Source organism: Protopterus annectens, chromosome 13.part0 (genome assembly GCF_019279795.1).
Source record: "Protopterus annectens isolate FY-2018-M chromosome 13.part0, PAN1.0, whole genome shotgun sequence".
NCBI lineage: Eukaryota > Metazoa > Chordata > Ceratodontiformes > Protopteridae > Protopterus > Protopterus annectens.
Window position 1 is genome coordinate 883,956,885 of NC_056747.1, and position 144,179 is coordinate 884,101,063.

A 144,179-nucleotide genomic window follows, 5' to 3' on the forward strand; every position below is an offset into this window, starting at 1 on the left:
TTTCTCCAGTGAATCTTGAATTTGCATCATGTCTCCAGTATATTTGTGTTTTAGTTTTGCTGTGGGGCCTTACAGTGAAGTTTGGATTAATTTAATTAAGAATTGACTGATTTGATTGTTTTTCAGTATGTAGAATGTCCAGAAGTTTTCGTCAAGACCCGAATTAAGAAACATTGACTTTTCTTGCACAGTCTTGCTTTTACCAAAACTTTTTAAGTCATATATTATTACTGGGAAGACCTTAGCTTTGAGTATACAGACCTTTGTTGACAACGTGATGTCGTTGTTCTTTAATATCATATCTAAATTTGCCATAACTTTGGGATAGCCTTCCTCTCCCAATGTCTGTTGATTTCATGGCTGCAGTCACTATCTTCAGAGATCTTTTATACCAGGACAATAAAATATTGTATTTCTGCCACCTTTTCCCAATCTAGTTGCATAGTGCTAGATAAAGCAGTCTTATTATTGTTGTTATTATTTTAATGTTGAGCAGCAAACCAGCTTTTGTGCTTTCTGTTTTCACCTTCATTAACACGCTGTTCCTCACTTTCATCATGGAAGTGATGTAGTCTCTCTATTTGAGTGTAATATTTGTTCCAACAATTTTGATTCCAGCATCTGATTTTTGTAACCCAACATTTTACACAGTACATTTAGTATTGCTTTACTGAGTACTCTAAAGCCTTTTATTGTGCAGACCATAACTATCTGTGGCAAGCTCTCAAAGAGATACTGGCACAAGATCACCTTATTTGCCTCTTGAGAGTCTCTATATGCAGACAGAGAAGCAAGAGTTAGAACTGAATATGGAATAACTGTCCAGTGCATGATTAGGAAAGGATTTTGTCAAGGCTCTAGATTAGAAAACATACCATCATGTTTATCGGTGGTGATAGGGTCCTTTTATTTGTTTCTCTGTATTCCTGCCATTTTTTCTTTAATATCTATTACTTTTTTAAGTTTCTCCCATTTTTATCTTTTGTCTTGTTCAGTTTTCCATTAAATTTTCCATTAACGTTTACAGTCTTTTGAAGAGATCTGTTGTCTTTCGCTTTCTGTTATATTTTTCCCACCTTGTGCACTGCCTAATGAAATGTGTTATCTTCTGTTCTCTGGAACACTGCATTTAATTTAACATATTTTGCTCTTTCCTTGTACACTTCTAAAGTGTCTGTGATGTCTCCTCTGTGGGCCAATAATCAAGGAGCCTGAATCCTTACCACTGACACTGGAGAGGGACATTCACTTGGAACAAAAATAGATACAGTATTCCCAGATGCAGCTCTCTGCATCAAGCACAATTTCTATTGAGTACACAGGGAACACACTTAGTCTGGGGTATGGATTTTTCTCTGTCTCTCTCTCTCTCTCTCTCTCTCTCCAGGACCCCAGAAAGACTGACTACTGGCACAGCTGTAGAGTTACAGTGTAATGAAAAAGTATTTTCCCCCTTCCTGATTTCTTATTTTTTGCATGTTTGTCACACTTAAATGTTTCAGATGATCAAACAAATGTAAATATTAGACAAAGATACCCCAAGTAAACACAAAATACAGTTTTTAAGTGATAATATTATTTATTAAGGAAAAAAACTACCCAAACCTACATGGCCCTATGTGAAAAAGTAATTCCCCCCTAAACCTAATAACTGCACCCTTAGCTGCAACAACTGCAATTAAGCGTTTGCGATAACTGGCGATGAATCTTTCAAATCGTGTTGAGGAATTTTGGCTCACTCTTCTTTGCAGAATTGTTTTAATTCAGCCATGTTGGAGGGTTTCCGAGTATGAACCACCTTTTTAAGGTCATGCCACAGCATCTCAATTGGATTCAAGTCCATACTTTGACTAGGCCACTCCAAAAACCTTCATTTTTTTTAAGCCATTCAGAGGTGGACTTGCTGGTGTGTTTTGGATCATTGTCCTGCTGCAGAACCCAAGTGTGCTTAAGTTTGAGGTCAGAGGTCACGAACTGATGGCCAGATATTCTCCTTCAGGATTTTTTGGTAGAGAGCAGAATTCATAATTCTATCAGTCACAGCAAGTTGTCCAGGTCTAGAAGCCGCAAAGCATCCCCAGACCATCACCCTACCACCACCATGTTTGATTGTTGGCATGATGATTTTTCTGAAATGCTGTGTTACTTTTACGCCAGATGTAACGGGATTCACACCTCCCAAAAAGTTCACTTTTTGTTTCGTCAGTCCACAGAATATTTTCCCAGAAGTCTTGGGGATCATCAAGATTTTTTTTGGCAAAAGTGAGACGAGCCTTTATACTCTTTTTGGTCAGCAGTGGTTTTTGCCTTGGAACTCTGCCATTCATGCTATTTGTGCCCAATCTCTTTCTTATGGTTGAGTCATGCGCACTGACCTTAATTGAGGCAAGTGAGGCCTGAAGTTCTTTAGCTGTTGTTCTGTGTTCTTTTGTGACCTCTTGGATGAGTCGTCAATGTACTCTTGGGGTAATTTGTGTAGGCCAGCCACTCTTGGGAAGGTTCACCACTGTTCCATGTTTTCTCCATTTGTGGGTAATGGCTCTCACCATAGTTTGCTGGACTCTAAAAGCTTTAGAAATGGCTTTGTAACCTTTTCCAGACTGATAGATGTCAATTACTTTGTTTCTCATCAGTTCCAGAATTTCTTTAGATCACGACATGATGTCTTCCTTTTTGGGATCCTTTGGTCTACTTCACTATGTCTTGACAGGTTCTATTTAAGTGATCTCTTGATTCAACAGGTCTGGCAGTAATCAGGCCTGGGTGTGGCTAGTGAAATTGAGCTCAGATTTCCCAAAAATGTGATTAACCACAAGTTACTTCATGGTTTAACAAGGGGCAATTACTTTTTCACGTAGGGCCATGTAGGTTTGTATAGTTTTTTAAATAATAAATAAAATCATCACATAAAAACTGCATTTTTTGTCTACTTGGGTTGTCTAATATTTGTCTAATATTTAAATTTGTTTGATCTGAAACATTTAAGTGTGACAAACATGCAAAAAATAAGAAATCAGGAAGGGGGAAATACTTTTTCATTGCACTGTAAGTCCTCAGCTGAGTGTCCAAGCCAAGTCCTCCAGCTCCCTCTCTGTGAAACCAGTGCTTCATGTCCGTGCTCCAAGCAGCTGGCACACACACTCTTGGAGATTTGATTTACACACACACACACACACACACACACACACACACACACACACACACAGACACACACACACACACACACACACACACACACACACACACAGACACACACACAGACACACACACACACACACACACACACACACACACACACACACACACACACACACACACACACACACACACACACTTTATTAGCTGTGTAGCCTTCTGCCCAGGCTATAAGGTAGTTACTGCTACCAGACACTCCAGAGCCAACCTCTCTAAGGCTCTTACAGGTTTCCCAATTATACTGAGTGAAATTAATATTAGTACAAATGATAGTGTTTGACCAATGCAGTAAGGCTTTCAGGAGTGACCACAGATTCACCAAATTAGTTATAAGTGCTCTAAAAGTTTAAAATATTCTCTATAGGACCAGCCACATTGAAAAGTTTAAATATATTTAATAATAAATAATAAAAGAACATGAACATATGGAATATCTATGTACAGTAAACATCAGAGTTTCAATCGCAGAATATATTAAAATAACACAGATGCAGGAAAAACAGTACATAACTAATCTTACTATATTTTTCTGTCTGATCTAAAGAATTACTATTCCCTGGTTGTGTTACTAGAATAAGGCAAGATAAAGTGGGTGAGCGGTCCTTCTATGTGAGATTCCAAAAACAGACTGCTCTGAGACTTCAGTCTTATCTAGTATTAAAACATAATTTTTGCCCTGGATTACAGAAGGACATCACATACATCTGGTCATCTGACGTCTGGTTCCCATGGTACCCCCTTTCCTAGCAACTGACCCAGAATCTTGCACATGTGTCAATAATACACACACAGAGATTGGCAAAGATCTGTTGCAGCTTCTGGGAGTCATAAAACAAGACTTCCCTCTTCCTACAGAAGCTAATAAATCATGCTCTGGCACAGACATGTTGTCTCTGGCTGCAGTCAGAACTGTAAGATACAGTCTTTAAGTAATTTAATTTCATACTATTTTTCAAAGTTAGCTGGAGATGAGTTTAACCTCTTCTCTTCCAGTATTCTCTGTTGTATTAATTTCAGTAGTTATAATACAGTATGACGTACAATTATATTTCTTTTTGTGTTCAGCACCTGTGCAAATCAGTTTGATATACAAATGTCATGTAATTATTTATAAAATTCCAGCTAGCTTGCTTCTCCTGGCACAGCTGACAATACCTCACTTCGTCACAGACTCCATAGGCAGCCGTTTTGCCTTTTCAGTCCTGCTTCTGTTTGGAATATTTTTGTTTCAGCTTTTTTCAACAATATCCCATACTTCTTCCTGTAGTTCATCACACTGTCTATCCACCAGATCTAATCCCTTAAACGTGTTCTTCAGTTCTATTACATATTCATATGGAATATTATTAAGTTTGTTTCTAGTTGAGCTTGTATCTGGTTGAACTTTACTTGTTTTCTTTAATCAGTTATAAACTTTGCAGCGAGAAGCTAGTACACCAAAGTTAGTTCCAGGTTTTGCTTTTTTGTCTTGCATTTGCTGTTCTCTTCCATCTCTGACTGCAAAGTAGATAGTCAGTCTGATTTTGATGTTAACCACATGCTTATATCCACATTTAACACCATAGCTGTCTCTCAGGCTGTTGGAAGAGAGTATTTGCTATGACCAGAGAATTATCCTGCAGAATATTACTAGATTGTGTCCTGCTTCATTTCCTACCACATAGCCAAACTTGTTGGTTATTTCAGCTATTCTGTGACTACCAGCTTCAGCATTCCAGTTACCCATAATGAATGTAATATCTTTATTGTATATGTATTCTGTCCAGAATGCGCTTCAGACTCATAAAAGTGGTTGACTTTATCGTCTTTGACATCTCTGTATGGAGCGTAAACTTGTATCAGTGTAATGTTAGAAGGCTTGTTTTGTAGTCCATCTGAGATTATTCTATGACATTTTTTCTATCAGATTTTTTTTTGGTGTATATGTGTGTGGGGGGTGCTGCTGTAACAGTGTGTATTTTTTTTTTTGTGTGTCTCTGCCCATACCTCTCCATCTGCCTGCCTTCTGCCTATTGCCAGGGGTGGTGCCCTCCCCATTACAATCTGATATCTCCGGCTTACTTCCAGGACCAAGGCCTGAAGGAGAATTATTCCTAATCCCAGCTGCACAGCCAGGAGTGTCTTATCCCTCCTGCACAGTGAATGTGACTTGTTCCCCACACTGGGTCCCTGAAGGGAGTCCTATCCCACATTTTTCCAGGCAAGGGCGTCCTCCTTTTAGTGACCTGCATCATTCATGGTACTGAGAAGGAGGCTTTTTTCTTTCTGCTTATGGCCCTTGTCCCTCCCACTGGTGTTGAATGTAGCATCCATGTCACTACGGAAAGCCCTGCTTTTCCCTTCCCACCACATGTGCTCCCACACAACCACTGGAGAGAACTACCATTATGAGCTTAACCCTCTGATTCCATCCATATCTGTTGCCTGCAAGCCTTTGTTTGCATGTAGCAAATGGCCAGCCTGAACTACCACATGTCTCTGATGGATGAGCTGGCATTAGTCTCTTAATCCCACCCATCTCTTGCAGTGCCCAAGCCACTAGTTGAACACAGGTCTTTATTCCACTGCTTCACAGATCAGAGCTTAAATCAGTTCATGATTTTGCACCCTTTTATTGACTACGAAGAATGCACCATTCCTTTTGACCACAGTAGAAGAGCTGATGATTATCTGACAGTCCATTAAAGTCAGTAATGACAATCCACTTCAGTATTTTTTTTTTTTAACCAGTAAGATGTTAGGGACAAAAGCAACTAATGACACATTGAAATGAATCCTGAGGATGAAACTCTTGTATGTAAAGGTGCCTGAGATACAAGCAGAGGTAACAAATATTTTTTGAGCTTATGACTCAGATGGGTGTCTGCCTACTGTGGTAATTAAGATGAAAGGAAAGCCTGACATTGGAAAGAGTTCTACATCACTGCAACCTGGAATGTGAAGTACGAATTAGGGCAGACTTAATATGGGTAAAGAGGAGATGACCGGGATAAACTTCTCTATTTTGGTAATTGTTGAAAACATGAGTTAGTGTTTAAAACAGTGTAGAGCAGATTACTTTGTTTTTGCACTTGATAGCTTATGAGACTGTAAGGATGCACTAAGTGGGTTGAACAGGCTAATAGCCTCATTGCTAGTTAGGTGTTAAAAGAGGGAAAACGCACCAAATGTTAGTTGGCTTTATGGCAGATTGTGTCATTTTTTACAGAGTAGCATACACTTTTCCCATTGAAAAATTAATTTAAACTTAATAGGAAGTACCAAAATGGACAGAAGCAAGGTAACTATCTGCTTTGTAATCTCACTGACTAAATTACCTGTGCTGGACTGCCCAGCTGCACTATCCACTACCAAGATGCAGTTACTCATTTTAAAAATGAATAAACATTTGTGGAAGTATTTTTATTTATTTATTTTGCAAAGGACTTTGCCCTTTAACACCCTTCTGATGTGTGGAATTTCCCCCACTTACTAAATATATTAAGATGTTTCCCCTTGCACCTAACTAATGTAGGGACTTTCATCCCACCTCCCTCAGTACTAAATTTACTATCTTCAAGGTTGCACTAATTCAGAGTAAACATACTATTTTTGTTGTGATTTAGTGACTCTCTGAGTTAGTATGTCTAGTAATAAGTGGTTGTTTCTGTTAATGCCACCATAACTATATATCCATTACTTGTGGAAGGATGGTTGTGCAGATGGTTGAAAGTGTGGTTCTTGCAGGATTTATAAAGCAGGTACACCATCATGAACTTCTTGGGTGTAAAGAAGGGTATAGTTTTACAAGATTTACTTGTGCAGTATGGATGTTCTCTGTGTGTTTACTTGTGTTTCCTCCCACATTCCAGAGGCATGCAGTAGGTAAATTGGACACTCTAAATTGGCCATGGGTGTGAGTGTGAGGTATGGAAGTACTACCGTGCCAGGGCTAGCCACCTGGTGGTGTAAACCATGGCTCTAGAGACGATTGTCACTGTTTAAGTGACAAAGGGGAAAAAGGAGTTGTGGATGGATGGATGGAAAGGTGTACTGTTGTAGCACATAGTGGGATAGATTTAAACAGGGAAACACCCATCACATTAGTGTATGAAGAAAGTGCTGGGAAATATTTGGACAAAGAGAACAACAAATAATAGAGGATAGTGGAAGGGGCAGATGCATCATGTACAGTAGATGTGGTATATGGCTAATTGGACTCTGGGTGACTGTATAGTGTGCAGGGTCAATGGGCATTCGGGTGCTGAAGAGAAGCAGATAGGATGCTATGGTGCCTGATGTAGAAATTAAGACCCAGGGTAGGATAACAACAAAAAAAGTTGAATGTCAAACCACAGAGCTTTTATTAATGTAGTGAAGTGCTTTTAAGACTCCATCAGAACTAAATAAAAATTCAGAATGATGACCTGTATATCATTTAGGTGGATGACACATAAGTATTACATCACTTGATTTAAGTACAGGTTGAGTATTTAATATTGTAATGTATAAAAATAAATTAATATGTGTGCATTATATATAAAATTCCAAAGTAATACAAACGCAACTTAATAAATATATATCATAATATATCGCTTGTCTCAGTTCTAAAATACTGGAAAAGCATACATTTTCATTTAAGCCTGTGGATTGGTCGCTTTTAAATGCATTTGTCAGAACAGCTCCTTGTACTCAAGATGAGTCTCCCTGGCTTCCTCAAAATCACCTTTTCAACTTTATCAGTTATAAAAAAAATAACTTTGCTGAACCTGTACAAACTATAGCATATTTACTAAGTGCAGTTTTGTAATCCTGTCTATGAATATTGTATAAATGCTGATATATTCTGTCATAGTAGCGCCTCTGTCTTATCTTTATAAAGTGAATCACAGGACAGACAGTTAGCTAAATAAATCACGCCACTAGTGTTGCAGTTACACTTACCAGTGTATCTTATTGTTCTGTAATAGCTTGGTATCACTACAGAGGGACCTTTGTTAATAAATCTACAAATCTTACAAGCTGCACATTTTTTCGTAATTTGCTTCATTGCATTTAATGTTTTCTTGAGCTAACCTCCAGGAACTGTTTAATGTTCTTTTAATATAGTTACATTTGGGATATTTGTTAAAGGATGTCCACCTGTTCTTCTTCATAATTCTTTTGACTTCATTTGCATCTGTAGAGTAAGGAAAAGTAATTGCTTGTGCCAAATAAAACAGTCATTATGGTACAACTTTGAGGTGTATTTATGTTTTCTGCAATCCTTAATTTGGGCAGCTATCATATTCAAAAGCTTACTAGGATAAGGTAGACTGAAAGAACTGAGTGCAGGTGTATGCTGACTTTAGATAGTTCTGTGACTCTTCCAAGACAAGACTGATGTGGGGGGGGGGGGGGCTAGATGGCCAACTGGTAACAGCTTTTCTCTTGAGCTCCATATCAGTTACTAGAAAACAGAGGAATTATTAATTAAAATTCTATCATCTACCATCTAAAAGTTGAATAATCTGTTCTAGAACCTATAATCTACTAGATATTCAACTTTGAAGAGTATTCTTAAATATTTTCCTGTCAAATTTTATAATTATTTACCTGAACAGAGATGAGCAACTCAAAAGCTTCACATTCTGACTCTTCACTAAAAAAAGAGATCCAGTCTATATCTGCCACTCTTCAGGAATTATCTTTAAAGATGGACAGATTCACTGATAATCTTGAAAATTTAAAGGTAAACTGTCAACAATAAACAGATGTTTTAAAGGAAATTCTCCAGAAACAACAATCTAAAATGTTGGACATTGAAACTTCTCTGAGTGATATAGATGGAAGATTAAAAGAAGATGAATCTCACTGTGAACTTATATTGCAACAAAATAAGTGGCTGATAAATAAAGTTGATGATGTTTAAAATAGAGAAAGGAGAACTAATATCAGAATTTTCGGTGTTCCTGAGAAGACAGAAGGAGAAGACATCATCTCTTTTTTAAGTGCCTGGCTTCCTGAAATTTTGGACTTAAAAGAAAGTTTGACCTATGGAATTGAAAGAGCACACAGAGCTATTGGAAAACCTATTCCTTCTTCTCCAAATGCTTCACCAAGGTCAATAGTTGTGAAGTTCCTATCCTTTCTAGACAAAGAACTTATACTAAAAACAGCCTGGAGGAAATGTCAAAGGAAATCGAATAAGGTTTGACAATGACTATTCCACAAGAGTTCTAGAAATGAGAAAAAAACTCTTGACCATTAGTAAAACTATTAAAGCAAAATAAAATTAAAGCTCAACTTGTCTATCCAGCTAACATCAAAATTTACTCATCAAAATGAACTTAGAACTTTCAATAATATCGACAAAGCTGATGTCCTTCAAGGATGCATCTGCAGTCATAACATATGGGTTGTCCTGCCTCAGGCAGCCCTTCGGTCGGCTGGATTCCAAAGTCTGGGTCTGGCCTCGGCTGATGTCGCACCTTCCCCGACGTCAGAGCGTCTGGGGTATAAAAGCATCAGCCGACGCCATTTTCCTCCGTCTTTCTTGCCGCGCGGTGCCCGAAGCAGAAGCTGTTCGCATGTGCCGGTCGGTCAGATCCAGTGATTTCAGCTACCGAAGACTTCGAAAAAGCTAAGTACCCCGTTGGGGACTCTTTCTTGCCTCAGCCGATGTCAGATAAAGTAAATAATTGTTTAACTTGTGGGAAACAAATACCTCATAAGGATTTCCATTCCTACTGCCTTCCTTGCTTAGGCCCAGACCACGACGTATCGTCCTGTTCAGCCTGTGCTTCCTTCAACCGACGAACTCTTAGACGTCGGTCGGAGTTTGCAGAGGAATTTTTTGGGGCTAGTTTTGCATATAAAATGCCGTTGGAGACTCCGACATCACATTTGGTGGAAAAACGGATGGACAAGGACCGACACACGCGGCCCGCGGTTTTGGCTGAAACCACTGTAAAGCCAACCGCGAGTGTCTCGGTTTCGGCCAAAACCGAGTCCTCGGAGATTCCTTCATCCGAATCCACTCAACCGACCACCGGCCGGAGGCCCGGCTGAGTCGGCTACCGAGCTACCTACCGAAACCAGTGTCCAGGATATGTCCGACACCATTCCTTTGGACATATCTACTCCTGCACGTGGGGCAGCTAGGCCCCCTGCTTCCATGTCCATTAAGGCCTTCTCCAGGGCTAAAGCTGCTAAACTTTCTAAAGCTTTGCCTCCCAAGACTACCTCCCAGAGGCCTTCCTCTAGTACTGAGATCCTCAGCCTTGCAGAGGACCTTATTTCTTTAATTAGAGGTTCACAGCCTCACCTGGACAGGGCCTCTCACCCTCCACCAGACAAAAGGCCCAGGACTGAGCCTTCTGACCCACACTCTTCAGATGAGTCCACGGATGGTTCTGAGTTGTCAGACCACCAGGAGGAGGCTTATTCGCCCTATGAGGATTCTGATGCTGAAGAATCTATCCCTTGACCTCCCTCCTGAAGAGTTTTCCTTTGGTGAGACTCTACACTCCATGAGAGAGCATTTTCAGTGGCAAGGTCAGGAATTCTCTGATTCTAGAAAAAGATTAAGGACCTTTTTACATTTGCCTCAGCATAGGCCCTTAGCTATACCTCCTGTTTTGAATGTAATTGATGATGTGTACAATGATGTCAGTACAGCCCCTGATACTCTCCCCCCGGCCCCTGCCAAACCTGATAGATACTACAGGGTCCCGGATTCTCATTTCCATCTGTATAAAGCCCATTCTGCAGACCCAGAAACTATTACTCTGGGCCCTAAAGGGGTTGCGGCTGCCACTGCCAAAAATCCTCTACCTTCTGAAAGAGAGTCTAGAGCTTTAGAGAGATGGGGAAAGAAGGTATATACTTCTGCAACTCTTTCCGTCAGGGCACTAAATTGTCAATTTCATATGATACAGACTCACAGCAGGTTAGTAATCATTTCTTAAAGTGTGGTTATGATGCATTGGAGGCTTCATTTAGGTCAGCTATGACTGGGGCAGTTATTCGTAGGCATGCCTGGCTGAAGGAACAATCTTTGCCAGACCATGTTAAAGCTAAACTCCTGGATGCTCCAATGGAGAAACAAAATTTATTTGGCTCCTCTGCTCAGGAGGTCTTAAAAAAGTATGAAGAAAAGACAAAATCTGTGCAAACAGTTAAGTATTTCCTACAAGTACAACCACCGAGATTTAGCAGAAACTGGCCTACTAAGAATTGGTCCTTTCCAGACTCGGACAGAGCTCAGAGAGGCAGGAACAGACGCCCCAGAGGCAGAGGCCAATCTAGGGGCTCTTACAGAGGCCGTCAGTGGCAACCTGCCAACCAGAGAGGTAGTGCAACAGCAGCAACAACAACTACTACACCAGGACAGGCTCAATAACTTTACTCTGATTCCGCCCACCAGGGCTCAACTGGAAGCACCCTTGGGCGGAAAGCTTGCTTTATTCTCAAAAAATTGGCATTATATTACCAGGGACACATGGACACTGCAAATAATAGACAAAGGATACAGGTTCCACTTCCACACTTTGCCAAAAAGAAACGGAATGCCAAACCTACCACCAAATCAGAGGGCAGAGGCTTTAAAGCAGATCAACAACTTGCTTCAAATGAAAGCTATAGAAAAAGTACCACTTTCAGAACAAGGCCAAGGATTTTACTCCAGACTATTCCTTGTACCAAGAAAAGAAAATCAATGGAGGCCTATTCTCGACCTGTCCGCACTGAATACTTTCCTCATTGTGCCAAAATTCAAGATGCTGACCCTACAGCAACTTCTTCCCATGTTGGGCAAGGAGTCTTGGCTGGTGACTCTAGATCTCAAGGAGGCATACCTGCACGTCCCTATTCGACCAAACTGCAGAAGACACCTCAGATTTCTTGCAGGATCAGAGCATTATCAATTCTCAGCATTGCCCTTTGGCTTATCTACTGCGCCCAGAGTATTCACGAAATGCCTGGCATCAGTAATTGCACACTGCAGACTTCAGGGGATTCAAATCTACCCTTATCTGGACGACTGCCTTATACAAGCGGACAACAAGGTAAATTTGATAAAAGACTTGGCCTATGCCACCCGCCTACTACAGGCATTGGGATACACAGTCAACATCCAAAAATCAAGACTGGTTCCATCCCAAAGGATAACCTTTCTGGGTGCGGATCTAGACACAACCACCCAAATGGCCTTTCTCACAGAAGAAAAACAAAAACAACTTCCTGATTACTTCATGAATCTGACAAGACAAGCTCAGCTTACTGCAAGGAAAATCCTGCAGGCCCTGGGTTACATGGCATCCTGCATAATTCTGATACCACAGGCCAGGCTGCATATGAGAAAATTACAATGGTATCTAAGGAGTGTATGGTCTCAACACAGTCACAGTTTGGAAACTTTGATCCCAATCATTCCTTGCCTTCAAAAGGAATTCCTGTGGTGGGCTCAGGCCTGTCAGTCCAACAGAGGGTTGCCTTTCAACAAACCAAAAACAAAACAAACCATCACCACGGACGCTTCAGACCGAGGATGGGGAGCACACATGGAGGACAAATGTATCCAAGGCCTATGGTCTCAGACAGCTACACATGCACATAAACCAAAAGGAAATGCTGGCAGTGATGCATGCAATCGAGGCTTTCAAACCCTTCCTCCATCAAGGCCACCTGTTAATAAGGACAGACAACACCACGGTCATGTGGTACATAAACAAGCAGGGAGGCACATACTCCTACCCTCTATGCTGGCTGGCTATGAATCTATGGGAGCTATGCCTGAAACTCAGTATCCAACTGCAGTCCCAGTTCGTGCCAGGAAAGGAAAATACACTGGAGCAGAACTACCATGGATGCACATGAATGGATGCTGCACCCAGACATCTTCCAACTCATAACAAAGGCATGGGGAACGCTGGAGATAGATCTATTCGCATCCCCCCTCAACCATCAACTGAAGACATTCTGCTCAAGGACATACCACCCACAAGCATGGAGGGTGGACTCTCTCTCTTTCAGCTGGAAAGCTCTAAAAGTATATGCCTTCCCACCTCTCCCTTTAATGTACAAGGTTCTACTGAAGATCAGGGAGGAACAGCCAAGAGTGATTCTGATAGCTCCAGACTGGCCAAGGCAACACTGGTATCCACTATTGAGGAGCATGTCACAGGCAAAACCATGGCTTCTCCCCCTATGGCCTCTTCTTCTGATGCAGAACAATTTCAAGATCATGCATCCCAACTTAAAAACATTGCAGCTAACTGCCTGGAAAATCCCTTAAATCCAAAACAAAATGTTTTATCACAGACAGTGAAGGACATTATCATGGAAGCTCGCTGGCCTTCCACAAGGAAGACATATTCAGCTAAATGGAAAAGATTTTTCATCTGGAACACATCAAAAGGCTTAGATGTGACCGTGGCAAGCATGACACATATTCTGGAATACTTAGCAGAACTGTTCCACAATGGCCTTTCCTATTCTTCCATTAAGATTCATGCCTCAGCAATTTCAGCAGAATACAATTTGGATCCACCTATCTTCTCACACCCTCTCCTCAAGCAATTTCTGAGAGGGATCAAAAATATCAAACCTCCAAGAAAACCCCCTTTACCAGCTTGGGATCTCAACTTTGTCTTGGAGAAACTAACACTTCCTCCCTTTGAACCAGCAGCATCAGCGGATCTCCAGTTTCTGTCTTGGAAAACTGCATTCCTTCTGGCAATAACTTCAGCAAGAAGAGTATCTGAGTTACAAGCATTATTGGCAGTACAGCCATTTCTTCTTCCATCAGGACAGAGTTACACTAAGAACTAATCCTCCTTTTATGCCAAAGGTGGTATCTAGGGTATCCTTGAACCAAGTTATTCACTTGCCTACGTTCTTCCCAAATCCACAGAATAGAGGGGAAAAACTTCTGCACACCTTGGATATACACAGACAACTATGCTACTACTTGGACAGAACTAAAAGTAGCAGAATAACTGACCAACTATTGGTAGCATATGCTGCTGGGGTGCAAGGAAAAGCAATTTCCAAACAGACAATTTCAAAATGGATAGGAAATTGCATTTGATTTTGTTACTCCTTTCATGGAAAGTCAGTTCTTGCAAACATCAGGCCTCATTCCACAAGGGCCACGGCCACCACTACAGCCTTCCTACGAGGGGTGGCTACCGAGGACATTTTAGAAGCTGCTACTTGGAGCTCCGTGTATACATTTACCAAACATTACAATCTACCTTTATACTCCAGATCCAGAGCAGGCTTTGCTACTGCAGTCCTGCAGGGGATCTTAACTACACCATCCTTTTCTTAGTGCCTCCTCCCCCAGATTAGCTATGGTATTCTACCCATATGTTATGACTGCAGATGCATCCTTGAAGGACATAGTACAGTTTTGTACCTACCATAAATGTAGATGTCCGATAGGTATGCATCTGCAGTCAGGTTTACCCTCCCTCCTACCCCTCTGTGGTATTCCTAGGGTGTTTACCCCTCTTTTAGCTAGCTGGGGGAATCTATTATGGTGTATTTGTTTGTATATACTTGTGTGTGTGTATATATATATATATATATATATATATATATATATATATATATATAATTTTGCAAATGTTTGGAATTCTATTGCATTTCTCCAAATTTAGCCTTCCTAGAGGGCACCTGGCATCTGGGGCAAGAAAAACTGAGGAAAATGGCGTTGGCTGATGCTTTTATACCCCAGACGCTCTGACGTCGGGGAAGGTGCGACATCAGCCGAGGCCAGACCCAGACTTTGGAATCCAGCCGACCGAAGGCTGCCTGAGGCAGGACAACCCATATGTTATGACTGCAGATGCATACCTATCGGACATCTACATTTATGGTAGGTACAAAACTGTACTTTTCCTTTATTCAGAACAAAAATAATATTACAATCCTAGAAGGAATGGAATGTTCACCATCTTCAACTCTCAAAAGATCATCTGACAAAAATAACTGGTCAGATGTAAAGAAAAAGCTAAAAGACTGGTCTTAAAAGTTTTGGACTTTTAAGCTCTCTCAAAGATCAACCTACACTATAAAATGCTCATGAACATCTAAAATGTATGTACCACTAATTTATTTTATTTGCAAATGCTCTTTTACTCACTTTTTCAATGAAATATGTAACATGAATTAAATTTAAATTTCTCACATATGAATAGAACCGTTTAAAATATTACATAACATAGATTCTGTGTACACATTATTACTTTATTAAATCATTTAATAGTTTTAGGATTTCAGTCATATGGTTGGGAACATGAAAGTTAATCATCAGAGTTAGTTTTATAGACATATGTGTTTACTGAAATGTGTTTGACAACTTTGTTGGAACATATTCTCTCAAAACTTGGTCTTCCCCCTTTTTTTCACACATAATTACTTCATCTGATTTAGCGTTTCAGCATTCGAAACTGGCAGTTGCTTTCCTTCACGAAATGCAGTCTTGAGGTATGTTTCTTTAAATGAGGCAGTTTGTCTTCTCTTGACTGCATTCATGGTTGTCTGGATGCTTAGTTTCAAGTGATATGAGTAGATCGCTTTGATAGTGAACCGAGTGTCATGATGAGCCTTTATATATAGTTTCCCTTTATTTATACATATTTTTTTCTCTTGGAAATAGCATACAGCTCATACTATTTTATTTACTGTTTTCCGGTAGTTAGTACCTGCCTAGAGGGTACATAAAATATTAAAAAATGTTTATTTAAAGCTTTATTAGTTCAAAAGTAACGTTAGTTAAATTTGTATCTGGCTTTGCATAGAGCTGATTCCCATAGTAACGTAAGCTGCGATATGCTAATTAAAGATGACGTCATGCCCAAACATTCTGAATAGATTAATATATTAATAAATTAACATTTTGGCTTCTCGTACGTTTGATACATGTAATCACATACACTAGTATTTACATACGTGCTATAATGCTTGTATATCTGTATGTTTAACTATTAAAACATTCAAGCATTTCTGAAGTCTTTAGATGACTGATAATTTCTAGTGCCGTTCAGAAGTGCATCCCATAACGTAGAAGCAAGATCTGTGGAAGTTAGATTACTTTAGGTCTGTGATATATTGATGCATCATTTTTCAAGTATTAATGCATTGTTTGTACTGGAACCTTTTTCTTAACTAAAATTTTGGAAAAAAATGATGTTTTACCTCAAAGGATGTTACATGTAAGAGTAAAGAGAAGGGGGTCTTCTCATTGTTGTTTTGGTATCCAGTTGGCATGTTTAATGCAGATGCAGTGATGTTATGCATAGAGGAAGGAGTAAAAGGAAGTGGCAAACATTGTTAAAAGTACTTTGAAAGTTTTTTCTACTATTTCTTGACAAGGAGAGATGGTTCATATCCTAACCACTGTAGCAAAATGTTTTTACTTGTTGCTGTTTCTTCAGAGATAAGAAAATAGGACATTTTGCAAAAGTCATATGATTGAGTTCATTTTCCCTTTATGCTCTTGATGTGAACTGATATGTTCAGTTATGGATATGTTATTATGCTCTTAAAAAAAGGTTAGCGTGACAGTTCCTTTCCTTGAGAAGACTGCAGACAAAATGCACTTGATGACGCAGTAAGGCATCTAGAAGTATTATTCACATTACACCAAAAATATAAATATTATCACACACACTCCCTCTGTCCATTTGATTTAGGATGGGATTATTAATTCTTTAATGGCACATCTTACAATTTATGCAATTCCTGCATCTTGTCATTGCAAAACATTATCTATTGTTAGAAAGCAGACTTCGTTTTAATAATACATTTCTGAATGATAGCAAATCTTAAATATTGTCATTGCTGATGACTGCAGTCCTCGGTGATTTATCAGAAAGCTGCACGTTTTTTGTGACTGGTGAGCCGGAAATAGGAGATAAAAATCTTGAATTTTGCAAGGTTATGTGTAGTCGAGAGGTATGTAGAGTTTTATAAAACAGTTCAGTTAGTAGATTGGGCAGCAGCAGTAATATACGGTTAACAAAAAGAATACTAAAAATTAATTCTTTGTGTGTGTGTGTATGTGTAGGTGTTAACTGATCAGTCATAAATAGACAAATAGAGGTTTAGAGAATCAAATGCGGGAAAATATGAATGCAAGGAAGTAATTTTAAATAGAGTAAAGTTTTAATATTCTGTGCTATATCCATACTTCTTAGCTATCCTTGTTTTGCGAACGGCCTTTATCTGCCTTGTTTGGTTTGTTACTCATAGGACATAAGTATGTGCGGGTTTCTGGGGGATTACTGAGGATTAGTGGTCAATATATAATGATTGACTTTAATGTTTGTGTGTAGTAATCTGAAGTGACACATTAGGCAGGTGACTGGTTTCGGTGCAGAAGATAAGGAGCAAAAGGTAATAGCCCATGGGTCGAAAATAACCAGGATTCAAACTGTATTTAATAAGCCATTGTATGTTATGACTTGAGACTTTGAGCATTCCATGTAGTCACTTCAGTATTAGTTTACCTATCAATTCTGATACTATTGTTTATATAATCAATTGTATAATTCAACACTTATCTTTGTTAACCTATTCATACATATACACGATTAAACTATTAATAATTTTGATTATGTAAAGATTCATATAGTAATAGAAACATGTTCCTTACAATTGATTAATTATTTTCTTTCTTTGGTTTTTTCCTCTTAACTATTTAAGTCTAAAAACACTGATCATAATCAACTTATATATTACATCAGTATTTGTTGTTCTCTCGTACTAATTAACTTATAAAATATACATAGATTTTATATATTGGAGCCTCAAATTAGGCAATATTTTCAAATCTTTGGTATGATGGATAATCTGATTGGATATTTTTGTTCTTTCAGATTAGGAATGGATTTCATCCCATGTCAGATAAAGGTTTTACTGAAGTTAACTTATTCTTTTAAAATAAATTCTCCTTTTTCAGGCCTCAACTTAAATTTAAGTTTTATCTTTTAATGAAAGTTAGCAATTCATTTTTAAAATATAACTTTTTCAAGAAGGATATGCAGGATTTAAATAATACAAGTATTTGTTACCATATCATTTAAAAATTCCCAACTTTTGAGCAAATAAGATAGTTAACCTTTCTTTCTTGAAATGTTAATGGTTTAAATAATCCATTGAAAAGATCTAACTTATTAAAATACCACACAAAATATTCCTCGTAGGTTTCTGGAGTAAACGCTTCAAGTTCCCCAAGTATATAAGTAAAAGTAATATATAAAAAATGTACAGGAACTCAAGCGAAGCAGTTGCTTAAATCAGTCCAATTATATCTCCACAGAATAATAAGAAACGTTTTATTAGAGACACTGCAGTTGGTCAATGGATTAGCGCTTTCACTCAATATAAAAACGAGCTTCTTCAGATCACACAGACCAATATTCAAAGGGCAGTATATATACAGATGACTTAATTGCATGCTCACCTATCAAACTTCATACCTACTTACATATTAATAAGATTAAAAAATATATATAAAAAATATATAAAATATAAAAAACTCATATTACACTACTATATATGTACACAAATCCATTTAAAACATGAATATATTCCCATAACATGTCATATATAGAATGTCAACCCCATTATGACTGTAAACTTACAAAAATGTATATGTCAGTCATATATATTCATATATATGAAATATATATATATATATATATACACAATTAATGAATAACCATATCTAAGACTGTACTACATGTGTATCTATAAATATATGAAATATGTATATGTCCATGGGACAAAATATATGTAAGACTCAGAAAATATATAAACAGTAAGTCAACCAGGGTGTATCTACATATGTATATACACAAAAATAAAATTATACATATGTCCATCATATACACATAAGAATCATAATAAACGAATAGTACATATATTCATATAGTTCTCCTAAATGCATAACTAGTCAAGTCTATAATGTTTGAGATATACTAGAATTTCACATTCCTACGTTTCTTGAGTATAGGTTTAATAGAGGCTCTTTCATTAAGTCCAGAGCCCCTATCAGCTCTTAACCTAATTATCCATTTACTTTCACAACTTTCAGTCTGATTCCTAATATTACCCTTATGTATGTTCTGCTTGATGTTCTCTAAAACTCTGAATAAAAAACTGTGCTCATCCCCTTTTTGAGCTACATGTTTTGCTAGTGCATTATGCGTGGATGCTTTCCTTATATGATAAATATGTTCTCGCATCCTATCCTTAAGTTTGCGGTTCGTTTTGCCAACATAGAATGCATTGCAAACCTGGCATACTGCTAAATATACTATGTCCATAGTGTCACAAGTGGCATCTACCTTGGTATCAAAGTTGGTATGTAGGTCTGGATGTGAGAATTCTGTTCTGATATCAATATATTTACAAAAATTACATTGTGTGCATGGTCTAGTATAATTGAAGCTAGAGTTATGTTGTTGTTTCTTGGAATGACATAACATTCTCCTTAAATTTAACTTGTTCCTATACAGGAATTGGGGTTTATTACCTACTATATTCTCTATCTCCTCATCAGTGCAGAGGATCGGCCAATGTTTAGTAACTATATTTCTTATTGCCCAACAGTCAGTACTGTATGGCAAGGAGATCTTGACTCTAGAAGTTCTTTCACTATTAATTTTGACATCATTGACCTTCGGTCCAAAATAAGGAGTTGCTCTATTAGATCTAAGTTGGTTGAGGTCTGTAAGGTTGGATTCTATTTCATTGATGTCATAACCTCGCTCTATTAATCTCTGTTTCAAGTTTACTAATTCGGTGTTAAAGCCTATATCTGTGGCATTCAATCTAGATGATCTCATCCCTTGACCTCTTATGATGTTCTTAAAAATGTGTTGTGGATGCATACTATCACGTCTCAGCAACGTGTTGTGGTGGCATGGTTTCCGGTATAGACCTGTGTTAATCATCCCACTATCCAATCTCTCAATGTATAGATCCAAAAACTCTATTCTAGATGTAGAATGATTCATGGTGAATTTCAGATAATCAGTTAAATGATTCATGATCGTATGTAGCCTAGATAATTCCGTCATATCCCCTCTCCACAAGATGGAAACATCGTCTACAAAACGTCGATAGAGGGCAACTTGTTGGTCAAAACCGTCTAATTTAAAGAGAGTCTCATTCTCCCATTGCGCCAAAAACATGTTGGCATAGCTATTGGCGCATGGCGTTCCCATGGCTACACCATCTAATTGTTGATAAAACTTGTCCTCAAATATGAACAAATTATTCTCCAAAATCAGTTCCAAAAAATGTGCCACTAGATCTACCTGCACTCGTGTATAATCACTATGTGTAATAAGATAATCAGTTATATATTTGATACCTAGCTCGTTAGGAAGGACAGTGAATAATGACTGGATATCAAAAGTCACAAATATAAGGTTATCTATATCTTCTAAACCTTTTAAACAATCATACAATTCTGTTAAAAAATGTTTAGAGTCCTTGAGTACTACATGATTATTATTGAGAATAGGACAAAGATGTTTTTCCACAAATACAGACATGTGTTCCGTAACCCAGCCCTGTCCTGCCACAACAGGTCTCATAGGAGGGTTCATGATATCCTTGTGTATTTTGGGAAATCCCTGTATCACTGGTATAAGGGGGGTATTAATTAACAGATAATCATATAATTCCTGGTCCAAGACACCACCTTTGAACATGTCTAAGAGTGTATCATTCACATAAGAAATGGTATTGTGTACTATATGCTCATTTACTTCTTTATAAAACCGATCACTCAATAACATGATCATGGAACTATAATATTGGTCTCTGTTCTTAACGACTATTTGGCCACCTTTATCTGCTGGCCTTATAATAATGGAATGTAAAGTCTGTAATCTATGTAAACTTTCACGTTCCCTCCAGGTTAGATTTCCCTTCTTCCTATGAGTTGTTTTAAGAAAATATTCATAGAGGTCATCTTCTGTAAGTTTTAAATAAGCTTCTACTAGTGGATGATGAGGAGGTGTAAAACTACTCAATTTCTTAAATTTAAGGGGTCTGTCACTTTCACAATTTACTGTAGTGGTCCCCATATTATCATGGAACAGTAATTTCAACATCACATTACGACAAAATAGATGCATGTCTATAATAGTATCAGTAAAGTTGCTATGACTAGTAGGTATGAAATTAAGACCTTTATTGAGTAAACTCTGGTCTTGCTCTGTTAATATATAACTAGAAATATTGCAAATTAGGGAACAAGTATGATTATTATATATTGTTCTATTAATGAAGTCTAACTCTGTTTGTCTCTCCACATCTTTTTTATGGTTTGATGTGGTACGGATTCTTCGGAAAATTTCCGTTTCTGCCTTCCCCTGCTCATTGATCGTCCCCTCTGCATTCTTTCTCTTTGCGTACAGGTAGGGGAAAAGGAATATCATTCCCTATAGGTAGTGTGGCATTAGATAATTTATAATTACTTTTAGGTCTAACAACTCTATCATCAGCTCGTACTGAGGTGCTTGATGTCTTATGAGCTGTTTTATTAACCACTTGTACTTCTGGATAGAGATTAACATTTCCTGTATCACCATTAACAAGTATATTATGAGCAACAAAATTATCTGACCCATCTACATGGTCAGTATGCACAAGTGAGATCACATCATCTGTGTCTTTAGAATTGACACAAACACCTATAGAAACTCTATCATTTAAATTTTCCAATACATTATTATCCTTAGCAGAGTTATTATTCTGCTCCTTATTCACTATGTGTTCAACTGAGCTTTTACCCATCATGTCATTACTTCTCTTGTTTCTAGAGTCATAATTAGTCTCCCTTCTTACCATATTATGTGAGACATTGGTTTTGACATGATTGGTGGTGTCAGTGTTGGTATTAATATCTGTTTGTCCATATCTGGGCCAAATGAACACATGGCCCTGTTGAAAATCCTTAGAATCTCTCATTATTTTATTTCTTTTCTGCTGAAGGAGTTTCCGTTCAAAAGCAGAAACTCCATCAAGCAGACTTTCGAATAAATGTTGTATTACTGCACTGGGAAACTTATCAAAAATGTGTTTGGAAAAAAGGATTATACCGAGAGGACTCCGTGTTTTCAACATGCCAAATCAAGGAGAACATCATCCTGAACTCCTTTCGAAATGGCAACGCCTCAATTTAGAGGTAAGCAAACAATATATGGAATTACTTATAGACTATTTCGCTCCTGAAGAAACAGTATTGATGGAGAAAATTAAAGAACAGCAGAAAGACATTTTTGATAAGTTTCCCAGAGCTGATAGGGGCTCTGGACTTAATGAAAGAGCCTCTATTAAACCTATACTCAAGAAACGTAGGAATGTGAAATTCTAGTTTATCTCAAACATTATAGACTTGACTAGTTATGCATTTAGGAGAACTATATGAATATATGTACTATTCGTTTATTATGATTCTTATGTGTATATGATGGACATATGTATAATTTTATTTTTGTGTATATACATATGTAGATACACCCTGGCTGACTTGCTGTTTATATATTTTCTGAGTCTTACATATATTTTGTCCCATGGACATATACATATTTCAGATATTTATAGATACACATGTAGTACAGTCTTAGATATGGTTATTTATTAATTGTGTATATATATATATTTTTCATATATATGAATATATATGACTGACATATACATTTTTGTAAGTATACAGTCATAATGGGGTTGACATTCTATATATGACATGTTATGGGAATATATTCATGTTTTAAATGGATTTGTGTACATATATAGTAGTGTAATATGAGTTTTTTATATTTTATATATTTTTTATATATATTTTTTAATTTTATTAATATGTAAGTAGGTATGAAGTTTGATAGGTGAGCATGCAATTAAGTCATCTGTATATATACTGCCCTTTGAATATTGGTCTGTGTGATCTGAAGAAGCTCGTTTTTATATTGAGTGAAAGCGCTAATCCATTGACCAACTGCAGTGTCTCTAATAAAACGTTTCTTATTATTCTGTGGAGATATACTTGGACTGATTTAAGCAACTGCTTCGCTTGAGTTCCTGTACATTTTTTATATATAACTTATTAAAATACTTAAAATTAAATAAAGCACAAGTAATCTTTCTACAAGAAACCCATTTTAAAATTAATGATAGTTTTATTTGGAATCCAAATGAATATTTAGGAATATCCAACTCTTCATATGTCAAAAAAACTAGAGGAGTATTAACATTATGGAAGAAAAGCATTATCTTTCCTCAAATTATCTATAATTATGAGGATAAAGAAGGTGTTCTATTGATTATAATAATAAAATATAGTAATAGGATCTGGACGTTAGTTAATGCTTATTGGTTTCCTGGAATTGGTGTAAGAACAATAAAAAAACACTTAGAACTTTATAATTAAAAATTCTAAGGGTAGCCTGATCCTAGGAGGGGACTTTAACTGTTTATTCAATGATTCAGAAACTACTAATAAAAAATCTTTTCGTAATACCTCTATAGGGAAGAATTAAAAAAAATGGACAGATAATTTGCAGTTATTTGATTTATTTTATCTTAAAAATAATAATTCCCTGGATATTTCTCATTGTGATTTTAGATATAAGACTCATACTAGAATTGATAATTTTTTTATATCTCAAGATTTAAAAACAAAAATACTTTACAATAATCCCGTGTCCTATATATGATCATAATGCGCTCATTTTTCAACTACAAGCAGACTTTAAAATATTGTCCTACACTAAAAGGATTCCAGCCTATATTACCAAATTAAAACAGTTTAAACCTTGGTTAGATTCAGAAATAAATTTTTTCTTGGATACAAACCTAAATAGTAAAGTAAACATAGTAATTATCTGGGATTCCTTGAAAGCTTATTTATATGGCAGAATTATTACATGGTTTAATAATAAAAAGAATGGGAGTCCGAACTATCTAACTTACAAAAACAAATCATATTAATTAACAATGATAATACGAAAACTTTCTTAAATAAGAAAAAAGAAACTGCATCTTTAAATAAAAAAATATGATATTCTAACCCACAAAACTAATCTAGCTTTAGAAAAATTAAAATTAAATTCTTTATCTGTTTCTCCAAAGTATATGCGTAACCTAGCATTGAGAATTAAAAGACACTCTATTGAAAATAATATTGTGAGTGTGTTTCATGAAGGAAGAAACAAAAAAGTGTCTGATATAGGAGATGTTTTAGATGCATTTAGATTTTACTTTTCAGAACAATACAAAAACAAAAAAAATCAATATAAAGTTTTAGATAAGGATCTGGACCTTTCGAAAATAAAAAGCTTACCAGAAAACTTAATAGATGAAATTCAAAAAAAAAATTTCCGTAAAAGAAATTAATGAAAAAATTAAAGAAAGTAAAAGCAATAAATAGATGGTATTATTAATGAGATTTATAAGCTCCTACCACACTCAGCAGTATCAGTTTTACATAAGGCTCTAAATGAGTCATACATACAAGGTATAATGCCACCTTCATGGAAATATTCATTAATTACCTCTATACTAAAAGAAAATAAAGATTCTCATTTGTGCCGTTCATATAGGCCAGTTTTTCTGATCAATAATGATTATAAAATCTTAATGTCTATTCTAGTTAATAGATTCAAGAAATCACTAACACTACTTATTACTGAAGATCAAATGGGTTTTATATATAATAGACATGCTGAAGATAATATAAAAAGAATTATAACTACTATAGATATTTTGAATAGAGAAAACCAAGAAGCTCTCATAATTGCCCTTGATATTGGGAAAGTGTTCGATTCACTGAATTGGGATTTTCTCTTTTTCTCTTTAAAATTCTTGAGCTATATAAGTTTCCTATTCAATTTATTTATTTTATAAAACATGTTTATAATAATAATTTATCCTATGTAAAATTAGGTCCATTTGTGTCTGAATCTGTTGAAATAACTAAAGGTATTAGACAAGGATGCCCAGTGTCCCCAATCTTATTTGCTCTAGCAATAGAACCTTTCTCCTTGACAATACAATCTGATCCTAAAATTAAAGGATTTAATATAATCAATTTGATTCTAAGATAATGTTATTTGCAGATGATATTCTACTTACTTTAAAAAATTCAGAAGAGTCTTTACAAGAATTAGATATGTTAATTAAAATTTTTTATTGTATTTCAGGATTAAAAATTAGCAGTTATAAATCTAAACAAATAATTTTAAATAATAAAAAAAATAATGATAACATTAAATTGAATACAAATAAAATTATTGGGAAATGGATCTCATCTTTAAAATATCTAGGAGTTGAAATATGTGAAAATATTGATTAAATACTAATTATAACAACATTGTAAAAATATTAAAAGATCTTGCAGAGAAATGGAATAATTTACATTTAAATTTTGAAGATAGATTACAATTAATTAAAATGATTTTGTTACCCAAAATAAATTATATTGCTTTATCTATTCCTATACTACCCAATAAAAATACTTTAAAAGCAATAAATAAAATTCTATTAAAATTCTTATGGCACCCAAAAAAAAATAGAATAGCCTTATCAAATCATGTTAGAACATGGGCGTTAGCAGGAATAAATTTCACAGTTATAGAATCATATATTAAAGCTTTTAATCTTAAAATAATTATAAATTGGATTAATCCAAACTACTCTTCAGCTTGGAAATCCTTACAGGCAGCCATTATACTAAATGAAAATAAATTAATAAAAAATTTACAGTTTAATGATCTAAGTAATAAGATTTGGTTTGCACTTTGTATTAATTTACAATATAATACTACTAAACTCACAAACCTAAATTATATAAACTCTATTTATAACACATTTCGAAGTTTTGTTAATAATAATATTGATATTAAATTGTGGATACAGTTACTATTTCCTTTCAAAATTACAAAAAACTTCTTCAATGATATTAGTATGGCTAGTCTTACTAATTGGGAAGAGAAAAAATGTACTTGTTGGTATCCTTGTACAATAAATTTAGCTACCCTAGATGCACATAATTTAATCAAAAGTTTTAATTTACCTAAATCAGATTGGTTAGATCTTAATAGTTTAATTCCATTCACTCAAGATTTATGCAGAACAATAGAAACCTCTTCTTTTAATTCTTTGCCCAAATTTATAGCTTTTATACACGGAACATTACAAGAAGAATGCACTTGGGAAATTTTAACATCAAAACATTATAAAATTATTATTAATTACAAATCTATTCCGAATCAGAAATTTTGGGACTTTATTACTAAGGATTTTACGCTATCTCTAACATCTGAAAATAAAGCTAATCTTTTACTTTCTATTAAATTAACTGCTAATTTGCAGGTTTGAAAGATTTTTTCTTGGAAATTTTTACATAGAGCCTTTTATACTCCTAATAAAATCGCTAAATTTAATCTCTCTAAGGAAGTGAAATGGAGATGTTCAATAGTTTGTAAAGCTGATTGATCTCATATTTTTATGAATGCTCTCATATAAGGAACTTTTGGGAAGATATTGCTAAATTTCTTCAAGCTATTTTCAGTGATTCCTTTATTTTATCAAAATCTTTAATTTTTTGAATGTAACTGATTTTACTATATTGAATAATAATAATAAATATATACTTTGGTAAATATTGGCAGTTGCCAGAAAATGTATTTTGAGAAAATGGAAATCACCTTCCATTCCAACTTTTGAAGACTTCATGACTTTGTTGGATAAAGTAGCATCAAAGTAAATACAAGCTAAAGAATTAAGTATTTTTCCCAAAAAAAATGACTAATAATCCTTGGAAGAAAGTTTTATCCCTTATTAAGACAATGAATTCAAATCTACTCTCAATCAACTTACTTGGAGTTTGGATTGTTGAATCGTATATGTCCTTCTTTATATATGTATATAATTTGCTATTCTCTAATATATTGCTTGAGGCCTTTGTAAATTTTGTATATAGTTTACCATATTTCGTTTTTCAAATTGTAAATGTAAGTTCAAAATGTTTCTTTTTCTTTTTATTGGAAAACCATAAAAAATCTTTGAGTAAAAAAAAAAAAAGACAAGACTGATGGAGAGATGACAAGAAAGGGGGGAGAAAGGAGGCTATATGCAGAACTGCATATGAAATCTATTGACCTGTGTGAGTTTGCAGGGCTGGATACAAATAGCAGCAGCTAAGAGGACCTAGAAGATATTGGCAGTGTTCAGCAACCGGGTCATATGGTGGTCATTTCCAAGGTTTTGTCTGTCTGTGAGTAGCACACCTAGACATTTTAGAATTGGAGGATTTTGCCACCTCTAGTTCAGGAGCTGGATACAGGAACAGGAGACAAGAAATATAACATGTTGGAAACATGGTGGATGAATGGGAAAGAGAAAAGCTTTGTGGCAAGGTATTTCCTTCCTACCTTCCCTAAAAAGGGACTGTAGTGCTCAAATTAGGTCTGGGAAAGTACATTTTGAAGCAATGCAACCTTTTAAAATGAGGCAGAGGTGGAGACATGAAAATCAAATAGAGGGAAAGAATATGGAAAATTGGAAAGTGATGTAAGGGAGTAGAGAGAGAGAGAGGACAAGGGAGCAAGAGTAGAGAAAAAAATACAAATATAAAAGATAAAGAATGTTAAACTAATGAGTGTGAGAAGCGTAAAGAAGACGCAAAGCAACAAAAAATGCAGCAAGGTAGATGTAGTAGGGATAATGGAGACCAAGGTAAGTAATCAGAAAAAAATGGAACATACATCTGTAACCAATGTTTAGAGTTTCAGAAAGAGGAAATGCAAAGAGCAGTACTGATAATATGTTGGGGAGTACATAAGAAAGACCAAGGAGGAAGGAAGAGAGGTGGCTGCAGTGAAAACTGGCCCAGGGCAAGAATAAGCAAAAATAACTAAGTTGGCAGTAAGGGTATAGAAATCCACAAGGAATAAATCCTGGTTATGCTGATGTGCAGGACAGACTGGATAAAGGAAAATGAGTTTAAGGAATTTTTGGTATGAGGTGACTTATGTTTTAGCATGGCTGACTGTTGAAGTAGCAACAAGAAAGACCAAAACCCAGGAGTTGGGACATGATGGTATGACATGTGGGAACTAGGAAGGTGGATGGAGGGACAATAGGAGCTAGAAAGGCATGATGGGAGGCATAAAGTTGTGGTGCAGACTAAAAATAGGAGCTTAAGGTGACCTGAGGGTGTCAGTGAAGAGGAAAAACAAAGGCATGTGGAGAATACAACCACTGTGAGTTATCAAGGAGCTATGAAAGAACACAATGTATAGACAGATGGCGTATAGGAGGAGGATAGTGAGGAAGGGGAGGGGAATAAACAGATATACTGTCGCACTATGAAAAAGGCCGTAAGGTTAATAAGGGCAGTTCATGTGACAGCAGAAAAGGCTCTCACAACTACTGCAATGAAGGGTATGAAGAGAAAAGGTAGGAAACCGGATGACAAATTTGTCTACCTTTACTAAGCACTTAGAAGGTACTGAAGTGAAGGGTATGAAGAGAAAAGGTAGGAAACCGGATGACAAATTTGTCTACCTTTACTAAGCACTTAGAAGGTACTGGTAAATTGCTATGCCAGAGGGGGGCAAGAGAGACATGTACAGATAGGCTGGGTCAGAGATGACTGGAGAAATTAAGGAGAAATGAAACACAAAGGCTTAGGTAAGCATTAATAAACCTGGCCATACTTAAATAACATTGCAGTTACTGCTCAAATACTAACTTTGCATGGATGCACTGCAGTATTAATTTATTGTGGGGGGTCAAGTGCCTGTGATAGTCTTTCTCAGAAGTTCTAACAGATAACGTTAAGACAGGCCACTGGACCTGTTATCCCACCCTTGTACTTGAATCTGTTTTCATGCAAAGCTCACATAATAGTTCCACTACTATTAATAAACTAAGCTGAGCTAAAGGAATGCATCATAACACTAAGCTGGAATGGCTTGACTGCAGTAGACCACACTGTACTGCAAATACAGTAAGTTAATTAAACTTGCCTTTTATAAAATAAAAATTAGTAGACCAGCAGACTACAGTAGCAAAATCCTCATTAGCCTAGCTTAGCTAACGATCACAAATAGTAGGCCAGAAGGTTAAGCTGTCTAAAGGAAAAAAAAATAAATAAAAGTAATGTATACACTTAGCTGGGTTTCCTTACAACAGTCCCGTAGCACATGGCAACTGAACTTCTAATGGAGTGGTTTATATAGCAATGTGTGAGGGATGTTCCAGTTTGTACATTCGTCAAAAGAGGTCTGTACATAGGTAAAACTGTATGACATTTTAGGAAAATAATTTATGAGCATTTTTACACCATTTTAAAGCAGAACTGTAACAGTGCCTGATTCAACCACACATAGGTGTGTACTAATTGGAAATTTAAGTTTGGCATATTGGAAGTGGTCTCATACAATGAATGGGATGGTTCTTGGGAAATCAGAATCGAACACCGAGAACTGATCTGGCAACTGATCTGGCAACTCAGATTGAATGCATCTGATAATCTGGGTTTAAATGAACATGCTTCTGTTGTCCTTGTACTCAAATCTAGAGCTGCCATATTATGATGAATTTTTAAAGATATATTTAGGCAGTTTTTAGGAAAACATTATTTATATATTTATTTACACATTCTTTTAATAAAACAACCCCTTGATGGTATTTTCTGCATATATATTTTTACACTGTGTAGATACACATGAATTAATTTCTTTGACTACCGTTGGACATTTTATGTCACGCAGTTTGTTTAGTAAGCTATTTAAACTGTCCCAAATATATAGAATATAGTTCTGATGAAGTCCTACTGATCTTTGGGGAAAAAAGCGCTTAACCATTTTTTACTTTTAGCTTGTGTTTATTACACTTCAAATTTGTATGATTGGAAACTGAGTCTGACTTTTTGCTTGGATACTTGTTATTTATACAAGACACTACATGAGCCTTTTCGTTTTCTTGTGTGGGTTACATTTACAAGACAGTATTAGAAGCACTTTAGAGCCCTTTTTTATTTGTTTGAACTTTGTATTTGGAACTGTTCATTATTTCATCAGAGTTCTTCAGGTAGATGTAAGCTAATGTAAATATTACCATTACTAACCACATTTCTTTATTTTTGTAGACAATTTTATGCAGTTTATGGAAATGGGCCAAGAGCATTCGAACTGAATCGACCAAATTTCATCTCTGTATGCCAAAGGTGCAATTTTTATATATTTTAATGTTTATTATTTTTTTTAATAAGAGCTTTTTTGAAGCATTGAAATTTCTGCCAAATGTGCGTGTTTGCATGATTACTTTGTTTTGCATATCACTGGCCTGGAAGTTTTTTTTTAAAACATTTTTCCTGTGCCATGGACTTGCTTCTTAGTGTATGCTAGAGAGCAGAGTGTCAGAATGTTGGGATAGTGTAACATATTTTGAATTAGCATGTGAATACTTGTAAAAGAGCCTTGCCTTTTGTGGTATGTGAGAAAGGCATGAGGTGTCTTCTTCCTGTTGGTTGGTGTTTGCACAGTTTCAAGTTGCTGGTTTAAAAAAATTTGAAATTGATATCTATTTACTGATTTGCTAGTCAGGTAAGTGTATTTATCCATTTGGACGTTTTTCAGTCTTAACATAGATATTTTATTTTGAAGCTCCTTTGCATTACCTTAGTAATGCATGCTAACCCTAACCCCAGCCCCACACCTTACCTTAGAAAAAAATTCTCCAACTCAACCACAATACCTCACTCAGAGCACCAAATATGTCCCCTTACCTAGCCTTTATTCTAAACCTAATCTTCAAACATGTTTGTTTATTTATTACCAGTTTGATGACTGGGAAGTCCACTGGGCCAAGCAGAGCCCTTTTTCAGTGGAAGCCCGGGGAGAAAAGCTCCAAAAGCAGTTAAACAGAATATAACATAAGTACAGTATGGAATATACAGTGTGCAAAAGCATAAATATACAATTTAAAATACACATACAAAATCAGGGAGTATATGTTTAAAAAACAAATGTTAAAATATAGATAAAGTCAAAAATAATATAGAGAATACAATTAAAAGTACAAGTCATGAAGTGTTTATACAAGTTTAGTGTTTGTTCCAGCAATAATGTTCGTGATCAGAGGTGATAGTAGATGAGATTGAAGGGAGTTTTGAAAGGTACGATAATGTAATTTAGGTAGGAAGGGAACAGGAACTGTCCCAGTTTGAGGTAAGATAAGAATGGAGGAAAGATTTGAAATTAGAGTGGCTGTGAGTACAGCGGAGGGAGGGGGAGAGAATTCTATAGCTTAGCTAGGGGGTGTGATAGAAGTTAGTGGCCAGGAGGGGCATAGTGGTTTATAGATTTTAAGGAGGTTTTGGTTTTCAGATCTAAGATTGAGACTGGGGAGGTAAGGGGTTAAGATGGAAGAAAGAGAGGGGCAGATGGAGGGTTGGAATACGAGTTTGTAAGCAGTGGTGAGTTGTATGAATTTCAGGTAATTAGGAAGCTCAAGCCAGTTTAGGGAGTGGAGCGAATGGCAGTGATGGGTGGAGTATTTGGACCCTGTAGCAAATTTACAGACTTTGTTATAGCAGGCTTCTAGTTTGTTTTTTAGGCTAAGTTGGAGTTTAGTAAGTAGAAGGACACCATACATAAGAGAGGGGAGGGGGTAGGAGGAGGCTAGAGTACATCTGATAGAAGCAGTTAGATAGTGATTTTGTCTATACAGCAGACCTAGTTATAAAGCACTGTCTGAGGGATGTTCATATATTCTGTCACCCACTAATGCTGAAACTTTTGGTATATCCCAAAGTTTCATCATTAAATTTCCAAGCTCACACTTATCTTTTGAACACATACCCTATCGTCCTTTTGTTGACATCTTCAGCATTTGACATCGTAGACCTTCAGTGTATTTCTCAAGCTCAACTTTCTGTAGACAAAGTGCAGATATGATTGAGAGAATGACACCCATAGATGTGGGGTGTTTCTATAGTTTGCTTATACTGGTGTTTATTTAGTGATAGGGTAGTTTTGTGTATTATGTAGGCAGGTAAGTGGCCGCTAATACTATTTGGTAGTGTGCCTGAAGTGGAGATTCTGTTGGGCTCAGTGACTGTGATCCAATCCAGGACTGAGCCTTGTTGTAGTTATTGCTGGGTCTAGTTATATTGGTAATTAGCTGGGTGTAGTTTTATAGGTTAATATTGATGGAGGGATGCTGTTTGGAGATACCTAGCCAACATTTCTGGCTTTATGTATGTTAGTATAGTGAAGTCATTTGGATATATCAAGGCAACACCTCCACTGTTTTTCTGTAGTCTGTCTGATCTAAGGCAAGCATAGCCAGAGGGTATGAATTCAGCATCTTTGATATGGGGTTTAATCCAAGTCTCTGTTGCGGCAGTAAAATTAGGTTTGTTTTGAGCTCTCCAGGAATGTAGGTGTGAGATTTGTTTTTTATACTTTGAAGGTTAAGGGTTGTGGAGTTTAGGGATTTATAAGAGTTAATGGAATAGTAAGTAAAAAGGTGGGGCCTGGATTTGGATGTACATCTCCACATTGAGTTAAGGTGATATAAGTAGGGAGAGTTACAGTTTCCTGTTTCCTCTTGTTCTGTATTGAAAGTCTAGAACAAAATCTGTATTTTTTTTTGTTTTGAAGGGGAAAGGTTTTTACCTTGATTTGTAGAACTAGGTCAGTTTCATATAGACAGGAAGCTATTTCAGAAAAACCGGAGAGAGAATGTGTCAATGTGGCTGTTGTAGAAGTAGGTTTATAACCTCTATAAGTTGTGTGATGTGATGTTGATTTTAGTAAAAGATACAAGGATAGAGAGAATGTGAGGAGAATGTTATTGGAGGTGAGACATTATAGCGAGGGGGGCTTATATGTATAATATAACGTTGTAGTGTTTAGGTAATAATAGTGTTATAAGAAGAGTATATTTAGAATGAGAAAAATGGTCTAGGTGGAGTAAGAGTGGTAAATAAGTAGACAAGTGAGGCCGAGTGTAGCAAGGAGTAAGTTATGTGCATTAGTTCAAAAAGGAAATGTGATAGGATAGACTTAAAGTATAGGAAGCTTGTAAAGAGGCTGATTGGATGATGGTAAAAGGATGAGAGGAGTTTGGTTATTTGATGGAGTGTGATTGTATGTGTATAGATGTTGGGAGTAGCTAGATTGTTTAAGGATTGTGATTGGGTAGAGTGAATGGAGTGGGACGAGTATGCCTAGGTACAAGTGAAATTTGGGTGGCTGGGAATGGGGGTAGGGTAGAGGAGCGTAGTGAACCTGAGCGTAGCAAGGGCAAACAGAGTGGGGCTATACCAGGATCCCAGGGATCGCTAGCAGAAACCATCTAAAAATCGGGTAAGTAATGCAATCGGGAACAGTAAGAGGGAGAGAGATAGATAATGGATATAGAGTCTTACAGTGTATTTCTAAGGTACAAGGAGTATCCGATCAAGAGTACAGTGGTAGTGGAAGAAATAGAAGTTGGTAGAAAGAGGGTTAAGCCATGATTATAGCAAAAAATGGGCAAGGACAAAGCAGCAGAAAATACCCCCTGGAAATTTGTAGGTTTAGTGTACGGAGCAGCTAAATGGGAATGGCAGAGCAGGTAATGGAACTGCACAGTGATGTGCAAGCAGCCTCAAGCTGTTAAAAAGCAGTAATATGGTGACTTAAGAAGTAATATGGTGAATTAATGTAACATACTTTTATATAGAGGGTGTAGATAAATCGCTGTGAATACTACTGATACATCCCTTTCCAGAAGGCAGAGTAAAGACCTCATGGTGTCTGGTAAAATCTGAATGGTGTATGATCCTTTATTCGACATCCTGTTAGGCATTACCAGTGTACACACATTGTAGGTTCATAGGTGTGTACTAGGCTAATGGCCCTGGAGCATTTACAAGCCTAGCCCAAAAAAATTGCCCAGGCACCATGCCACCCGATGTTAGTTCACAGTGCCCTTGTCCAGTAGGGCATCTGGAATGAACTTTCTGTTACCCATCCACTCATCAAGATTTCTCTTTAAGAGGGCCAATGAGGCTCTTCTTGACATGAATGCGAAGCTTATTCCAGAGTATAGACAGTCCTTGGGAGATGAACCTGTCCCTCCAGCATGTTCTGCTAATTGCGGTAATGAGGTTGTGATCTCTGGAACATGTGGCATGGGGGGATTGGGATTTCTTTAGATGTAGCATTTCAAGTAGGGCTGGGTCGGACAGGGCTTTGTAAATCAAGCAGAGATCACCTCTAAGTAGATGATAAGAGACTGAGAACAGCTGAAGATGTTCGTGTTTCACTGTTGCAGTCATCACATTTGGGTTATTTGCCTGCAGGTAACCCTCAGCCAGCCTGAATACCAGAGTCTTGGATTTCTCTGTCGGATGCTGTCTCTTCTTCCATGACGTCAGGTCATCAGGGGTATAAAACATGCAGCTGACGCCATTACATCAGTCTTTCTTGCCGTGCGGTGCCCGAAGCAGAAGCAGTTCGCAAGTGCCAGTTGGCCGACTCCTGAAATTTCCGTTTTCGAGTTTCAGAACCGAAGTCTTCAAAAAGATAAGTACCCCGTTAAGGGATCTTTTTCCTTGCTCCAACCGATGTCAGTAAAAGTTAACAATCGTCTTACCTGTGGAAAGCAAATACCTCATAAAGATTTCCATTCCTTGCTTAGGCCCAGACCACGACGTTCCCTGTTGTCGGTTTTGTGCCTTGTTCCACCCCCGAACTATTCGTCGTCGGGCTATCTTTGCAGAAAATTATTTTGTTACTCTGTATCCGTACTTCGAAATGGCTTCGTTAAGCCATCTGACTACAGATCTTCTGAAAAAAACGTAAGGATAAAGGTAGAGACAGACCGCATAGGTCCAAAACTGCTGACGATGCTTCCGTTCATCTAGTCGCCAGTCCGCTGGTACTCAGTGAGGCACTTTCGCAGCCCCTGATACCCGCTACTTCAGATTCGCAGGCCTCTACTGAGACCCATTCGGAGTCCAGTATGCAGCGAGATGCTTCTTTGATTATGGAACCTGCGGATGTCTCTACCTTGGATGGGTCCGGAGACGCTGTGCAGGCACCGGCTTCTGAGGGTGTATTCAGGCCTACAGACTTGCATTTTAAACCAACGCCATCTTCTTCATCCAGGCCTAAAACTCGCACCATGCCTAGAAAACAGATGTCCAAACCGCATGCTCAGGCCCATATGCCTAAAAAACAAATGCTTAGAATGGCTGAAGACCTTATTACCTTAATTAGGGGAAGCCAGCCTTCCCCCTCTAAGAGACCTAGAACTGATTTTCCTTCTGATTCTTCTGATCAGGAATCTGATATTTCTGTTCCTTCTGATTACCAGGATTTGTGCTTATCTACCGATGAGGATTCTGATGCAGAGGATTCCATTCCCTCTGCTTTCCCTCCAGAAGATTTTTCTTTTGGTGAAACCTTGCACACTCTTAGGGAGCATTTCCGCTGGGGAAACCATAATTACTCTGACTCCAAAAAGAGGCTTAGGGAATTCTTACTCCTTCCTCAACACAGGCCTTTAGCTATCCCTCCTGTTCTGGACATTGTAGATGATGCTTTCTTGGAATCTAGCCTTTCCCCAGATACCTTACCTCCAGCTCCCAGAAAACCTGACAGGTATTACAGAGTACCTGACTCTCACAAGTTCCTCTTCAAGAATCCTACTGCTGATCCAGAGACCATTTCCCAAGGACCAAAAGGCATTAAGGCTACTGCTGTCAAAAATCCTACCCCTTGTGATAGAGATTCTAGAGCCTTGGACAGGTGGGGTAAGAAGTTATACACTTGTGCTACTTTGGCCATTAGGGCTTTAAATTGCCAGTTTCATATGTTAAAGTACCAGCAGCATATTATGAGACTGCTTAAATAGCAAATGATGTTGATTCCTGACTGTGCTGAACACAAAGAATTACAGGATTTAATGCACTCTGCAGAACAAGTTGGTAAACATACTTTGCAATGTGGTTTTGGCTCTTTAGAAGCATCTTGCAGGGCTGCTGTCACTGGGTCTGTACTTAGAAGGCATGCTTGGCTTAAGGAGCAAAATTTGCTAGATCATGTTAAAGCTAAATTACTGGATGCACCCTTAAACCAAGACCGCCTGTTTGGCGAAAAAGTCCTCAAAAGGATGGATGAAAAAGCTAAATCTATGCAAACTGTTAAAGATTTCCTACAAGTACGGCCTCCTAGATTTAGTAGGCTTTGGCCTTCAAAGAGTTGGTCTTTTCCAGTCTCTTCCAGGCCTTTTCAGTACAAACCCAGGAACAGCAGACCACCTAGGTTACAGTCTCAGGCTACACACAGGCCTAAGCAGTGGGGGGCTCTCACTTCCAAAGCAGGGAATAGTAAGCCACCCCCCTATGGAAAAATGGCACAATGATTTAACCTTAACCCTTCCAAGCCCTGCTCAGCTGCCTGCTCCCTTAGGAGGAAAGCTCGCCCTGCATGCAAAAAACTGGGAACTAATTACCCAGGACAAATGGGTTTTGAATATAGTTTCCCAAGGATACAGATTCCACTTCCACACCCTACCAACCCCAAACAGTTGGCCAGACCTAGATCCAAATCAGTGGGCGGAGGCCCAACAGCAGGTTCTCTCTCTTCTAAGTATCAGGGCTATTCAGCCTGTCCCAGCAGAACAAAAGGGACAAGGTTTTTATTCCAGACTTTTCCTGGTACCCAGAAAAGACAACTCCTGGTGTCCTGTCTTGGACCTTTCTATTCTAAACACCTTTCTGGTAATCCCAAACTTCAAAATGTTAACACTTCAGCAGCTACTTCCTATGCTAGGCAAAGATGCCTGGTTGGCAACCTTAGACTTATTGGAATGTGCAGGTAAGCTTCCTTTAAGGAAATCTTAACAGGAAATACCTACGCTTCAGGGCAGGCTCCATGCACTATCAGTTCTGTGCACTTCCCTTTGGCTTATCTACTATGCCCAGGGTATTCACAAAGTGTCTAGCTCCAGCCATTGCATTTTGCAGGCAGAGAAATATTCAGATATGCCCATACTTGGACGATTGTCTGATTTAGGCAGAAAGCCAGGACTTGCTATTAAAACATCTGGCATTCGTAAAGAAACTTCTAACCTTACTGGGTTACACCATAAACTAAAAGAAATCTCACCCAGTACCCTGCCAACCGATTATATTCCTGGGAGCAAGCTTGAACACAACTTCCAGGATGGCTTTCCTCACGCCAGAGATACAAGTTTATTTAACAAACTACTTCAAACTATTGGCCACAAAGACCCAGCTATCTGCAAGGAAAATTCTGTAAGCCCAAGGGTTCATGGCCTCTTGCATTCTACTAATTCCATATGCAAGACTGCATATGAGGAAACTACAATGGTATCTAAAAAAAAAACTATGGTGTCAACATTTTCAGGACCTGGAATCAATGATTCCTATCATTCCTTGTATAAAGACAGAGTTCCTTTGGTGGACAGAGGCCTGCTACCACAACAAGGGTCTCCCTTTCACTCTATCCCCTGCCGCCCAAACCCTAACAAGATGCATCAGACTGTACATGGGGAGGGGGCTCACTTGGCAGGGCAGTGCATTCAGGGCAAATGGAACCCGAGGCAGATGTACCTGCAGATCAGCCTGAAAGGAATGTTAGCTGTACAGAATTCCCTGACAGCCTTCAAAGACCACATTCTTCCAGGACAACTATTGGTAAAGACGGACAACACCACAGTTATGTGGTACATAAACAAGCAGGGGGAACCCACTCATACCCTCTCTGCAGACTAGCTATGGCTCTGTGAAACACAGCCTTGAGCTACCAAGTGCACCTACAAGCTCAATTCCTGCCAGGAAAGCTAAAGTCACTGGCAGATGATCTAAGCAGAAATCTCATGGACCTACACGAATGGAAACGAACCAAAAATACTCAGCCTCTTGAGGAACAAATGGGGGAATCCAGAGGTAGACCCGTTTGCCTCCCCTCAGAACTGCCATTTGGACAAATTTTGCACAAGGACTTCCCACAAACAAGCTTGGAAAGTGGATGCCCTGTCCTTTACCTGGGAAAGTCTATCTGTTTATGCCTTTCCCCCTCTGCCTCTCCTCTTGAAGGTTCTGCAAAAGATCAAACAGGACAAGCCAAGGACAATACTGATTGCACCAGACTGGCCACGCCAGCACTGGTACCCCCTCTTGTGTAGTATGACACTGCTGGAACAATGGCACCTGCCTCAGACCCCTTCCCTGCTGTCCCAGCAGGCAGGCCAGATTCTGCACCCTCAGCTTCAAACCCTGAACCTTGCAGCCTGGCTAATTCCTTGAGCTCTCCTATAGCATCCCTCAGTAAGCAGGTGCTGGATGTCATTCTGGAGGCAAGGAGGCCTAGTACTAGAAAATCCTATCCGGAAAAGTGGAAAGGATACTGTTCCTGGAGCCAGACTCTGTACCCAGCTTACCTCATATTCTTCAGTACTTAACAGAAGTGCTCCACAAGTGCCTATCCTTCTCGCCAATTAAAATTCATGCCGCTGCCATTTCAGCACATTATAATACTGAGCCACCCCTCTTCTCTCACCCCCTGCTAAAGCAATTCCTTAGAGGGGCCAAAAATGTAAGACCCCCCAGGAGAACCCCTACTCCAGCCTGGGACCTTAACTTTGTATTGGAAAAGCTCACTCTACCTCCCTTTGAGCCAGCTGCAACTGCAGAGTTGAAATTCTTTTCTTGGAAAACAGCCTTCCTTCTAGCCATCACTTCAGCAAGAAGAATGTGTCTGAATTACAGGCCCTCATGGCAGTGGAGCCCTTCATTATCTTCCATGCAGACAGCAGGGTTTCCCTCAGGACCAATCCTTCCTTTATGCACAAGGTGGTGTCTAGTGTGGCCCTAAACCAGTCCATTCATTTGCCTATTTTTTTCCCTAATCCACAGAACAAAGGAGAACAAATACTGCACTCTCTGGACGTGCACAGACAACCTAGATTTTATTTGGTCAGGACTAAGCCTCTCGGAAAATCTGAACAGCTGCTAGTTGGCTTTGCTGCAGGGGCAGAGGGGAAGGCCATTTCAAAGCAAACCATTTCTAAATGGATAGCCCATTTCATTAATTTCTGCTACAAGCACCATGGAAAACCTACCCCACAGGGGATAAGATCACATTCCACCAGGGCTGCAGCTACCTCTACAGCCTTTCTCAGAGGAGTCCCTACCAGGGACATCTAGAAGCTGCTACCTGGAGCTCTGTACATACCTTCATCGGGCATTACCACATGCCTATTTTTTCTAAATCCAGAGCTGGTTTTGCCACTGCAGTCTTGCAGGGCTTAATAGCTGGCCCTAATGCTCTCTAACTTCCTCCTCCCTTCCTTAGCTTTGGGAATCAACCCAAATGTGATGACTGCAACAGTGAAACATGAAGAACATAGTACAGTTGTGTACACTTACCATAAATGTAGATGTTAGAGTGTATTCACTGTTGCCGTCCTGGTTACCCTCCCTCCAGCACCCTGACTTCTCTTGGCTCTACCTTTCCTTCTTGTTTGGTGTATTTAAATTTTCTGGTGTATTTGCTTTTTGTTGGAGGTGTACTATAACATATAATTGCTTCCCATTGTGGGGGCACCTGACATCTGGGGCTAGAAAAACTGATGTAATGGCGTCGGCTGCATGTTTTATACCCCTGATGACCTGACGTCATGGAAGAAGAGACCGCATCCCATGCAGGAATCCAAGACTCTGGTATTCAGGCCGGCTGAGGGCCACCTGCAGGCAGATAACCCAAATGTGATGACTGCAACAGTGAATACACTCAAACATCTACATTTATTGTAAGTGTACACAACTGTACTTTTCTTGAGTCTGTCCATGTAGGACATGTGTTTAAGGCCTAGGATCCTTTTTGTGAGGTACTTTTGTGGCCTCTCCAGCTGTTGTAGGTGTCTGGTCAGGTACATGCCAAATGGGGCATTATATTCGATGATTGGTCTAATGAGGGGTGATTTATAGCTCATGTAAGACGCAGTCAGGGATATTATCAGGTCCCATGGACGCTGTATTCCTGGCTTTGGACAGTGTAGCTTTTACCTGTGCCACAGAAATGGTGGGTACCAGGCTTTCTTATGGTATTGTGATAGGGCCCTTGGGGGGGGGGGGGTAAAGTTGGCACTAAATCTGTCGGCCAGTATGTTGGCTAGATCTGCTGGCTCAGTATAGGAGGTGTCATTGTGCAATAACTGAGAGCAAATCTGGGTATTGCCTTTGAGATTTTTGATATAGCTGTACAAGGCTTTGTGGCTGTTTTTGGTGTCATCTGCTATTCTGTCTTCATAGCCGGCTTTTAGAGGATTTGATAAGGGAGCTCAGCTTTGTGTTGAGACAGATAAGGGAGGTTTTCCAGTCTTGTGACTTCATTTTTTTTTCTGCAGCAGTTTCTTTCTTCTGTTGTAGAGTTTGTTGATTGCTGTGGACCACCAGATTGGCTTCCTTTGTTTGGAGGAGAGCTTCTTAGTTCTATTTGGTATGGCAAAGTCCATGCATTTGTGTACATGCTGGTACAGTGCATCAGTCTGAAGACCTGTAATATCCAGCATGTTTTTCATATGAACATTTCGACCGTGGTGTCATGAAGATATCATCTTCTGCATAGGTGATTTATTTTTCAAATGCATCCCCTCCATACTACTCTCTTCTCAAAAAGTGGAGTGATCTAGCTTCTCTGTCTTAGTACCCACAATTTGACACTGTATTTCTCCTTTTGTAAGAGACACTGGTACTCCCTGTAATTTCTTCCCTTAAATTCAGAAAGAGCATCTCTTATATGAGGCTGAATGTAATTGCTTCTCTGATGTTGCTTGACAGAGGTAATATAGCTTTTTCTTCTTATCCATCATATTCAATATAATTACTTTTGACTACTCACATTGTCGTACATATTATGAAATTTTTCTTCTGTTTTTTTTTTTTCTTGGTGCATTCCATCTTTCTACTTCTCTGAATTCTTTCCTATACATCCTTCTCTCTATTTTTTTAGCTCAAATTTGTCTTCTTTTTCTTTGTTTTATGTCTTATCTTTCCTTTCTCACTCCTTTACTTCATTTTCCTTCTTTCTTATAGGTTCATAGGTTCATACTAGGCTATCTGCCCTGGGGCAATTATAAGCCTAGCCCGATTCTGTATGGCTTACGCCACCCCTTGATTTGAGTATACTGTGCCCTTTTTAAGGTTTAGTTTACTGTGCCTCTGTCTAATAGTGACACGGGAGTAATCCCTGGGACAAACCTACGATCCCCCATCCACTTATCGAGATTCTTCTTGAAGAGATTTAGTGAGGTGCTCTGCCTCACATGAACCGGAATTCTATTCCAGAGCGAAGGGAGCCTCTGGGTTATGAACCTGTCCCTCCAGCAAGTTCTGTTTATTTCTGTGCTGAGGTTCAAGTCCTTCGAGCGTGTGGCTCTAAGGGATTTAGATTTACTGAGGTGGAGCATGTCCATTAATTCTAGATTTGACATAGCTTTGTATGTCAGGCATAGATCGCCTCGAAGTAGGCGGTATGCAACTGAGTAGAGCTGGAGTTTTTTTAACCGAGCAGCATATGGCATCTGTTTGAGACCCTTGATCCTCTTGGTGAGATACTTTTGGGGTCTTTCTAATTGCTGCAGGTGTCGGGTAAGGTACATCCCAAAAGGGGCATTGTATTCTATGATGGGCCTGATGAGGGATGAATAAAGCGGCACGATTACCTCTCTTGATCTAGATGTGGAACCCTTCGTGATGAGGTGGGCTATATAGAAGGTCTTTCTAACCACTTTGGCAATGTGGTTTTCAAAGGAGAGATTGCTATCAACTTGGGTCCCCAAGTCCCTAATAACTTTCTCTGTACTTAATGGGTTTCCGCCTATGTGGTAATTTGTGGGCACATTGTTTTTGCCAAAGGGTATGACTATACATTTTTTGGCATTTAGCTTTAAACCATGGCGCTGGCACCAGTTATCTGTCTCTGTGAGACCTTTTTGAAGGATGTTTGTGTCAGCTGGAGAGTTGATTATGGCGCCCAGTTTGCAGTCGTCTGCGAACTTGGTGAGCCATAGTCCTCCCACGTTTGCCTGTACCTCGGAAAAGTTGGCTTACTTGTTCTTTCAGCTGTTTATTACATTATAGCTGTGCTATTTTTCTAGCGTTATTCTGAAATTGTATTGTCTTTACTGTTTTCCATGCTTTTTTAAATGCTTGATTTATTGTTATTGTTTATTTTTGGAATTGTTTAATGTTTTTTTCATGGTTGAGTCTGAAATTAGTCCTTTTGGGGTCATTGTTCTACCACATTTAACGGATCTGAATGAACAACATAATAGTTGTGGTCTTACTGCCCCTCTTTGTATATGGTATCGTAAGTACTTGGCTTCTGCCATATCCAGTTCTCTTTTCTTAGCATTTACAGTCAAGTCTGCCTCTCTCATGGGTTCTAACATTGCCTGCACTTTTAATAAGTGAAACTTGTAGTTCTGTGAATGAAAGACCACGTCATCGAGATATGGTGAACCATATTGAGAGGAGGCTTCATTATTTTATCCATCAGCTTCTGAAAGGCAAATGTAGATTCTAGTAGGCAAAATGGTAACACTGTTACTGACATAGACTGTGAGACATTAGAAAGGTTGATTTTTTTCTGTGGCAGTGGGGATATGTGGTATTTGCCAGCATCTCTTTGTCAAGTCCAGTGTTTTCAATTATTTGGCCTTTCTTAGGCTATCGATCAACTCATCAGTTCTGAGCAGACTTTGATAGGGTGTGATGTTGCCTCTCTGGGGCATTAATCAAGGAGCCTGTATCCTCACCACTGACACTGGAGTGAGATATTCATTTGGAACAAAAATAGATATACATAGTATTTCCAGATGCAGCTCTCTGTATCAAGCACAATTTCCCTTAAGAGCACACAGCGAACACACACAGTCCGAGGTCTGGATTTCTCTCTCTCTATCTCCAGGGCCCCAGTGAGACTCCCCACTGGCACAGCTGCAGAGTTAAGGCCTCAGCAGAGTGTCCAAGCCAAGTCCTCCAGCTCCCTCTCTGTGAAACCAGTGCTTCGTATCACTGCTCCAAGCAGATGACACATGCACACTTTGAGATTTGATTTGCACACACACACACACACACACACACACACACACACACACACACACACACACACACACACACACCTGTGAAGGTCTGGCACAGATTTATCAGCTATGCCCCCTTCTGCCCAGGCTATAAGGTAGTTACTGCCACTAGACACTCCAAAGCTGGCTAATCTAAAGCTCTTACATGGGTACCCAGTTATACTGAGTGAAATTAATATTAGTACAAATGGTAGTGTTTGACCATTGCAGTAAGGCTTTCAGGAGTGGCCACAGAGTCACCAAATATATGTAAGTACTCTCAAAGGTTAAAATATTCTCTAAAGGACCAGCCACAATGAAATGTTTAAATATGTTTAATAATAAATAACGAAAGAACATGAAAATACTGAATATCTATTTACAAGAAACACCAACGTTTCAGTCACAGGAAATATTAAAATAACATGGATGAATAAATTCACACAAATACAGGAAAAACTGTACTTAATTAATCTCACTATATTTTCCTGACTGATGTAAAGAATTACTATTCCCTACTTCACTTACTAGAGAAAGGCCAGATGAAGTAGGTGAGGGGTCCTTGGTCCTTCTTTGTCAGGTTCAAGAACTCAGTGCTGTGAGACTTTAGTCTCATGTAGTAATAAAACATAATTTTTGTGATGTATTACCAGAATGATGTCACATACATCTGTTCATTTGACTTATGGTTCCCATGCTACCCCCATTTCCTAGTAACTGACCCAGAATGTCGCACATATGTGTCAATAATACCCACACACAGAACTTTGCTAAGATCTGTAACAGCTTCTGGAAATTCTAAAACAATAAACACTTACACTCTTCATACAAGACCTAATAAACCATACTCTGGCACAAACATTTTGTCTCTGGCTGTAGCTAGAACTGTATGATAGAGTTTTTATGGCCTAAATTAAGTAATTTAATTTCTTACTATTTTTCAAAGTTAGCTGGACTGGGATTAACCTCCTGTCTTTGAAAATCCTATTTACAACAGTACAGTCTGATATAAATGTGTATTTCTTTTCTGTCCAGCAGGACACAGTGTTGATGCATTTTTCACACAAGCAACTTTGCAAATACTTTTTCAACACAAGCACCTGGACAAATCAGTTTGATATACAAATGACCTATAATTCTTTACAAAATTCCAGCTAGCTGTGCTGGCATACGGTACACATCTGCTGCCCTACTTCTCCTGACATAGCTGTCAGTACCTCACATCATCACATAGGATATTCATTTTTGTCATTACAAAATGTAATACTTCATCGGGTTTAGGAACTAACACTCATGGGATGCATCATTCAGTTTGGACTGTTGTGTTCTTAGCTTGAGCTTCTTTTGAACATCTTTTCTTACTGTTTTTACTACTGTTTACTGTAAGGTATCAGCCTAGCCTGTGTTATGTTTTCTCAGGCATCTGTAAGCACTCCTTTATTTCTGCAGGGAAATCTTACTTCCTGCTTTAGGAAAGGATTACTCTAACTTTACATTTGGAAGAGATTCTGTGCTCTTTCCTGTGTGAACTTCATCTTCCTACTTTAAAACTGAACATTGCACTTCTTTTTGTGGCTTCGGTAAATTAATGTGAGTTACACTATATTTCTCTTCCTGACTGTCTTATCTTATAGTTCACTGCATTTATTGTTTCATTGAACCCAAGTGGTTCTTGCCACTTGGCCAGAAATGTGTCTTCCATGGAGTGCACTACGATTAATATCTGATCCCCTGGGTTAAATGCTCCAAGTCTAACTATGCAGACTGTCTCAAAGCCTTGTCCATTTTCTCAGTATCATACATGCTATTGAGAGGCGACCTCTGCCTTGTGTATAGAGCATCATGAGACCCATTTCTGTCCAACCTATTACACATTGCAAGACCAGTGATACCATAAACACCCACTCAAGGGATTTTTATCTCTTTTGCAAAGTTAATCTGTTAGTGTTATAGGTTTGTATCACAGAGAATGCCACTTCTGTAGAATTGTCTTCCATTCCACGTAAGGCAAAGTACTTGTTTTACACTATTCAGATGTAATTTGGATAAATGCATATCTTCTAATCCTTCAGTCTGTGGATAACAGACTGTCGTCTACTGTTTGACTTTATACACACTGGCATAACTGATACAGTATTATTTAGATAAAGGGAGTGCTTTGGTATTTGTTTTCATGGCAATAGCTTTAACAGTAACTTCCCATAATTGTAGCACGTCTGGAAGGTTTGTTGCTTAGTCCATTGTCAATAGTGTGTACCAATAGCATTTGCTAGGTTTTACTAGTGGCCCTACAATGTCCACAGCGGCACTGGATAATATGCATTGGGGTCAGTGGACTGTTACATTTCATGCTAGGTGCAATTTTTGGCATTTTGGACAAGCAGAACAGAATTATTCTCTTTCATTATGCCTAGCCAGTACAATCATGGTAGTACTCTTGCATTAGTTTTGCATTAGTTTTGTTCATCCCTTGGGTGACCTAACATGCGACTGTGGGCTAACTTTTTTACTGGTGTTCTGTAAGGTTTTGGCAGTAGCAATTAATGTACAGTTTCCTTCCTATTTTTTCTTATTCCTGAGAGAAAGTCATCCTTTCACTCAAAATATGAGTAAGATGTAATGGGAACATATTGTTCACTTATTTTTTCAGCAGCCTTGATTATATTCTGCCTTGCCCTACTTAACACTCAGAATACTGTTCTAAAGTTTTTGTGGCTTATTTGCAAGTCCACTAACTCTGGCCTTATTTTCTTTTAGCAACCTGTGTTGAGATGAGAGGTGTACCTTTGTCCCTCAGAAACACTGACACTGCAGCTTCTTCCATGTCTTCCCATAGAAAGGGTAATTGTAGACAAAAAATCACCTTCTGTTTACTTTTTATGTTGTCTCTACATGCTGAGTTTTTTCCTTTATTTTAGGTTGTTCTACCCATGTTTTAGAGTGAGTAGATGTCACCATCTCAGTTTCTTTTCCTTTTATATTATCCTTCCTCTTCCTCAGTTTTACTGTTTTCTTTACAAATAGAAAATTGCTTAGAATCTGCATTTCCATGCATTTTCTGGTTTCCATTAACAGAAACAAGCTTTGATCTACATTTTCCTAGCTGTCTCACTCCTCAATTAAGTGTCCTCCAGCTTCTCTTCCCTGTTTCTGTCTTAACACTTCTTGTTGGTCTCTGTGCAGCCGTTTGCCTTAACTGACTTTCAGTCCCGGTGCAGGCACCTCTCACAGTTTTGGGTTTCTGGTACTTTGTCCCTGAGGCACACTTCTGATAATGGACAGGATCATTTGTACTGCCTAATCACAACCAAATTCTAGCCCCTTCTGTAAATTCCATGCTAACTCACTTCTCCTGCTTTTGATTCTGGATATCTCTAGCATTGTCATTGTCTTGCTGTCGCTCTTTCCATTCAGAGGGTGTTTTGCCTCTTTTATGTTAAGTGTATTAGCCTGCCACACACTGTCCAAAATGCTCTCTTTTTCCACATTTTTTCATATTGCTTTTAAAATGAAGGCAGTCTTTTTGTAATAACTTAATATGGGTCAAGTCAAGAGTTATAGCCACAGGATGTAACATTTTTTATAAAACTGATATCTGTGAACATATGTGAGGGATAGTCTTTTCTATAATAATGAATGAATATTACTCATACTTTTTGGTTGTTATTAATCTTAATGTTTGCATAGCAAGGGACTTTTGACAATGGTAGTCATGCTTCCAGAGTTTTGAGGAAAGGTTGAACTTCCCTTCCCTGTAGAAATGCATTACACTTTGCTGTCTTAGTGTAACATGAGGACAAAACTATTTTCTAGCTGTATTCTTGTTATACCCCATAGAAATGGCTTAATTAACAGCATGCATTTCAGGTTTCATGTTACTACTAATAGCATTCTGTTCAGTATTTGCAGCACAAAACTTAAAGCGAGATCTCCCTCTGCCGAATTTGAAATTGATAAACACATTACTTGTTGCTTTTTGTTTCACAGAACTTTAGGCTTATAAGCAGACAGCTCAAATGAGGAGTCCATTGCTAGGCGATTGAGTGCGCATGCACACACACACACACACACACACACACACACACACACACACACACACACACACACACACACACACACACACACTCACACACTCTCACTCTCACACACACACACACACACACACACACACACACACACACACACACACGCACACATGTACGCTCACTTTGATTTTGAGGGATTGTTAGCTTTACTTTTGTCATATTTATGGAAGTGGGAAGAAACTGGAGTCTGTGGTGAAAACACAAATGAACATGCAGAAGACCTGCATGCTGTAGATGGAAGGCACACTGAAATGGTAAATGAACCAGAGAAACCAGCTCTGAGAGGCAGCAGCAATAACCACTGCACCATCTGTGTTACTCATTATCAGATTTTATCTTCATCAAATCATTTATGCTACAAACCAAGATCAATGGCTAACCGAGTTTGTGGGTCACTGGAAATCTTTTTAAAATGCTTCTCCGACACACAAACCCTCCAACAGGAATGTACATTTATTAGTGTCTCTTTTAATGAAAATAGACATAAGTTAAATGCTAAAAAAAATGCAACATGTGGCAGTTGTGTCAGGAAATGCTTCTGCTTGGAGCAGCTTATTGCCAAGGCAACATCATCTAGATCTAAACTGATCAGGCCCGTAATACCTCACCTGTCTTATCAGACAGTTTGGAAAGATTCCAGAGGTCGCTAACAAAGAAGACCAAATACTTAAATTTCCTAAGCTACAAGAAAAGAAGCAGTGCCCTTCTATACTGTGGCTTGTAGGCTCCACATCGGAGACCTAAGCTGCATCTTCCTAGCAGTCAAGGACCCAGTAGTCCAGGATGTCTTGTACCTTCACAAATCAAATTGTCTCACAAATAACTAAAACAAGAGATTTAAACCTTGCAGGCAAACTTGCAGAATTGTTTATAATGGCAATAGTTATACTCCCACTTACATTAACATGCTGTCTCACTATTCTGTCACTTTAACCTTCAGTCTATTCAGTACTGATACCTTTCCTATTTTTCATCCATGCCAGGACCCCTCCAACCCTCACAGGCCCACTGCTGGCAAATAAGAATACACAATCTGCTGACTTATAATAAACTTGCCTATGTTACTAGAAAACAATTTCTCCTGCAAACCATACTTTTTCAGAGGAAATCAATCTCCACCACAAAAATTAAGGATCATCTGACAAAACACCACCATTTCCTATGCAAATATACAGGTTCAGGACATAGTCAGTCCCAGGTTTACCTTAGTTCAGTCATTGATTAGACAACACAGTCACCTATCATATCAGAAACAAAGACCTAAAAGTTGCATGCCTTAATCCATGTAGTCTTAATAATAAGTGGGCCATTCTTGAAATATGGCTGTTATGAGAAAATCCTCATATTCTGGTTGAAGCATGGTGCCGTCCCTCTACTTTTATACAACTTACCTACTACATGGCTATATGCAGTGGCAATAGATAAGATCCTAGATCTGGTGACAGTGCTTCACTTGTAATCAAAAGGAATACCTCCATTAACATTGTGGATAACATTAATTCTTATACTGCAGGTGACAAGAGAGCCAAGTAGGTGCTCTCACATGTCACATTAGGTGGACATCCTTATATGTGCATTACAACAATTTACATAACCCAACCCTCCTCTGTCTCATAAAACACTACAAAATATGTTCCCTAAAGGCGTAAATAACAATATAGTAATTCTTGGTGACTTCAATGTCAGTATTGTTGAGAAAGAATGTCTTTCCCGGAAGAAAATGTTAGCATTGTAGCCTGTTTGAAATAACATAGGGTCCTACTTGAGCCAGTATTAGACCTTGTAACCAATTGTACAGAATAGTTGTCTTCACACTGAAATATTCCTCAGTGCTCTGTATGACCACTTGCTCATTAAATCCATTTGTTCATTCAGAACATATTAAAAAAAAACTCAAATAACTAAAGGAAGATCTTTCCCTGATAATAACGTACCAAGTTTCAACACCTTACTCAGTGTAGATTGCCCCCATATGCCATGAATGACCCCACACTGCTATAAACTAAACTCAGATCTGACCATGAATCCGGATACATTGTAAACCTTTCAAAAAACAAGGCTTAGGTCAGTGAATTGCTCATGGTTCACAGTGGATATTAAAAACAAGATTAAAGCCAGAGATTCTGCCTGGAAGAACTGGAAAAGGAACCTTCTCAACACTTAGATACATCAAACTTTTCTGAATCTAAGGAAAGAAACCTACAAGAATTTCAGCTAATACTGCAAAAGCACTGTTCCTTATATAGAAACAGGAAGCAAACGTGTTTAGACCCAATCTGTTTTAGAAAGCAACAAAAAAAGCAACTTTCATCCTCCGATGTATAACCTGTTAGTCTCTTATGCAGCAACCTTTCACTTCTTTGAAACAACCTTCCTGAACATGGGCAGTCATTACTAAACACAATTCTGGGTATTGACTATAATATCTACGTATTACATTGGTATGAAATGGCTAGGCTTGAAATGACCTCCTGGTCGATAGCCTAGTAACCTCCTATGATATTAAGAGAGGTGGAAGGCCATCTAAAAATCTTGATGATTGGATGGGAAATGGGAAATTCACCCCAGGGATCACTTCTGTGGCTCTGCTCGACAGGGCACAGGAAAATAATTTTCTTGGGTGGCAAAAGTCAGGGTACATTTTTTGGCTAGGCTTATATAGGCCCTAGGGCCAATAGCCTAGTACCTACCTATGAACCTAATATACAGGAAATCCTACCACTATTCTCATCTTCCATCTTGTCGGTATATACCCTATTTACAGCATGAAATTCTACAGTACAGAAAATACTTTGGTGTTGTGACATTTTAGTCTGCGAGCCATACTCTGCTTATTCACAGGTGCCATTACAACCTTGCTGTGTAATGCACAAAGAGATTGTCAACAAATGAATGACTTTAAAAGAATGCCTGCCTCTGTGGTGAACCCAGTTCATCCAGAAGGAAGGTGTACATCTGTAATAATGAGCAGATAAAACACTGTTGACATCCCTTTAAACTACACATCCGTGAAGTGCCTGAAGGCTCCAACGTGCCATCTTTTTCTCCTTTCGTCATTCCGTGCTTTCTGTATTTGTGGGTGATAGCATGTTGTAACGTGTTATGTAGATGTTGACTTGCAGTTGTGTAACTGTTACTTTGCACTTGCAGCACTGTCGCCAGCCTTGTGTATTCCTGCATTTGCTGTTTTGTTCTGTCTTGTTTTTTTGTACCATTACCCTCCACTCCATTGAATATAACCCATTTTGGCATGTGCCAACACTTGTATCAACACGCATTTGGAGTCCTCATAATATGACTTGTCTGCTGTCTCAGCTTTGCGTTCCATTTGAGATTGCAGTGTTGGACTTTATAAAGACGATTTTTGCATTTCAAAGTAAGAATCAACATATTTGCATTTATTACATCTTTGGAATTGGATAGAGTGATGTTTATGAAGCTGGAAAATGATGGTGTAATGATAAATGTTGTTAGTGTATATGCTCCACAAGTTGGGTGTGCGATGGATGAGAAAAAAAATTTTTGGAGTGAGTTTGATGAAGTGGTGATGACTATATAAAAGGGTGAGAGACTGGTGATTGGAGCAGATTTCAATGGGCATGTTGGTGAAGGGAACAGAGGGGATGAGGAAGTGATGGGTAGGTATGGTGTTAAGCAAAGGAATGCAGAAGGTCAGATGGTAGTGGATTTTGAGAAAAGGATGGACATGGCTGTGATGAATACGTATTTTAACAAGAGGAAGGAGCATAGGGTGACATACAAGAGTGGAGGAAAATGCACACAGGTGGTTTATATCTTATGTAGAAGGGCCAGTCTGAAGGAGATTGGAGACTGTAAAGTGGTGGCAGGGGAAAGTGTAGTTAGACAGCATAGGATGGTGGTTTGTAGGATGACATTGGTGATCAAGAAGAGGATGAGTGTGAGGACAGCACCAAGGATCAAATGGTGGAAATTGAAAAAGGGTCATTTTGAGGTGATGTTCAGGGAAGAGTTAAGACAGGCACTGGGTGGCAGTGAAGAGTTACCGAATAGCTGGGTGACTACAGTAGAGCTAGTAAGAGAGATGGCTAGAAAGGTGCTTCGTGTGACATCTGGAAAGAGGGGAGGACAAGGAGACCTGGTGGTGGAATGAAGAAGTACAGGAGAGTATACAGAGAAAGAGGTTGACAAAGAAGTGGGATTGTCAAAGAGATGAAGAAAGTAGACAAGTATAATGAGATGAGGTGCATGGCAAATAGAGAGGTGGCGAAGGCTAAGGATAAGGCAATATGAAGAGTTGTATAAAAGGTTGGACACTAAGGAGGGAGAAAAGGACCTATACCGATTGGCTAGACAGAGGGACCGAGCTGGTAAAGATGTGCAGCAGGTAAGGGTGATAAAGGATAGTGAGGGAAATGTACTCACAAGCGAGGAGAGTGTGTTGAGCAGATGGAAAGAGTACTTTGAGGGGTTGATGAAGCGAATGAGAGGGAGAAAAGGTTGGATGATGTGCGGATAGTGAATCATGAAGTGCAGTGGATTAGCAAGGAGGAAGTAAGGATAGCTATGAAGAGGATGAAGAATGGAAAGGCTGTTGGTCCAGATGACATACCTGTGGAAGCATGGAGGTGTTTAGGTGAAATGGCAGTGAAGTTTTTAACTGGATTGTTTAATGAAATCTTGGAAAGTGAGAGGATGCCTGAGGAATGGAGAAAAAGTATTTTGGTACCGATTTTTAAGAATAAGGGTGATGTGCAGAGCTGTAGTAACTACAGAGGGATTAAACAGTAGTAACTACAGAGGGATTAAACTGATCAGTCACAGCATGAAGTTATGGGAAAGAGTAGTGGAAGCTAGGTTAAGAAGGGAGGTGATGATTAGTGATCAGCAGTATAGTTTCATGCCGGGAAAGAGCACTTCAGATGCAGTGTTTGCTCTGAGAGTGTTAATGGAGAAGTACAGAGAAGGTCAGAAGGAGTTGCATTGTGTCTTTGTGGATTTAGAGAAAGCATATGACAAGGTGCCTAGAGAGGAGTTGTGGTAATGTATGAGGAAGCCAGGAGTGTCAGAGAAGTATGTAAGAGTGGTACAGGACATGTACGAGGGTAGTGTGACAGCGGTGAGATCTGTGGTGGGAGTGACGGATGCGTTTAAGGTGGAGTTGGGATTACATCAAGGATCATCTCTGAGCCCTTTCTTATTTGCAATGGTGATGGACAGGTTGACAGACGAGCTCAGACAGGAGTCCCAGTGGACTATGATGTTTGAAGATGACATTGTGATCTGTAGTGAGACTAGGGAACAGGTGGAGGAGACCCTGGAGAGGTGGAGATATGCTCTAGAGAGAAGAGGAATGAAGGTCAGCAGGACTAAGAATATGTGTGTGAATGAGAGGGAGGATAGAGGAATGGTGAGGATGCAGGGAGTAGAGGTGGTGAAGGTGGATGAGTTTAAGTACTTGGGATCAGCAGTTCAGAGTAATGGTGAGTGTGGAAGAGAAGTGAAGAAGAGAGTACAGGCAGGATGTAGTGGGTGGAGAAGAGTGTCAGGAGTGAATTGTGGCAGACGAGTACCAGTAAGAGTGAAAGGGAAGGTCTACAAGAGGGTAGTGAGACCAGCTATGTTATATGGGTTGGAGAAAGTGGCATTGACAAAAAGGCAGGAGTCAGAGCTTGACGTGGCAGAGTTGAAGATGTTAAGATTTGCACTGCGTGTGACAAGGATGGACAGCATTAGGAATAAGTATGAACCAAAACACAAACCAGCGAAAAAGGCTTCAGACCACGAAGAACACCAAGACCCAATGATACCTTAACGCAGATTTATTATATACACAAAATTACAGCAGCGTTTTCGCTACGCACACAAGGTAGCTTCTTCAGAGGATTTAAAAGCACTGACAGCATACTCTTTTTATAGCGGTGTTACTAATTGTGTAATTGCATAGTTACATCACTTCCTGATGCTCTTTATACACAAAAAGACTTTTTGTGTACAAAATGGTTGTAAATGTCCCTTAATCTTTCTATTAAACTACTGGCAAGAACCAAAATTAAAAGGTACAAGACCGTTGACATAGTCACATTTAACAGTGTATAACATTATAAAAACTGTTACACTTAAAAAGTATTCTGTAAAAATTATCGACTCCTTTTTAAGCAGGTGGTTGTTGACAACAACAAAAGCAGTCACTTGACAAAGTTTTTGAGAGGCACAAAGGCCAACTAAATCAAGAATGATGTGTATGCTTACTTATATATAAAGAATTGTATATATGTGCGTAAAAAAATATATAAAAATATACATATATGTATAACAGAATAAACTGTTTGCCATAAAAACCTTAAAGCAAGTTATATATATGTCCTTTCATTACCACAAAACAGTCCTTTACACCCTAAACAAGGTATATATATGTCATTACAGTAGACACAAAACAGTAGACATTACTTAACACATTAGGCTACCAACATAAGAAACTTTAAGTAAAGTCTAAAACAAATTATATGTATAATTTAAAAATGCTTATTTTGCACTCAATAAAAATAGAAAAGCAGAAAAGTGTTATACAAAGCATCACTTCCCTTAATGAAAAATGAAAGATGGGGCATAAAGAAAAATAAAAGTAAAATAGGATGAAATGAATCTGAATAAAAATAAGCCACAATAACCATAAAATGGGAGTAAAAGTCAACATAGAATGAATCAAACATGTTAGCAAATGTTAACTAATACATAAAAAACTTTCATCTCAAATAAGCTTTGTACTTTAAAAACGGACAGCACTAACTTATTGAATGGTCCAGAATCTGTGACGGACAAGTTAAAATTACTAGACATTAAGACTTTTAAATTAAGGAAATTGCAGCTTGAAGTAGCTTACTTCAAGCAATGCTTGAATGAAGGACTGGTACCGAAAGGTCTTAGGAATGTTTTTTCTCCAACTAGTGTCATTGACAGTAGTGATTTTTTGTCTGACTTAAAGTGCCTTTTTCAGAAACAGGGCATGCAACTGATAGAATTGTTAGTAAAGCATTACTCTATCTGTATAGACAATTTGATTAAAGATGTGTGTGCTTTAGACGAAGAAATTAAAATTAATGCTTCTTTTTCCAAGTTTACATTTGATTATGCACGCATCTTCTCCAGTATTGACACTTATTTGGTAAAAATCAAATCAAATAAATCAAAAAAAATACATAGGGATAGGCTGGCATACTCTAATGATAGGGCCTACCCCAAATTGTGTGGTAATAATCGGGTCGAAACTGGGGATGACTTGCCTATACATATGGACAGGGAAGAGACTGCAACTCCTCCTAATAACAACGCTCACACTTCTAATATTGAAGGTCAATGTCCTCTTAGGAGAAGTAACAGGAACAGGGAAAGACAGGTTAATAAGGGTGGTTATAATGACCCACCTTCTGGCAGTAACAACTCAGGAACCACTAGCAATTCGAATGTGGACAATTCTTTTTTAGGGAACAGGAACAACCAATCTCGTCGGAGGGGGAACAGGAATTGGAACCATTGAGTTTGAATGAAGGTGTATTTACCTACGGTTCACCTACCATTATTTTAAACGCACGTGGTGACTTTAAGATTTACAATTTCTCTTCCCTTTCCTTAGAGCCAGAACTTGTAGAGCTTCTGGCTTTAGGTAACACTTTCGTTCCATCTAGAAGATGTGATGTGGCTAGAGTATTGTTAGACTTAAAATGTTATGTCAGGAAGCTTAATTTAAAACTATTATTTAATGATTCTACAAGATGTAACACCATGAAGTTAAAACTTCCAAGTGTGTTTAATCCGCCTTTACATGTGGCTTTAAAAATGTTTGAGTGTGCATGCGAACTAGATATTAGACATATGGACAAGGAATTTATTTTGAAGTCTAACTACTTTAATATTTCTAAAGAACAATTGTTAGCCCTCAATAAACTGCGTGCATCCGCAGTTAGAATTATTAAACCGGATAAGGGTGGTGGGTTAGCCATTTTTGAACAAACTGACTATGTGGAAAGAATGTACAAGGTCCTGGATTCCCCAGCCTATGAGGCCTCTTCTGTTAATGAAATGAACGTTTGTTCTAATAGAATCAGGGGATATTTCAGAGACCTCTTTATTGGTGGTAGTATAGACCTAGATACTCTCAAATATATTGACATTCTGACTCCTAAAACACCTGTCATGTTCGGCATACCTAAAGTTCATAAAAACTTAGCCAATCCCCCTATGAGGGCTTTAATTGATGGTAGATCATCAATTTCTTACCCATGTTCTAAATATATTGACTCTTTGCTCTCTAAGTATGTTGAACTCATCCCTAGTATTTGTAAAGACTCCTGGTCTTTCTTATCCAATTTGAATGGTGTAAATGTGGAAGAGAATACAAACTTTCTTACTATCGACGTAGTTGATTTATACACATCTATCCCTCACCAGGAAGCATTGGAATGGGTTGAACTCCTTTTAGTTGAGCTTGGGGCTCCTAAAAATGACATCAATAATGTGACCGAACTGTTAGACATTATCTTGTCCTCCAACTTCTTCACGTTTGAAAAAGATGTTTATATCCAGAAACAAGGTGTAGCTATGGGCTCACCTTGTGGGGCCGTTGTGGCCAACTTATTTATGGCCTACTGGGAAAGACAATTTGTATTTAATAACAAGGACTGGAATGAGAAGTTGATTTATTATACATGTTTCTTAGATGATGTCTTTATACTTTTTAAAGGTGACTTAACATCTGCACACACATTTGTTGAATATTTGAACTCGACAACAACATTTTTGAAATTCACTTATCACTTTGACACTGACCTGATTGATTATCTTGATGTCAGATTGTCAAGATTACCACTGTCCTGTAAGCTTAAATCTGTTATTTTTAGGAAGGAAACATATGTTAACTCTTTCCTACACTTTACAAGCTCACATCCATTTAAACAAAAAAGAGCTATACTGAAAGGCCAATTGGTGAGGGTGGTAAGAATGTGCAGTGAGTTGAGCGACTTTTTATTGGAATGTACATAAAGGAGCTTTTTCTGCATCGTGGTTACCCACAGAGTTTGGTGGATGACTTAACGAACGAAGTAATTATTAAGAGAAGGAATGGTTTTTACAAACCCCTACTTACTGTGTTACCTACAGTTGTTGACGGTACAGCTCTGTCACCTAGTGCTGTACTGAACCTTGCTTCAGTAAATGTTTACAATCCTACTGTAGAATCTTCAACACAGGAGTACCCTTGCAGTTTTATTACGACATACAATCTCAATTCTGATGCTATTCTAGGAATTCTGACTAAGAATTGGTACTTTATTTCTACACACTCTATGCTATCTGGGAAATTGGGTGATCAACCCCGCACGGTATTTAAGAGAGGTAGAAATATGAAGGATTTACTTCAAAGTGGTCCTTCAGTAGGCTTGTTTAACAGGACTAAGGGTTCATTTGCATGTGGTTTGTGCAACTGGTGCAATTACATAAAGACAGGTAGTTCTTTTGACATCTTGGATAAAAAATTGTTTATCCATTATAGAATTACCTGTGACACAAAATCAATTATTTATGTAGCTTTTTGCACATGCTGTTCCGCCTTCTACGTCGGTAAGACGGATAGAAAGTTTAAGGAACGTATTTACCAGCACTGTTATGCAATTAAAAACAATAAATGCGAAAACGCTCTGGCCAAGCATATAGTCAATAACCCTGGCCACGTGTTTTTGTTTATGGGCATTGACCATTTGCCTATGTCCATCAGGGGTGGCCCCACTTCACTCTTATTGGAAATACGTGAGCTTTTATGGCAATTGAAACTAGATGCTTTCAATACACCAGGGCTTAATGAAAGCTGTAACATAGCTCCGTTTTTAAAGTACAAAGCTTATTTGAGATGAAAGTTTTTTATGTATTAGTTAACATTTGCTAACATGTTTGATTCATTCTATGTTGACTTTTACTCCCATTTTATGGTTATTGTGGCTTATTTTTATTCAGATTCATTTCATCCTATTTTACTTTTATTTTTCTTTATGCCCCATCTTTCATTTTTCATTAAGGGAAGTGATGCTTTGTATAACACTTTTCTGCTTTTCTATTTTTATTGAGTGCAAAATAAGCATTTTTAAATTATACATATAATTTGTTTTAGACTTTACTTAAAGTTTCTTATGTTGGTAGCCTAATGTGTTAAGTAATGTCTACTGTTTTGTGTCTACTGTAATGACATATATATACCTTGTTTAGGGTGTAAAGGACTGTTTTGTGGTAATGAAAGGACATATATATAACTTGCTTTAAGGTTTTTATGGCAAACAGTTTATTCTGTTATACATATATGTATATTTTTATATATTTTTTTACGCACATATATACAATTCTTTATATATAAGTAAGCATACACATCATTCTTGATTTAGTTGGCCTTTGTGCCTCTCAAAAACTTTGTCAAGTGACTGCTTTTGTTGTTGTCAACAACCACCTGCTTAAAAAGGAGTCGATAATTTTACAGAATACTTTTTAAGTGTAACAGTTTTTATAATGTTATACACTGTTAAATGTGACTATGTCAGCGGTCTTGTACCTTTTAATTTTGGTTCTTGCCAGTAGTTTAATAGAAAGATTAAGGGACATTTACAACCATTTTGTACACAAAAAGTCTTTTTGTGTATAAAGAGCATCAGGAAGTGATGTAACTATGCAATTACACAATTAGTAACACCTCTATAAAAAGAGTATGCTGTCAGTGCTTTTAAATCCTCTGAAGAAGCTACCTTGTGTGCGTAGCGAAAACGCTGCTGTAATTTTGTGTATCTAATAAATCTGCGTTAAGGTATCATTGGGTCTTGGTGTTCTTCGTGGTCTGAAGCCTTTTTTGCTGGTTTAGGAATAAGTATATTAGAGGGTCAGCCCAGGTTGGAAGGTTTGGAGACAAAGCCAGAAAGGCAAGATTACATTGGTTTGGACATGTGCCGAGGAGGGATGTAGAGTATATTGGGAATAAGATGCTAAGCATGAAGCTGCCAGGTAACAAGAAAAGAGGAAGGCCTAAGATAAGGTTTATGGATGTGGTGAGAGAGGACATGCAGGTGGTTGGTGTGACAGAGCAAGATGCAGAGGACGGGAAGAAATGGAAACAGTTGATCCGCTCTGGCGACCCCTAACGGGAGCAGCCGAAAGAACAAGAAGACATCTTTGGAATTTCAGCAGCATATAGTGTAACTCTCACACACTTGAGCTTCACATACAAAAGATTTGAATTTCCAACAAACCACATGATTGTGATAGCCTTATAGTAAAGACAATAGTTATAGATGAGAAATTAACACAAATTCCTTTGTGGAAACAAAAATTGCTACCATTTGTTATCTTCTCTTTCAAAATCATTTGATGAAGCTCTCAGTCAGATGCTTGTTTCAAAATAGCAATATATTCTGTAAGTCTTTTATGATTAAATCACCCTTGATGACTCAGTGAGCATTGTTTGGATGGGCAGCTTAAGCATTTAACATGACAAAGATAAGTTAATCCTTTTAGGTGGCAGATATTGCCAACATTTATGATTAATGTAAGGGCTTTCTCAGTTGTTGTTGTATATTAATTTTATTGTAGTTAACTGACACTCAGTAAAATTAGACCTCCCCACTGTGACCCGCTTGATCTTTAGAAAATGAAGGATGAATTAGTGAGTACCACAGCCGCTTAAGGATGCAATTATTGACATTTGTAGTATTGAGATGAAAGTGGCAATACTTAAAATATGATAATTAAAATATGAATGATGATAGCCTAATATACTGAAACACATTACATTTTTTAGTAATGGAGTTGCAGTCCGGTAAATAAATATTGCATTTGCTTCTGAGCTTGCTGTTTTGCAAAGGTTCACAATGCTCCCCTGCACTCACCATACTCTTGCTGCTTATTCTCATGTCTGAGGTTGTCTGTCACTCTGAGAGAATTGTGATATTGACAGTCTCCAAGTCAGTGTATCATATTCATCTCTACTGTCAAAAGTCAGTCAGTTTTGTAACTGGTGTAACCACTGACTGATTTATTTATTGTATTTATTTATTTGCAGTCGTTTTACCAGGATATAGTCCATTGGGCCAAGGAACCAATTTTCAATGGAGTCCTGGGGAGAAAAGCTCCAAGACAAATTAAATTACACTAAGTTTTACATAGAAAAAAAAATTCAAAAAAGAATTTTTTTGTTTAGAAAGTACAGAAGTATAAGGAGAAACAGTGAAATTAAGTATACAATTTCTAAAATAAGAATGAATCCACTTGAAATTAATTATACAATTACTAAAATTAGAATGAGTTTACAGTACAATTTATAAGATAAAGTAGTAGGAGGACATTAAATTTAAAACCATGCATTTTCTAAAATAAAGTATTAGATTTAAAACCATACATTTTCTAAAATAAAGTAGTAGGAGGACATTAGATGTAGAAACATTCATTATCTGAAATGGTGACGTAAGAACAAAGTACAGTTTCTACAGTAAGGTTGATACACAAAAGTACAGGTTCAGAAAATAAGAGTGACACACAAAAGTACAGACTCAGAAAATAAGAGTGACACTTTAAAGGTTTGGACATGTGAAAAAGCAGGAGTATAGCATTTCATCGAGAGAAAAACAATGGCATTGTGGGTGAAGTGAAGTTATATTTGTGTTTATATATTGTCATACTTTTATGGTTGCATTAGAAATGTATTCCAAGTTAATTACAGTACAGGGCTTACAGTTTCCATTTATTATTTTTGTGTGACAGTATTCTTCTAGGTGCACTTAATAAATTTTCTATATGACAACCTTTTAATTTCTGTTTAAGTGAAGCTTAGGTAGGATGGGAGCAGGAGCATATCCATTGTGAGGCAAGATGTGAGTGTAATGAGGCTTTGAATGAGGAGAGGCAGGAGAGGTGTGCTAGGGAGAAGGATAGCAGGTGGTTCCCAGCTGGACGCGAGGGTTTATGAAGTTTAATTAGGTTTTGAGAACTGGATTTTAAGTGTCAATTTGGTATATATATTTCAAAGGTGTTTGCTAAGGAGGGGCAGAGATATGGTTTATGAATGAGTTTATGGGCTTTGATAAGTTGGGTGTAAGTGAGGAAATTGGGTAGCCCTAGCCAGTTTAGTTGGTGAAGGGAATTACAGTGGTGAGAAGAGGATTTGTGACCGGCAGCAAACTTGGATATTTTGTTACAGCAAGTTGCAAGTTTTATTTTGAGGGAGAATTGCAGATTGGTAAAGATAGTTGCCCCATATAACAGGGATAGGATAAGGTATGTATTAACTAGTGTGATTCTAGTAGAGGGAGAGGTGAAACTGCTATGGCGGTAAAGCATACCTAGTTTTTTTTATGGGTTTTTTGATGTTGATTAGTAGATGCTTATCGAATTTTAACTGGTCATCAATGACTATTCCTAATAATTTTGAGTCAGAGACAATTTCAAGGGGAGTGTTGCTTTTGCTGGCAGTTATGAATGACAGTTTGTCAAGAGGAGAGTTTTTGGTGGGGCTAAAAAGCAAAAGTTTAGTTTTGGAAGCATTTAGAGCCAGATGGTTATCAAGCATCCATTGCTCAGTTGCAGAGAATGTGGCTTGAGTGAGATGAGTGAGATTTGTGAGGGGGGGGAGGAGGAGATTATAGTAGAGTCATCCGCGTATTGAATTAGAGTGGAATTGGGGATGGCTTGATGGAAATCATTAAAGAATATATTGAATAATAGGGGGCCAAGAATGGAGCCTTGGGGGATGCCTGTTGGTGTATTAAGGAAGGATGAGGAGGCCTTATTCCATTTTACTGCTTGTTGTCTATTTGTCAGGTAGCTTGAGAACCACTGGATGGTGGAAGGGGAAAGGTTTAGTGAGTTTGGTAAGGAGTAGGGTATTGGAAATTGTATCGAATGCCTTGGAGACATCAATGAGAAGAGAGGATACGGAGTGACCGGAGTCACGGGCTTTATTGATTGTTTCAAGGAAGGAGAAGAGGGCTGTGGAGGTGCTGTGGCCTGGTCGAAAGCCTTGTTGTGTGGGGGTTAGAAATTGGTTATTGGTAAGATAGGGTAGAAGTTGTTTATGTACACACTTTTCAAGTAGTTTAGAAATAGGGGACAGAATAGTGATTGAACGAAAGTTTGGAATGTCGTTATTTCCGCCTTTGTGGAGAGGTATAATGAAAGCTTTCTTCCAGAGTTGGGGGAACGTGACTCTCTGAGATGGAACGATTGATAAATATGCTAATAGGGAGGGCAATTCCTTCACAAGCTGCTTTTAAAAAGTAGGAGAGGATTTCATCGGGGGCATTTGAGCCTGGTTTTATTTTAAGAAGTTTTTTGATGGTACATATAGAAATGAGACTGATAGCAAAAGGTGGGGGTTGTGGAGTTGAGGTGCTTGGGGAGGGAGAGGTGGGCTGGGGATGAGTTACTGAGTTAGTAGTGAAAGTTGATGTTAGTTTGTTGATGGTATTTATGAAAAAGGTGTTAAATTGGTTTGCTAAGTCCATATCAGATGCATTTAGGTTAGGACATGGGTTTTCAGTTTTGCCTGGGTTGAGGAGAGATGAGATTCCTTTCCAGAAAAGTTTGGGATTGGTACTGTGGTTAGTTTGGAGGGTGGTAAAGTATGATCTACGATCAGTAGCTATGAGTTTTTTAACTTTGTTACGTAGGCTTCTATATTCGGTGAGGATGGTGATGGTTTTATTTTTGTGATAACATGCCCAGGTTCTGTCATAGAGTCGCATGGTAGCTAAAGTGTTTTTAGTTAGCTATGGGACTGGATTACTCTTGATCCTCTTAGTTTTTAGTGGGGCAAATGAGTTTAGTAGGTTTATAAAGGTGGTGTTAAAGTAGGTAAGGGCTGTTTCGAGTGGAAGGGTGTTTAGAGGGTTCCATTTTGTGGTTTTTAGTGTATAAGTGAAAGTGTCTGGGTTGATGTTTTTTAGGCAGCGAGTGGTAATATAGGAATGGGTAAGTTGGACAGAAGAGGGGAGACTGTGAGCGAATGTGGGGAAGTGGTCAGCTAGTGGGTCTGGAAGAATGCTGCTGTCAGAGAAATTGTGAGGATGGGATACTAAGATCCAGTCTAAGATACTTCCATCAGTGTGGAGGATGGTGAGTATAGAGGAAGGTAAGCAAAGGAGGATAGAGGGATGGCTAGGATAACTGGTTTGGGGGAAGGATATTGTGTGCTCACAGAATAGATTGGAAGTTAGAAGGAGGTGAGTGAAAATAACTACCTTTTGTATGTCTATCAGGAGAAAAACAAGTAAGATGTCGGTGGTGGTAAAAGACTGCCCTCTAGTGGTCAGTCCTGTAATATTTGAAAGGGAACCACTTTACGAGGCTAGAAGGTAGAGAACAGTGGGGGAGAGCTTGGAAGAGTTGGAAACTAGGAGGCTAGAAGAAGGTAGGGAGGGGTTTGGTGAGGGGAGTAGCAAGGAGGGAGGCAGAGTATAACATTGCAACCCCACCACCTTTTCTAGGAGTTTTGTCATTTCTTAGTATACAGTAGTTGGGTGGAAGCAGTTCTGAAACTTTTATGTGAGGCTTAAGCCAGATTTCAGAGATTGAGAGAATGTCTGGTTGATTATGTGGGAGCCAGGCTTGTAGGCTTGGGATTTTATTACAAATGCTTTGAGCATTTAGCGCAGCAAAGTAAAGGGATTTACCAAATGGCTAATAGAAATGGGGTGGAGGAGATGGATCTGAACAGGAAGAGGGACTGGGGACTAGGGTGGATGTCTCCAGAGAGGAGGATAGAGATGTAAGTTTGAGAGAGATATTGTCCAAGGTAGCGTTGGCTGATGCAGTGAGAGATATTTGTGGGTATTTGGCTGAAATAGTCTATAGTTACATTTTTGGTTAGGACTCTATAGGGGAAGAGCATATAGGTGTTGAGGAGAAAGAGACAAGGGGTTATATAGATGGAGTCCTGTCTGTTGTTATTGAGAATAGATGAAGTGGTATGGAAGTGGGTGTTGTGTTTTAAATTTGTAGGTTGGGTTAGATAGTTTAGGTAGGAGAGGGTTGTTAGCATAAGTGTTTGTATAAGGATAGATTGAGTTTTGAGGGACATGGTTGTTTTTAAAATATGGATGGTGGGGTATATTTTAGTTTGAGGTTAGTTTAGGTTGCTGGGTTATAGTTTAAGGGTGTATCTGGGACTTAGTGGGAGAGGATAGCCTTTTTAATACTTTTGGCGGGGAGGAGATTTAGAACAGGATTTGATTGGGCTGTATGAGAGATGGGAGTGGCTACACAAGTATAAATGTAGAGGACCTGGGGGTGGTTGGGAAGTGGGGGTAGGGTAGGGGAGCTGAGTGAGCCCGCAGGGCGAACGGAGTGTGTAGGCCCGAAAGAAGTAACAAACAGGATGGTGAGAGAGCAATCAGAGTGGAGGAAGGTGAGTATAGAGAAAGATAAGCAAAGGAGGAAAGAGGGATAGTTAGGATAACTGGTTCGGGGGAAGGATATTGTGTGTTTGCAGAATAGATTGGAAGTTAGGAGGAGGCGAGTGAAAATAACTACCTTTTGTACGTCTATCAGGAGAAAAAGAAGTAAGATGTCGGTGGTGGTAAAAGACTTCCCTCTAGTGGTGCATCCTGTAATATTTGAAAGGGAACCGCTTCAGGAGGCTGGAAGGTAGAGAACAGTGGGGGAATGCTTGGAAGAAGGTAGGTTGGGGGGGTACAGAAACAAAAGAGGCATGTGGCTGCTGGCTGTTCTGGCAGGGATAGCTATATTGAAATTCCTGTAGGCTAGACAGCTTTATCATATACAGTTTAAGGGGTTAGAGCAGCATTAACATACTTTCTTTTAATTTCCTTGTATTCAAGTTCTAGGAGGAGCTTTATTTACCAGCTGGGAGATAGGCAAGCAGGGTGTGATAGATATAATTTGTTGATCTTGGTTGTCCAGAAGGGCACTACTGCTAGGAAAATTAGACGAAGAAGGTTGGAGAGCTAGAGAAAAAATAGGGCAGAAAAGAATTATAATTACATTAAAAAGGTATATTGACCAGAGAGATGTAGGTTAGGCAGCAAATTAGAACAATGCACTTTAAGGAAGTGATCAAAAATGAAGAACAAATAAACTAAGCCTTTTCACAATCAGGTAGAAACACATCAACTGTTCCATCCAAATGGTCCTTGATTTTCTAGCTGAACTCTTCCATGCAGGTTCATCTCCTTCTACTCTTAAAGTTCAACTGGCAGCTATTTCTAACTTTCATGTGGGCATTTCAGAGTCTGCCATAATGTCCCACAAGCTTTGCAAAGCCTTTTTGAAAGGAGTTTTTCTACTCAGACCTCCTATAAGAAATCCTCCTCCTCCTTGGGACCTAAATTTAGTTCTTAGTTCTTTGATTCTTCCCCCTTTCGAACCTGCAACCTCCTGTTCTTTAAAATTGCTATCATGGAAGACTCTCTTTCTGGTAGCTATTACTTCAGCTAGAAGAGTTTCAGAACTTCATGCACTCAGCTGTCGACCTCCTTATCTGTTGTTCCATAAGGACAGGGTATCTTTACGAACCAACCCGTCCTTTTTACCTAAGATAGCCTCGGCGTCTAACCTAAATCAAAGCATTAACCTCCCTGTGTTTTTTCCAGAATATTCTAATAGGTCTGAACAAAAATTGCATTGGCTAGATGTTCATCGTCAGTTAAGGTACTATTTGGATAGAACCAAACAATTCAGAAAATCTGACCAGCTGTTTGTCTCCTATGCAGAAGGCAGAAAAGGGCTTTCAGTTTCAAAGGTATCGTTATCTAGATGGCTAACATCTCTGATCTCCCTTGTTTATGAAATTAGACACCAAAAGCTGCCTAACAAACCTAAAGCCCATTCCACCAGAGCTTTGGCTACTTCTATAGCCTTCCAAGACAGACTGCCTATCAAGGGACAGCAAGTGTTAAGGTTAAATATTCAGAATTAGGCATTGGGTTTGAGAATAAACAGGATATATATATATATATATATATATATATATATATATATATATATATATATATACATGCAAGTTTTAAGGTTAAATATACAGAAATTAGGCAGTAGGTTTAAGAATAAACAAGATATTTATATACCAGGTATCCCTTTGAGGTAGAACTGATGCCACGAGTTGTGATATGGGAAGCATGCATCAAATTAAACATACAGGTACATTGCTATACATTGTTCATCAACAGGGTACGCAACATAAAATGCAACAACACTGGTCTAATTATTTGTTTATTTACAAGCTACAAACCGTGATAAATTTAGTAGGCTGGTATGCACACTTACTAAAATGCAGAAAAATATGGCCAGGAACATTCAGCAGCCACACAGAAAAGTTAGGATTTAAGGATGGCGCCATATAGGATTGGGTCCTTATAATAGGTTGGGGTGGATGTAGCCAGGAAGGGGGAGGGGAGAAAAGGTATATCAGATGTTACACCGGAAAATGGAGCAATGAATAAAATAGAGAGTAAGATCTGGTTCTGAGAGTGTAACAGAGAAAATGTAAGAAGGGGGTGGGGTGGGGAAAAGAGTGAAATACAGAGGTGTAGGGGAGAAGAGGGAAATTACAGTGGAGTACGGGAGGGACAATAAGCTGAAAATATAGTGGCTTGGAGAAGGTGTAGTGAGAAATTACAGTGGAGTACGGGAGGGAAAAGAAGCTGAAAATATAGTGACTTGGAGAAGGTGTAGTGAGAATGTAGCAGCAGGGATGGAAAAATAAAGAAAGAAAAAGAGTAGAAAATATAGATGGTTTTGTAGATGTTGTAGACTAAGAGGATATCAAGATGAAAAGAGACCAGGAAAGAAGTAACAAACAGTATGGTGAGAGAACAATCAGTGTGGAGGAAGGTGAGTATAGAGGAAAGTAAGCAAAGGAGGATAGAGGGATGGTTAGGATAACTGGTTCGGGGGAAGGATATTGTGTGTTCACAGAATAGATTGGCAGTTAGGAGGAGGTGAGTGACAATAACTACCTTTTGTACGTCTATCAGGAGAAAAACAAGTAAGATGTTGGTGGTGGTAAAAGACTGCCCTCTCGTGGTCGATCCTGTAATATTTGAAAGGGAACCACTTTACGAGGCTGGAAGGTAGAGAACAGTGGGTGGGTTGGGGGGGGTGCTTGGAAGAGTTGGAAATGAGGAGGCTAGAAGAAGGTAGGTCGGGGTACAGAAACAAAAGAGGGATGTGGCTGCTGGCTGTTCTGGCAGGAATAGCTATATTGAAAATCCTACAGGCTAGACAGCTTTATCATATACAGTTTAAGGGGTTAGAGCAGCATTAACATACTTTCTTTTAATTTCCTTGTAGCTCAAGTTCTAGGAGGAGCTTTATTTACCAGCTGGGAGATAGGCAAGCGGGATGTGATAGATATAATGTGACACAGCACACATGAAAATATGTGTGTGTGATTACCTTATTTGTAAGTGGGAGCAAAAGTGTGGGGAGTCGAAGTGAGGCGATGATTTACTTTAGAGAAACAGATTACTAGCTATATACCATGATGACTTGTTTTAGCATTTCCAAAGGTAGGAGCTCTTTGTATGAACTTTATAATAATGCTCCCTTTGGAGTATAAGAGATGGCTTAAGCCAGGGAACCGTGAGTGACAAGGCTTTCATTTAGCTCAACAGGAGTAAATGGAAGAAACATGAGATAAAAAAATAAATAAAAACACAAAGTGAGACAGAAAATATAGATTTCTGGTCATATGCAGTAGGATACAACAGCTGAAGCATAAGCTAGGATCTTTAAATGTTTAGCTAAGTCTGCAGTTTACAAATTCTGTGGACTGTTAGGAATGCATATATCATTGAAATGACACTTTTTCCTTGCTGCACTTTCTTGTTATAACCTGATAGCAGTTTTCTTTTGCATCATGAGATAGTTTGCTGATTACACCTTTGCATTAACCCTCACAATCATGTTGTGGCCAAGTGGCATATAACTCAAGGTGTATAACAAGAATAGACATTCCCTTCCATGTAGGGATGCTTAATGGCTATTAATGTTTATCTAGTTACTGTTTCAGTAGACTGTGTACTTAGCCTACTTATATTCAGCTATTTGAGCTAAACATCATTTGCTCAGTCTCTGTGTCTGGATCATTAGATTTTTTTCTGTGCTCTTTTTGCTCCCACTGTTATCAGCCAGGCCCCTCCTGGGCCAGTCAACCCACTCGTTTCCCATCACTAGGGTGAAGAAAATGAAGAAAGGCCATCATTTAGACAGCCATCAGGAGGTGGTTTGACTTTTTTATGCTTTTTTTGGCCCTATCCCCACCTGCAACTCTTAAGCACAGAAGAAGGACATGTAATGGGCTAACTGTAGATGACATGCCCTCATTTTCATAAGTGGCATTCCCTCCAAACAGCCCTGACCTTCCCCATGAAGTACGAGTGGCAGTTTTAGGAAAATCATGTCAACAACCCTCCATATCCCCAGGGACGACAGTTTAGCAGGACACAGCTCTTCACTTCTGTGTCTCCCTGCCTGGCATTCCTAGTCGCAGGGTGGCCATTTGTACCTCTGACTTCTGGGTTGACCTTGAGGCTTCATCCCGTTATCCTGGGAAGCCAGGTCATGCATCATTTAATCGTCTAGAGCTGTGTGTTTCTACTTGGGTCCAGTTTAAAAGAGAAGGAGCTGTGCTTTGGCTTTATCTTCATGAGAAGTGACTGACTGACTGAAAGATTGATTTTGGATGGTGTAGATTGTAAAACTATAGTGTGGCATGAAATTCAGAACTAATTCTGGCTGCCTGGCAAGTTTGCAGTTGGCAGACTGCATCATCTGTAATGAATGTCTGTTTATTGGGTGGCATGATCAAGTGGTTTGTTTCCTGCAGGGCGTTGGTGTACACTAGAAGTTGTTCCACAGGTACTTCCTGACTTGCTCATTTTCCAACGATATGCCGTTCTACACAGTAGGTTGAACAACATGTAGCATAGAGTCCTTGAAAAGGTGTATTGGAACATTCCTGGACTGTTCTGCAAAGACTACCTGGAACGTTAATTTTTTAAAGAATAATAAAACAATTCCCTTTTTTGTAATACACAATTTTCTAGTGGACAGTGTGCCCCCTGAAGAAGTGTACTGTAATTGAAAACTGTTTTTCACAAGCTTAACAGAAGAAATAAGTACATCTCCAGCAAGTATCGCTGAGACCTTTATCAAAATCCATTGAGCTGTAAACTGTTTAACTTTGACCAGCTGCAACTGAAGAGTCTGAAATCCTTAAATATGTTGTGCCTTCTTATTTCGTTGGTAGGTGTTAAATATAGTTCTGTGTATAACTAGTGTTATTATGCTGGATGGTTACTGCTTGCACAGTGTTGCAGATAGTGACATTTTTGGCTATAAATAGGCTTACTTAGCATATTTTGCTAGGCCACATGTAGAGTGTCAAAACATTAAACACAGATTTTTCTGATGCATCGTTTTAGATGCAGAGTTGCTTCACATAATCCTCTCTCTCTCTGTGTCCTCCTCATGCAGGAATGTGTATTTATAGAGTTAGTGCTCATCTTTATTCATGGAATTCAAAAATGCTTACTGCGATGCAGAAGCCCTATGTTGGTAGTTTTCAGCATCCCAGTAAGCCTTTCCAAATCTGAGAGTGCTCTGCCGATGTGCTTTTTCCATAGTGTGAAGAGCAGCCTTGAGATGAAGCAGCAAGCTAAAGCTTCAGTCAGGGGTAGTGGCTAATATTAATTAGCCGTTCACTTCCCCTGGAAGTGTTTGTCGCCTCTCAATAACTTGTCCAAGCAAAATGTTACTGTAGGAGAAAAAAATTAATGTTCTCTTCTGACAGTATTCTCTCATTTGCTCCTATGGGAGTACTTGTGGTGCAAGTAAGCACAGAGGAGGGGTGTGTGTGTCTGCTTGCCGGGGTGGCTTTACTGTAGAAGTTAGGTAGGAAATGCAGTGTGTGCGTGTGCTGGTGAGTGTTTCTGTGAATGGGAGCAGGATTGTGTGGGTGTGTTTGCCCTCCCACCGGGGTGCCTGTGCTACCACAAAGTGTGGACTGCTAGGGAGAATACAAGCACTTTCATGTCAGATATTGCAGTGTTTATTTCAGTGACATGGTAATGAGCTACTAATGAGGTGTTTCTCTGTGCAGCTTTACCTTGTCCCTTAAACAGAGATTCTCTTCATTGCGGTAATTTACCAACCTGCATTTGGCAGTTACCTTGACTGGAGAGGATCTTTATGAAAAATGAAAAAAAAGCAGTACAAGCTTAAGTTAATAGGTTGCATATTGCTCCCATCTGGTAAATGAGATCGACCTAATCTTTTCCTACATATTCCCTGCTCACCATAGACTTTCAGCTGTTTTCTGTCTGACTGTATGATGTCAGTTGCTGTCAGCTGATATGACAGACTGATGACCTTTGCTATATTATATGCACTCTGTATGGGGTACTATTCCTGTATCACATTAACAACACAGGCTAGGTTATATATAGACTGAAAATAACAAAGTGCTTGTGTGTGTGTGTGTGTGTGTGTGTGTGTGTGTGTGTGTGTGTGTGTGTGTGTGTGTGTGTGTGTGTGTGTGTGTGTGTGTGTGTGTGTGTGTGAACCTTTAACTTTTACTAGTGAGTGAGCGTATTCATGGTAATCGTTCTGACATTTCGATGTGCATATATTCACTTGATGTCTGTATTCACAATATTCCTTACTCCTTGGAGTCTGTAAACCAAAGCACATTGTTCTCCAAGCAATATCTCGGCTGTAGCCCTCAAAGATTACAAATTTTCTGATACATTCTTATGGTTGGTAGAGTGAAACTTGCACATGGCCCTTATGATAATCACTTTTCCGTAGGTTCATAGGTGTGTACTACACCAATGGCCCTGGTACCTTCACAAGCCTAGCCCATAGGATTACCCTGGCATCGTGCCACCCGACCTTAGTTCCCAGTGCCTCTGTTGAGTAGAGCCACTGGAGTGATCCCAGGGTGAATTTTCTATTTCCCATCCACTCATCAAGATTTCTCTTGAATAGGGCCAGTGAGGTGCTCTGTTTGACATGCATGAGAAGTCTGTTCCATAGCATGGTCAGTCTCTGGGTTATGAGCTTGTCCTTCCAGCACGTTCTGTTGATTGTTGTAATGAGGTTGAGGTCTGTGGAGTGTGTGGTGTGGATGGATTGGGATTTCTTTAGATATAACATTTCTAAGAGAGCTGGGTCAGACATGGCTTTGCAAGTCAAGCTAGAGATCACATTTAAGTAGGCGATATGAGACAGAGAATAGTTGGAGTTTTTTTGAGTCCGTCTATAGCACAAGTGTTTAAGGCCTAGGATCCTCTTTGTGAGGTACTTTTGTGGCCTCTCCAGTTGTTGCAGGTGTCTAGTGAGGTACATGCAAAATGGGGCATTGTAGTTGATGATTGACCTAATGAGGGAAGAGTAGAGTGAGACCATGACCTCTTTCTTCCTGGATGCAAAACCCTTAGTAATGAGATGTGCCACATAGAAGGACTTTCTGTCCACAGTGGCAATGTGCTGCTCAAAAGAGAGGTTGCTGTCAACCTGTGTTTCCAGATCTTTCATAACTCCTTCTGTGTTCAGTGGACTACCATCGATGTGGTAATTCGTGGGAACTGGGTTTTTCCCAAAGAGGATGACGACACATTTTTTGGCATTGTGCTTAAGGCACCAGTCGTTGGTCTCAGTGAGACCTTTCTGTAGGATGTCAATATCACTTGGGAAGTTAATAATGGCTCCCAACTTGCAATCGTGTGTGAACTTTGTCAGACAGAATCCATTCGTGTTGGCCTGGACTTCTGAGAAGTAGATACCAAACAGGATAGGACCCAAGACCGATCCCTGTGAGACTCCACTCGTGACTGGTTGGCATTCTGACTTAGAGTCAGCTACTTTCACACTGTGGGTTCTATCTGTGAGCTAGTTTGCAACCCACCTAGTGATATAGGGGTTGATGTCTAGCTTAGTGAGTTTTTCTATGATTCTTTAGTGGGGAATGGTATCAAAGGCCTTGGCCAGAATAAGGAAGGCTTTATGAACCACCTTGCTTTCATCCACAGTTCTGGTGACTGATTCAAAGAAGTCAACCAAGTTGAGCAGGCATGGTCTACCCTTCACAAAACCAAACTGCGTGATTTCCAGTGTTTGGAGATTCCCTATATTCTTGTTTATTAGGTCCACAATGATGCGTTCCATAGCTTTGCATATCAGACTTGTCTAGCTAATTGGGCAATAGTTCCCTGGGTCTGTAGTCACTCCTCCTTTGTGGAGAGGGATAACTGTAGCAGTGCGCCATTCGGTAGGGGCAAAGCCTGAGGTGAGGCTGTTATTGAACAGGACACACAGTCGAGGTGCCAGTTCACTCTGTAGTTCATGTAGAACACAGCCAGTGATATTGTCAGGTCCCATAGAAGCTGTATTCTTGGCCTTGGGCAGTGCTGTTTTAACCTGTGCAGCAGTAATACTGGGTGCCTGGCAATCTACGGGTATTGTGATTGGTCCTTTGGAGGGGAGGAAGAGGAATAAAGTTGGTACTGAATCTGTTGGCCAGTATATTGGCAATATCTGTTGGCTTGGTATAGAAGGCACCATTGTGCAGTAGCTCAGAGCAAATCTGGGTATTGTCGTGGAGATTCTTTACAGAACTATAGAAGGCCTTCTGGTTGTCTTTTTTTATCTGCTGCAATTCTGTTTTCATAGCTAGCTTTAGAGGATTTGATGAGGGATCTCAACTTTTTGTTGAGGCTGATAAGGGAGTTTTTCCAGTCTTGGAACTTCACCTTATTCTGCATCAGTTTCCTTCTTCTGTTGTAGAGTTTGTTTGTGGCAGGGGACCACCAGATTGGCTTCCTTTTTTTGGAGGAGAGTGTTTTGGTTCTGTTGGGTATGGCAAGATTCATGCATTTGTGTACGTGTTTGTGCAGTGCATTGGTGTATTATTCGGCTGTCATGCAACTATTCTCCATTTGCATGGGTGCCATGAAGTTAGCCACCTCTGTTTTTAGGAGCCTAAAGTTAGCTTTGGAGACTTTTTTCATGGTGGTTACCTTTGCGGGGGTGGGGGAGACAAGTGTATTGGTACATGAGTAGTTTTCCCAGTTAATGGAGGGGTAGTTGAAGTCGCCCAGTATGAGAGTGTTAGGTTGGACCCTAATATTCTCCAGGATGCTTAGGAACATGGAGTATGAGTCTTGGGACATGGTTGGGGACCTATAACAGGCTACGACCTGAATCGCTGTCTTACCCAGTGTTAGTTGCACCTGAAGTATCTTCTGATGCGTTATGTTGGGCTACCATCTGGAGGTGTGTGCATCCTTTATGAATATGGAAACACCACCACCTTTGGAGCTTCGGTCCGAGTTCTGGGGTCGAAAGGTGTGGAATGAGTTATAGCCTGGTAGTGCAGGGGTGCTTTCTGCTGCCTTGAACCAGGTCTCTGTCACAGCACAAATGTCAATGTTCTCCATTTTAAGGAGTGCTTAGAGCGAGTGCATTTTGACATTTAGACTTCTAGTGTTGCGCAGCATGACCCTCAGATTGTATTTGTTTGTAGTTGTTACAGTGGTAATTCGGTCTTTGTAACACTGCCTAAAAAAGGCACTATAAGGGGTGGCAAGAGCCTTGGCCAGTATCCGGAAGCCCAGGGGTGACAGATGCAGGCCATCTCTGGAAAAGCATCAAGGTCTGTCAATCATATCATTCCAGGCAGACAGATGCTGGATCCCCTTAGAATAACACCAGAAACTTAGCCAGTTGTTGAAATCAATAATTTTCTGCTTTTACTGTGGTATCATTCTGGGTGATGGTAGGGTGCTGCTCGGGGCTAGGGTCATACCCACCTTGGCTACATAATCCGAGAGCTCTTCCATGTCTCTTGTCATGTATTCCAGTCTCAGGTCATTCACACCCCCATGTACAATGACAGAGTCATATTTGTACCTGTTGTTGAGGGACCAAAGTGCATGCATTATGTGGCGGATCCTGGCACCTGACAGGCAGCTGTTACTTTCTTCTTATTCAACCTAGTGAGTGCGACATCAGTGTGCCTCACTATTGAGTCACCTATGACTAGTGTGTTGGGCATGCTGTTTTGCCTTAAGGGCTTTGGTTGAGTGGCACACTGTTTAGGAGAGTTGTGTGTCTCATGATTAGTGCTGTGTCATGGTGGTCGAGTGCATTTCTGCCTTGGAGGTCTATACTATTTGGGTAGATTTTTATTGAGAGCCTCCGCGAAGGTGGATGTGTGTTTTTTTTTTTTTTGTGAAGGCAATGCAGGTGTGTGTTCTGGATGGCTATGTGTTCCATGTGGTGTGGTGTAAGTGTTGACCTTCACCTCTTGACCAGCTATTCCAATTTTGGCTAGAGAGTGTGTGGCTTCCAATTTAGGTATATAAGTGCATCTCTTGCAAGTCTGAGTGTTGAGAGGTAAGAGGAGAGGGTTGTCTGTGTACCTGAGGCAGTTGCTACATTGCCTCAGGATGCCCAAGTTCACCGGGTTAATAGGAGAAAGCAAAGGGAACTGACCTTTAGACAATAATAAGTATTGAAGCTGTTTACTTGTAGAACATTTAGTGCTGGCAACAATTTTGTGTGCTACAATAATTGGTACATGAAGGCTGGTATGGTAAAGTGCTAGACTAATAAGCTAGTAAAAGTGCAGGAGAGGCGAGAACTAGCAGATCTAAGGGAAAAAATGAAGAGCAGACTTTGGCACCACTCAGAAGCTTACAAACAGTCCTGGATACAACAAATCTGTATCTGGACTATACTAGTTACAGAAAAGGTGGGAAACAAGCGCAAACTCGGGCTTTTAAACCAGAAAGTTGAAAGAGATGGAAAAACTGCCTAAACAGCCAATAAACTACAAATTCTGGGCCAGAAACCACTCCTCTTGTGGTAGGTAGGCTAACTAGTGCTTACCACTCCCACTGATAAGCTAAAAGGCTTCCCTTCAACACAGAAAGGCTTGGGGGGCTCAGAAGCTTACAAATCATCCTGGATACAGCAAATCTGTATCTAGACAAGACTATTCACAGGAAAGGCAGAAAAAGCGCAACCGTGGGGTTTTAGACCAGAAAGTTGAAAGAGATGGAAAAAAACTGCCCAAACGGCCAATAAACTACACTTTCTGGGACAGAAACCACTACTCTTGTGGTAGATAGACTACCTAGTGCTTACCACTCCCACTGACGAGCTAGAATGCTTCCCTCCGACACAGAAAAGCTTGGGGGGGCTCAGAAGCTTACAAACCATCCTGGATACAGCAAATCTGTATCTGGACTAGACTAGCTACAGGAAAGGTGGGAAACAAGCTTAAACACGGGCTTTTAGACCAGAAAGTTGAAAGAGATGGAAAAACTGCCCAAATGGCCAATAAACTACAATTTCTGGGCTAGAAACCACTCTTGTGGTAGATAGGCTACCTGGTGCTTACCACTCCCACTGATAAGCAAGAAGGCTTCCCTCCAACACAGAAAGGCTTGGGGGGCTCAGAAGCTTACAAACAGTCCTGGATACAGCAAATCCAAAAAGGTAAGTGCTGTTAATCAGAATTTATACATAGAATTTGTGTAGTAAATGTAAACCTATAGAATGATGGGTTTGGGAACATCATTTTGACACTTCAGCTGTAAAGAATCCTGGGTGAAACCTGATGACAGAATTTTTAGAATTCTTGCTGCAGCAAACTTATTCTTCCATACCTTCCCAAGTCAGAGATGTGGTACAAGGACTGGAGGAGGAGTTCTGTTACCACTGCCGAGACGCATTGCAGTGCAACGTTTGGGTAGCACTCCAGGAAGCTACCATATAAAAGGGGCATCTTAAATTTAACATCAAGTCCACCCAGATCTTTCCCAATTGCAGTAAACTGTCTTGATTGTGTTGCACTTTACAAAATCAAACCCTTTCCAGTTGTATGAGGGATGTTATTCTACATTGGGGCCATAGTAACAAAAGAGGGCAAAAGATGCATTTAAATAAATGGAAAGAGTACTTTGAAGGACTGACGAATGAAGAGAATGAGAGAGAGATGGTTGGATGATGGGGGAGATAGTTAATCAGGAAGTGCAGTGGATTAGCAAGGGGGGGGGGTAAGGACAGCTTTGAAGAGGATGAAGAATGGAAAGGCTGTTGGTCCAGATGATATACCTGTGGAAGAATGGAAGTGTTTAGGACAGAGATGGCAGTGGGATTTTTAACCAGATTGTTTTAATGGAATCTTGGAAAGTGAGAGGATGCCTGAGGATGTGGAGAACTGTATTGGCACTGATTTTTAAGAATAACCACATCTCCACAACAGTTAGGAAATCCTTCTATGTGGCACACCTCATCACTAAGGGCTTTTCATCCAGAAAAAAGGAGGTCATTGTCCCATTGTACTCATCCCTCATTAGACCCATTATAGAGTATAATGCCCCATTTGGTATGTACCTCACAAGACATCTGCAACAGCTGGAAAGGCCACAGAAATACCTCACTAAAAGAATCACAGGCCTAAAGCAGATGCCATATGCTGACCGTCTTAAAAACTCCAGCTATACTCTGTGGCATATCGTCTACTCAGAGGCGATCTCTGCTTAACATGCAAGGCCATGTCAAACCCTGAGCTGTTGGACATGCTCCACTTAAAGAAATCCCAATCCCTCAGAGCCACACGCTCCAGAGATCTAAACCTTGTCATCACAATGAACAAAACATGCTGGAGGGATAGTTTCCTGACCCAGAGACTTCACATACTCTGGAATAGACTGCCCATACATGTCAAGCAGAGTGCCTCATTGGCCCTCTTCAGAAGGAACCTTGATGATTGAATGGGAGATAGGAAATTCACCCCGGGGATCATGTCAGTCGCCCTGCTAGACAGGGGTCCAGAGAAGTAAATATTGTGGGAAGAAGTATCCAGGGAATTGTTATGGCTAGGCTTGTATAGGCCCTAGTGCCGATAGCCTAGTACCAGCCTATGAACCTATAAGGGTGATGTGCAGAGCTGTAGTAACTACTGAGGGATAAAATAGATCAGTCACAGCATAAAGTTATGGGAAAGAGTAGTGGAAGCTAGGTTAAGAAGGGAGGTGATGATTAGTGAGCAGCAGGACGGTTTCCTGCCAGGAAAGAGCACTACAGATGTGATGTTTGCTCTGAGGGTGTTGATGGAGAAGTATAGAGACAGTCAGAAGGAGTTGCAATTTGTCTTTGTGGACTTGGAGAAAGCATATGACAGGTTGCCTAGAGGGGAGTTATGGTATTGTATGACGAAGTCTGGAGTGGCAGAGAAGTATCTAAGAGTGGTGACAGGATATGTACGAGGGTAGTGTGACATTGGTGAGGTCTGCAGTAAGAGTGACAGATGCGTTCAAGGTGGTGGTGACAGGTTGTCTAGAGGGGAGTTGTGGTATTGTATGAGGAAGTCTGGAGTGGCAGAGAAGTATCTAAGAGTGGTGACAGGATATGTACGAGGGGAGTGTGACAATGGTGAGGTCTGCAGTAAGAGTGACAGATGCGTTCAAGGTGGTGGTGGGATTACATCAAGGATCAGCTCTGAGCTCTTTCTTATTTGCAGTGGTGATGGACAGGTTGACAGATGAGATCAGACAGGAGTCCCCATGGCTTGTGATGTTTGCGGATGACATTGTGGTTTGTAGTGAGAGTAGGTTACAGGTAGAGGAGACCCTTGAGAGGTGGAGATACGCTCTAGATAGGACAGGAATGAAGGTCAGCAGGACTAAGACAGAATATGTGTGTGAATGAGAGGGAGGACAGAGGAATGGTAAGGATTCAGGGAGTAGAGTTGGTGAAGGTGGATGAGTTTAAATACTTAGGATCAACATTTCAAAGTAATGGTGAGAGTGAAAGAGAGGAGAAGAGAGAACAGGCAGGGTGGAGTGGGGTGGAAAAAGTGTCAGGAGTATTTTGTGACATACAGGTACCAAAAAGAGTGAAGTGGGAGGTCTGCAAGATGGTAGTGAGACCAGCTATGTTATATGGGTTGGAGACGGTGGCACTGATGAAAAGACAGGCGTCAAAGCTGGAGGTCGCAGAGTTAAAGATGTTAAGATTTGTACTGGGTGGGACATGGTTGGACAGGATTAGAAGTGAGTATATTAGAGGGTTAGCTCAGGTTGGACGGTTTGGAGACAAAGACAGAGAGGTGAGATTGCATTGGTTTGGACATATGCTGAGGAGGGATGCTGGGTATATTGGGAGAAAGATGCTAAGGATGGAGCTGCCAGGTAAGAGGAAAAGAGGAAGGCCTAAGATAAGGTTTATGGATGTGAGGCGAGAGAACATGCAAGTGGTTGATGTCACAGAACAAGATGCAGAGGACAAGAAGAAATGGAAACAGATGATCCGCTGTGGCGACCCCTAATGGGAGCAGCTGAAAGAAAAAGAAGAATTACATTTTTTTACAGAGGTAGTATTTAATCCTACTTGAGTCCACCACCTTATTTCATGTTAGATTGGTTTCTTCTTGACACACTAACCACCTCAATTTATCCTTTGTTTTTCTGTCATATGTTGACAGCAACACCACAGGGGGAGAAGGAGGAGCTGTTGCAGCACAACAGTAGTACCTCTAAAAATTGGGATTATGTGATGATATAATGACACAAACTGACCTCAGTGCGTGCTGTGGAGTATCTGCTTATTATGCTACTACTAATTCAAGTTAAATATTTTTATAAGATAATCAAGAAAATTTGCTAAAAAAACACTCCATTTTCACAAGAAGTAAGAGGAAAAAAGCAGAAGTAAAGGACAAAAATAACTACATGGGTTACTTTCCATATTCTTAATTCTCAGTCTCTGCAGATAAGGCTTTGCGTTATTAGTAGCTTGCATAAAAAATAAAATAAAAATTGCTTAAAAAAAACAAAAGCTGTTTATTTGAAAGCCCAGCAGTCCAGTTTATTTTAAAATCCTCCATGCTATTTCATATTGTCAGTAGCCTTCGTAGTAGTAGTAGAATGGTTAATAATCTTACACTGACCATTGTGAATTAGTGTATCTCTTTACCAAAGGTATTGCCAACTAGTTTGCTGTTCTTTTTTGAAAACCAGCAAATCTGTCAAGTCATAGAAATCACCCTATTGAGTTATTTTCATAGTTTCACTCACTCTTAGCTTCCTAGCATATCAAGTTGAGTTAAATGCCTTTAAAAATGCTTAACCATACAGCAGTTATTGCTGCTAGCCTTTCCTCTAAATTTCTTAAAGTATGCAGCATGTTTATATCCATTGTTCTCCATCCAGTCAAACATAGCAATGACCACTGAAAACTTTACAGCTGTATGGAAATCTACGGCTGTTTTTCACCCTCCTCCCCCAAAAAAATGGGTAGGCTTCAGGAAATCATTTGATATTAGCAAGCCTCTCTCCTCACAGTAGTTGTAGAGCTCCTGGGTAGAGCTGTAGCTGTCCACCTATCAAATTGCTGTAGTAATTGTGATCTTTGTAAGAACCAGCATGCTTTCCAACACCCTGACTACAGCCCTCACATAGATTATTATCATTGGGTCACCAATCATAACCCATTTGTTATGTGTTCAAGACATGGATGACAAGCAATTCACCTTGACAGCGAAACTTGAAAGTTGAATCTTGATATCCATGTCGATAACAGAAAATTGAAGGTTATGATCGGTGAGCCAGTCATGAATCTTTGTAGTGCATGGATCTTTACCTACTCTCCCTGTACTACTAGTTAGCACTTTTTTTTTTTTTTTTTTACTCAGTGTTTTGTTGCCTTTCAAAGCCATAAAACACATGGCCACTTAACAAGTACTGTGAGAAAGGCAGTGTAACACAGTCCCTTACATTTATACCCACTTTATCATGCCTGTAAACTGTCCAAATTTTTGCCTCATTTGTTTGTTGTGTTCCTCATAATGTCCATGGTTTTCAGACAAAATTGAAGTCACTGAATAGTGACATACAACTGAGTTTTAGAGTACGTATCCTTCAGAGAAAATGTAGGTGAACACACACATCCTGTTATTCCAGCTGCTTTCTAAGTTTGTGAGGGGAAAGGACACCTTTATCAGTATGAACAGCAGGCAGAAACAAATCTTTTATTCATTCGCAGGTCCATACTGACAGATTTTACAGTGTAGCACTATCACCAGCTTTATTAACTTAAGCACTCCCCATCACCCAGGTCCTTACATTTGTTAACGTCAGTCTCGCTCCACTGTAGCACTTAACTGATTTTTCTTTTTCTGAATATTGGAACATAATCGTTGCACACCATGCATTACAATCATATTTTTTCAAACCTAGGTAAGGGAAAGCTTACAAGTGTAGTGCTCATTGACTGACCCGGAGCCTTTGACTCTTTTCAAGACAATAAATGTCTCTTGCATTTTGCATTTATAACTTGAACATTTTAGCAGTTAGTTGGATACAAAGTAAAGTACCCAGGCTTTCTAGGTGAAGATTAGCTAAAAACCCTTACACTCAGACGTTATCTCAATGGGCTGTTCTCAGTGATCCATCTAGGGTCCCTTGTTATTTATTACTACCTTCACCAGTATATTTGAAGTCACCTTTCCTGGAATACTATTGCTACTATATAGAGATAACATGATAAATTGTTCTACAGACAGATCACATGATAAAACTATATAATCCCTTGCCAAACATTTGAGTAAGATACATTGGTGATTTTGGTAACTGGCATCTTACCATGAACTGCAAGACCACAGATGTTTTGCTTTCTGAGGTTCCTGGAAGACTTAGCTTTGTAGAAATTAAGTGGTTGTGGAGTTACCTAAGGTAGATACCTTGAATTTGTAAAACAGTTACAATACGTAGGCATGTGGCTTGAACCCAGATTTTTATTCTTCATATTCATTGACAATTTAGTTTGTTTGTGTCTTTCGACTTTTCCCGGTTAGGGGTCGCCACAGTGGAACTCCGGTCCGCTAATGATTGGCAGTTGATTTTTATGCACCGGCTTGCCAGGCCTGATGCACAACCTTCAACGATATTCATTAACAATTTAGTAAATTAAGTAAATGGACTGCTGAATACACTACTCAATATTGCTTCTCTGTTATCAGTTGAAGGCAAAACAGGCCTGGGAAAAGTGGTTCTATTACCCAGTTTGGAGTTGGACCCCCTTTGATTAGAGCTGGTTTATCTACCAACAGCTAAAAGCTATATGCTGTACTAACCAAGATTTTGTTGATTCATAATTAATGCTCCAAGACTGAAACACTTTTGTGTCACATGCTCCTTACTAACTAGAGGGCTACAATAACTTCTTGTTATGTTTAAAAGACACTCCACTGAAACATTGCCTCCTTCTGAGTCATTTACTAAAATTAAGTGAGCTGTTGTACCTTGCAGAGCTGTACAAATTATTAATTTTACCATGGTCCAACCTCCTCATTTTAATGTTTCACAGAAAGCTTTTCAATTCCAATTGTTTCTCAGAAGTGTTGACATATTGCATATGTTAAGTTAAAATCTTAAGGCTTTCTGCACAACAGAAAACTACATATATCTGTTAGATTTTCATGTTGTCGTCATGGTATCCCATTTGTTACTGTATGCAAAGTGTTTAACACCTCTTTGCTGTAATGTTGATTTGTCTGGTCTTGTAAAAGTATTGCTGAGCTCTGATTTGATATGTTGCATTAAAGGATACCTGTATGGAATGTTCTGCTTGATGCTGAATGTTTATTTTGTTATTCACAGACTGTAACAAGTATTGCATTTAAAAAGGTCTTGCTTACAATAGCTACAGTAAGCATAAATCGGAAGCAAGGAAGTTACAGTTTTATATAGGGTAGTTTAACATTTTTATGGGGAGGGAGGTGTGAGAAACATTATCTGTGAGTGTCAGGAGACCTCAAGCTTTGGAATTTCTTGCATTTCTATTTCCAGGGAACAAGATGTAATCTATATTTGGAGTGATAACTTGTAATTGTGTTGGCATGTTGGAGTGGCCTGTGAGAGAGGGTCAAATAAGTGTAAAAGTATGGTTTATAAGCTTTGTTTTACACTAGATATGTTTCTTGTTTAGATTTGTGGAGAAATACCAAGAACTTGAAAAACTGGGTGACACAGATGAAGACAGGTTGTTTGAAGAAACAGGAAAGGCTCTCCTTGCTGAAGGAATCATTCTGAGAAAAAAAGGGATTAGTGGAGTAAGTACAAAAATATGCTTTTTGCTAATTACGTAAGCACAATATGTTTTGAGATATTGCTAGTTTTGTGTATTAGCAATATTGTTTTTTTCTGGTAAAGAATGTTATTTTGTATGGTTTTGTATCTTGGCATTAATTGCTTATACACAAGGATGCACAGATGCATTGTTGGCTATTTACCAAAAGCAGGGCTGAGGGTCTCGTCTACCCAAACTGCTTTTGCACCATCCATTGATGTATGGCAGCAAGTTGTACTTAAAGCTGCGGTATGCACATGGGAGGCATACCAGTTGTCACTACACTGTGCCATCTGTTTTTTTGATGCATTAAGTGCCATCACCATGTGAAGACAACTTGATTACTTAACTGTTGCTAGCAGGATGCACAATGAGTCCCTGGTAAAGCCTGGGGAAGGGTGGGGTATGTGTGTGAAATGCAGCCAGACTCCAGACAGGGACATCATTATGGCCTTAGTTTTGTAGGTCTGACAAGAAGTCGTCCTGTATTGAGTTGGCCTGCAACTTATCGGCCTTTCCTAGTGGTGGTAAGAAGGGAGCTCCATAAAGGTTGGGCAGTGGTACCGTATAAGCAGATGTTATTCATGAATCTTGAGAGAGATCAAATGCTTATATTATTTTTTAGCAAATTAATTTTCAAAATGCTTAAATCAGTTTGGTGAAACCTCAGCAACTTTGGGCCATTAATTCTGTATAAAGGTTGGTAAAAGTTGAGAATGAACAACAGAGACACTCTGCGGATAGAAATCATACCACTGTAAATTAGCAACTCTATAGTCTTGTCAGTAAACTACTGGACTGCACTTGTCATAATACTTTAAACTACATTTGTCTGACATATCGTTTGACAGCTATAAAGCTCTCAAATGCTGCATTTCAAACAGCTGTTTTGAAAGCTGTCAAAATAGTAACAATTCAAAGTTAAAAAAAGAAATTGATTGACTGGCAGTTTGAGTCTCCATGCAGTTAGCACTACGTAAATAAAACCCTTGTTTTTCTGATGTGAATTACTTTTTATTGCTTAAAAGTACAGCACAAAGTGTCACAATTCCAATCGGACCTATTTATTACTCCACTGAGAGAAATATATTGTGGGTATTTCGCAACACCGCTTATTACCATAAAGTATTGCTGTGTTAAAATCTGGGCTCCATTTGATAAAATGCAAAACCACTCCACAGTGGCTGAGTAGTACATTGTCAAATGTATTCTGGAATTATTTTACAACACACACACACATGCACGTACGCACTCCCCCAACCCGCTATGCACATTTGTAGTCAGATATGTGTATTAATTGAGTAATATCTTGCCATCTCCAAACATACAAAAGTGAAGTATTCTGCTGTGAATAAAAAGGAAACAGAAGAATGAAGGGGGGGGGGGAGATAAAGAAGTCTGTTAAAATTACAAAGCATACAATAAAATACTGAACAAAAGGCAAACACAGAGACAGTGTACTACCGCAGTAAAGCCAACCAGGAAGTAAGGGACTGCCTAATGGGTAGGGTGACTCTCCACTAGTAGTGCTGGACATCAGGACACCCCTGACTACTTTTTATTTCCCTGTAATGCCACCTTTTCTGGCATTCTTGCTTACTTATGGCTTACATTTACAACTCATTACTTCCTCATGCTCTGGTGTGGATGTAAGTAGTCTGCAGTAGTGTTGGTTTACGCACTCCACTATTACCTTTTAGTAAATCCCTGCATGTCATTGCTGGAATTTCCTTGTGTTTTGACTGAGAGTGCTTCTCAAAGAATCTGGAAATATAGAGCTGAAAAGTATATTTTTTGACACTTTAACTGTTCAGAGTTCTGCACTGTCTTTATTTTTGCTTGACTGAATTGTTCATATATTTGCTGGCAGAATTTTATCTGTGTGCTGAAACATTTTTTCTCCCACCCTCTCACACTGTTGCTGTTGTGTTCTTAAAATTGTTAAAACTGGTCTAACAGCTTTTGTGTTATCTGGTTGTCTGAAGGCTTGGCCTATGTCTTGCTGGTATAAAATATTACCTTTTTTTGTAAATCCCTGCATATTATTGCTAGAATCTCTTTGTGTTCTGACTGAAAGTGCTTTTCTGAGAGTCTGGAAATATAGAGCTGATAAGTATATTTTTGACACTTTAACTGTTCAGAGTACTGCACTGTCTTTATTTTTGCTTGACTTAGTTATTTGCTTATTTGCTGGAAGAATTTTATCTGATCTGTGCTGAAACTTCTTTTCTCCCACACTGTTGCTGTTGTATTCTTTAAGTTGTGGCTTTTGCAGTTGTCCACCCCTACTGTAAAATTGATCTGGGACACTCCTCCCAGTCCTATCTCTTTAGCTCATTTTATCTAATGCCATAACCCACATATTAAGAGTTGCGGGAGCTAGGTCTGACTCTAAACCGGTTACAAGTGGCGTTCCGCAGAGCTCAGTCCTAAGACCCCTCCTGTTCGGCATATATTTCTCAGAAGTACAGGCAAGCACAGGAGGACTATGGCTGACCAAGTTCGCAGATGACTGCAAACTAGGGGCTATAATTGACTCTCTGGCTGACACAAACTTCCTCCAAAAGGGTCTCACTGAGACAGATACCTAGTGTCAAAACCATGGCCTCAAGCTAAATGCCAAAAAGAGCATAGTCATCCCCCTTTGGGAAAAACAAAGTACCCACAAATTACCCCATAGGTGGTAGCCCCCTAAATACGGAAGATGAAATAAGGGATCTGGGGACCCAAGTAGATAGTAATCTCTCCTTTGATAATCACATTGCCAAAGTGGTTAGAAAATCCTTCTATGTGGCCCACCTTATCACAAAAGGGTTTGCATCCAGATCAAAAGAGGTCATTGTGCCCCTCTATGCATCACTCATCAGACCCATCATAGAGTGTAATGCCCCATTTGGGATGTACCTTACAAGACACCTACAACAGCTGGAAAGACCACAGAAGTGCCTCACCAAGAGGAAAAATTGGCCTCAAAGAGATGCCATATGCAGCTCGACTGAAGAAACTCCAGCTGTACTCTGTTGCATATCGCCTACTCAGAGGTCATCTCTGCCTGACATACAAGGCCATGTCCAACCCAGAATTGGTGGACATGCTCTACCTAAAGGAAAATCATATCCTCTCGAGCCATACGCTCTAGGGATCTAAACCTCACCACAACAATAAATAGGACGTGCTGGAGGGGTAGATTCCTGTCCCAGAGACTTCCCATGCTTTGGAACAAGATTCCAATCCACATTAGGCAGAGCTCCTCACTAACACACTTCAAGAGAAACCTTGATGTGTGGATGGGAAACAGGAAGTTTACCTCAGGGATTACTTCAATGGCTTTGCTGGACAGAGACAGAGGGAACTAATCTAAAGGGGCGATGAAAGCCAGCACATTCCAGCTAGGCTTATAAATGCCTTTGGGCAGATAGCCTAGTACCTACTTATGAACCTATATGGGATGGCCAAACCCCTTAGTCCCTTAACCTTGAATTATCTTCTGTTCCTTCTCCCTACCTCCTTTTTTTAATAAAGTAAAGACACTTTATTCAGCTGGTTATATGTTTCTAATTTGTGTTTCTTCCTACTACTCTGTTACTTCATCTTGCTTTGCTTTTTCCTGCTACTTGCTGCCTGTTCTTTAAAGTGTTCAACGGCATCTTTTCTGTTGCATTTATTACTGCTTGTTTATAGCCTTTCTAAATTAAGTGTTATTCTAAATTCTTAGTTTTGGTTTAAGCACTTTGGCTTTAGGCCCATCCCTTAGCTCTCCCTGGCCTTTCTCCATTAGATTCTGACAAATAAGGATGGACAATTTCCTACCATTTCTCCTGCCTGTCTGGTTGATATGGGTATCCTGTGACAGTGTAGCAACTGCTTCATGTACACGGACAACCACCTACTACTACCACCTAGGAACATAATTTGTGAGAGATGCAATTAGATTATGAGCCTAGAGTCCAAGCTGTCTCCCTCAAGCCAGTATATCTGGCACCGAAAATGTTGTCAACACAATCACTGCACCTCAGACACCACCCACAGCTACACAACATACACCTACATATGTGGAGGTCCTCCACATAAACATACCCAAACAAAGGAGACCTCCGAGGCAAAAATGCACACGATCTCCACAGCCTTCTACACCACATACCATGCATAGTCCACACATCTGTGCCTCACAGCCACTAAGGCTTCTCTATAAACCCAACATATCAGTTATAGAAGACTCCAGTGTGAGACACACGGATATGCCTCTCACCAGGCTGGATAAGGGGAAAGTCATGGTTAGTTGTCTGTCAGGTGCCAGAATCCGCCATATCACATACGTATTCAAGTCTCTCAACAACATATACTGTTATGACTCTGTCATAGCCCATGTTGGCGTGAATGGCTTGAGACACACCTGTATGGACTATATGAAGAGAGACATGATTGAGCTCACTGATTATGTGTCCCAGGCAGGTATATCCCTAGTCTTAAGCAGCATCCTACCATCACCCAGAATGATGCCTCAGTACACGCAGAAAATGAATGACTTTATCAATTAGCTTAGTTTCTGGTGTCATTCCAGGGGGATCCAGTACCAGACAGCCTGAGAGATATGATCGGTAGACCACGATGCTTTGCCAGAGATGGCCTGCATCTGTCTCACCTGGGCTTCTGGCAAAGGCCTTTTAGGAAAAGTGATGAGGTTAAAACTGCCAACATGCCAACATAAACATTTCAACAAAACACAAATTAAAGGTCATGCTACTAAATGCTAGGAGCCTAAATGTGAAACTACACTCATTGCAAGCATTCCTAACCCTGGAAAATGCTGACATCTGTGCAGTCACAGAAACCTGGTTCATAGCTGCGGAGAGCACCCAGCCTTACCTGGTTACTCATCCTATCATGCATTCAGACCCCAAACTATGGACAGTAAAGCCAAAGGAGGTGGAGTTTCAGTATACATTAAAGACATACACACCTCCAGGCTGCTCAAACAGTATAACGCACAGGAGACACTCCAGGTGCAGTTAACCACTGACAAGACCACAATTCAAATCATAGCTAGCTACCAGCCCCCAAATCTGATTCAAGATGCCCATTCTACCTATTTGGACCTGTTCAAATCTATCAAGATTCAACCCTTGACCCTGATCCTGGGTGACTTTAACTTCTCAGACCTAGACTGGAAGAACTACTTATGCCAAACACAAATTCTCAGAGATTCCTTGATTTTTGTCAATGCAAATGCCTTGGAACAGCTAGTCGATATCCCTACAAGAGGTGATAATATCTTGGACTTGGTATTAACCAACATGAGTAACCACTGCGGTATCCCTATAGTATCCTCCCTGGTAAGATCCGACTACAAAGCAGTCACTTTCAAAGTCACCATCTCCCCAACCCCCCCCCCCCCCCAGCTAGGATCAGACACAAAAACTTCTCCAAAGCTAATTACAACCTCCTAAGGGATGGTATAAACAGCTTCTCAGCCCCTTCTCCCTCTGTAAGAACTGGCACCAATATCCAAAACTCACCAAAGCACTATACGAGCATTTATGGAATCAGGAGTACCCGACAGGACTAAATCCTTCTCCGCAAGAAAGAGTAAACCTGTCTAGTGGACATCTGCAATAAATAAACTCTATAACAAAAGGAAAAATTGCTGTCCAAGACCAAGAAGGAGCAGGTGCCCAATTGGAAGCAATGTCTCCTTAGCCTGAACAAGCAAATAAGAGCACTAATGAAATCCTCCAAAGCAAATTTCGAGTCCAAATTGGCTACATCTACTAGAGACATTCATAAGGCCTTCTTCACATATGTCTGCATCCTCAAAAGAAGCATCCAGATCTATTTAGAACTGGTGGTCAAGGTCACCACATATACAAATGCCGTAGATATAGCAAATGTGCTGGCTGATAGATTTGGCGAAAACTTTACCCCTCTGTCCCCCCATCAGTAAATCAGGACATCCCCAGTACCTGCCCCTTCCCCTTATAGCTAGGGAACAGGTCATCACTGCTCTCTCAAAGGCAAAAGCTACAGCCTCCATGGGACGCGATAACATCCAAGGCTGCATCCTATGTGAACTTAGGAACGTGCAGCAGCATTAGGCACCCTATTCAACCAAAGCCAGAGTATGTTGGCTTTGTCCCAACTGAGTGGAGGGCAGCCACTGTTATCCCTTTACACAAAGGTGGAGCATCCACCGGTCTGGGAAATTATAGACCCATCAGCCTAACTAGTCTGATCTGCAAGACCATGGAATGGATTATTATGGATCTTATTAACATGGACATTGGCAACCTCTAAACACTTGATCCCACACAGTTTGGCTTAATCATGGGGAGGTCATGTCTGCTAAATCTGGTCGACTTCTTTGAGACAGTCACCAAAGCCATGGATGAGGGGAAGACGGTGCATGCCGCCTACCTTGACCTGGCCAAAGCCTTTGACACTATTCCCCACTCAGGCATAATACATAAACCCTCTCAACTAGGCATCAATCCATATATTACCAGATGGGTAACAAACTGGCTCACTGGTAGAAACTACATAGTCAAAATAGGGGAAGCCACCTCAAACAGTAAACCCATGACAAGTGGCATACCCAAGGGTTTGGTCTTGGGGCCTCTGTTATTTGGGATATACTTTTCTGAGTTGCAGGCCAAAACAAGTGGGCTATGGCTGACCACGTTTGCAGATGACTGCAAGATGGGTGCTGTCATCAGTTCCCCTAGTGATGTGGACATCACTCAGACAAATGACTAGTGCCAGAAACATGGTCTCAAGCTGAATACCAAAAAAATGCATCAACATCCCCTTTGGGGAGAGTGACGTCCCCACAAATTATCACATTAATAATGTCCTAAGCACGCAATCAGTTGTGAGGGATTTGGACACCCAGGTTGATGGCAACCTGTCTTTTGACTTTTGGAACAGACTCCTGCTTCTTGTCAAGCAGAGCAAGTCATTGGCCCTCTTCAAATGCAATCTGGACAGTTGGATGGGTAACTGTAAGTTCACCCCCAGGGTTCCACCTGTGTCCTTCTTGGACAGGGGCGATAGGTGCTGATTGTTGAAGTAAGGGTAAAACTTTGCTAAGCTTGAAAGGGTCTTAGGATCATTAGCCTAGTAACCTGCTATGATTTTATGTTGTGAATTGTGTTCTACATTTCATGCAATTTTTGTGCATCATGAGCACATTGGTGTGCAGCAACATCTTTGTTTTATCACTGATTGGCCTGTATCCGGGCAGCACTTTGGTTTATTAAAAAGCTGGCTTTTTGGAGTAATGGCTTTACACATTGTGCACCTTCTCTGCAAATCCTGTCTAGGTTGTGTTGGAAATTAAATGCTGTATTACTAGTTTGCTAGCAGCCTTACATAGTCGGTCATATGCTGTACTGATGTACGAATGGTAAGTCAGTGAATAAAGCTGCATAATGATCTTTTCCAAAACTGTGGGTAGCATGGCATGTTTATATATCCGTTTTAAAGGCTTCCTTTATGAAATTAGTTGATTTTTCTTCATGTGTGGACTACTTTTTGTGTTCCACTGATTTTTCACAACACTTTAAAGCAGGCAAGCATAACTAAGGTAATAAGACTTGCATGTATTGCCCCTACTGTGTGATGTTGCCTAGAAACAAAACTATGGAATGCAGAGATCAGTGCAGTGCAACCTTGTATCCCATGGCATCCTTCCAAAAAACTTTGTGGAGATCTGAAAGCCCTTTTATGTTTAATAAAGAAAGTAATTCCTTCCTTTGATCCGACAAGGCCTTGTTATTGTGTTTAATTTAGTATCATTATTTTAATATTTTCTGCATAAAGCCGTTAGAAGTGCAGAAAACCATTATTTTTGCATTACCCTCCCCCAGAATTGTAGTAAGATACAGTATATTAATAGATCCATATACTAAAGTAAGTATATCAGTTTAAGAGCTTAGACTCCACATTCTTCTCTTGCACAGTTACTAACATCAGAAATTACTTGGTGTCAGTTTGAAAATCAGATCAAGACAGCTAACTCATTTATTAGAAATTCCTTTTGTTTTTAGAAAGTGATTAAGTTTAGAGGACGGGGAATTGTATGAAGCTTTTTTAAAACTGTATTATGTTGTCTTCCAGCAAGCTCAGCAGCATAGCTCACAGGCCACTGAGGGTATAGACCCCATACTGCAAATGAAACTTAAAGACATGTTGAAAGAAATGCAGGAGGAACAACATCCTGTTGTCAATCCATCTGAATCGAGCGAGTACCATCAGAAAACCCCAGCAGCTGAGTAAAGGAAACTTGCTCCTTCCTCTAAGGACATGTCAAATTCTGCAGCTTGGAAAAGTTACTAACATTTGTTTTTGTTCTTGCCAGGAAAAGTTATTGCCATAAATGATTGTTTCCTAAAATATTTGTATGGGTATTTATTTTGTTATCCTTTTTTTAGTAATTCCATTTTTGTTTTAGGGTTCTCTGTTAATAAATGCCTGTAGTTTAACTAGGTCTATACTGTCTTCCTGTGATGACACTCTAGGTGAGGTCCCCAAGGGAGAAGGATAAAGTTTAACTTTGGGCGAGACTAAGCAGAAGCTTATGAGTGTTCAAAGAAAGATTCTTCTCATAATTGAAATGTTTTAATTTACAAAACTGAAGCTGTTCTTGGAACTTAATGTATTTATGAAGTGGGCTGTGCAGGTCTTATCACTTTTTCAGCAATCTTCAGTGTCCTTATGGATAATGCCTGAATTGCCTTGATGCAGTCCTATCTTCCCTGCTGTAGTGCTCCTCTGCCTGGTTAAAGGACTTGTATCTCATGTCAGTGGCTTTAAAACAGTGAAATGGTGTTGTCCACTCTTCAGTTTCTGTGTGGAGTAGATTTAAGAGGAAACCTAAAGATAATGATGCATATAGAGTAACTGAGGTACTTGGACTGATGAGGTATTTTGTTTCCTCTTAACTTTGGAAACATTTGTCTTGGTATGTGTGCTGCTGATCCTCTAGAAGCAGGTATACTAATATAGATTGGCTGACTTGGTAGAATGTTTTGTTTCACTAATGACACTCATAATTGATACTTTTGGGAGTTTTTGTATACAGTAAAATGACACTGTGGTACAATATACATACTTAGGTCTTTGCACAGTTTAAATTCTTTGTTCTGAGACTGCAGGACTGAAAAAGTATGCATTCTTATTTTATGCTGAGAATCTTTTTTCTTTTCTATTAGTAATGATCATTGCACTCTTGAAGTTTCTTTTTATCTGTCACGCCAGACCAACATTTCAGTTGGTAGTGTTGGTGAATTTTGAAATGTGCATTAAGTAACATGACATTGCTTTGAGACAGAAGGTGTTCCCTGCCTTCTTGTACAGTGCCTTACTAAACTGTGTCTTTTACTAAGTGGTCAGCAGAAGCTTTCTGCTATTCCATTTGGTCTTTTCTTTGTATTCCTTTGTATTCTCCAGAATGAGAAAGTAAGCAGCCAACATTTTCATGTCTTGTGTCCCTGAGGATCGTTCCTGGTGGATCCATTCCATCTGGCCAGTGAAGCTTAGTATATACCATCACTGCTGGATGTTCTTTGTTGTAAAGGCTGCGGTGTAAGCCCACCCACGCCCTACACGTGCAATGTTTTTGTTACATTTTTATCACGTAGTTTGCTGGTTTGCATTATCTTTGTTTCCCTTGAATCACTCAGGAGTTGTGAAAAGTGCGATTAAGTAATTCATGAAACCAACAACTTATGCAAGACATTTGCAGGTAGCTGGGTTTACAAAGGGGGGGGATTGCACTACCCATTAGTCTGGCATAGTATTAGAGTCAGTACTGGAATAAGTGGCAGGCATTGGCAACTGTTCTGTAACTGTAGAAGACATCCTCTCTGCTGTCATAGTCCCCCTACCTGTTTCAGGTCATGCTTTGTAAATAATACCTAGGCATGGTGGACAGTGAATACTCCACATTTTGGTGGAGTATGACTGCTCCCTGAACTCTGCTTCCTACCACCTTCCTGAATTAAGCATCATGCATTAACAGAGGGTAAATTTGCTTAACCCTGACACTAATGATTCCTTTTCTAGTGGAAGAGAATATGATATATGAAACTGATTTGCTTTTAAGCAGCTCTATACTGATCAAGCTCTTTCCTGTTCATCAGATGGATTCAAATGCACAGCTCGTAGTTATGTGACAGATAAGCTTTCTGCAGTCTTTTAACTAATGTAGCCGATTCCATGGTCGCACAACCATGGTATAAGTTAAAAACTTTGTGTATAAGCAGGCTTGATTGGTTGATATTTATTTAATTGAAAACGAAGCCAAAGCCATGGAAAATGAGAGACAGTTCCTTGTAGTGTAATCAACAAAGATACTGTCTCTGATTTGCAAATTGGTACTTTTGTTCCTGCACTTGATGTAAGGCATCCTTGAATTCCATCCAGAATTTAGTTGGACTAATTATCAAAGAATAATGGTATGTATGTATATGCTTGTGTGAGTACATTTTTTTCACAACTGATTGTTAAAAAAATACTTGATTGTAGATGAAGAACCTCAGGAAGCTAAGATAAAGCAGCCAAAATAGGTTATGTAAAACTACCCTTTTGAAACATAAGATGTGAAAGCAAAACATAACAGAGTTTTGACATCACAGTTAATCATGCAGTAAATTGATTTGTTTTTCTCACTTGATTCTTGCATTGTTTTTTTTTTTTTGTTTTTTTTACTATTGAGACTGTTGCATTTTTTCTACTGACACTGTAACTTAGTATATTTTAAATCTGTGAGGATAACGTCACTTGTTCGAATAAGTGCTGCTTTATTATTCAGATAATAACTGGGAAAGCAGGACAGCAACCCGTTTCAGGGACTGGTCCAATCCATAAGAAAGATACAGTCTTGTTTAGAAACAAGGATGGAAGTGAGGTGCTGGCAGATGGTGAATAATCAGAGTGACCATCACTGTATGTGGATATACCTCAAGAGTTCCATCTTAGGGTTGGTCCAGTTTGAGTTTTTTCTGTATTCCTAACAACAAAATGCAATTGGGATGATTTTTATATCATCAAAGGATTATGTGAAGTAAATAATTGTGTTTATAAAATGAATATATAGACAAAGCAACAAGGCCTACATTTCAGTGTACACAAATGTAAGTTAATGATTTTTGAATGTACTTGGTAGACTCTGTACTGCATTAAACAAGAACATATAGCTTTGGTTATGCAAATGAGAGACCTAAGAGTAATTTGCATCAAGCTGGCATTTTAACAAAGACTCTTCAGCTGTTAAAACCAAGATGGGCAAGTCTATTATTGAGAATTGTGAGCACCAGGGAACCTGCAATCATGTGAAATTTAATCTCAATCTGTTACTTGGCTAGAAGTGGAATATAATTCACATTTTTTCTTGTATAGAATGAGCAATAAAAAACAACTTGGTGCACAGAAATTTTACCAAATGGATGACATTACTTACAAGGCTTCCCTATTTAAATTGTTTACAGGAGCAAGGACTGTTCAGTATAAATTACAAACAGAGATAAAACATAATTGGCATGCAAAACCTGTAGAGATGAAACTTTGACAGTATTATTTATTTATTTATTTTACTTTTGTTAACTGGGGGTGTCTGACTGAGCCGAAAAGGTCTTTTTTCAGCAGAGGCCCGGGGAGAAAAGCTCCACAAAGAAAAATTACAGACACATTTAGTTATTTAGACATGATCAGTATACACACAAATTACAGGAGACATGTTTTTACAGTGGTATGCGGCACATAAACAGTTACAGTAGAGAGAACAAACAAAAAAATATTAATTTTAAAAATAAAGGTAAGTAATAGATTTGTGGTGTACAGCTGAAATTTGGAACATAGGTAGAATACATACATAGTACACAGGTACAGTACATACATTGTAGATTAGCCAGTGTTTGTGAGTAAGATTGAAAACTATTATCAAGTGCTCTAGATTTTGTATGCATCTGTTATCCGCTTTCACTGGGATGATTTTTATATCATGAAAGGATTATGTGAAGTAAATAATTGTGTTTATAAAATGAATATATAGACAAAGCAACAAGGCCTACATTTCAGTGTACACAAATGTAAGTTATTACTTGGGTTACAGCTCTACATGAGAAACTAAAAACTCAGAGACATTGCTGTAGAAGGTTTATATTTAAACTATGAATCAAGAAAAAGGGGGCATTTTTTTAAACTTGCATATCACCGAAGCTGTCGATCAAACTTTAAACTGAAGTTGGGGCATTTGGGAGTATAACCCAGTTTAAGACAAGGATAGGTGACTGGATGGATATTGAGACATTTCAATTTAATATTAAGGGGACAGGAGCTAACTTCATGCTACTCAAGTCAGAAGTTACAAACTTCATGACACCCATGCAGACGGGAACTGAAAATTTGACTGGTGAGTCCTACACTAAGGCACTGTACAAGCACATCCACTCATGCATGAATCGTGCCATCCCAAATAGAACCAAGATGCTCTCCCCCAAAAAAAAAGAAAAAAAAAAAAGAAAGCCAATCTGGTGGTCCCCTGCCATAAACAAACTTTACAACAAAAGGAAGAAACTGTTACAGAAAAGAGGAAAATCCCAGGATGCAAAAAAACTCCCTTACCAGCCTCAGTAAGAAGCTGAGATCCCTCATAAAATCCTCCAAAGCTAGTTACGAAAATAAAATTGCCAAAGATTCCAAAGACGACCACAAGGCATTCTATAACTATGTCAAGAATCTAAATGGCAATGCTCAGATCTGCTCTGAGCTACAACAGAATGGCATTAAATATACTGATCCCAAGGATATTGCCAATATCCTGGCAGATCGATTCAGTGCCAACTTCACCCCCCTCTCACCCCCTAAATGGCCCATCTCAATACCGGAAGATTGCCAAATTCCGGTAATAACGGCCACACAGGTAAAAAATGCACACTCCAAAGCTAAGAATACAGCATCCATGGGACCAGATGACATCCCGGGCTGTGTACTACATGAACTACAAAATGAACTGGCACCTCACCTAAGTGTCATGTTTAATCATGAACTCACCTCAGGCTTCATGCCCACTGAGTGGTGCACAGCTACAGTTATCCTACTCCACAAGGGGGGATCCACCTTGGATCCCGGGAACTACCGCTCCATCAGTCTGACGAGCCTGATCTGCAAGGCCATGGAACGTATTAACATGGAACTTATAAACAGAGACACTGGCAACCTTAAAACACTGGACCCCACCCAGTTTGTGTTCGTGAAGGGCCAATCTTGTCTCCTGAACTTGATTGACTTCTTTGCATCAGTCTCCAGAGCCGTGGTTGAGGGTAAGGCAGTCCACACAGCCTATCTGGACCTCGCCAAGGCCTTTGACACCATCCCCACTCTGGAATCATAGATAAACTTACTAAGCTGGGCATTAATCCCTATGTCACTCGATGGGTTGCCAACTGGCTTACTGACAGAACCCACACTGTAAAAGTAGCTGACTCCAAATCCAGCTCCAGACAGGTGACAAGTGGAGTACCTCAGGGTTCAGTCCTGGGACCTCTCTTGTTTGGCATCTACTTCTCTGAAGTACAGGCCAACACTAAGGGACTCTGGCTCAAACTCAATGTCAACAAATGTATAGTTATCCCCTTTGGGGGAAAAACATGTACCCATGAATTATCACATAGGTGGCAGTACACTAAACACCGAAAGTGTGATAAGAGACTTAGGGACACAGGTGGACAGTGGTCTCACCTTCGATAACCACATCTCCATAACAGTCAAGAAATCCTCAATGTGGCACACCTCATCACTAAGGGCTTTTCATCCAGAAAAAAGGAGGTCATTGTCCCACTGTACTTCTCCCTCATTAGACCCATTATAGAATACAACGCCCCATTTAGTATGTGCCTCTCAAGACATCTGCAACAACTGGAAAGGCAGCAGAAATACCTCACTAAAAGAATCACAGCCCTAAAGCAGATGCCCTATGCTGACCACCTTAAAAAAACTCCAGCTATACTCTGTCGCATGTCGTCTACTCCTAGGTGATCTCTGCTTAACATACAAGGCCATGTGAAACCCAGAGCTGCTGGACATGCTACACTTAAAGAAATCCCAATCCCTCAGAGCCACACGCTCCAGGGATCTAAACCTTGTCATCACAATAAACAAAACATGCTGGAAGGATAGATTCCTGACCCAGAGACTCCCCAGACTCTGGAATAGACTGCCCATACATGTCAAGCAGAGCACCTGTTTGGCCCTCTTCAAAAGGAACCTTGATGATTGGATGGGAGAAAGGAATTTCACCCCAGGAATCATGTCAGTCACCCTGCTAGACAGGGGTCCAGGGAAGTAAATAGTGTGGGAAGAAATAGCCAGGGAATTGTTATGACTAGGCCTGTATAGGCCCTAGGGCCGATAGCCTAGTACCAACCTATGATAGTATTCCTTGATCACATAATGCTTTGAAGGTAAGACTAACTGAAATTATCACTGTTGGTAAGCATTTCTATTCTAATTAGAGCAACATATGTACAAGTAAAAATTAAGGTCTTGCAGATAATTGCCATGCACATTTTCTAAATAAACAAGTTTATTAAAACATTCTGCTGAATGTTTTTTAATGAAACTTGTAAAGCAAAAGATTTTTTTATAATGCTAAGGTTTATGCATTTTTGTCCATATCTTGTTTTTCTACTTAAGTTGACTAAATACTTTTCTTTAAGCTGGAAGAGTTGCCACTTTTTTTTGAAAGGGGTGGCAGTAGGACATCAAAGGTTTCCGAGTAATTTCTGTACATGATAACCAATATCTGTTTTAGAAGCTGAGTGTAACATATTGGATATATCTTTAATAAAAAAAAAAATACTGGATTTCAAAAGTACGTACCATTTAACAATCAGGCACACACATTATGTCTGTTTTGCAGAGATTTTGTAATTAACCACTAAAACAATTGCCAGTAGAGTGTTAGAAGTGAATTTCTTTTTAATGTTGCTTTAACACACACGGGTTTTTACAGATGTTAATCATTTAGCAAATTGGTAGGCGAACTGATGTTATAAACCATTTTCACCTGTGACCCAGGATGCAGTGTCAGGGTTAAATACCAAGTCTTCGTGGATGGATGATCGTGTGTCTTTGCAGGGTGAGAGGAAACCATATTTTCAGAATACCACCTTATAAACCGGAACAGCCCATTAAAGAAAATATAGAAACTGAAATAATTAACAAACTCTAAAGACCTTTGAGTTGTGCACCCACTAAAAGCTAACAACTATGAGATCCTTTGAAGGATGAGCAGTAAACATGGATTCATGAAATGGGGAGTGGGACCTTAAGAAAAAAACACTCAGTATGAGTTTGAGTGATAGTAGGCTGAAGGATAAACAGTGCGCAGTAAATGTGAGTTTAAGAGATGGGAGAATGTGTACTGGTCCTTGACTCAGTTTTAACTGGTATATGGGTAAATAAACTATTTAGTTAGGTGCTGCGGTAGCGTTGACGCCTCACAGTAAGACGTCCTGTTCGATTCTCAGCTAGAGCGTCTTCTGTGTGGAGACATGCGTGAATGGGCGTACCTTCATTGAAGGTTGTGCGTCAGGGCCGGCAACTCGGCACGTAAAAATCTACCGCCAATCATTAGCGGACCGGAGTTCCACTGTGGCGACCCCTAACCAGAAAAAGCCGAAAAGACGCAACAAGTTGTGCAGGTAATTGGCAATGTTAATTTTATGTGGAGGCAAACTCCCCACAGTCCATGGTCACAAAATCTCTGGTTAAGTAAGAAAAAAGTGTCAGTTGCCCACTCGACCAAACAGCCTCTTTTATTATAGTCTTGTTTAAAAGTGTGTTGGGGACATACTGGTAAGTCAGTACCATATGGAGAACCTTGGATGATGTTACATAATTGGTATAAAAAAATACTGATATTTAGTAAATGTATAAGGAAATATTCATACTGTTGTTGTTCTTCTTCTTTCGGCATTTCCTGGTTAGGGGTCGCCACAGCGGAACTCTGGTCAGCTAATGATTGGCAGTAGATTTTTACGGTGCCGAGGTGTCAGCTCAATGCCCAACCAGCAACGAAGGCAGTCCATTTTTCGAATGCCACTCGACCGCGGGGAGGACATGCAGACTCCACACAGAAGGTGCTCCAGCCGGGAATCATATTCATGCTATTTAACAGAAAATTGTGGCTTTGATAGTAATGCTTTGAGACATGGATTTTGGAAAGTTCACCTTACTGGTCACTATGGTAAAGTGTCATTCCTATTGAGGCATAAATTCATAATTGTGTAAAATATTTCTTGCTATCTGTGATCACCCTTTGAGATAGAAGTGTTCAAGGACAATGTAAATATAGGCACAGTGTCATACATAATGAGAAGGGCTTTTTCATAGGCTGCCTACAGTTCCTAGATGAGCTGAGTTTATTGATGCAGAGGGCATGCAGTGGAACTGAGAAGGAGCTGTCCACACCTCATGGGTGACACCCCCAGATGAATTGGTGATATCTCCTTTTACATGGTAATTGTCATACCATTAGAGCTTGTGGTGTGGAGACACCACCAGCACATCCCCGCACCCTCTCCTGGAAGAAGGCAAGCAGGCAGAGCCTTGTCATTCATTCACCTCCCATACTAGCTCTAGTAAGCAGCAGCAGTGTTGCTAATCCAACACAAATCACCAGTGTTTCTGTTGGGGTTTTATTCCTCTGTGCCAATGAACCTGTCCTGGACCAAACAACATACTTGGTGGATTCTTCCATAGGATCTAGGGAAAACCCTGTTTGTCTCCATGTCACACAGGGATTAAGCTCTGACTGTGACCTAGAGGACCAGTTAACAGCCCTACCACTGGAGAAGCCAGTGATGGGGAAATGAAGTAATGAAGGTTTGCCTGCTTTTCTTTTTTGTGTGGGGGTATGAGGCTATGCTGGCAGGTTCATTCTTAAGCTCTAGTTGTGAGACTGGGGCTGTCTAGGAGATGTTGCTGGATCTCTTAAGGTGTGTGGCTAATAGGTGTGGTGGCAGCTCACTCTTGTGCCATTGAATGTCTACCTACATCAGCAAACTTAAGAAATCTGGAAAAGGTAGGTAATGCTTTGTCCTTGCATATGGAGCTGTGGCTAATAGGCTATCTTCCCATCTGTCTGTCTATCTATCTCTACTGAAGCTGCAATTACTTTGTTTCTTTGCTGCTGCAGGTTGCCCTTTTTGGCTCCTCATTCTGCAGAATGTGGGTTCTGGTTCAGAGAGGTTGCATAAGGCATAGGGAAACATTAGTCAGCAACAAATGGTCTGGCTTGATAGTGGCATCTACCCACCCCAAGAAAAATTAATAATATTAAACAAAGTATTCACAAGTGGACATGTCCCTGGCCTATGGTGACAACTGTAGTCATATCAGTTCACAACAGGAGGTGATAACAACCCCAGATAGTTTGAGTTATGTCAGCCTAACCAGTATTCCATGTAAAATCAGGGAGGGAGTTGTAATGGAACATATCCAAAATGACCCACTAGTTTTAATAGTATTCTCTGTAAAATAAATAGACTGAGTTGTAATGGAACTTATTCATAAGGACAGATGTTCAGCTTCTACTATATTTGGGTTTAAGGGGTGGTCTTATGTTTAGAATCTTGTAACAGTTTTTGAATTGGTAACAGAAGCACTTGATGCAGAGTAGGAACTGAATTTGTCTTATTGTTCTTGCTGATACATTGAACGCTATTTTACATAAAGATGTAACCAACAGATTAGAAGCATTAAATGTCAACCTATATAAGTTGGTGGATGAAACACTGGGTAAGCAATAGGTATAATTGTGGGTTGGTGTGAGTGCTTGTCTGTCATGACTGGGGTTGCCAGTAGTATTTCCATAGTACTCTGTGGTCAGGGACATTTCATGTCAGGTATAAAAGTAGAAAAATAGACCCTGAATAACCAAATATGCCATTGAAAACTGGGTAACCATTACTTTTGTAGAATATACAGACATTCCTGAAGCTGGCTTACTAAAAATAAACACTTTGTCCAGTAGTAAAGACCTCAGCTTTAGTGTCAGTAAATTCAGCATAATGAAGATTTGCAAAAAGGACATACATTTTGATTACAAAATAAATGGGTAAATTATAAAAAAGCAGAATTATTGATGGTGTTGGGGCAGTAGTAGACAACAAGTTAAATTTTAACCTAGAGAATTACTTAAATTGATCAAATATCATTTCATTCGATGTGCATAATGTTGGAACAAATTGATAGACATTGCACACATTGACACGCTGCTACACTTGAGCCAAGAATTAATGTTGGTGCATGCAGAACTTAAAAAAAAAACACAAAGCAAACAACATTGTTTGCTGTGTCTCCCATAAACCCCTACTAGTTATATATTCTAACTCCGAGACTGCACAGTCCCCAGGGAGAAGGGTATATTTCCCCACCTAGGCATTGTCAGTCTCACATGTGTGCCGATCTGTTTAGTTGACCAAATTGTGCCACTTATATCAGAGACAGAAAAGAATGGCCTGTAGTCCATGTAATCCTAAAAGCTAAATGTAGTTCCAGAGAGATTATTGTAGAGCATACGTCACTAAGCCAACCTGCCAGTTAACAGATTGCTGTATTTGTAGCCTTAGAACAAACAACCTAAAGGAGCTTGAAAAGACACTGATTCCTTACAAGAAAAGAAAAAAAAAATGCATCATTAGAAAGACTGAATTATTCAGAAGGGCTTATGCTCTGTTTGTTACTTAAAACTTTCCTCTATCTAGTCTAACTGTGTCTCAGCTATTTCTATACATGAAGTCTTGTCCACAACTTCATATGTCTGGATTTTTTGGGTCATCTTTTTGGTCTGTTGCTCATAAAAAAAATTGTGGTTTTCCTGCAAATTATTGAGATTTAAGTCACTAAATATTAACTATATATTTGAATTTCAGATTTCATATCCTTCAGAAAAATGCATGTGAATGCAAAATCTGTTATTTTAGCAACTTTCTGTTTCTAAAAGCAATGTATAAAAATTGTCCCTGATTTTGGGCCATAGCCCCCCCATTTTGTCATTGTCCAGAATTCTTGTGCTAAAAAATTGAGAGTTGTGCATCTGTCATGCATTACCTAGAGTCTGCAAGGCTGTGCTTCTCTCTTCTTACTCGTATGGGAAGCTTGCAGATTCCTTCAGCTGTAATAAATATGCTTTATACCTTTTTGCTGATGAAATTGAAGTAGAAATTGCTTTCCTGCAGTTGTCAGGTGAGCTAGCCATCTGATACATTGCACAGGAATCAACAATAGCAGCATTTAGATTGTGCTAACCATCTGGTATATTGCACTGGAATAAACAGTTACACCGTTTGGATTGCATTAGTTATCTAACACAAAGCTCTGGAATGGACAATAGTGGAATTCTGCATGTGTGATATAACACTTTAGGAAACTGAGATTGAATTTGTATCAGTTAGTCCACTGAAATTCCACAAATTTTGCTTATCCTATCGTAGTATTTTCATGTACATATTATTTTCATCACACCATGTTTGTAAGTGTTTTAGAAAACGATACTCTTGTGCTTTTTTTCAGTAGCATCAGCTAGTTCAAAAAAGTCTTACTACGTCTGTACAGCTGACTTTAAGACATGTTTCATATTACGATAACCTCCTCCATGTATGCAGTGTCCCTTGTTTTTATTGGCAGTCATACTAAAATGTTTAATATTAGTCACTGTGGTGGTGGTGCTGCGGTAGCATTGTCGCCTCACAGTTAGACGTTGCCCGTTCGATTCTCAGAGCGTCTTCTGTGTGGCGACATGCGTGAACGGGCATTCCTTTGTTGAAGGTTGTGCATTAGGCCCGGCAAGCCAGCACGTAAAACTCTACTGCCAATCATTAGCGGACCGGAGTTCCGCTGTGGCGACCCCTAACCGGGAAAAGCTGAAAGACACAAACTAAAATGTTTAATATTCTTCTCTCTGTGAAATATTCTGCTGAAAGTGTAATCCAGTAAGAGTTATTAGCTCATTTCTTTATGTAGAGTTATGTACTACACATTTTATGGCAACTTGTGTAGATTAGGAAACTAGCTCTGCAGTGTACTGTACTATTGTAGCAGGGAGTTAAAGGTCTTAGAGTCAGTCACTGCATAGTGGCAAGTTGTCTGTTAGAAAGCATGCATGCAGTGTCCTTTGATGCACTGAAATGTATTGCATGATCCTTGACTTTAGTGTAAAGTTCCAGGATCTTTGATTCAGCTAGCCCGGCACTGGTGTGGACACCCAAATGGATTCCTTTACAGACTAAAGTATTTAACATATACCCCAGAAAACACCATCCAGCATTTGTAAATATTTGAATTTAGATTAATATGGAGGCTGTGAATAAAATCTCTTATTCTAACTACTTTCTGCATATTCCATAAATCACTAAAGTCTTTTGAAGTCTGTTAATACATTAAGATTAGGATCACAGGTCATCTCTCTGCATGGCTTCAAACAAGTGCTTGTATACTCCAGCCTGTGTAGTCATGTTTCCTGCTTTGTGTAGCAAGCTGATTCTCATGTACACTACAGTTATCATCTCAGTCATGCTTTCCATCAAACAGGTCTGAGTGGGCAGTGTGATGCAGAGCTGCTGAGGACTTTCCACAAAAAATCAATTTCTTCATCTTCTGTCACGTGGTTGATTATGAGCATCCATCCCTGTGTTTAAAAATGGAGGAAAAAAATGCTACTATGTTACTACAAGCTTTGTTGCAATGTAAACAAGGTGCATAATTTCAGTACAGAGGTGACTGAAGGACTTGCCTATTTGTTTCTGGTCCTGCATGGAGCTCTGTTGTTGCTGTCCAAGTTGAAGAGTAGATGGATTCCTGCAAAAGCAGCAACAGTGCTAGTATATTCGGAAGTGCAGTGGTGTACTTGTCACATATGTGGTATGTTTTACTCTAATGTACACCTTGTACACTTAACCAGACTCCCTAACTATACATTTGCTTAACTAATAAGATTATGCCTCAGATATGGAAAACAGCAATAGTTACTCCTATTCCAAAACTACCTAAACCAACTACTGGTTTGCAATACCATCCTATCTCAATATTTCCCACTTTAGGTAAAATACTAGAAAAAATTATCTACAACAAATTACTGATAAGTTGTCAATCTCGCCTTCTATCTTGCTGGATGGGTTCGGAGCCAACCCTCGGCTCCGACTCGGCCAATACTAAAGCTCGAGAGCTTATTCCACTGGCTCGAGGCTCCTCTATATCCCACAATGCTAGGCGGTAACTACTCAGATCTCGTTTGCCACTTAGCTGACGAGGTGCTTTCTTCTACCGGCTCTGGCAGGTTAGTGAGTTTTCTTGTTAAAAAAAAAAAAAACTTCAAATTTCTACCCCTATCTTTTCTATTTAGTTTAGTTTTTATACAGAGTATCCCTTTAGTTTAAATCGGGTCCCCCTTGTGTTTGAATTCCTGTTTTATCCCCTTTTTAACTTTTAGGCCTTTGGCCCACTCCCTTTTTTTTCCCCTGTCCTTTCAGTGTGTCTGGATTTTTATTTGGTTAAAGGGTGTGTCTGTGTGTTGTGTTTGTGTTTCATACAGCCCTTTTCAGGATGTCTAAAGACTCCAAGGTCTCAGGCTTCAAGAAGTGTGATTCGTGCTGTCAGAAAATGTCTCTGACAGACGGTCACACTTCTTGTGTCTATTGCCTGGGACCTTTGCACCTGCAGGACTCGTGCTGTTTGCCATGCATTCAGCCCTAGAGTCCTGCAGGAACGCAAAAACAAGCTCATACTTCGTGGCTTGTTAAAGCCTGAAGGCCCCCTGACCCAGTCTGCATTGGGGAAGCCTTCTAAGACTTCCAGGCCATCGGCTCCAGCTTCAGAGCCGTCTCCTGGAAGCATTAAAGCTGCTTCGACATTGGCTCCGGCTGGAGTCGATGTTTCAAAGTCTCATACCGTTACCTCGGCTCCAGCCGGAGCCGAGGTTGTCAAGACTCAGTTGGCTCCGATAGGCTTATCGGAGCCACCTTCAAAGAAGAGGTCTAGGTCCCCTTCCATCAGCTCCATCCACTCAGCTCTGGGATCCCCTCTTCTGTTGGAGCGGAGCCATAGGTCTCATTCCTCTCGGTCCTCCAGGCTGTCCGACCATGACTTACAAAGGGTGGTGAGTAGACTTCTCAAGTCCGAGGCACTGGCCCAAATGCTGCATAGCCCTACTCAACAGTCAGCGGCTATTCCCATCCCTGATTCTATTCCTCCTCCAACTCCTTTGAGTTCGGAGCCAGGGCTCATCGGAGCTGTGGCTGTCGGTGCTTCGGAGCCTGATATCTTCCCTTTTGGCTCCGTTGTCTGCTCCGATTTCCTCCTTGGAGGGATCTTGGCTCCGAGGGGGCGAGTGGCATCGGACCCTTGTCTGACCCCGTTCTCCCTCTCGGGCGTCGGCGCTGGTGAGTTTGGCTCCGACATCGGCCTCGGAGCCGTCCCTGTTGGTGCTGGGGGGGTCCTTGTCTCCTCGGAGCGGGGACCTCCGGCCATGGCTGATAGGGGCGCCTTCGAGGTCATGCGGAGCGTGCTAGACCCAGTGTCTACCCCACAGTCAGCTCCGTCAGCTCCTCCCTCTTCAGTGCCTGCGGTGTTTTCTACCCACCCCCTTGTAACAGACCGTAGAGAGCCAGCTCCTCAGGTTTCCCCATTGGGAATATCCTCCTCTTCTGAGGCCTCTCCTGATCTGGTAGGAGAACCCCCTCGGAAGAGACGGTGCAAGAGGAAGCACATTGACTCCCCTGAGTCTATCACCTCTGACACAGACTTGGAGGAATCTGAAGGTTCCCCTTGGTCCCCCTCTGAGGATGTCTCTTTTGCTGACATCCTTGAAATCCTGAAACAGAGGGGGAACTGGCCCGTCCTTAACCCTTCAGAGGATGAGTCGGTTTACCTTGAGGCGTTTGGCTCTCACCCTTCCACCTCCTGGGTGTCCCCTCCCTTTGACCCCCTTATGGAAGTGGTGGCAAGGAAGGCTTGGACGGCCCCTGATTCAGTGGAACCTACCCCAAGGAGGCCATCAAAATTTATTACTGCCCCTAAAGAGAAAGAGTTTCTATTTAAAGCCATGGCCTGAAGTTAAATGCCAAAAAATGTATAGTCATACCCTTCGGGAAAAACAAGGTAACCCCAAGCTACCATATAGGTGGCAATCCATTAAGCACAGAAGAGGTTATCAGGGACCTGGGGACCCAGGGTTGACAGTTGCCTTTCTTTTGACACTCACATTGCTAAAGTGGTTAGAAAGACCTTCTACATTGCCCACCTGATCATGAAGGGATTCACATCCAGATCAAGTGAGGTCATTGTTCCCCTGTACTCTTCACTTATCAGACCAATGATCGAGTACAATGCCCCATTCGGGATGTATCTCACCCGACACCTGCAGCAATTGGAGAGACCCCAAAAGTTCCTCACCAAAAGGATAAAAGGACTCCAAAATCTGTCATATGCTGCTAGACTGAAGAAACTCCAGCTCTATTCAGTCGCATACCGCCTGCTCAGAGGTGACCTGTGCCTGACATACAAGGCCATGTCCAACCCGGAATTAATGGACATGCTCCACCTCAAAAAATCCAAATCTACCAGATCCACTAGAGCAAGCGACTTAAACCTTAGCACGGATATAAATAGGACATGCTGGAGGGATAGATTTGTCACCCAGAGACTCCCTATGCTGTGGAATAAAATCCTGGTCCATGTGAGGCAGAGCACCCGCTGGCTCTGTTCAAGAGAATCCTTGACCGGTGGATGGGAGATCGTAGGTTTACCCCAGGAATCATCTCTGTGTCACTGCTGGACAGAGGCATAACAAACTAATGGGCACAGTATTTTTTAACATAAGGGGTGGCGTAAGCCACAAAACTTTGGGCTAGGCTTATAAATGCCTTAGGGCAGATAGCCTAGTATAAACCTATGAACCTATAAAGGTGTCTCTGTTGATGCCATGGTGGTGGCCGCAGCCACTAAGAAGGAGTTAGCTGATCCTTCGGTACCTGTCCATCCTCCTAATAAGGAGTCTAGGACCATGGACAGGTACGGTAAGCAGATGTTTTCATCAGCGACCTTTTCCATGCGGTCGCTGAACTACTTGTTTCACTTCACCCGTCTCCAGAGGGATTTGCTCAAGGATATGGGTGAGGCCATGCAGGATCCAACAGCTGAGGGGTTCCAAGACAAAATGAACTCCCAGTTGGCACCCCTGAATTCGATTGTCAACTCCTCCATGCGGCTTATCTCATATGCGGCTGATGGGGCGAGTAGGGCCGCAGGCACAGGTGTAGCTTTACGACGTCACGCCTGGATGTGGCTTTGCAATTTTGCAGACCCTTTCAAGGTGTCCTTCACCAATTCCCCCTTTGATGGCTCAACGTTGTTTGGACCTCAGGTGAAGGATACATTGACTAGGTGCGAGCAGGAAGGTAAGACTCTCTCTGCCGTGGGAGTACGTTTTTCTACCCCTTCTAGACCTTATCCAAAAGGTCAGAGGGGAGGAAAAATGTGGTTCCGCAAACCACAAGGAGTCTCATCTGACGCACAAGGTCGATTCCCCTCTAGAGGCAGAGGGGGGAATAACACTAGATGCCGCCCTAGGGGCAGAGGTGGTCTGCAAAACCAGGGTAGCAGAGAAACTTTCTCTGATAAACCCTTTCAGCATCCCTGAGGAGCTGCCTGGCTGTCCACCTTCGGAGGCAGTCGGGGGAAGATTATCACTGTACCCAAAAGCCTGGCTTTCCCTCACTCAAGACAAATGGGTACAGTCAATCATATCCAAGGGTTACAAAATTCACTTTATTCACATCCCATCCCAACCCAAAGGATCCCTTCCGGACGTTCCACCCAGTCTAAGGGAACAAGCAGCATTAGAAATATCAAAGCTGCTGTCAAAAAGAGCTATCCAACCAGTCCCAGCAGACCAGCAAGGATCCGGAATCTACTCCAAATTCTTTTTGGTACCAAAAAAAAAAAACAGGGGACTGGAGATCAATACTGGATCTCAGCAAGTTAAACAATTATATCAAAAAAACAAAATTCCGGATGGTCACGCTACAGTCCATTCTACCCTTCTTGGGTCAGGACAATTGGATGTGCTCGATAGACCTTCAGGATGTGTACTACCATATCAAAATGCACAGACGCTCCAGGAGGTTTCTCCGCTTCAGGCTGGGAGCCAGTCACTACCAGTTCAGAGCCCTGCCCTTTGGTCTCACTACAGCCCCCCGAGTGTTTACCAAATGCATGGCAGTGGTCGCGGCTCACTTGAGATGTCAAGGATTCCAGGTGTTTCCATATTTGGATGACTGGCTCCTTACCGCCACCACCAGACATCAACTGCTTCTATCCAGAGACTTCACCATCCAAACTTGCCAAGCTCTAGGCATTTCAATAAATTTCAAAAAATCTGCCTTGTCGCCTTGTCAATCTATTACCTTTATAGGCGCCACCTTAGACACAGTCCATCTTTCCGCCAGACTTACAGAGCAAAGAGTATTAGATATCTGCAAACAAGTTTACCTTCTACTTCAGTGCAACAAGGTCAAAGCCAGGGTAGTCTTGAAGGTATTAGGACTCATGGCAGCTACTATTACACTTCTCCCCTTAGCTCGTTTTCACATGCGGATCCTCCAATGGATGCTGTTTACTCAATGGTCCTTCCAACAGCTCCCGATGTCTCACATCATCCTACTAACTCAATCATGCAAGAATCACCTGTCTTGGTGGATCACATCACCTCAAGTTTTCCAGGGCAGACCATTCCCCCCCCCCAATTGCCACGGTGACAACGGACGCCTCCCTGATCGGGTGTGTGGGGGGGCATTATCAGGACAGGACAGTCCAGGGAACGTGGCAACCTTTCGAGTGCCACTTGCACATAAATGTCTTAGAGATGAGAGCAGTGCTTTTAGTGTTGCAAGCCCTTCAGGACTCTCTTCCCACAGGGACTATTGCAATTCAGACGGACAACATGTCCGTAGTGTGGTACATCAACAAACAGGGCGGAACCAAGTCCTACCCCTTATGTCAGGAGGCACTCAGACTTTGGCAGTGGGCGTTTTCTGATAGCAACGCACATTCCTGGGAAGTCCAACGTGATTGCGGACAAGTTGAGCAGGGCCATTCTCATGCCTCATGAGTGGTCTCTAAAAATAAATCAGTGCTGGAAGAAGTCTTTCAAAGATGGGGCCGGCCTTGCTGTGATCTTTTTGCTTCTCCCCAAAACAGCAAGTGTCACGACTTCTTCACTCTCTTCCCGTTACCAGGCCATCCCACCAGAGACGCTCTAGTCCACGATTGGCCCCGGGGACTTCTGTATGCTTCCCCCCCTTTCCACTGATCTCTCAATTAATTCAGAAAGCTATCGCCTTGAGAGTCACCATGATCCTCATTGCCCCTTACTGGCCTCGACAGATATGGTTTCTGTTCCTCCATTATTACCTGTTGGAGCAGCCTTAGCATCTGGACCTGGTGCCAGATCTTTTGACCCACCAGTCGGGCCAGCTGCACCACTCCCTTCAATCTCTCAACCTCACAGCGTGGTTTCTCGGATTCCTACCCTAGCCAGGCTTCCCTTAATCTCTCATTCGGTCTGTAACATCCTGATAGCCTCTCACAAGTCTTCTACCAGGAGGATTTATAATAGTAATTGGAAACGTTTTTCCTTCTGGGCAGCATCAAAAAATATAGACCCCTTCACTGCACCTATCCAGTCTATCCTAGACTTTCTGGCAGAGCTCTTTCATTTAGGCTCTTCCTCATCTACCATTAGAGTACAACTAGCTGCTATATCTAACTTTCATGTAGGTGTCTCGGACTCCATCATGTCCCATAAACTCTGCAAAGCCTTTTTAAGAGGTGTTTTTCTGCTCAAGCCCCCAATCAAAGATCCTCCACCTCAATGGGACTTGAATTTGGTCCTAGCATCCTTGATTCTCCCCCCCTTCGAACCAGCGGCTTCATGCCCTCTTAAGTTGCTCTCATGGGAAAACACTTTTTCTAGTAGCCATAACATCAGCTAGAAGGGTATCTGAACTTCATGCTCTTTGCAGTCATCCTCTGTTCTCAAGAGTCTGTTCGATAGGCCACCCGGGGTAAGGTGCTAGGGACACGGTCCCATCCAGCAAGAATGAAGGCGAGATTGACAACTTAACATTAAGAAGTTATGTACCTACCATAACGTTCCATGTTAGTTGTCTTCTTCTCACCTTCTTTCTTGCGTCCCACCCTCCTTCCCCCTAGCATGGACAGACCGATAGGAATATTTGGGATCTTCCATTGGGATTTTTTCCTTCCCACATGTTCTACCACCTCTATTCTCCCTTTTTATGTTTGTGGTAGTTTACCTACAGTTTTATATATAGAGGTGGGTTCTTTTTCTCTCTTCTCCATTCTATGGAGACCAGAACTGCTTGGTTTTAGCTATCAAACGAGATCTGAGTAGTTACCGCCTAGCATTGTGGGATATAGGGGAGCCTCGAGCCAGTGGAATAAGCTCTCGAGCTTTAGTATTGGCCGAGTCGGAGCCGAGGGTCGGCTCCGAACCCATCCAGCAAGAAAGAAGGCGAGAAGACGACAACTAACGTGGAACGTTATGGTAGGTACATAACTTCTTATTTTACACCAATGCCATCTTCTATCCTGGAAGCAACAAAGCGTCTGATCTGGATGCAGCATAACAACTTTCTACTCCCTTACATATGACATCCTATCCAATATGGACAAAGGCAACCTGTCAGGAGGTGTCTATTGACTGCACAAAATCTTTTGATCTAATTGATCATAACTTACTATTTGACAAATTAACTGAACTAGCATTAGTGACTATGCAAAACCTTGATTTGTAGATTTCCTCACCTGTAGATGCTTCAGCATGAAAGTAGGCAACTACCACCTCTGAAACAACTCTTGCTATGAAAAGAATCCGCCAGGATTCCACTTTAGCCCCACTGCTGTTTTCTATATTTATCAACAAACACCCATCTGATAACCTTCAGATACTTATAACTTTTTATGCAGGTGACATCTTTAGCTATAGGTCAAACAAGTCCCATTCTGTTATAAACTCAGCTCCAAGGAGACTTCTAACTCCTCAACCAATGGCTAATAAGCCAGGAACCCATAGTCAGTCCCTCAAAAACCAAAGGCAATGCTATTTGGAATCAACCAAAAATAGCCAAAGTACCCAGCTTCCTTAATATTAAGGATATTAACAATACTACCATAGAAACTGCCACATCCTTTAAATACCTTGGCATTTGGCTAGACCAATCTCTTAACTTTCAACTCCACATTCAAAAGACGTGCAGAAAGATCAACACGCTACTGTTCTGGGCAAACAAGCTATCACCTGTTCTGTCCAAGCCAGCCAAAGCTGCCATAGGCAAAGGAGTACTATTATCTCAATGTGAATATGGACTAACCATAATAGCTAAAGCCTCAAAGAAAAATGTTAATTCTTTGCAAACCATCTTCAATAAAGTCTGCTGATTCATCACTAACTCCCAATTAATTAACACCACTGCCTAACTCTTGTCAAAGCTAAAAGGCTGCCAGTACATTTCAGAGCCAAAATCCTACTAGGATCACTAATTCACAAAGCCCTTTATCCTGAGACATTACCCCCTCTTGCTCATAAACTTTTCACCAAACACCTGCATGTAATCAAAGGAGAAGCTCTCAGTCTCAACCCACCCTACTAACTCCAGAAACTAAACTTCATTGCATTGACTATGCATTCTCCGTCCTAGCACCTAACCTTTGGGACTGCATTCCACTCAGAGACATTCAGATGTAGTCGGAGTTCAGACAACAGCTCAAGGAACAACTCTTCACCCAAACAAAGTGTAGCTGCACTCACACAGGTCATTTTGCATGAACCCTGCAGTTCTCTCACCACTGCTTTATCCCCATGTCATCCTTCCTTAGCTTGTCATCCCCTCATTTACTGCCTCTCATTCATCCTACCTCCTTTTCTCCTTTATGCTTTTCCCTCTCTCTAAATTTATCTGTCTTCTTACCATGGTATCCTTTACTGTAGCTATTCTCACTTGCCTCTTCTAATATCTTCATACCTCTGTTTATAATATGTTGCTATCGCTGTAGCATAAGCCATCTCAGTCATTATGGCTACATGTTATCTGAACAGTTCTGCTAAGCATAACTCCATTTTTCCATCATTGTTTTGACTTTGTAAACTGCTTCTTGAACTTAATGTTGTAGCATATTTTTGCATCTGTAAACATATTATGTACATGTTTTATAGCATATCTTAGTATTTGTAAATATGTTCATTTCTTATGTGATCCTATTCACCTGGGCTGTGAATGCAAATGGTCCACTGAGATCAGTGCACTACCCCAGTAAACAAATATAGATAAATAAATGAAAAATGACTGCTGCATATGGTGGTATGGTACAAAGTTAAGTAGTGAATTCCAAGAGTTATTTTACAGTTTTACAGATGGACAGTGCCAAGATTTGCCTGCCAGACTGACATCTTTGCAGTGCAATGTGACATACCAAGACTTGCTGCAAAATGTCTTGAGAGCTGCCTTTACAGTAGCCAAAAGCCATAACAGCATATGCAGTACACAAATATAATAACAGTTTTTTATGCTTAAATTATACACACACACACACATATATATATATATATATATATATATATATATATATATATATATATATATATATATATATATATATATATGTGTGTGTGTGTGCACACACGTGTCTCTCTCTCTCTCTCTCTCTCTATATATATATATATATATATATATATATACACACGTGTCTGTCTATGTATATGCATGTGTGTGTGTGTGTATATATATATATATATATATATATATATATATATATATATATATACATACATATATATATATATATCTGTGCATGTGCACCTAAATGCATACAAGGAATGTTTCTTGAAACTCATTTTCTTTCCCTCTTAATGTTCTGTTTCACTCTGCAGAGAACAGGCAATCACTTGTTACAAAATGACTGTAATAATATGCTACACTTCCTTATGGGTGACTGTTTCAAAATTACTGACCTCCAAGAGATGGATATTTAATGCAGGACTTAATACAAATTAACTTCTCTCTATGACTGGAACAAGTCAAGTCACTCTGATTGAACTGGCTTCTGCAGTCAGGATTCTAACTATAAATTCATACTTTGTTTTTCATGCGTCTCAGTGATGGTTCATTCTGCAAATCACTATGTTATTCTAGTGGGTTTGCCTCTATGTGCCTTTACTACCAGCTCTATCAAGTTATTAATTTTTTTCCTAAACCCTACTATGCTAATCCTTCTTCCTCTTGTCTACCTGTCTGCCACTTTTAGCTTTGGCTGGTACTTAGCCACCCATGTTACTACCGATTACTGCATACAGGATTCTTTTGTACCACATCAAGGACAATAAGATGTTAAATGCAAATTTTCATTCTGCCAGAGCACTTCTCCCACCTTACAAAATGATTGCTGCACTGCCACAGAGCAAGACCTAACCTTTTTTGTGATATGTATACCATTCTGATGCTATGCACCTTTGTCACTGCATATTACTTTAGGTTTGCATATAAATGTTATGGTACTTAACTTTACAAGCTGGTCTGTATGGCTACTACATCAGATTGTCCATTGCATTTAAAGAACAAGTACAGCTTAAATTCATTTCCTTCTTCCAATGTAAATTTTCTTCCCTGCAAAATGATTGAAACAGTCATATGTAAAGCAGGCATGCTATAATTGTTTCTCTTCTGTGGCATTTTGTGTGCTCTTCAGCTTTCTGTCTGCATACCATGCTGCATTTGAATGAAATCTCATGACACTTTCATTTAAGAATTTTTTTCCCTGGCTCTTATGCCACCGTACCTGCCATATTTTGGACAAGGAAAACAAACATTAATGTATTTTTTCTCTCTCTTTTTTTTCCCAGTCACTGGAGTTGTAAACCTTTTGAGGCTGTAAGAATTTCTAGCAGTTTACTCTGTCATTTACAGGTGGCTTATTTCCTTCCCTATATAAACCTACTAAGCCTTTGGGAATTCACAGCTCAGAATGAAGAATCCTAATGCTGATGCCATTAGCTGAAATTGACATGAGAAGTTGTCTGATTTCTGTTTCCCCTGAAAAAAATCTGATTTAAGAAACATTTTGCATAAGAACCTTCTTACCACTACTACATAATACCAAATAACACAAACTGGAGATTGACATTGTACAAAAGTTTCAATGTCTAAAAGTACTGGAATTATAAATGCTGCCATTCCATGCGAGTACAATGTGGCATAAGACAGACCATGATCGTTTGGGGGCTTCATTGTGTGGGTTATGTAAAATATAAAGAAAGAATAGGCCAAAATGAAAATCAGTTCACTATATCTGGCTTTGTCATGGCTGTTTTTTTTTTTTTTTCTTACTAGGGAGGGGGTTAGAACAAAATAAAGAACAGCAATGGCTACTAAGATTGCCGCAGACATATTAGCATAGAATAGAACATTGAGATAAGGTAAACATTCTTTACTTTTGGCTTTAGTGGTCATGTAAGATTTATTAGTGTCTAGGCTTGCCTTAATTATCTTTTTCTGTGGTGCAACAAACATTCTACAGAGATAAGGCAACTGTCTTTGGTCAGAGATGAGTGCTCTGACTGACAGCAAGTTTGATACTTCTGTCTGATGAAGAGCACTAGAAAGGATGTTGTTGTTTGTCTTTCGGCTTTTTCCCGGTAAGGGGTCGCCACAGCGGAACTTCAGTCTGCTAATGATTGGCAGTATATTTTTACAAAACACCGAGGTGCCAGCTCGATGCCCAATGTTCAACGAAGGCACGCCCATTTATGCACGCATGTCTTTCGAACGCTACCCAACCACGGGGAGGACATGCAGACTCCACACAGAAGGCACTCCCAAGCCATGCCCAGAATCGAACGGAAGAACCTCTTGCTGTGAGGTAACAATGCTACCACCGTACCACCGCGGCATTAGTGCTAGAAAGGATACTGTAGCTAAAAATAAAATTACCTTATCTAGTCATTCTATGTAGCTGAAACAACACTGGGTATATGCTATACTTAAGAAAATGACAGAGAGAGTAACTAAAAATTAGTTGCTGATAAATACACATTGCCTGCAGACATTCAAATAGTAAACAGCTGAAAGCAAAAGGGATGAGACAAAATAAAAAAAAACTTTGCCTGACATTTACCTTAGGGTAGACCCCAATGAGTAATTTTGGGGGTAGAAAAATTATAAAATTCTAACCAGCCAGAAGGATACATTGCATCAAAATTAAGACTTGATAAATCACACTTTCTGACAATAAAGTTCCCTTTCAGTTTGCATTGTGTTCATTTCACTGCCTTGATGTGATGAGACTCATGTTACAGCATTAGTCTGTGCATGTTACATGCATGCAAGAACAAAGCTCTTGACAGTGACCCAGATAATCAGTTGATTAATGACTTAGGTGCTGGAGTGATCATCAGGTGTAGGTAAGAGTGTGCAGGTTACATCCTGTCCATCTTGGGAGAAAGGATACAGCCCTTTCTGCTGTTGTACTCGCCCCAAGTGGAGGATGGGAAAGTACAACAGCATGTAGGGACCATGGCATGTCCAGTGATCTACTAAGCAATGTGTGTGTGCACTGCAACCTGATTTCATGTTCGTGGAAGTGTGTAGTAGTCATTGAGATGGCACTGAAGGCCATGCTTCAAAAAACTTACATAGGTTACAGAGGGAGTGGGAGTTAGTCTAGCAAGTAGAAAGCTTGATGGCTGTCTGAATTATGGCCTCCCATGCCCATTTTTGTCTACTGGAGCAGATGGACATGAAAGGCAATATGAGATTTGATGATCTACAGGCAAAAGGGACAAAATGATAACATAACAAATGTCTGGAGACCACCAGAGGATGTCTGCAGATAAGACGAAGTAGCAGTATAGACTGTGCAAACTTGATACATCAATACTGTAATTGCACACTATATTATTAAGGCATGTATATAAAAGCAATTTGGATTTTTATTTGTATTTTAATTATGATGTCCATCTGAACAATGCACATTTTCACTGAAGGCCAATGGAGAAAAGTGCTGTAGAAAACATTTAATTTAAAAACTTTCCAGGAAAGTAATACAATTTATATGGAGTGCTGTATGGGATGCACTGTAAAAATGTATTCATAGTAATCCAGTGAGATACACAAATGAAGTAATACGTGAAACGACATTATCAGATAAAGTGCAGAAACACAAGATAATGGTGGCATTCAGAAAGCGGTAAAACGTAAGAGATGTGATCCTTAAAATGATCACACTGTAGATGGATGTCTGAAGCTATGCGTCTATATTACCTTGTTGAAAGATGACAATATTGAATGGCATAAACATCGAAAATGCCGTACATCGAAACTGTTCTTCCCCCCACACCCCCTGCTAATTATACATAACAAATCCGAGATTGCACTACAGTGAGGAAAGAGCAAATTTTCTCATCCCCACTGTACCGTGATCCCGCAACAACACTTTCGATGTATGACATTTACGACATTATTGCCGTTTGATATTTTCAACATGCGATAAGGTGAAGTAGACCCAAAATTATTCCTACTTTCATGGAATGGTGCTAATGTGGCTAGATACACATCTAAAATAAAAGTTTTTGTTTTTAATTGCATTCTACAAGGCACAAAATAGGAAACTGGTATCAGTGCCTGACAACCCATGAAACAGGAATGAAATTAAGCATGATTTACATATTTTGCATGTCACGTATACTTAAATAGACACTAAATTACTGTTCAGTTTTTGGTATCTGCAGAGACGGGCTTTCAAGATTGCAATATACTTAGTGTTTTGCAGACTGTAAGGCTTATGCTTTTTGTGGTGGGTAACAGACTGAGCACAAAGTTCATTTCACAAGTTTTGATACAGCACATCAGACTACTTTAGCCAGATGTGGCTTAATCACTCCCCAAAAAGGAAAAAAAAAACAGTAGCCTATAATATAGAGATCACGATATCTACATTCCAGTTGAGTTACAACTGAGTTACCAAAAGCATTTATACTGAATATCATCTAGTACAAAATCATCTTGAGGCTACAGTTTTTTACTCACTGTTGTGCAACCTCACAGCTGGTATATATAGGCTGGAGGGTGTGTGTGTGCGTGCTGGTGGGGGTACTGCAAAAAAAAAAAAGTAACAAAAAAGCTTTTGTTAAATTTGCTGAAAGTGGTTCTTTGACTTTTTTTTCTACCAAATGATATTACCTTCAGTGACTATACAGGAATCCCTTGTAGACCAGTCAATCATGCTTATTCCATTATTGCCAACCATCTGAGAAGTGAGGAAAAGAAACATCCTTAGCTCAGGCTGCCATAGTGCACTCTCATTACAGTTAGGTTTATCACATTTGGAAGAGGGGAAAATATATCTATAGGCAAATACTAGGCAATCAATCTGCAGACCATTGCACACCTAGCTAAGTGTGAATATCAGACTCTTTACCTTGTATCTGTGAGGTAAACACTAACCATTTTACCAATCCCCAATAGCTGAGGGTATCTATCTATCTGTATATCCTTATCTGGTGATCAAATGTTTATTGTCATTGCTTCTTTTTTTCAGTCATGTGGTGGTAACTAAAAAGACATTAAATATTGTACTTGATGTAATATTTGAACAAATATATTAAGCTTTTATTTTAGGATCCTTATTGTTCCACTCTGCACTTCTGCTGAAAGTGTTTTACTTCATAAACACAGAAGACTAAAACAGTTAAACTAAAGCAAGATACATATTTGTATACTGTGTCTTGCAATATGCATATTGTATTTTCTTGAATCCAGTGCTTGTTCATGCCACAGTATTCTGCTTAGAGCCAGATAATAGTCAAATGGGGCCCTAGGCAAAGTAGTGGATTAGGGCCTCCTGCCCCCCACAGCAGCCCCCTTGGCAACACCCTCCCAGTGACCCATTACTTGGTTATTTTCCCTACTATTTTCATCTTTACTTCTACAATGGTTAGGGGGACTGCAGTGGTGGTGCTGTGGTAGCGTTGTCGCTTCCAAGTAAGACGTTGTCCTGGTCGATTCTCAGCTAGAGCATCTTCTGTGTGGAGACATGCGTGAATGGGCATACCTTCGTTGAAGTTTGTGCATCAGGGCTGGCAACTCGGCACGTAAAAATCTACTGCCAATCATTAGCGGATCGAGTTCCACTGTGGCAACCCCTAACTGGGAAAAGCCGAAAGACACAACAACAACAACTTCTACAGTGGTTAGGGATATTTAAAAGTTTTATTTAAAATTTTATAACACAAACACTGATTTGCTAAACAAAACAATGCAGTCTTACAATGAAAATAGACATCGCGTGAACAGTAAGCTTCTCTGCCCTTGAAATTCACATTCATTGAAATGGCATTGAAATTCCCAGTCAAAGAAAATGCATCTGGCCAGTGGTGGATTGTTTACCCTTGGGCAGTTTTCAAACTGTAGACCCCTTGCATACATTTTTAGGACCACACATACATGCATGTGTTTTTTGATGCACCTTCCTGATCGTATTAAATTATATTCCTTGTATAATACAGCACCACTTGTTAGTGTATTTTAAATTTGTAGTTTTGAACATTTTTCCAGTCAGCAATGAAACAAAACTTATGAAGCAACAATAACAAAACTACCGATTTCAGAACATTTCAACCATGGAATGCCACTCAACTTGTAATCAAGGTGCAGTGCTTGAGCCTGAACAAGCTCAAAAAAACAATCACTTTTAGTTTTCAGTCCATCCTAACATCAAACAAACAATAAAATGCTAGCCAAATTAAAAGCAACAACCTCAGCTGCCAATAATCTTCCCCACTGAGTTCCTTAGAATAGGTACAGAAACACTAGCCTTCCCTTTCTCCATTCTAATCAACCGGTCAATAACTGAAAGCTATGTCCCATCCTTCTGGAAAAAATCCATTATTATACCCCTTCACACTCGCTTGCCACTCTCGTACAATATGCCAATGGTTGAGCGCCCTTATCTGCTCTGCCACATCCATAGCAAAATTACAGGAAATCACTCAAAAATCTTTCACTGACATTGAAATATGACTAAAAAATTCTAACTTGCAGCTTAATGCAAAAAAAAAAAAAATGCTGTTTGCTCCAAAACAACACCTTAATCAGAAACACACATTTCATATTAGCTTAAATAATAACACAAAAATAGAAATCATAAGCCAAACTAAACTACTTGGAGTCATAAAACATGACACCCTAAAATTTGATAACTATGTACCTCATTCCATCAAGTAATCTCACAAAAAACTTGGCTCCTTCAATAGGGCCAAAACATTCTCTGACAGATCAAGCAAGGATTACCCTAACAGCAACACATCTCCTTCCTTCTCTATTATATGCTTCCACTATTCTCTTACAAATATCAACACTACATATAGAACTAAATTAGCCTCCTTCTACTACAAAATAGCTAAATTTGCAACCAACAAACCTTATAAAACACACCACTGCCTTGCGTTAAAACAATTAAACTGTCTTGAACTCCTAAACCAGTTGATATACTCACAACTAATCACTGCCCACACCCTATTGTACTCCCCAGACAAATGCCCAGCATTACAAAATACTGGATTGTATTAACACACTAGAGACCTTCACTGTAGCAATAAACTTTTTCTATGTGTCTAACACATTCAACACTTCTGGAGACTCTCTACTCTCATTGTCTCTCAAAACTCTGGAATGAAACCCCTACACACTTAAAACGGGAAACTTAAATAGTTTCAAAACTTTGCCTAAACAGCACTTATGCCAAAGATGGCTGTGTTCTTCCTGCTTACCTGGCTAACTTTATCAGATTACTCCAACTCTTACAGCCACTTTACTTACTCAGTCCTTTTGTACCTTATTGCTCCTCCTCACAATGCACTTATTTCCTTCTTCTCTCACACCCACCCTACCAGTAACTACAAATATTCCTCTGTCCTTTTTATCTTCTTGATTAGTTCCATAACTACTACTTTCATATTTCTCTCATCATTTTTAGTTACATTCTACCTGTCTGTTTGTAAATTATTACTAAACTCAAAAACACCTCAGACTGATCTTTACCCTGCAGCCATCATGCTTTTACTACATTAATTGTTATCGTATGCTATTTATCTATTCAACAATGCCAATTTATATTAATTTCTCTTTTGTTTTGTGATAAAATATTTAAAAATCATGTAAATAAACTCATGTATAGATGTTTTTACCCTGTAATTATAAATGTACATCGTATGTAACTTAAATGTGGAGTTTTTCTCCCTGGGCCTCTGCTGAAAATGAGATTTACCCTACAAGATTTTTTGAAATCAACAAAGACAAATAAGTAATAAGTTAACCAACCTGCTATTCCAACATTCATTGAAAATGCCCTGAAACTCAATGCTCATAGTTACAAGGCATCTTATCCATAGGAAGTTACAGCACCTCCATCCCCTATCCCCCATTAAAGGGCACTGAAAATAAGCATTCCATCTACATGGTGTGAGAATAGAACCCAAAGCCTTCTGTACCAAAGGCAAGGATGCTACTGTTGTGGTACTAACACTGGTCTCAAACTTTATAGCACAATTAATGATGATTGTGACATCCACACACTGGGCCATTAATCAAAGAGCCTGAATCCTCACCACTGACACTGGAGAAGGGCATACACTTGGAATACAAATGAATACACTAAATATTTCCAGATGCAGACCTCTCTGCATCAAGCATACTTTCCCTTAAGAGAACACAGGGCACACACAGCCCAGGGTCTGGGTGCCTGTATCTGCCTCTCCCCAGGTCTTCAATAAGGCTCCACACTGGCACTGCCAAACCAGTGCTTCATGCAGGAACGGCCCTAGGTCAACTGATACCCTAGGCAAAAGGGCTCCATGGTGCCCCCACCACACTACCTGGGGCCCCCATCCTGGTCTACCTACACCAAATAAATACTGGAAAAGTGCCCCTGCTAGACCGGCACCCTAGGCGGCTGCCTAGTTGACCTATGCCTAAGGCCGGCTATGGCTTCATGAACCTGCCCCAAGTAGTTGACACACCCACCCTTTGAGATTTAATTTTCACACACACACACATGCACACACCTAGAAAGGCTGGCACAGATTACCCTCTCTACCAACTTTTCCAGACTATAAGGTAGATTCAATGCCACCAGTTACTGTAAGGCTCTTAAAAGGGTATCCAATTATGCTGAGTGAAGTTAATATTAATACAAATGGTAATGTTGACCAAACAGCAAGGCTTTCAGGAGTGGCCAGAGTTATCACCAAATAAATATGTGCAAATACTCTCAAAGCTTAAATATTTTCTAAAAAGGACCAGCCACAGTGAAAAGTTTGAATATATTTAATATTAAATAATAAAAGAACAAGAAAATACTAAATGTGTATTTACAGTAAACCACAGAGTTCAATTTACAGGAAATATTGAAAATATCATTGATGGACAGACATGTACAAATAAAGAAAAACAGTACTAAGCTTCACTATATTCTTGACTGAACCTAGGAGAATTACTATTCTCTAATAACTTACTTGATATAGGTTAAGGCACAATGAAATATGTGAGCACTCTTTTTAGTCAGGTTCCCAATACAGAATACTCAATGCTTAGAGATTACTCCCTGTAAAATATAATATCCAAGTTGGCTTGCAGAATGACCTCATCTGGTAAACTGACTCTAGGTTCTCACAGTATTCCCCTTTGAAGCTGAGACAGGAATTTAGCATAGATGACTACAATACACATCTAAATGTTTATGGCATTGCCTGAGGCTTCACCTCTCTTTACTGAGGTAATGAACAGAGGCTTCTTCCAGACCCGTCTCTGATCCTGTTCAGCACTTTGGGTGCCGTTTTAATGGTTTAATAGCGCATTTACATTTCACTTATTTTTCTCAAAGAAAGCTAGCTGTTTAACCTCTGCTGTCTCGGTGTCCTCTATTAAAGCATAGGCATTTAATTCAGTTACAATAATACATGTACATTTCTTTTCATTCCATCAGGGTGCACTGTTGATGCATTTTAACACATGCAAAACTCACAAACACATTTTCACACAAGCATCTGTAGAAATCAGTTTGATATGCAAATGACTTGTAATTATTTACAAAATTCCAGCTAGCTGTGCTGATAAAAGTCATACATTCACTGCCCTACTTCTCCTGTCATGGCTTGCAGTACCTCCTATCATCACACCTCTCCCCCTTTTGAAGACTCAAACTAGTTTTTCAAGTGGCCCTTGAGAAACATGGCTTGAGAGAAATGTGTCTGTCTGAGAATATATTACCCCATTCCCTGTCTTGAAAGCCTATCTGCATTGGCATTGTTGACCCCACTGTGGTGTTGTACTGTCATGTCATATGCCTGCGATCCTAAGCTGCCATGTTAGGGGATTGTGGTCTGGAACTACAATGAATTTCCCTCCATACAGATAAGGCTGACATTTCTATAGCTGCTTAACATTCCTCCCTGGGTTGGAGTCTATGGCCAAGATATACCACTGGGTGCTCTTCTTCTGAGGAAACCTGGCTGAGTACAGCCCCCACACCATGGTTTGAAGCATCCACTTGCACGACAAATTATTTGCAGTAATCTGGACTAGCTAACACAGGGGGTCTTCCCAAACCTCCTTTAAGCTTCTGGAATGCCTGCTCACATGCTGTGGACCACAATACCTTATCTGGTCTGTTTTTCCTTGTTAGGTCTGTGAGGGGAGCAGCTATTATACTATATTTGGGAACAAACTTTCTATAATAACCCACTGTCCATAAGAATGCCCGCACCTGCTTTTTTGTAACAGGGCTAGGCCATGCCTGAATGGCTTCCACTTTGGCAGGTTCTGGCCTGATCTTACTACTCCCCATGCTATGTCTCAGGTAGGAGACCTCTGCCATACTCACCTGAGACTTACTGGGCTTAATGATCGACCCTGCTCTTTGCGGTCTGCCCAGCACCTCCCTGACATGCTGAAGGTTTTGTTTCCAGGAATGGCTGTAGATTTCCATATCATCCAGGTAAGCAAGGGCATAATCTCTTGCTCTGGCTAGGATATGATCTACCAGCCTCTGGAAAGTTGCTGGTACATTTTTTATCCTAAAGGGCATCTTTGTGAACTCATACAAGCCAAAAAGAGTCACAATGGTTGAACTCTCTCTAGTGCTGGAAGTCAAGAGCACCTGCCAGTAACCCTTGGTGAGATCAGTAGGGGTTAGATACTTAGCCCCCACCCAGCTTCTCTAAGGCTTCATCTATCCTAGGCATGGGGTAGGCATCTGACTCTGTGTGACTATTTAGTCTTCTGTAGATCACACAAAACCTGTTGCTGCTACCACCACTGGGGAGGCCCTGGGCCTGCTGGACTCCTGGTTTACTCCCAGTTCCAGCATCTCCTGTATCTCCTCCCTCAGAGTCTGTATGACTCACTCAGGCACCCTGTAAGGGGCCTGCTTGATAGGTCTTTGGGGGCCCTGAATCCACATGGTGCAGCACTAGGTGGGTGCACCCTGGTTTCTCAGTGAACATAACCCAAACGTCATAAACTTGTGTAGGGGATAGCCATTGAGACATTGCTACATTTTCCACTGAGGTGTCATTCGGAGGTCCACTGAGGAAATCAGTCACCAGATCCCCTTTAAACTCCTCCTGCCATCCACTACAAATAGTCAGCACAAGGGCCTCCCTATCATGGTAAAGCTTCATCATGTTAACATTGTATATTTTGTGCCCCTGCCTCCTGAATAGCAGTTCTACCATGTAGTTAACATTACTGACCTTCCTTACAACTTTGAAGGGTCCATCTCAAGCTCCCTGCAGCTTATTGCATCTGACAGGCATGAGCACCATCACCTGCTGTCCCACAGCATACTCTCTGGCTTGAGCATTACTATCATACCAGACCTTTTTCTGCTGTTGGGTTCCTGCCGTGTTCTCCTGGGCCAAGCCCATGAGGTCCCTAAGCCTTGTCCTGAGGTTTAGGACATATGCCACAATAGACTCCTTGTGGGATTCCCACACCCTCCCACTAATCTCAAATTAAATCTAGAGGTCCCCTCACCCTATGCCCATAAAACAACTCAAAGGTGCAAAACCTGTGGATTCTTGAGGCACCTCCCTGTATGCAAACAGTAGATGGGGCAAATACTTGTTCCACTCTCAAAGTGGTCTGAAAATCCCCTTAAAATGGTCTTTAGTGTAGAGTTTAACCCCTCCACAAGACCACTAGTCTGTGGATGGTAGGGGGTGTTTTTAGGTGCTTCACTTCATAGCACTCCCACGGACAAGCCAGCAGATCTGACATGAAATCAGCACCTTTGCCAGTCGGTATTTCTTTTGGGAACCTAGCCTGTTGTACATTTCTAACAAAGCATTTGCCACTTTCTCTATCTTGATGGAGGACAGAGCTACCACCGCAGGGTATCTAGTAGCATAATCTAATACCACTAGGATATAATTCTTCCCTGTGGAACTTGGGGTACTCAGAGGCTCCACAATATCCATAGCTACCCTTTTAAAAGGCTCCTCAATCACAGGCAAAGGCATCAAAGGAGCTTTGACCTTGTCTCCTGCCTTGCCTACTTTTTGGCACTGCTCACAAGTCCTGCAGTACCCTGTTATATCCCTAACAATCCCAGGCCAATAAAAGTTCTGCATAATACATCTCTTGGTATGCTTTATGTCCATTTGACCTGCAAAAGGAAAGTTATGGGCTCTGGCTAGAAATGCCAGATGGTGAACTCTGGGCATTACCAACTGCTGTATTACCTCACCTAATAGCCCTCACTAAGGGGTCCACTCTCTATACAGTAACCCTTTGTTCTAGTATACAGACTCCCCTTTTCTTTGAGAATCAAGCATCTCCCTAGCTACCTCCCTCAAGCCTTAATGTAGGGGGTCTGAGAGCTGAGCCTGTCTCAACTCCATATTTGTGACTTTCCCCAGCTCCCCTTCCACAGGAAGTCAAGTATCTTCTGACAACAGCACCTCACTGTCAGCCTGGGTATTACCACTCACCTCTGTCCTTGCAGTCACCCTGTCCAAGGGAATATCAGTACCTACCAGCAGCCGTGGCTGATCTTCAGGCTCACTGTTACAGGGTAGCTTCCTCCTTGCATTAGCCACATCACCAGTCCTGGCTTCAGTGATGCGGTCTATCTTGGTCTCCTCAGGCTACCAGACCCACATGCCTGTGTCCAAGCCTCACTGCGTGCACACAAAGTACTGCATTATCAAAGTCATTCCATGTCAAGTCATCGGCAGGGATATCCTCAAACACACCTACTTGCTTGCTTCCTTTTCCACCCTCCCAGTCAAACTTGCTTGCTTCCTTTTCCACCCTCCCAGTCAAGGTGAACCTTGGCCAAATGCATTTAGAATGGGATCCCTCCTAAAGCTCTGACTGGAGTGGACTGCCCAAGCAAGCACTGCTCCACTTTAACCAATGCAGGCCTCCAAATGGTTATATCAGAGGCTGTGTCTCTCTTGGCAGTGGTCTGTTTTCCATCCACCAAGATAGAATACATACTCTGGTGGTAATTTGATACCCCTGTTATCTCCAGACAACTTACCACAGGCATTCTGTTATTCCTACTTGCTGGTTCCCCCACCATTTGTTCCTCACCTTGCCTCTGTGGACATCTATATGCTACATGTCCCCACTGGTTACATTGAAAACATTTAACCCTTGATCCTGGCCATGTACCTGAACTAGTAGCTTCCCCTGTTACTGGCAGACACTTTTTGAGTGGTTTAGTCTGCCCACCATGGGTTCCCTTATATCCATGTGCAGCACTAGGTATCCCTTTCCTGTGCAGTGATGCCCTGTTTGCTAAGTAGAGATCCCTTTCTTTCCACAGCTCATCTACCAGGTTGCAGTCCCTGTCTACCAACTGGATTCTCATGTCCTCAGACAAAGCGCTAAGGGTTTTTTCCCTCAGTAAAAGGTCTGTCAGTGCTTGAAAAGTGATGACCTGAGACCCACTCACCCACCTATGAAAATAAGTGCTTAACTCAGCAGAATAATCACACACGCTTTCATTTGCCTTGCGGCTATGCTCACAAAACTTTTTTTCTGTAAGCTTCAGGTGTTAACTTAAAACATTCCAATAAACATTCTTAATTGTGTCATAGTTTAAGCAATCAGTATCAGACAATTTAGAAAAATCAGTTACAGCTTTACCATGGAGTAAGGGGGTGAGGTACTGTACCTAGAGACCTCGGTCAACATTATACTGTTTGCATACTCTCTCAAATATATGAATAAAACAATCAAAATTATCACCTTCTTGGTACTGAGGAAGAAATTTATTGACCTTTATTGCTTCTGGGGCATGGTTACTCCCTTCCCCATTACCTCCCTGACCCTGGTGAAGAGTCAGCATTTCCTTTTCATGTTGCCTCTGCCTCTCATTTTCTTTGGCTTCTAATCAGTCTCTGTTTTTCTTCAGCCTTCAAATGCCACAATCACTCTGCTAATTCTAATTCCAACCATTTGGCCTCCAGTTCAAGTCTCTAACTCCAGATGGGTTTTTAAGTCCTCTGAGGAAAAGTTGAACCGTCTTGTTTGTGAGAGCTATACATCTCCAATGCCAGACTGTTTGTCTTCCTAGTTGCTGGTCTGTGTTGCAGCTGTGATTAGGGCTGCAAACATTTCCCCTTTAGTCAGGTTGGAGTGCAGCAGTCCTTTGACTTGGCACATCTCAGCCAACTGGTTCCTTGTCAGCTTGCCATAATCCTCTGCTGACCTCCTTGCCTGCTCTCCTTTATTAACTAAACTAATAAAAAGTAAATAAATACAACTATTGTGATATGAAACTCTGAATGTCTACTTTGTAGCTGCTTCAGAGTGCATCTTTTTTAGTGACAACTGCTTACAGGCTACAGGGGTTCGATTAATATCCACACCACTGCTCACCAATATGTGATGTCCCCATGCTGGGCCAGTAATCAAGGAGCCTGAGTCCGTACCACTGACACTGGAGAGGGACGTGCACTTGGAATACAAATGGATGTCCTACTATTCGATGTTGCAGTATTCTTTACATGTGGGGAGTCCTCCGCCCAAGTGACCCGACATCTAGCCAGCATACAGCAGCTTTTAGCTACTGCAAGGTACATGGGACATCACATGGGGTCTATATTATATAAGTGAATGCACTGAATTGCCAACGCTATATAATCAACACAAAATCCACGAAAACCCAAAATGTCGAACACATGGATCAGCGATTTTTGTCCCAGGGAAAAAAATTGCTGATCCAAAAAAAAAAAATAAAAATCAAAGCACAAAATAAAGTGGGGGCTTCGCCCCCCCCCACACCCCCTACTTAAATATACCAACTCCGAGATCACACCACAGTGGAGGAAATGGCAAAGTCCTGAAAACGGCCCAGTGATTTTTTTTTCCCTAGGAAAAAAAATCACTGTTCCATGCTTTTGGCATTTTGCCATTTCACGTAATGACGTTTGACTAAACAGCATTCGCTAAAATAATAGGGACCCCATCACACTTATGGGCTGATGTTGGCCATAAAAGGACATCCAGATGTACAATCCTCAGAACTTTTCTACCGCCATTCAGAATGCTTGACTCATACATTGGTCTGCTGCCTGAGTTCGTTGGTTGCTGCAAGCTTTCAGACAAGTGCTCCATTGGGGATTTATTTCTTTGCTACTGCCTTTTCTTCTTAGTTCATGTCATCCAGGAAGGGCAAGTGTAGGTGTGGAAGGCAGATTCCACATAAAGACAGGCACAATCTTTACCTTTTCTCCTTAGGCCCCAATCATGACCATCGCTCTTATTCCATCAGTCAGGCCTTTGCCCCAAAAACTTTGTGTAGCTGACTTTTGGCTTTGAATCTTTATTTAGAGAATCAATGACTTAACACCTGGTGATGGAGATTATGGAGGGTTCCATGGGTCTGTTGGCTGATCTGATTTGAAGAGGAAGGTCAGTAAGCCTAGGGCTGAATCCTCTTAGACTGCACCTCTTTCCTCCGACGTATCCCTTGAGGTTAGTGAAGACCCGGTGTTACATTTGGGAGTTGGGTCTGGTTCCTAAGCGGGTACCTCTTCGAAGCGTTTAAGGAATCTGACTTAGGCACATCCTCAGTAGCAGTGCTGATGTCCATTTCAGATGGACAAGGGGAACCATGGCTCATTGTGCTTGAGGGTCCCAGGGATGTACCTCCTACTCCAGTTAGGGAACAGTTACCGGAGTCAGTCACAGACATCAGGTCTACATTGGGTTCTTCCACTACTCATCATGCAGAAATGCATGTGAAGAAAAAACAGAAAACCAAATACTCTCAAGCCCCTTTCTGTCCACAGTTTGACTGGAATGCCTTTTCTCAGGGGGCTGATTAAGGCTTTGATGTCTTTGAAGCCTACCTCTGCTGTTTCTGCTCCTTCTTACACATCCTCTCCTGTTAAAAGGGTTAGGAACAGGTATTATCTGATGACGTTGATGATCATGATTCTTCCTCTGATGAGGATTCCTTAGCTTACTCTACACAAATTACTTCCCCTTTAGAACATGCCTTCAAGAGGAGGAGTCCAATGGGGGGATCCCCCAGTAGAAGATATTTATTTTGGGGAGACCATTAACAAAATAAGGGAGTTTTTTTTTTTAACTGGGACTGCTCACAGATTTCAGAAGAGCAAAAAAGGTATTATGACCTTCTACAAATGTAAATTCATTCTCCTTCCGCTGTGCCTCCTGTTTTGCCAGCTGTCACTCGTCTTGTTTCCCATTTAAGATGAACAGGTGGGGTAGTTCGTTTACGTGCTTTATTACAAAGAAACACATTAGGATGGATAGCGGCAGTACAAAATATAAACAAACTGATTAACTGACAGATTACCCAGACATATATGCTTACATCTCAACAGCATACTACAAAATGACAGGCTCGCACATGATCAGTATTTATACACTTGTGTAAGCCCCTAGAAAGCTTCTTAAAGGTGTACATACATATTGATCTGCATCCTCCTTCTTTAATGAATTGCCCACAATACAATGACATTTGAAAAGAAATATGCAATTGTACAGACAATAAGAAATAAACACAACATTCATGTCCAAGTTGCTGTGTATCTGGAGCACGGTCTGGAAATGTGACCTGATCTAGTAATATAGCAATCAAAACTGGGTTTAGCAACAGGGCAGTCATTGGTGAACAACGTACTTCAGGAGTTTTGGGATTTTTCTCAGGAATAGGGATATTTATTGGAACATCCCCTGGAACTGGAATGCTGGATAACTCACTCTGAGATATAGAGTTTTTTTGCAGGTATGATACTGCAATGCAGGCTCAGACACCCGGACCGAATGTTTCTGATTCCACCTAAATTCTGCTCCTTGTGATTCCACAGTGTACTATCTCGGCTCTAGACAGACACTTTTCATGACACCAATCTGACCAAAACCCCTGGATGCCTGCATCCTCACTATTTCCCCTTCTTGTAATGGATTGAGAGTTTTGCTGGACTTATCATAATAGGACTTGTTGGATACGCTCTTTAACAGATTGGCTTTCACTGATCTGTTGTTTTGGAAACATGGAACCAATAATGAACTACTAACTGGTAGTATGGTTTTGGTTTGTCTTGACATAAGTCGCTGTGCAGGTGATCCAAGATGTTTATCATGAGGAACATTTCTGAGATTCAAGAAAACATCACTATTGTGTTGTTTTGTCTTCTCTAGTACTTGTTTTGCACTTTGAACTGTCTGATGTTCTTCGTGTTTCACTGTTGCAGTCATTACATTTGGGTAATGCTGCTGGCAGGTTGCCCTCAGCCGGCCTGATTTCCAAAGTCTTGGGTCCTGCGTTGGCTGCTGTCGCCCCTTCCCTGATGTCATGTCGTGAAGGGTATAAAAGAAGCAGCCAACGCCATTTTCTTCAGTCTTTCTTGCCGCGCGGTGCCCGAAGCAGAAGCAGTTCGCAAGACCAACTCCTAAGATTTTCATGTTTGAGTTTCAGATCCGAAGTCTTCAATAAAGCTAAGTACCCCATTAGGGAAACTTTTTTCTTGCTCCCGACCGATGTCAGAAAGTTAATAACTGTATTCTTGTGGAAAGCAAATACCTCATAAGGATTTTCATTCTTACTGTATTCCTTGCCTAGGCCCTGATCACAACGTTACTGATTGTCGGTTTTGTGCTAGATTTAACCAACGCACTATTAAACAACAGTATGATTTTGCTTTAAACTTTTTTCGATGCAGGTTTAATTATCCTGAAATGTCGTCGGATAGCCATCCGACTACCGGAGTTTACAAAAAATGCAAAGAAAAGGATAGAGAAAAACAACCGAGACCCAAAACCGATGACGAAACTTCTCAGCCAGTTGCCGGTTCTCAGTGAGGTGCTTTCGCAGCCCCTGACGCCCGCTACTTTAGAGTCACAGGCCACTACCGACTCCCATGTGGAGTCGGCCATGCCGTTGGATACTCAAGGTATTGGAGCCTCGAATGCTAATCCCTCAGATGGGTCCGGAGCCGCTGAGCAGGTACTGGCTTCTGAAGGTGTATTCAGACCTAAACATCTTTACATTAAAATGACTTCAGCTTCAAAGGCAAAGACTAAATCACCTTCTAAAGCATGGTAACAAACTCAAGAGCCACGTGGACAGGCCTCTATGCCCAAAAAACAGATGCTCAAAATGGCCGAAGACTTGGTTACCTTGATCAGGGGTTCCCATCCCCCTCCTGATAAGTGGCCTAGGCAAGACACTGACTATGAATCTTCAGATCAGGTTTCTATTTCTTCTGATCAGGAATATTCTCTTCCCCCCATGAGGATTCTGATGCTGAAGAATCTATACCTTCAGCATCTCCTCCTGAGGACTATTCCTTTGGGAAACCTTGCATACCATGAGGGAACATTTCCACTGGGAGAGCCAAGATTTTTCAGAATCTAAAAAGAGGCTCAGGGATTTTCTTTTACTACCTCAGCACAGGCCTCTAGCCATTCCACCTGTGTTAGACATTGTAGATGATGTGTTTTCGGAGTCTAGTCTGACCCCTGACTCCTTACCCCCAGCTCATGTTAAGCCTGACAGATATTACAGGGTTCCTGACTCACACAAATTTCTTTTTAAAACCCTGCTGCTGACCCAGAAACTATTTCACAGGGTCCAAAGGGAGTTAAGGCTTCCACTGCAAAAAACCCAACCCCATCTGACAGAGATTCAAGGGCATTGGATAGATGGGGAAAAAAAGGTTTACATATCTGCAACTTTGGCTATAAGGGCCTTAAACTGTCAGTTTCATATGCTTAAGTATCAGCAACATGTCATGGGATTGCTTAAACAGAAAATGTTAAATTCTGAATGTGCAGAAAACAAGGCAATGCAGGATTTATTGTATGCAGCAGAACAAGTTGGAAAACATACTTTGCAATGTGGTTTTGATTCTTTGGAGGCCTCCTGCAGGGCTGCAGTTATGGGTTCTGTAATTAGGAGGCATGCTTGGTTAAAGGAACAAAATCTGCCTGATCATGTTAAAGTTAAATTACTAGATGCACCTTTACAGCATGATACTTTGTTTGGTGTTAAGGCAGAAGAGGTGTTAAAGAAAATGGAGGACAAATCTGTCAAATATTTTTTACAAGTACAGCCACCTAGGTTTAGTAGACACTGGCCTACGAAAAATTGGTCCTTTCCTGTGTCAGACAAACCTCAAAGGGGCAGATCCAGATGCCTAGGGGAAGATCCCAGGTGCAAGGTTGTTATAGGCCCAAGCAATAGGGTGCTTCTACCTCCAAAGCTGGAGAAGATAGATCACAAACATACAGAAAACAGTCCCAATGACTTTCCCCTGCCTGCACCAAGCACTTATCTTTTGGCAGCACCCTTAGGGGGAAAATTAGCACTTTTTGTTCAAAACTGGCACATCATAACCCAGGACAAGTGGGTTCTAAACATAGTGTGACAAGGCTACAAGTTCCATTTCCATACTCTGCCAAAGGCAAACGGCTGGCCAGATCTGCCAAAAAATCAAGGGGCAGAGGCACAAAAACAAGTCTCATCCCTCATGGACATGGGGGCCATTCAACAAGTACCAGAGCAAGAGCAGGAACAAGGATTTTACTTGACTGTTCTTGGTACCCAGAAGGGACAAGGCCTGGAGGCCGATACTGGACCTATCTATTCTGAACACTTTCCTGGATATTCCAAAATTCAAAATGTTGACTTTGCAGCAGCTTCTGCCCATGCTGGGCATGAATGCTTGGCTTGTGACTTTAGACCTAAAAGAGGCATACCTGCATGTTCCAATCAGACAGTCATACAGAAGATACCTAAGATTCAAGGCTGGTTCAATGCATTACCAATTCTCTGCACTGCCCTTTGGCTTATTTACTGTGCCCAGGGTCTTTACAAAGTGCCTGGCACCAGTTATTGCATTCTGCAGACAAAGAGGAATACAAATATATCCATACTTGGATGACTGTCTCATTCAAGCAGAGAACAAGGACATTCTTCTTCAACATCTGGGGTTTGTGAAAAGACTTCTAACATGCCTATGGTACACAGTCAACAAAAACAAATCAAAACTAGTACCCTCACAAGAGATAACATTCCTGGGTGCAAGCTTGAATACAACTGCCCAGATGGCTTATCTCATGCCAGACAAACAAAGGCAACTGACTACCTGTTTCAAAATGTTGGCAACAAAGGCCCAGTTATCTGCAAGAAAAATTCTGCAGGCTTTGGGCTTCATGGCATCCTGCATCCTACTAATTCCATATGCAAGACTGCATATGATGAAACTTCAATGGTACCTAAAACGTGTTTGGACTCAACATTGCCACAGCCTGGAAACAGTCTTTACTCTCATTCCCTGCCTGCAACAGGAGTTTTGATGGTGGGCAAAGGCTTGTCACCAGAACAAGGGACAGCCATTCACATTACCTCCAGCCAGGCAGACACTAACAACGGATGCATCAGACTATGCCTGGGGAGCCCACATGGCAGGAAGATGCATTCTGGGCACATTGTCCTCAAACCAAACGCATTTACATATCAATCAAAAAGAGATGTTAGCTGTTCAAAATTCCCTGACAGCCTTCAAGGACCTACTTCATCCGGGACAACTACTGATAAAGACAGACAACACCACGGTCATGTGGTATATAGACAAGCAGGGGGGCATACATTCTTACCCCCTTTGCAGACTAGCCATGACCTTGTGGGACACAGCTTTGACTTACCAAGTGCATCTGCTGGCACAATTCCTGCCAAGAAAGGAAAATACTCTGGCAGACACACTAAGCAGAAACCTCATGGATCCCCACTAGTGAAAGCTGGATCCACAAGTCTTCAGCATGATAACAAGGAAATGGGAATGCCCATGCATAGATCTATTTGCCTCCCCTCTCAATTACCAACTAAAAATATTCTGCACAAGGACTTATCACAGACAAGCATGGAAAGTGGACACCCTATCTTTCAGCTGGAAGAACCTATCAGTATATGCCTTTCCTCCACTGCCTCTCCTCCCCAAGGTGCTCCTACAGGTCAGACAGGAGAAGCCAAAGATGGTACTGATTGCCCCAGACTGGCCACACCAGTACTGGTATCCAATACTAAGAAACATCTCTATACCCAGCTTGGACCTTACCTCAAATACCTCGACTACTGTCCCAGAAAAACGATCATGCACAGCCAACTCAGGACATTAAACTTGGCAGCATGGCGGATAATGTAGTCATACAAAAACACCTCTCAGTAAAGCTGTGATGGATGTCATTCTGGAAGCCAGAAGACCTAGTACTAGAAAGTCTTATGCTGGAAAATGGAAGAGATTCTGTGCCTGGAACCAGGCACAAGGTACTGATACAGCGGTACCAAATATTCCTCAGATTTTGCAATACTTAACTGAGATGCTGGACAAAGGCCTATCTTTTTCATCAATTAAAATTCATGCCTCTGCCATTTCAGCTCATTACAATACAGAGCCACCACTTTTTTTCTCACCCTTTATTAAGGCAGTACCTCAGAGGAGCCACAAATTTAAGACCCCCAAGGAAACTACCAATACCTGCATGGGACCTCAACTATGTCTTGGAAAAGCTCACCCTGCCTCCTTCTGAGCCAGCTGCTACTGCTGATATGAAGTTTTTATCTTGAAAAACAGCTTTGCTCTTAGCAGTTACTTCTGCAAGATGAGTTTCAGAGCTACAGGTGCTCAGGGCTGTGGAACCTTTCATCATTTTTCATCCAGACAGGGTCGCCCTGAGGACAAACCCAACATTTATGCCTAAAGTAATGTCCAGTGTGGCACTTAACCAAGCCATCCATCTGCCAACCTTTTACCCAAACCCACAGAACAAGGGGGAGAGAATTCTGCATTCTTTGGGTGTACACAGACAGCTTAGATTCTACTTGGACAGAACCAAAGCTTTCAGGAAGACAGAGTAATTACTAGTGGCATATGCTGCAGGATCACAAGGAAAGCCTATTTCAAAGCAGACTATTTCTAAGTGGTTAGGCCACTGCATTCTTTTCTGCTACTTACACCATGGCAAGCCAGTGCCTAAGGGCATTAGGCCTCATTCCACCGGAGCTGCAGCCACCTCAGCAGCCTTTCTCAGGGGAGTACCAACCAGAGACATTTTAGAGGCGGCTACTTGGAGTTCAGTGAACACCTTTACAAAGCATTATCATCTGCCACTCTACTCTAAATCCAGAGCAGGCTTTGCCACTGTAGTTCTGCAGGGCCTTATAGCTGCTCCAACTGCTGTCTAGTACCAGCCACCCAACCATAGCTTTGGGATTCTACCCAAATGTAATGGCTGCAACAGTGAAACATGAAGAACATATTACAGTTGTGTACACTTACCATAAATGTAGATGTTCAAGTGTATTCACTGTTGCAGTCCAGGTTACCCACCTGCCTTCCCCCCTTTTTTCTTTTGGATCTTATCTTTCCTTCTCTGATTTATACTACCTATGTGGTATATTTGCTTATAGATGAAGGTAAAATTTATATTTCTGTATTTCTGAATATATATATAAATTTGGCTACACTTTTTGGGGGCACCTGACATCTGGGGCAATAAAAACTGAAGAAAATAGGGTTGGCTGCTTCTTTTATACCCCTGACGACATGACATCAGGGAAGGGGCGACAGCAGCTGACGCAGGACCCAAGACTTTGGAATCCAGGCCGGCTGAGGGGAGCCTGCCAGCAGGATTACCCAAATGTAATGACTGCAACAGTGAATACACTCGAACATCTACATTTATGGTAAGTGTACACAACTGTACTTTCTGCCAAATTATTTGACTGCAGGTACTCAGGGCTACTTGTAACATGAGTAAAGTTCCACTCTTCAAGGGCTACTTGTAACACGAGTGAAGTTCCATTCTTCAGCAGATCTTTTGAACTGCTGGCTTGTAAACTGTCTACCTTTGTCAGAAATAACTTTGTGTGGACTACCATGGACTGCAAAATGACCCTTCATCTTAGTAATGACAGTATTGGATGCTAGATTAGGAAGTACGTCAATCTCAAACCAGTTTGAATAAGAGTCTTCTAACACCATGTAATGTTGACCATTCCATTCAAAAATGTCTGTAGCTACTGTTGACCAAGGTAGTTCAGGTATCTGGTTTAGCTGAAGTGGTTCTTTCTGTTGATGTGGCTTTGTACTATTACATACAGAACAAGATGAAAGTGCTCTCTCAATGTCCTGTGACATAGAAGGCGAAAATACTAGTCCTCTCGCTCTTCCTTTGGTAGAATCAGTTCCTGGGTGGTCATGATGCAAAATAGTAATATACTCTTGTTGTAAGGACTTTGGAACAATCACTTTTGGACCTTTCATGATAATTCCATTGTCAGACAAAATTTCATCTCTGTAAGGAAAATAAGGTTGCACTTCCACTGGTAAACAAGATTGCTTTAAAGGCCATCCTTGACTGATAAACTAGTTGAGCTTCTGAAGAACCGGAACTAAGGCTGTATGACATCTAAGCACATCAAGACACGTGGAAGAAAATGTTTTCACTTACATAACTTCAAAATCAAGTTTCTCATTTTCATACTGTTCAGTTGTGTTTTTGGGCAATCTGAATAAAGTATCAGCAAGATAAAGAAGTTTGCCTTTTGTGTAGACAAGATTGAAATTATACTTTTGCAATTTCAACTTCATGCATTGCAATCTGGCTGGAACTGTATACATAGGTTTTCTCAAAATAGTGACTAGAGGTTGGTGGGCCGTTTCAGTCTGGATCGGTTTACTATAAATATAATCATGAAACTTTGAACATGCAAAACAAAATTGCCAAGCACTCTTTCTCTATCTGCGCATACTGCATTTCAGTTTGGGTTAGAGTTCTGGATGCATAGGCTACTGGTCTACCCTCTTGAAGAATGACTGCACCAAGAACAAATTTTGGAGCATCACAAGAAAGAGTAACTGGTTGTGAACATCATTGTATCTGAGAGTTGGTGGACTAGCAATTTTCTGTTTCAGAACATCAAATGATCCCTGGTGTTGTTCTGACCATGACCAAGATACATATTTGCATCTCAGGTCTCTAAGCAGTGCTGAAGGTTGGCTCAAGTCTGGAATGAACTTGCCTAGGTAGTTAACCATGCCAAGAAAACATTGTAGGGCTTGAACATTGTCTGGAGATGGCATATTAAGAATTGCAGTTTGCTTGGAAGGATCAGGTCGTAAGCCTGAACTGATAAATAAATAACCAACATAAGTAACTTCTTGCAGTCTGAATTTTTACTTCTGAGGATTCAGCTTAAGGTTCCCTTCATGTGGTCTTTCCAGAACTTTCTTGTGGTTTCTCTCATGCTCTGCTTCACCATTACCTCCTACTAGAATATCATCTACTATAATAGCACACGGATACCCAGAAAAAAAATTGCTCCATTGCACGTTGGAAGACTTCACTGGCAGAATTTATCCCAAATGGTATTCTCAAAAATCTGTACCTGTCAAAAAGGAGTACTGAAAGTGGTTAGCAATGAAGATTTTCTGTCAAACAAAATTTGCCAAAATTAACTTTTTGTGTCCAAGACAGAAAAAACAATGGCATTTCAGCATAAGAGCTGTAACTTCTTCACCTGCTCACATTGGATGATGAGGTCTTTTTAGTGCTTTGTTCAAATCTCATGGATCAATACATATTCTGATATCATCTGAGATTTTCTTATGAGCTACCACCATGGAGGATACCCATTCAGTTGGTTCATCTACTGAACAAATCACACCTTGCTGCACCATTTTATCTAGTTCGGCTTTGACTCTGTTCTGCATCGGTACTGGAACTTTCTGCTCTGGCCTGACAATTGGACTAACCTCTGGGTCTATCTTCATGGAGTAGACAATTGGGAGTTTGCCTTCAAAAAGATCAGCATAGGAAGAAAATATAGACTGAGCGAAATTAGAAGAGTGGTCTTTCAAACTAACATGACGGACTTCCTTATTACATGAAAGTAGTCCCATTTTCAAACTATCTCTGAGGCCTAATAATGACTGTACATGCCTTTTGACCATGTAAAGTTGCAAGTCATATCTGTTCCCAGCAGAGTAACATGAAAGCACAACTTTATTTTATTTATTTATTTGTTTTATTTTATTTTATTTTACATTTGTTGACCGGGCTAGTCTAACTGGATATATGTCCATTTTCAGTAGAGGCCTGGGGAGATAAGCTCAGAGGAAACAAACAAAATCACATGTACAAAAATTTATGTATACAATGAACATTGCAGGTGCAGTACAGAGAATAATCAAAGAGGTCATTCATTCATAACATAGTGCAAAATATACAGATACAATTAGTACAATACAAAATGTAGTTGCAATACATCATAAAGAAAAAGATGGCAGCTGAATTATACAATATATTAGTATACAAGTAGTCATAAAGAAAAAGTAGGAGCTGAAGTTATACAGTATATTAGTAAAAGTAGTCTCCTGAAGATGTAAGTAATAGTATAGAAGGATAAGGTAAGTTGTTATTAAGAAAAGGAACTTGATTACTGAGAAGAGGAGGGTAGGTTGAACCAAGTAAGAGGAGCTAGTTGATCAGTCAGGTTTAGTACAGGGGCACAACCAGTGTGTTCTGAGGAAAAGTTTCAATTTGGTTTTAAAGAGTGATATAGAGGGAAGAGAGGAAAGTTCGTTAGGAAGAAGGTTCCAGAATTTTCCAGCAGTATTAGAGAAAAGAGAGTCCTCAGCCCTGTTGTTTGATTTACAAATATTCACAAGAAGTTTATTTGATGATCGTAAGGTCTTTAGATTGTTGTCAGGGGTAATGAAGGTAGATAGTATAGGGGTATTGATAGGTTTGTAAAGGGTTTTATGGGCAATGGTCAGTTGGTGGAATTTAAGCTGATTTTGTAATTCAAGCCATCCTAGCTGCTTTACATTAAAACAGTGGTGGGTTCTGAAAGGGTTACTTGTAGCAAATCTGGCTATGTTATTATAGGAGTTTTCCATTTTATTAAGCTTGTTTTTAGAGAGATTAGTATATATGGGCGAGGCATAGAGGAGAGTAGAAATTAGATGGGTGTGAGCAATAGTTATTCTAGCTGCAGGAAAGAGGAAGGATTTGATCCTGTAGAGAGAGTCTAGTTTTCTATTAACAGATTTTAGAGTATTGTTAATATGGGTGTCGAAGTTAAGGTTATCTATGGTGATACCTAGTAGTTTGGTAGTTGGATCTGGGGATATGAGAGTACCATTACTGGATGTTACTGTGAAGTCTATTGGAGGGGACTTACAAGTAGGAGTAAAAAGGAGGAGTTTAGTTTTTTTTAGGTTCAGAAGGAGACAGTGCTGTGTAAACCATTGTTCAACTGTGTTAAACACATTTTGGGTAAGGGAGTGAAGTTCAGATATAGATGTGGCTGAGCATATAAGTGTGGAATCATCTGCATATTGTATGCATGTAGCTTGGGGGATTGCTAGGTGAAGGTCATTGATAAATATAGAAAACAGGAGAGGTCCTAATATGGACCCTTGAGGAACACCAATGTTAACAGGCAGATGGTTAGATAGAATGTTATGCCAAAGTACAGCCTGTTGTCTGTTATCTAAGTAGGACTGGAACCATTTTATAGCTAGTGCATCTAGTGACAGGGATTTGAGGATATTTATAAGTATCTGGTGATTTACCATATCAAATGCCTTAGACAGATCTATAAACAGTGCAGAGGAAAGCATATTGAGGTTATGTTTTTCGTTAATACAGTTAGTAAAGGAAAGGAGGGCAGTAGTAGTGCTGTGGGAAGGTCTGAAACCATGTTGAGAGTTTGAAAGTAAGTTATTTTGGATTAGGTGGTCTAGCAATTGTCTGTGGATGCATTTTTCCATGATGTTTTCTAAGGGAGAAAGTAGGGCTATGGGACGGTAATTGGAGAGTTCAGTAGAGTTACCACCCTTGTGAAGGGGGATAATATGGGATACTTTCCAGATTTTAGGGATGTGTCCTTCACTGATGGTTCCATTTATGAAAATGGAAATGGGATAGGCGATGGATTTGGCTGCCTTTTGTAGATATTCAGCGGGTAGTTGGTCTGCTGAAGGAGTGCACGGTTTCAGTTTTTGGATAAGGGTAAGACTATATGTTGTTGGGACTGGTTGGAAGAGAAATGGAGGGGATGGGTTAGAGTTAGAGTTGGATATAGTTAAGTTCTGAGTAGATAACTGACTGGCAAGAGTTTGAATGGCCTCAGTGAAAAAGGTATTAAAGGCATTAGCAGTCTGCTTGGGATTCTCCTGGTGGGTTTGGTGTGATAGATTGACCTGGGTGTAATAATTGATTAATACTCACCAAGAACTTTTGTGGTTTATTATGGTGAGTCTGCTGGAATTGTAGGTAGTTTCTTTTGTCAGACAGTATAGCTTTTTTAGTTTAATTTCTCAGCTGTCTGAAGTTTTGTTGGTCTACTGGGTTTTTAGTTAAACGAGATTTATTCCAGTATTTATTTCTGAGATGGATATTTTGCCTGGTTTCTTTTGAAAGCCATGGGGCAGATTTAGTTCTCATTCTAATGGAGCGGGTTGGTGCATGGTGGTCTGGTATGGTGAGGTAGTTAGAATTAAAGTAATTAACAGCTTCCTCCAGTGTGAGGTATTTTAAGGGAGACCAGTTACATGCTCTTAGTTCTCTCTGGAAGAAATTGGGGTTGAAGTTTTTCTTGGTTCTAATTGTCCTAGATATGGTTGGATTAGGTAGATTGGATTTAAGCCTGATGATGTAGGTTAGTTAGTGGTCACTTACATCATCAGGGAGGGTTCCAGCTTCATATGTCTGGGGATGATTATTTATGAGAATCCAATCTAAGGTACTTTCTTTCTTATTAGGTTTGTTTATCCTGGTAGGGGATGTAATGGTTTGAGAAAAAAACAAAAAGGTTAATATGGCTGGCAGGGTGGCTACTGCTACAACACTTCCAATCAATATTAAAATCACCTAGGATTGTGGTTTCTTGGGGTAAATTTTGGGATAACCAACAAAGGATATTTTCTATGGTGGCAATGTTATCACAAGGAGGAAGATAGATACAGATAATATAGATGGATTTGAATGTGTTAAATTGAAGCATGGTAATAGGAATTTCAGCGTTGGAGTCTTGAGGTGGTTTATAGTCGTGGGTAGTAATCTGTAACCCAGATTTAAATAGGATAGCTACACCACCACCCTTTTTGGTTGCACTGTCAAGTCGCAAAATATTATAACTGGGTGGGATGACTTCATTGTCTTTAGTTACAGGTTTTAACCAAGTTTCTGTTAAACAAAGAATGTCAAACGAGTAGACATCCAAGAGATTATGGAGTTGTGCAACTTTGTTATTAATGCCACGTATGTTGAGGTAAGCTAATAAGAGTGAGTTAGGTGGTTTGATAAGGGAATGGATAGTAGAGGGGTTGGGTTTGAGGAGTTGAGTGGTAGTAGCAGTTGTTGGGCCTGGGTTTGGGTGAATGTCTCCATCTTTTAAAGAGAAGAGTAGTGTTTGAAGTCTAGGATTTGGGAATTTACTATATAGAGGTAGAGATTTTCTGGGATTGGGAGAGTCATATCTAATGTGGGCTATCCTATGGTGTTTTGTTAGTAGATAGCTGGGTGTAGATGTTATGTTAACATGGTTAGTGAAAGTAGGTAGAGAAGGAGAGGTAGAGAAGGATAGGTAGATAGCTTATTGAGGTAGAGAAGGTGTGGATTTAATGGGTGTTCATAGGAGGTTAGCAGGTAAGCTAAAGTTAGAGGTGGTAGAAGTGTAAGTATGAGTAACCTCTGTAAGAGGGCTGGGGTCGGTAGCTTATACATCTGGAAGGGTAAGTTGTTAGGTTGCTGTTATAGGCTCGGAGGTCTACTAAGTGTGGAAAGGAATAGGTGGAGGGTGTGGTGGGGAGAGATGGGGAGTGGTAAGTGAAAGGAGGGAATTGGAGTTAAGTGGCCAGTGGTGAAGGGTTTGTGATTGGTGGAAGAGGGAAGAGGTGTGGTTAGATGGTATAAGAGTAGGACCCCTGGGGTGGGTGGAATTTGGGGGTAGGGTAGGGGAGCGGAGTGAGCCCGCAGGGTGAACGGAGCGGTTAGAGACAAGTGAAGGAGAAGCTAGAGAAGAAACTATCAGCAATGCAATAACTGAAGGAAAGTTAGGCAAGCCAGGAGTGGGAAAGATCGGAGATAAAACAGAAGTCTATGAGAAAAACAAAACAGGTGGGTGTAGACAGTTGAAGTAAAGGGTAAGTGAAAAAATAAGAGCAGGTCTAGGACTTAAGAGATGCAGTGTAATTACAGAAGAAATACAGAGGGATAAGCAGGAGATAAAGGATGGGATAAGGCTGCCACCTAGTGGGCAGATCTAGTATTGCAGGTAAGTATGTAAGGGAGCTAACTGGTTTAGAACTAGGGAAGGAGTGATAGCTAGTAAATGGGGTTATAAAGTAGAAGAGGTTTGTTGGATACAGGGTAGATAGTAGGGGGGTAAAGGCTGTTGGCTGTTCAGGCTCGTAGTGTACTTTAGAACCTCTGAAGCAATAGTAGACGGTAGTCAGCTTTACAAGCAGGACATAGACAACCACATACTTTCTTGCTTCCTTGAGGGAGGGTGCAGGGAAAATAAGGCTGTTAGATGAGACCGCAGGTATTTTGATAGGGTCCTTTGTCACCAGGTAAGTAGGTTCTTAGAGATTATATCAGGAACAGCACAATGGGGAGCAGGGTACTTTAGGGAGAAAGAGAGACAAACATGGAGGAGAGAAAAAAGAAGTCGCACATAGCAGGTAGTTATGACAATTAAACAAACAAAAAAAGCTTTACATGAAGACACAATTAATAAAGTAGCTTATATTCATGCCCTTATTTCTGAAAGAAGCTATTGGAATCACTTTTAAGCTAGTTGTACTGTGACATTATAAAGTAGTCTAAACTATCATTTAGAGAAACTCTGAATCAGGTTTACTGAAATTGGGAGCAAGCAAAAACATAAGCTTCTAATATCTAAATATAAATTATACCAGCAAAAATAAAAAAATAACCGGAAAGCTACCTTAGAAAGAAATTACTGTACTACTCTTAGCAGGGATAGTGAGTTTACAGTGTGGAATACAACACTGAAAAAAAGAAAAATAATGCTATCACTTACTAGAGATGCTACATCTGGAGGGCTTTCAGCTGCAATTAGAGCAAATATGGCATCAAGTGTTTTTAAAACCTTTGGTGTGTTGTACCTGAGCAATCGCTTGGGGGAGGGGGGGTGAAGGAAGGGAGGGAAACCTTAAATTGGAATTTAAAGTAGCAGGGGAGAATCCAAGGGAATCTGCTAAACCTAGTTAATTATCAAGGACATCCAAGGAAATAAGGTAAACATACAGGCACCCTTGTTCAAGGACTGGAAGGTATCTCCAAGAAAAACTATGTGTAGGAATACACCACAGGCGGAAGTTGTATGCTGCTTACCAGTCTGCAATGGCAGATTTTATTATCTTTTATATTTGTATTCCCCTTTTCTCATTGTTTGCTGCACACAATGTAGCTAAAGATAAAAGCAGCTGGACACTGCACCTCTGTTTGGTGTTTAGTGAAGAACAAGTATTGAGGAGGAGGGACTGAAGGCTATGACTATTGAGAGGGGATAAATACCTTCACATATAACAAATTATCAACAGTGAAATGGAATGAAAGGGGTGGGGGTGGGTAAGAGGAAGAAGGTTTGCAGCTATTGCCCCTGGGGTATGCACTCTAGCTGACTGTAACAGATTTTAACAAGGCATAACAGTAGTTACAAAAGCTGGCACCTACACTACACAAGCGGCAACAACAAGGTTCCTGGAGTTAAACCAGGAGCTGCAGTCTATTTTTGGATGATTGCTGGTTAGAGTTTTCTTTGCTTTTAGCTGGACTGAGAAGATTCCTTGCTCACACAAGTGGGGGGGACCCAAAGCGATCAGGTCCTCAGTGGCTACTACCCAAGCGGCAACAACAAGGTTCCTGGAGTTAAACCAGGGGCTGCAGTCTATTTTTGGATGATTGCTGGTTAGAGTTTTCTTTGCTTTTAGCTGGAGTGAGAGGATTCCTTGCTCACACAAGTGGAGGGGGGGGGGGGCAAAGCGATCAGGTCCTCAGTGGCTTAGAGATGCTACACCTGGAGGGCTTTCAGCTGCACCTTCAGTTTGAATTTCTTCACCACCATAAGCAAAAAGCTTCACATACTTTGCCAAATTAAGCTTCTCACCAGCACATACTCTAGCAAATGTTTCTGCTGACATAACATTGCACTTTGAAGCTGTGTCAACTTTGAGTTCTATGGGTTTTCCATTTATCCAAACATTGCACAATGCTTAATTCTTTGCCCATAAATCTACTGCACTGACTGTTTCATTAAGCACAGGACACCATCAACATAAAACGTAGGGCCACAGCGTTCTAATTGATCAACTGAACTCAAAGTTGACACAGCTTCAACCACAAGGAATTCTATAGTTATGTCAAGAATCTAAATGGCAATGCTCAGATCTGCTCTGAGTTACAACAGAATGGCATTAAATATACTGATCCCAAGGATATTGCCAATATCCTGGCAGATCAATTTAGTGCCAACTTCACCCCCCTTTCACCCCCTAAAGGGCCCATCTCAATATGAAACGATTGCCAAATTCCGATAATCACAGCCACACAGGTAGAAACCGCACTCTCCAAAGCTAAGAATACAGCATCCATGGGACCAGATGACATCCCAGTCTGTGTACTACATGAACTACAAAATAAACTGGCACCTCACCTAAGTGTCATGTTTAATCATAGCCTCACCTCAAGCTTCATGCCCACCGAGTGGTGCACAGCTACAGTTATCCCGCTCCACAACGGAGGATCTGCCTTGGATCCCAGGAACTACCGTCCCATCAGTCTGACAAGCCTGATCTGCAAGGGCATGGAACGCATTATCATGGAACTTATAAACAAAGACATTGGCAACCTTCAAACACTGGACCCCACCCAGTTTGGGTTTGTGAAGGGCTGATCTTGTCTCCTGAATCTGATTGACTTCTTCGAATCAGTCTCCAGAGCTGTGGACGAGGTAAGGTGGTCCACACAGCCTATCTGGACCTCGCCAAGGCCTTTGACACCATTCCCCACTCTGGAATCATAGATAAACTTACTAAGCTGGGCATAAATCCCTATGTCACTCGATGGGTTGCCAACTGGCTTACTGACAGAACCCAGTCTGTAAAAGTAGCCGACTCCAAATCCAGCTCCAGACAAGTGACAAGTGGAGTACCTCAGCGTTCAGTCCTGGGACCACTCTTGTTTGGCATCTACTCCTCTGAAGTACAGGCCAACACTAAGGGACTCTGGCTAACAAATTTTGCAGATGACTGCAAACTGGGAGCCATTATTGAATCCCCAAATGATGTGGATATTCTACAAAAGGGCCTTACAGAAACAGATGCCTGGTGCCAGAGCCATGGGCTCAAGCTTAATGCCAAGAAATGTATAGTTATCCCCTTTGGAAAAAAACATGTACCCATGAATTACCACATAGGTGTCAGGACACTAAACATCGAAAGTGTGATGACAGACTTAGGGACATAGGTGGACAGTGGTCTCACTTTTGATAACCACATAGCCGCAACAGTCAGGAAATCCTTCTATGTGGCACACCTCATCACTAAGGGCTTTTCATCCAGAAAAAAGGAGGTAATTGTCCCACTGTACTCATCCCTCATTAGACCCATTATAGAGTATAATGCCCCATTTGGTATGTACCTCACAAGACATCTGCAACAGCTGGAAAGGCCACAGAAATACCTCACTAAAAGAATCATAGGCCTAAAGCAGATGCCATATGCTGACCGTCTAAAAAAACACCAGCTATACTCTGTGGCGTATCGTCTACTCAGAGGCGATCTCTGCTTAACATACAAGGCCATGTCAAACCCTGAGCTATTGGACATGCTCCACTTAAAGAAATCCCAATCCCTCAGAGTCACACGCTCCCGGGATCTAAACCTTATCA

At 40.2% G+C, this 144,179-nt stretch overlaps 1 protein-coding gene across 1 annotated transcript; it reads left to right on the forward strand.

Annotated features, from left to right (window-relative positions):
* Nucleotides 1–22,347: 22,347 nt before the first annotated feature.
* MRPS23 (mitochondrial ribosomal protein S23) lies at nt 22,348–92,250 on the forward strand. The gene is made up of 5 exons (XM_044054906.1): nt 22,348–22,369; nt 27,509–27,599; nt 30,338–30,415; nt 81,441–81,564; nt 89,694–92,250. Exons 1-5 carry the CDS (start codon nt 22,348–22,350, stop codon nt 89,850–89,852), a joined length of 474 nt encoding a protein of 157 aa, XP_043910841.1. The 3' UTR covers nt 89,853–92,250.
* Nucleotides 92,251–144,179: the final 51,929 nt, after the last annotated feature.

Coding starts and splice junctions, on each gene's coding strand:
- MRPS23 (XM_044054906.1), top strand. CDS start 22,348: ATGGCAACGCCTCAATTTAGAG. Junction 27,600..30,337: donor GAGAAAAGCTTTGTGGCAAG/GTATTTCCTTCC, acceptor TTATTTTTGTAG/ACAATTTTATGCAGTTTATG. Junction 81,565..89,693: donor GAAAAAAAGGGATTAGTGGA/GTAAGTACAAAA, acceptor GTTGTCTTCCAG/CAAGCTCAGCAGCATAGCTC.